Consider the following 132,785-nt stretch of genomic DNA (forward strand, 5'->3'; position numbering starts at 1 on the left):
GTGTCAATAACTCGGTATCTTCTGAACTAATTGTTGCAAAATGAATCGCACAGGAGGACATAAGCTTTCACATATATCGAGCCCTTAGCGCCAAGTTATCGTAAGCGACATTTTTAATTTTTTTTTATTGCAGAAATTAAAATTTTATGGACCGACTGATGTTTTAGCGTTCTCGGAATATCAAAATTGTTAATAACTTCAAAAATATAGGGGGTACGATTTTATCGTAAGTCATTGTTTGTATTTTACAGTAAAAAAAACTCACAGTGGTACAGAAAAAAAGAGGCAAATAAATCTGTAACTTCTATATAGTTAGATTGGTTTGAATGAAATTTCACATGCGCAAAGAGGAAGTGTTGTTGAGTTTAAGTTTTGAACGTGGACCTCATGGGCCCACCAGGGGCGCGACCAAGGGCCCTCAAAGTAGGACACCTCGGGTATATTACATTTTTAAAACGATTTTATTTCTTGGTTTGAGTTTCGATTTCAAAAAAATTACACATATAGAATCTCCTCATCGAGCACTACAAAAAACCTCGTCGTAGCTATCAATTATCTCTTATAGCTTAGGAGGTATTCGCCTTTGAAAATTAAATTTTCAACATGTTTACCTTCCCTACTCCAGTATTTTGATAACAGCGTATCCAAATATTCCCCGATCCTTTGTTGGATTAACAACACATGTATGTGTCAAATAGAAAAAGAATTGTTTAAAAATATTGACTAAGTCCAAAGTTATATGCATTTGAATTTAAAAAATTTTAAAAAGACAATTTTTAGCTAATTTTTTGGGAAAAAATAACTTTTTTCTTTTTAAGTTATCGCAAAAAATTTTTAAGAGGATGTATAAGGAATTTCTACTATCTGAAAGCTAAGTTTTCATAAAATATTTTAAAGGAAAACAAATTTGAAAATTGTTGTTACTGAGGGGACCAGGTTCTTTCAAAAAACACCTATTTTTTATGTAAAATAAAATTTTAGGGCAAAAATTCTCAAGTCGATTATCGGTTGCTCAATATATTTCTAATTACTTTGTGAAGGGTCCCTATAACACCGACCCTGTTATGGATATTATAGCCAAAAAACTAAAAATTCCCATTTTTGGAATTTTTCAACACTTTTCTGGGAATTGCGGGATTGCTGATAATAAATTTCAAAATTCGTTTTTATTTTTTCATTTGAAATAGAAAAATCTACATAACTGTGAAATTTTATTGAAAACTATAAATAAAAATTTTATTTCAATTCGAAAAATTTTTATCTATGCAAAAATTCAATAAAAAACATTTTTTGTCATATTTTTCAATAAAGTATTCCATGAATTTTTAATTGTCAAAAGTTATAAATATTTTTGAAAAATAGACAAATAGCTTGAACGAAATTATATTTGGGGTATTCACACGGTCTTACTTGGTCATATTGTCATAATGTCCTAAAATATTATAATAGTTTAATAAAATTTTTGTTGTGTTTCAAACAAAAAAGTTCTAAACTAATAAGACTATTTGATTTATGTTTATTGTTTTGCCATAAAATAATATTTTTTTTGTTTAAAACACAACAACAACTATTATAATATATTAGGACATTATGACAATATGACTAATAGCAGACCGTGTGAATACCCCAATTATATCGCATCATAACATTTTTAATTCTATTGGGGTATTCACACGGTCTACTATTTAGTCATATATTCATAATGTCCTAATATATTATGATAGTTTAATCAAATTTTTGTTGTGTTTCAAACAAAAAAGTTCTAAACTAATAAGACTATTTGAACTATGTTTATTGTTTTGTCATAAAATAATACTTTTTTTTGTTTAAAACACAACAACAACTATTATAATATATTAGGACATTATGACAATATGACTAATAGCAGACCGTGTGAATACCCCATATGTATAAATTTCAAAATAATCAAAAAAAAACCTTCTCCTGTTTGTGTTTGTCGCTTTGGTGCTAAGGGCTCGTTATATTTGTATAATATTTATAGAATTGAATAAAATGCTACTGAAAATTTCAGGGACCGTAAATTACGGTTATCCAGAAAATTTGAAATCAAAAAATCTCTATGTTAGAGTCAACGGAGACCTATACTGTTATATAACAATAGATTTTTATTGACGTGATCTTTCAGAATCTATTGTGATATAAAAAACTGATCTCAACTCCACAGTTCACAGTTATTTTTCAATGTAAAGAAAAAAGTTCGCATGAAACTCATAAAAAAAAGAGTTTTTGAGGAGTACCAAAACGAGAGTTCAACTGGGTGGCTGATTACAGCAGCTACCATCATGTCTGATGAGGCTCATTTCAATTTGAACGGCAACCTAAACAAATAAAATTGTAGCATATGGAGTGGTTCCAACCCAGAAATACTGCATGAGAGTGAATTGAATTCAACTTGCCTCACAGTGTGGTGTGCTCTTTCTTCACGCTGTATTGTCGCGCCATAGTTCTTTTAACAAAATGGACAAAGTGTTACTTTTACTGGAGACCGTTACTTGAGCAATCTATTCGGAACTACGCCGAAAGAGAATTCCTTTCAACTCTGTGTGGTTTCAATAATATGGTGCAACTGCACACATAGCTGAGCCGTTATGGCCGAATTAAGCAGAAAATTAACAACTTTTTGCTAAGATGCAACACTTGCATCAACGAGCAGGGCGGAAATTTAAATTCAATTATCTTTAAGTCTAATTAAATTGTTTATAATACAATTCAATGGGTTTTCAAATGAAAAAAAGATTGAATAAATTCCATGCATTACAAATAAAGTTATTTTAGTTTCTTAATGTAGCAAAATTCATCAGCCAAGTACTTTAAAACAAACAAGAAATTAAAATAAAAAAGATTTATGTATCATAATTATTATTATTTATTTTATTTCTTTAAAATTTAAATAAAAATAAAAAAGGTAAACAAAAACAAAAGAAATTATAAATCAACAAAAATTCTATAAAATATTTACATCTAATAACAGTCTATTCTTTGTGTATTTACTCAGCTACTTAAGCAACTGGAATGTGAGCACCTTGAGGTTGGAAACCGTTTCTGTCGGCAATGTAGTTGACCTGATAGGTTTGGCCATCATCACCAATGTAAGAGTAAGATCCACGTACCGAAATGGCTTCGTCTTCGGTGCCAGCATTTTCAAGATGTCCTTGTTCTTCGGCAGTCTTGCCATCACTGGTCTGCAGAGAGTAGCTGAAGTTTTCGGGTTCAACATTGTTTTCGTAGTGCAAAATTTCAGCATCTTTGTTGGCCATGGTAAGGGCGAAAAGAGCAGCGAATACAATGATGAATTTCATTTTGTTGAGATGATGTTTACAGCCGCGTGTGTGTTAGCGTTGAATGTTAAAGATGTATTGAATACCTTATGCAGTCGGGTTTCTTGTTTATATAGCCACCAAAAAAGTTGTCCAAAAGAAGCAGCACAAAACGAAAATTTATTTAACTTCTTCTCTATTTTGTTTTTGTTTTTTTTTTGTAAATTATGCATTCAAATGTCTTGCATTTTTATGTCAAATGTAAGTAATAACCGGTGCAATGTTGTTGGAGTTGCATTGTTTGTTGTTTGTTGTGTTTTTTTTTTTTTTTTTATTTTAAGCTGAAGTTGTGATTTACTACAAAAAAAAAACCCTCGACTTCTGGTTTATTTGGTTTGGTTTAAATGGTTTATTTATTTATTAAAAGAAAAATTACCAGAACAACAACAATTCAAGAAGTTTTAAAGCTAAATTGTTGAAGTTATTTATTTACAGTAAATAAATGGTGGGATGTGCTCATCTTAATTTAAGGTTTCATATGTATCGTTTCTTAATTGATCGTAGTCCCGTAGATTGATCGTATATGAACCATTAAAAAAAAAAACATTAAAATGCTTTCAATTTCCATATAAATAATATAATTAGTCCATATAGTAAGTCATCCTTTCGAAAATTTCAAATTGTTACTTTTATTTTGAAACATTTCAACAATATAAATTAATCAATGTATTGGCTTTTGTTAGCTATGACCTTTTCCCATCTTTCCCAAAATAACTGTTCATCTTTTAAAACCAAGAACGAATGAAGCCAATATCAGTTACTTCGTTCCAAAGTGAAGCGTATACCGGCGCGGTCTGGATTATGAAGCAGATGAGGCACAACTTCCCAACCACTTCATTCGTTGTCATGATGGAATATTACGGTTTCATGTCTTACAGCATATTCTGGTAATTTTTCGGACAATGCTCACTTCAAACGAATCTGTTGCGTTAGGTGCAGATTCCCTGTGATGATCTGGTCAGATTTCCGCAGCTCATGGATATTTGGCTTTGGTGTTCATTCGGCTGGTCGTCCGGGCTTCACATACGATCTCTTATGCTTCGCGTTATCGTAATGGATCCATTATTCATCGCAAGTAATGATTCGGTGCACAAATGATTTTCTTTTATAGCGTTCAAGTAGCAAGGTTTATTATCTTTAATTGGTATGGTACCCAATTTCCCTGATTTTAGATGAATCCTGCTGCTCGCAAAAGTTTTAAAATTGCTGCTTGAGTAGCTCCCAATGATTTTGCAACTTCTTGTTGAGTTTGACAACAATCTTCATGTAGTAATGCCTCCAATTCTGGGCCTTCAAACTTTTTTGGCTGGCATGGGCAATCTTTGTATTCCGTATCAAAATCCACACTTCTGAAATTGCTGCTGGAGTGGCTCCCAATGATTTGGCAAGATCTTGGTGAGTTTTACATGGAGCAATATCACCAATTCTTAGTCTTAAATTTTTTTTTTGTCTGGCCTGGGCTATTTTTGTATTCCGTGCCTTCTGAACCGCACAAGCCATCTCTCGCATGTTGAAACCGATGGAACACATTCGTCGGGACTAAAGTCGGGACTTTTTTTCAAATTAAAAAAGTAAAGCAAAACTATCCGCATATGACGATTCGTTGGTACAAAAATCGACATTTTCGAAGCAAAAAAACTTTGTTGTTTACATTATAATGTTTAATAACTATTTGAGAACAAATGACAGATATCGAGCCCTTAGCGCCAAATTATCGTAAGCGACATTTTCAAATTTTTTTTTTATTGCAGAAATTAAAATTTTATGGACCGACTGATGTTTTAGCGTTCTCAGAATATCAAAATTGGTAATAACTTCAAAATTATAGGGGGTAAGATTTTATCGTAAGTCAATGTTTACATTTTACCGTAAACGAATTTTATCGTAAGCGACACACAGTGGTATAGAAAAAAAGAGGGAAATAAATCTGTAACTTCTAAATGGTTAGATTGTTTTGAATGAAATTTCACATGCGCAAGGTAGAAGTGTTGTCGAGTTTAAGCTTTGGACATGGAACTCATGGGCCTACCAGAGGCGCGACCAAAGGTCCTCAAAGTAGGACACCTCGGGTATGTTACATTTTAAAAACGTTCCTATTTCTTCGTTTGTGGTCCGATTTAAAAAAAAATACACATCTTCTCATCGAGTACTACAAAAAACCTCCACGTAGCTATCAATTATCTCTTATAGCTTTGGAGATATTCGCATTTAAAATCTAAATTTTCAACATTTTTACCCACCCTACTCTAGTTTAGATAACAGCATATCCAAATATTTCCCGATTTTCTCCAGTTCTCCTTTATTGGACTAACAACATATGTATGTGTGAAATAGAAAAATAATTGTTTAAAAATAATGACTAAGTCCAAAGTTATATGCATTTGAATTTAAACAATTTAAAAAGGCGATTTTTCGCTAATTTTTTGGGAAAAAATAATTTTTTTTCTTTTTAAGTTTTCTAAAAAATTTCTAAGAGGATGTATAATGAATTTGTACTTTTTGAAAAGCTAACTTTACATCAAATATTTTAAATGAAAAAAAACTATAATTTTTGATACCTAGGGGACCAGGTCCTTTCAAAAAACGCCTATTTTTATGTAAAATTCGACTTTAGGGCAAAAATTCTCAAATCGCATATTCGATATCAAAATATAGTAACCGATTTTAGGTGGCCCAATATGTTTCTAATTATTTTGTAAAGGGTTCCAATAACCTCGACCCTGGTATGGATATTATAGCCAAAAAAACTAAAAATTTCCATTTTTGGAATTTTTCAAAACTTTTTTGGGATTGCTGATTTCAAAATTCGTTTTTATTTTTCCATTTTAAATAGAAAAATCTACATAAGTGTGAAATTTCATTAAAAACTATTTATAAATAAAAATTTAATTTCAATTCGAAAAATTTGTATGTAAAATAAAATTTTAGGGCAAAAATTCTCAAATCGATTATCGGTTGCTCAATATATTTCTAATTATTTTGTGAAGTGTCCTATAACACCGACCCTGTTATGGATATTATAGCCAAAAAACTAAAACTTCCCATTTTTGGAATTTCGGGATTGCTGATAATAAATTTCAAAATTCGTTTTTATTTTTCCATTTGAAATAGAAAAATCTACATAACTGTGAAATTTCATTGAAAACTATTTATAAATAAAAATTTTATTTCAATTCGAAAAATTTTTATCTATGCAAAAATTCAATAAAAAACATTTTTTGTCATATTTTTCAATAAAATATTCCATGAATTTTTAATTGTGAAAAGTTATAAATATTTTTGAAAAATAGACAAATAGCTTGAACGAAATTATATTTGGGGTATTCACACGGTCTTATTTGGTCATATTGTCATAATGTCCTAAAATATTATAATAGTTTAATAAAATTTTTTTTGTGTTTCAAACAAAAAAGTTCTAAACTAATAAGACTATTTGATTTATGTTTATTGTTTTGCCATAAAATAATACTTTTTTTGTTTAAAACACAACAACAACTATTATAATATATTAGGACATTATGACAATATGACTAATAGCAGACCGTGTGAATACCCCAATTATATCGCAACATAATATTTTTAATTCTATGTATAAATTTCAAAATAATCAAAAAAAACCTTCTCCTGTAAAATTAGTGTTTTGTCGCTTACGATAATTTGGCGCTAAGGGCTCGATATGTACCCTTCAAAATTACATATAAGATATTAAAAACAAAGACCGCGTTTAAAAGATACGCCATCTAATATAATCTTGTTTTATATTAGCACAACCATAACATGATGGTGTTTAACCATAATAAGATTCCACCTCAATCATAATATTGTTATGTAAAAGCATAATCATATTATGGTTGTGGCTACGTGATATCATAGAGTATATCATGGAGTATTGTAATATTATCATGATTATCAATATTTTTTCATGGTTATTCAGAACAAGTTCAAACCATCATGCAAATTATGGGATATACAACCAATATGTGGTGGTAGATAACAAACTCAAAAATAATGTTTTCTTTAATGAAATTGCGAAAAATTAATTTATTTTCAAGCTTGTAAAACTTGCTCTGTTTTTCATAATTTTAGTGATTTGAAATACATATATCGTGTGTGAAATATATATCATTTGATCAAATTCCATGAAGATCACTTGAATATTCACCAGTTTTAACATTTAATGCTGACATACGCTCTTTTAATAAAATTTTGAACCACATTTTCCAAAACCATCTCGTTTATTTCATCCTTAAGATCATTAGTTAATTAGCCCATCGGGATTAGATCATAAAAACGAGGCGACCAATTGACATCACCAAATCGAAAAATTAGGAGTTCGGAAATTGTTTGGCCGGCTGTGTGGCTCGTGACCGCATAATTGGAACGGGCCTCATTACTTAAGATGATTTTGTAGAAAAATGTGTTGTTTTCGTTCAGTTTCAATTCCAAACGTGTAATGCGTCCAAAGAGTTTCTGGATAAAATTTCCCAAATTCGTAAAAAAATTTCAAATGGTTTTAAAAGACCTATTAAATCTGATATATTTCTAGGGATCTTGGGATATATCTGTAAATGTAACAAGTCATAGGTCATTGGACAGACATATTGTGGGTGCATGTAGGGCAGGACATTTACAAATTTACAATTTATATGATTTAAAAATGCAGTAATACTTTAATGTTTATTAACTAAATAGTTTTGTATTGTAATGTGCTTGTCATTTTGTTTGTTTTTTTGATATTAAATTATTGCCATCAATATTTATCCATGATTTTTGAGATATCATATTTTATCTCAAGTACTAATTGACTATTTCCTCTGCATAATTTATGGTTTTTATTACTAAATGTTGTAGTTTCGATTAAAGTAATAAAAAAATGCTGACACAGATATTTTGGCATAAGCCGACAAAGCGTTTAAAACATGAACTATATTTTTTTATTTAAGTAATAATTTACTAAACAGCAAACAAACTTTAAAACACAAAAATAAATTAACATACAATTTGAACGAGCATCATCAATAAAGCTAAAATCAAATACATACGTTTATTTATTTATTAATGTTTGTGTGTTTACTGATTTACATTTGTGAAAGAGTATTTTGTTTTTAAACGGTATTTGTAAAAATTGGATTTCTCGCCCTGTAACCTGAAATAAATAAAATTTGATAAAGTTATTATAACTAACCTATAACAACAACAATGCACTCACTCACTCTCACTAAACTGAACTATCGATCACAGCATTTTAAAACATTTAACACTATGTATCTATCAATATTTGTTAACAACTTGAAACATAAAATGTAGCCCCTTTAAAGATACTCTGCACATACGAATGTAGTATATAAACAAAATGCAAGACAATGGAAGATATCCATTTCAATTCACACCTTCAACGGTTACACACTCCACTGCTGCTGTAAAGTCATCCCAATACTATCCAACAAAATGAAATTCATCATTGTATTTGCTGCTCTTTTCGCCCTTACCATGGCCAACAAAGATGCCGAAATTTTGCACTACGAAAACAATGTTGAACCCGAAAACTTCAGCTACTCCCTACAGACCAGCGATGGTAAGACTGCCGAAGAACAAGGAGTTCTTGAAAATGCTGGCACCGATGACGAAGCTCTTTCGGTTCGTGGATCTTACTCGTACATTGGTGATGATGGTGTTACTTATCAAGTCAACTATGTTGCTGATAAAAACGGTTTCCAACCACAAGGTGCTCACATTCCAGTTGCTTAAGTAGCTGAATATTTGTAAAAAAAGACTGTTATTAGATGTAAATAGATAGATAAATTAATAAAAAAAAACAATTGATATATAAACAAGTAAGAGTGCTATATTCGGCTGTGCCGAATCTTATATACCCTTCACCAAATTATACTTCAAACTTTTAAATATTTTTAGGTAAACAAAATTTAAATTTTTTTTCCATTTTTTTAATTTTTTGGAAAAAAATTTTTTTCGATTGTTATTTTAATTTTTTTTTTTTTAAATTTAAATTTTTTTTTTTTAAATTTAAAAAAAAAAATTTTTTCAAATTTTTTTTTAAATTTAAAAAAATTGTTTTTTTAAAATTTTTTTTTAAATTTTAAAAAAAATATTTTTTGTTTTTTCAATTTTTTTTTTTTTTTTTTAAATTCGGGTTAAAATTTTTTTTCCCGATTTTGACCCATTGTAGGTCCAACTTAATATGGTCTTATATACGTAGTTGCAAATGTCTTTGAAATATCTATCATTAGATATCCATATTGTCTATATTAATGTCTTAGTAATCCAGATATAGGTAAAAAATAGGTCAAAAATCGAGGTTGTCTTGGTTTTTTCCTCATATCTCAGCCATTTGTGGACCGATTTTGCTGATTTTAAATAGCAAAATTCTCGAAAGCATGTCTGACAGAATTATTGAAGATTTGGATCCCGAAGATATCTGGGGTCTTCAGAAAACTGATTTCAACAGACAGACAGACAGACAGACAGACAGACAGACAGACAGACAGACAGACAGACAGACAGACAGACAGACAGACAGACAGACAGACAGACAGACAGACAGACAGACAGACAGACAGACAGACAGACAGACGGACATGGCTTAATCGACTCCGCTATCTATAAGGATCCAGAATATATATACTTTATAGGGTCGGAAATGAAAAATGTAGAAATTACAAACGGAATGACAAACTTATATATACCCTTCTCACGAAGCTGAAGGGTATAAAAACTATAAAACTGAGTATTGTTTACAAATTAATTTCACTAATAGCATTTTTAATGCCTGCATATCTATAGATGGTGAAGTTTCTGAAGTCATTATTAAGTATTAAATTTTTGAGTTTCAGATCTTGGGATTTAAATTCTCCACAGTTTCTATTGTTAGCATGGTGGTAAAATTTGAGGTAAAATACAGTCTTATTGATATCATTGTAAACTTTACAATGTAAAGTAAACATATGGGAATTAATAATGAAACAAGATGTCGGGCAATTATGCAACACTTTTGATTATTTCGTCACTGCAGAATTTCCAAATTTCATCTTTCAGATCATCAGTCGTTTGTGGTATGTACACGTAAACCCGTTCATTTAAATGCCTACAGGTCCAGTGGCGTTAAATCAAAACAATGCATTTGGTGAGGAGGCCTGAAAGTTATTGCGGTTTAAAATATTAAGAATTAAAATCAAAATAAATTTTAAAAATTTTAATTGCGATATAATGCGAATTTTAGAAGAGATGAACGGTTTTTAAAACTATTTTTAGCTTAATGTTGGTTCTTTTGACTACTCAATACATTTGTTTGGGTACTCGATACTACTCAATACTTTATCAATCGGAATTTAAAAAGAAGGAAATCATAGACCATAGGCCTAGACCGACCGAGTATAAGCAAATCATTATTCTATTAGAATTCAAATAATTTAGTGTTTGTGCCAAATTATACAGAAATATCTTCAAAATTGCGATTTGTACTTTGCGCACTAGTTTTGTATGGACTGCCAGACGAAAGCACGGACATAATTTAGTCGACTCAGAAAGTGATTCTGCCGATCGGTTTACCTTAAGGTGGGTAGGTTAGGGCATGCAAATTCTTACTACAAAAAACAGAGTTGCATTTATTCACCGACAAATATTTATATTTTTTCCTTATTGAACTCAAAAATACAACTCTGAAAGTATCGAGTATTTATATTTTAGTATTGAGAACTGGGAAAAATAGACAGTATTGAGTAATGAGTATCCAAATACTCAATACTTTTACAATACAATCCACATGCTAGCCTGTAAGAATTTGTAATTTCATTGGCGAATTAAATAAATAAATAAAAAAGTAATATGATCTGCCAAATGTCATTCAACACATATTTTTGACATACCGATGAAATTTAATTATATTTTCTCTTCGTAAAGTCGTACGTAAAGACTTATCGTCTAAAGGCACCTTTAATGAATATAAGCTAAAACGTATTGGTTTACTAATCGATTTAAGTTTTAAAAGAAATTATGCAGATATGCTTTTTATACCCTTCACCATGAGTGGAGTGTCATTCCGTTTGTAATTTCTACATTTTTCATTTGTGACACAAAGTATATATAATCTGGATCATTATAGATAGCGGTGTCGATATAGGTGTATGTTGAAATCAAATTTCCGTAGCCCCCAAATAAATTACATACACGATTCATACTTCAATACATCCGTTATAGAACCGGTTCGGTTTGCTATTTAAAATTGAGAAAATCGGTACACAAATGGCTGAGATATAAGGAAAAAAACCAGGACTTCCTCGATTTGAGGCCTATTTCTGATCTATATCTGGATTACTAGGTCATTAATATAAACAATATGGATATCTAATTATAGATATTTCAAAGTAATTTCTAACGACGTATATAAGGCCATAAGTAAGTAGAATCTACAATGGGTCAAAATCGGGATAAATATTTTTTAAACCGAATTTTTTTTTAACAAAAAAAAAATAGTTTTCATTAATAAATTTAAAAAAATTTTAAAAAATTAAAAAAAACAATTTTGAAAAAAAGAAAATTTTTAAAAATTAAAAACAAAATTTGAATTTTGTTTACCAAAAAATATTTAAAATTTTTATTTTAAAAAATAATATGGCGAAGATTCGGCACAGCCGAATATAGTTCTCTTACTTATTTATACTACAAATTTGTTTTTTATACAATAAATCTGCAAATTTCGAATTTTTTAAAGGTCCCCTTCGATTTGAAAACGATGTTTGTCAAAAGCTTACTTACAACAGCATCAGTTTTGAAAACATTCTCGATGGATCTTGGCTGTGCCCAGCAAAATGTGTTTACATAAATAATTTTTGAACACTATCACTTCAGTTAGTTGTAGGGTTTGGGGTTTCCCGGATATTTTTATTTCCCGGGAAACGGGAATGAAAAATTTCATTTCCCGGGATTCCCGGGAACTTCTTTTCAACTAGAAAAGTAAGTGAAAGAGAATATTATTTTACAAAATTGTTTCATTTTATTAAAAGAAAATGAAAAACAATACATTACAATTCAATTCTACTAACATAAAACAAAAAAAAAATGTTGGATAAAATATTTGGAGATCATTTGTTACTATAATGATGTAGAGCTCTAGTCCTTGTAATAGAGCAAAAGAGCAATTAAGTGTCAATTTTATAAATTGTGTATGATTGTTAATACCGCTATTATTTCATATAAATAATGTTATATGTTCGTCATAGAACTATTTTTTTTTTTTAAAAATTTAGTTTTCAAAATGCATTCAGTAAGTCATTTGACGATTTCTTATTTTAGTGGCAAAGTTTCCAGACTCCGAGAAAACTCTTTCGCTTTAAACAGGTGATGGCTTTATCATTATTAAATCATTATAAAGACAATCTAAATTTTTTTCTCCGATTGCTACTTGCTTCAAATAATTCCAGCTTAAAACGACTTTCAGCATTTGATTTTAAATGTTTAGGATTTTCTTTTTCAATATTGATTGAATTATCTAATTCGTTTTTAAAATTTTGCTCCATTTGTATTTCGGAAACATCATCGGGTTGAACTGATGAGGGAACATTGCGGTCAAATAGGCGTATGTATGAACATTGTCTTTTTGTATTATAATTTAGCTTATTATGTTGTGAAGTTATTAGGAAATTTACATAAGTCTGCTGTTATACTGTTTTACATTTTATTGCAAGAACTATTTTTTGATAAATCGTAGAATTTTTAGATAACAGCTGTTCATAAAGAGTGTTCATCATAGCAAAATGTCGGGTTAATGCTTCTACTGTATCCTTAATGGGGTTTAAAACCTCCACTAATATTTGGAACAAGCCATTCATCAAAGAGATGTTATATTTAAATGTATTAAAGTATTTTTAATTAATTTTAAATTTCCCGTTTTTCCCGGGAAAAAGTTAGTTGTCACAACTACTCCACAGTATTTTATATTAATATTCGATAATTTTTGCCAATAAAAATTGGTGGAACAAAAGTTGAATATTTTATGAAATTTTCAAGTGGTCCTTAAAATGTTTACATTTTAAAATTTCCATGGGCCCTCAATTCACACAATAAACCAGTCCATTCCATATAGTCCCGGGGATGTGCTTCGTGAAAAACTGTATTTAAAAAAAAATCACGATAATTCTTTCACCAGTACTTGTGACTTATTATACCCCAGAAAATGCTATTTACTATAGACATTTAAAATATGGGTGTCACTGGAAGTCTACCACTGACGATAGTACTATTGACTAAGTACTTTTTTTGGAACCAGAGACTCACTAGTACATTTTAGTATATCTAGTCTAAACTTTTGACACATTTCTGAAGTAGATGTCGATAATGAAACTGCATATTTTGTTAACATTTGAAGTTGTATTAAAAAAATTAAAAACGAATTCATAACAGTTGGAATAGTCCCGTTCAAATTCATGTTTTTCTTTTTTTTCTCATCAAAGACAAATATAAAAATGCAGACGTTTCGTTGACAATGTTGCCAAAAAGTCACCAAAATAGACGACAAAACTAGTGACTTGAAGACACTTATCTCCAGGATTCCTTCAGGGAAATAAAGGATTATTAATATATGAAGTAAAACTCAATTTAAAAATAATTTCAATAGAATTAAAAAAAAACGATTTTTTTCAATTTATTATCCTTAAAGAACTAAGGCAGCATTTAACAATTTAACAAAGATTCAGATTAAGGCAACTTAAGCTTCAGGGGCAACGGGCAAATGAGCACCTTGGGGTTGGAAACCGTTTTCATCAGCAACATAGTTGACGGTGTAGGTTTGACCATCATCAGCAACGAAAGAGAAAGAGCCCTTGACTACGATAGCTTCATGATCGGTACCAACATTTTCCAAATGACCTTGGGCTTCAGCTTGAGTACCATCGCTGGTAGCAAAACTGTAATTATGAAGAAATTTCGAAATTAGTTTTAAGGATTTCAAATAGGATACACTTTGTAAGGCAGAGTGAGCAATGAAATTATGATTTTAAATACTTACGAGTGTTGGAAGGATTCGGGTCCAACTTCGGAATCGGATTTCAAGATGGAAACTTCTTCAGGACGGGGAGCAGCCAAAGCTACGGCGAAGAGGGCAACGAAAACAATGAGGAATTTCATTTTGTTAAATTGTTATTCTTTTGATAGTTCAAATCGAATGGATACTATTTGCTTGGATGTTTTGAGTTTTTATATTCTTTCAAACTGTGTAGCCGCATCAAATTTGAATATGCTAAAAATCTATTTGAATATGTATGTATGCAAATTCGCATAAAAATACGTATTTTAAATTTCACACAAAATACATACGAAGATAGTTAGTGGAAGATGAAATCACATAAAATTGGACAAGTCTAATTCAGACCAGTATGACAACAATGAACAGCTATCAAGTTGAGCGACTTTAATGTTTAAATTAAAAATTATACTTCTTTTTTAATTTTGGTACGAATGTTAATACATATGTAGATATTAATAACATACGTGGGAATTCAAAGGCATTCAACTTAAGTCAACTTAATTCAATCCAAGAATATACTACATAACACTACAGTATAATACAGTGTAAGTATTTACTTAGTATATTAAATTGTTTTTAAAGACACTAATATAAACTTTCTTTAACTTTTATTATAGAAATTCAAGATAATTATTGTATTTCATTTACTATTTAATTGCGTAACGAAACTGATATTATTTAATATTGTAGGCTGTTTTAGACGTAAGTTCTTTAGACTAATATATTTTTAGCGAATTCTGTTATAATATTTGGCTATTTTTAGCTACTAGACATATGAGAATATGCAAATTATGCAAAATATTCAAATAATTCAAAATATTATTTAATAATATGCATTTACGTATATTAAGTATGTATAGTAAAGCTATTTACTCATAAATATTATTGTATTAAAATTAAATAATAAAGGAACTTTTGTTCGAATTTTTTGCACTAGCCAGGGTTTGAATATGCTTATTATTTGCAGATTTACGTAAGCAATTTTATATTAAATAATTTAAATATTATTTTAGGTCTACATCTTGTGCGTCATTATGTAATTTATGCAATTTTATACTAATTAAAAAAAGTGTTATTTCAAAATAAATATTTATTTATTATTTTCATGAAACATCAACTATCAAAAAAAAAATGATCTCCAAGACATAAGAACATTAAAAATTAAGAATTTTATTGCGGAACTACACCGGAAAACTCTTCGCCATTGAAGACTTTATTTTCCGTGCAATCGAAATTGGAGTGATTTACATACATATAGTTGATTAAATATATTTGGATCAGTAGCAAAATTGGTTTCCTTATTGTTTTTATTTTCGAAACAAGTTAAATATTATTTATGTTGTTTGATAGTTTAATTTATTCCCATCTAGAGTGTCCAAAAAACCGGCAAATTTAAAAAACCGGTTTCCGGTTTAACCGAAAAGGTGTGTTTTTCAAAAAACCGGTTTTGATTTTTATCTTTTAAAAAAACCGATTATCCGGTTTCGGTTTTTGTCTTCAAAAAAACCGGTTAACCGGTTTATATTAAATTTTTATTCAATATAAAAAATACGCTAATTCAAAATTTTTGAATTCTTAAGGCAATAATTTTATATATTTCTCGAAATATTGTCAAGCTACAATTTTCTATAAAACTAATCAATATTTTAAAAAATTGTATCATAAAAATATGTTTAAATGAGCTTTTGAAAATATGTTTCATAAAACCGGTTAACCGTCTTACAAAAACCGGTTTTTCAAAAAACCGAAATGTTTAAGAATACCGAAACCGGTCTAGTTTACAAAGATGAAAAAACCGGTTGACCGGTTTTCGGTTTTGGATACTCTATTCCCTTCCCATGTTTTTGACAATTTTAACCAAAGATATAAAAATGTACTAGAAATTTCAAATTACTAAATCGTAAATGAGCAATGACAAAGAAGCGATCTCAAATTAAGGCCCTAATTTTGTAAATCACGTCACCAAAGTGATATTTATATGGAAAGCAAAAACAAAATTTCAAAAATTTTAAAAATTTGTTTTTGTTTTATATAAAATATTTTCAAATTATGAAAGGCAAATCAACGTTTGAATTTTGGTGCGTTTGTTCTGTTAAGAATTTGTATATAAAACAAAAACTAATTTTTAAAATTTTGTTTTTGTTTTCCATATAAATATCACTTTGTGAAGTGATTTACAAAATTAGGGCCTAAATATTAGAAAAATTAATTATTTTAATACCAGAAATATATATTTTTTTTTAAAGAAAGTCGAAACTTTAGATTTCAAAGTGTGCCGATTTAAGTTAAGCGCTGAAAATTTGAGCCAAATCGTACAATAATTTTGGGATGCGAATCGATGTAAAGGGTCAGATATATGCAAAATATTACTATTTATATGAAATAAATTTATGAAACTCCTTAACTTTCTGTATTATTTTACAGAAATATGTAGATTTATTTATATTAATGAAAATTACAGTAAAAACAAGTAAGCTATATTCTGCTGAGCCGAATCTTATATACCCTTCACCAAATTATGCCTTAAAATATAAATTTTAAATATTTTTAGGAAAACAAAATTAAAAAAAAATAATTTCGAATTTTTTTTTTTAATTTTTTTAAATTATTTTAGTGACAAAAATCGGGTTAAAAAATATTTTTCCCGATTTTGACCCATTGTAGGTCCAAAATACTATAGCCTTATATACATCGTTGCAATGGACTTTGAATTATCTATCATTAGGTATCCATATTGTCTATATTAATGACTTAGTAATCCAGAATAGGCCAAAAATCGAGGTTGTCCCAGTTTTTTCCCTATATCTCAGCCATTTGCGGGCCGATTCTCTGGATTTTAAATAGCAACCGAGCCGGAGAATTGTTCGTAAGTTATTTGAGGGCTACGGAAAGTTGATTTCAACATACAGACGAATAGACGGACAGACGGTCATGGCTATATCGACTTTGCTATCTATAACGATCCAGCATATATATACTTTGTGGTGTCGCAAATGAAAAATGTAGAAATTACAAACGGAATGACAAACTTATATACATATATTTTTTAATATATCAGTATTTACTGGTATGTGAGTATTTGTCTTCCTAGGATACCGTTAACCTATTTGCCAAACCAATTAAATTTTTTTAACGGCAGTTTCAAAAGTCTATTTTAAAATTTTTAAACATTTTGTTAAACAAATTTCAGAATTGTTTGATCATCACAATACCTCGTACAGTTTTTCCGTACCTACGATTTTCGAGAAAACCTAATTTGCTGGCCACATTTTGGCGAATTGCTTACTGTTATGAATTTTAAGTAAAAACTATTCCGAATATTATAGTCCAGTTCATTTTAAATATAGTTTGAAAGTTTTACTAACATCGGAAAACGTTAACCCTTAAATCGTGAAGGTTAAAGGTCAACTTTTTCAATATTTGGAATTTCTAATGGAAATATAGCTATTTTAAGAGTTAATTTCTATTTCTGTGTTGTTATTGTAAATACTAGACTTTGTGTTATAGTTTTCTTAAGTTTCATTAAAATCGGCCAGAACAATGTGATATTTCGTATCCTTCCCATTACAAAACTCCAAATATTGAAAAATTTTAATTTGACCTTCACGAAAACGTTAACCCTTATTTTCGATTTTAGTAAAATGTTCAGTGTATAACTCTATTTTCTATATATAATTCTGTATATATGTAAATGTTTTCTAAATAAATTTCTATGACAAATTTTGTGTAACAGTTTTTTCTGCAGAAAATTCGAATTATTTTTTTAATTTAAAAACTGTTTTCTCTACAGAAAATTTTGTGTATAACAGTTTTCTTGTGTGTCTAACAGTTTTTTACTATAAACAAATTAATGTATAACAGTTTTTTCTATAGAAAATTTAGTATATAAATATTTTCTAAAATAATTTTTTTTTCTAACGTTATTTTTTTCCCCAGATAAAAAATGTTAAATGTTTTTTTTAATAAACAATTTTGTGTGCAAAAGTTTTTTCAACAGAAAATTTTGTGTATAATAGTTTTTTCTTATGAAAATTACGTGTATTACAGTTTTTTCTATAGAAAAATTAATGTATAACAACGATATAATTATGAAATGTATTTTGTAAATTTATATGATTTTCAGATAAACAATTAGTATGTATGTAATTATATTAAAAACATTTGCATTATAATCTGCTATTACTTTCTCATATAGTCACATTTTATAACAAACAATAAATCACCAAACAAATGTTTAAAACAAACAAAAAATTTAATAACAAAACAATAACTACTTCGTATTCAATACACGAGTATGAACAAATTCATAGCCAAAAATTTAAATATTTGAAGAATAAAATTACATGTTCAATTCATACAATTTCTGTAGAAATTCATTTCAGATATGAATTTTTTTATATTTTTTAAAAAATACGTAGATAAAAAAAATAGGAAATTGAGAGCCAAAAACTTAAGTCTGTTGTCAATATCCTATAGCCATGTATTTTATTATTGTATCACCCATATTATTGTATCCCTTCTAAGTATTTATTCTGAAGAATCGTAATTCTTTAACTTGCTTATTATAAACACTAAAAGTCATTGTACATCCAAGAAACCGGGTTTCCATTACTAGAAAATATACTTTTTAATACTTGTAGTAGATACTCCCTTTTTGAAGAATAAAATCATTTTAATTTAAACCTTAATTTTTTACATATCCAGCTAAATCTTCATATATCCACCACTATTAACCAATTATTTAAAATGAATCCTTAACAAGTTATTTTTGTTTTTAATTATTATTATTATTATTTTTTTTTTATTTAAATAGGTTTAACAAATCCATAATTTACAGACATAATAAAAACGAGGAAAAACTTAAACAACTTAAGCTTGAGGGGCAACGGGCAAATGAGCACCTTGGGGTTGGAAACCGTTCTTGTCGGCAAGATAGTTGACGGTGTAGGTTACGCCATCTTCACCAACAAAGGAGTAGGAACCACGTACAACAAGTTCTTCTTGTTCGGAGCCAACATTGTGTAATTCACCTTCAGCATCATGTTTGTTACCATCAGAAGTTTCCGATCCGAATTTGAAACTTTCAGGTTGGACATCAAGATCACGACGCAAGATTTGAACATCAGCCATAGCGATGGCGAAGAGAGCAACGAAAACGATGAGGAATTTCATGTTGATAGGATTTGTTTGGATTACTAGTTCAATTCTAACTAATGATTTCAGCTAAGATTTTTTACTTTATATAAAAAAAATATTGTTAGTTTCATCAGCCATTTCTTTTCGCTACGGCTCAGAATAACTAGAAAATTTTCAAACAAAATTCTTATTTGGATTACCACATGTATTGTTTGTTGGTGTTTCATATTATGTTTCGAACAAGAATAAGTATTTGGAATTTAGTATAACAAGTTATAATAGGGAAGCATACAAGTATTATTAAGTATTTGTATACTTTTTTTAAAATGTTTTTGTTTTATTTTAATCTTTTCCCATTATTAGCATCATCATTTATCATAGAAATGTTTGTGTATATGTGTTTAGTTGTTTTAGTTTTAGATGAACTTGTTTACAATTTTGACAAATTTTCTATTTTTATTGAACATTTATTCAAATCTACAAATATTGCCAACTCATAGAACAGTGATCGGTTGAATAAAATTCAAATGTACTCTACTGCGTGTAAGAACTTCCAGGGAAGGTAATTAGAAGTAGGCCTATTTTGATGTGATTGGCTAATCGTATTTTACAAAGGGCATACCAATTTTAAATAAAAAAAATAATTTAAAATTCAAAATACTTGGTTCTCTACTTCTTTTTAAATTTGTTTTTTAAATAAAACAAATCCAAATGCTTTTTAAATTTGTTTTTTAAATAAAACAAATCCAAATGTCTCGTTTGATCTAACAACGATCAAATAAACAATACTATTTTTAAGTTTTTAATATTTTAAATTTGTATTGTCCTCTTTTGGATTCCAACATACTCAGATCCATGTATCTTATTTAAATTTTATAATCCTGGGACCATTATTGTAGAAAATTCAAAAACTACCATTAGAGTAAATAATAACTTGCAAAAAGTTAAGCCTTGTGCATTTGTTGACTCATGTTTCTAGGTCCATTAATATAGACAATTCAGAAAGTACCATTTGTGTGTTATCATCTTATTCAGAATCACGTGAAATAAATTTTATTTATCGATTCTTACTTACTCATAATTACAATACTTAATTTCTCTTTTCGAGGTTTATTATTATAAAAATTTCCAAAAGTACCATAAGAAGAGCGAAAAATACCATTCACTACCCCACTTTCTTTCAATAAAATAGAAAATTCGAAAAACAAATTAATCCCCCATTTGGGATTATATTAACTTCTTAATAAATTTATATTACAGAAAATTCAAAAAAAGTACTATTAGAAGATGTACCATAAAGTCCTTTTTACGGATTCTCAATCACTTAGGACCATATGAGTTTAACATCATGTTACTAGGTCCCTATTTGTGAGTTCTTACTTCATTCTATATTATAGAAGTTTAATTTTAATTTTAAATGAAAAATAGTACTAAATAATGAGAAAAAAACCTGTTGAAGACATCGATTTCAAAAGTTGGTTCACTTGACATAAAATCCCCCATATATATTTTACATTAAGTACTAGGGTATTCATTCGACTAATGATCGTTCGATTAATCGAATAATTTCTTGGGAATAATTATTCGAACAATTTAAAAATGGTCATTTTCGAATAACGAATAATTCGAATAATTTTATGTAGAATAATCGAATAAAAGGAATAAATGTACATATGTATATTAAAATTTATTAACTTGCTTAAAATTTTTCATAATTTCAAATTTAAATAAGTAATAATGACTCACAAAAATTGTATTGTTTCTGAAAATACAGTGACTTTCGATCACTGTAGATGAGTGTTCCGATAGCTCCTTCTATAAACATATAAATATTACTGCAAGCAGTTACAATTCTAAAAACAAATCTTTAAAAATTTTTAATTTCGGACTTGAACCTACGAAATAAAAGGTACGGAATAAAATATTTGTTATTTAGCTGGCGAAACATCAAAACGGGGTCCCTTCGACTCTACTTGATTGTTCGCACGTAGTGAACTACCACGTAAACCATAGCTGGCGAAATATTAGAAGAATTGCAATTAATAATCAAAATTTTAACTTAGATTAAAGTGGAGTTGAATGTCATGGAGAATGTGATTTTGAAACGGTCGTCGAAAGTGATATTGAGGATGACATTTATAATGATTACATTGAAATAGATGAAGGCCATGATCTTAAAATATACGTATATAAGTGATGTTATTAACCGCGTAAGTAAGTGTTGCAAAATATTTAATAAATCGAATGATAAACACAAATATTGCAAACTTACGTTTTTTTTTTGCAAGAAATGCATGGAGTTCGTCTTATATATGATTTTGAACATCGTTGAACATCTTTGTCAATCATGCACTGCCTGACTTCAAATTAGCCACGTTCACTGACAATGATATCAAACTTTGGACAGATTCCCTTTATTGTGCAATTCCCCAAGACCACTTTATTAAGCAAAGATATGATAGAGCTGATGTATAATACAATTTGTTATAAATAATTTAGAAATAGTGAATAATTCATTTACTAAAGAAATAGTTAAAACCCGAATTAATGAACGACATAAAAAAGTTCTAAATATATTGTATTTGAATTGAGGATCATGTCCAACTAGCTCAAATTTTTTAAAGCATAGCTCCAAAACGGAAACTGAAAGGTTCCAATTGTTAGTTAGTCAATTGTTTTGTAGATTGTTCTGGAGTTAATCTGATCAGAATATTTCTGTTGAAAATATAATGATGGACTTTGTTTTCGAATGTTTTTTAACATTATCAATACTTGAATTGTTAACTTTAACGTTAGTTTTTGTTTTTCTTTAACTATAAAATATTAAAAAACCGACATCATTACATTTTTTAAAAAAATGTAAATTATTCTCGAATTATTCGAACAAGTTAAAATCTCTTATTCGAATAATTCGAAGTACACAGGGCAAACAAATTTAAATATAATAGCAACAAAATGAGATACCGATCATAAAAATCTATTGAATCGACTGTGAATAATTAAGTGAATTCGCTCATTTTCACAAGATTTTAGTTTTTTGTTATTATAACAAAAACACATGCAAAATTTACGCTTGAAAGCACATACAATTTTCTGAACATGAGCGAATTCACTTAATTCTGAATAAATTCGAAAAGAATCCTTCGATTTTTTATTATAACTCCGAAACTACTGAACCGATTGAAACGCAATATATATGTGAAAATTTGCACATAGCATGGGGAATATGTTTTAAAAATTGAATGATTCAAAAGAAAAGCATTCACTACTAAATTTGATGTATATCAAACTTAAAACCAAAATCTTGTGAAAATGAGCGAATTAACTTAACTGTGAATAAATTCGAAAAGAATCAATGGATTTTTATGATCGATATCTCATTTTTTTGCTGTTAACCTGTGTTATTGAAACAATGTTTTAATTATATCAACCCCCCATATTACACTAGAGTATCTTAATATATCTTAAAGGAATGAGTAGGGTGAAAAAAGTCTAAGGTGTCATAAGAAGTATGCAAGCTATAAATATAATATTAAAAAATGTATATTTAGTACTTATTTGAATATTAACAAGTATGTAGTCAAAACTTGAATTTAAATTTCTGGTTTGTATTCACAAAATATGTATTACTACTAAATTCTAAGAAAATACCAAAAAAAAAAAAAACAATGTACCTCTAGTAAAGCAGTGCTTAGGTATGCGCACATACATACATATGTATAATTATGGTGTCCTTTCTGATAACTTCAGTATTAATGTATATTTGACCTTTTACCACATTTAGGTTATCAATGTTTTATCGCATAAATGCCATAAACGTAAGTATTTAATTTGTTTAATTATGATAGGGTTAAATTTAAATATTAGCTTATCTGTGAGTTGGTATGTGTATCTGTCTATCAAACTGTATTTTTATCATTTTCGATTTGGTCGCAATTAATTATTAAATTCAACAAATTTAAAGATTGTGTCAAGAGTTTTAAAATGTCAAAAATGGTGTGTTATTTAATTGTAATTAATTAATTACATTCTTTGCATGTTTTATGTTTAACACCAAAAATTTATAGGAAACAAATGTTTTGTTGCTTTAAGAGTGGTAAAGTTGTATACATTCGCAAGTAGAAATATACAGTGGTGGTCATAAGTGTTTAATGATTTTGTTATGATATTGATAATATTTATTTTGGAAATAATTCGATAGCATGTGAACGATTATGAACTTAATTAAATTTTACACAAATTATTCAACTATTACAAGACAATTTTATTAAAATCATGGAGTTTTTGTAACAGTTATGAATTTATTTAAATTTTTAATACAAATTGAAATAAATTCATAATTGGATTATGAACATACTTACAAAAAGTTTACCCAAAATACGTATTTTTATAAAAATTTTACAGAATCATGTTGATTGTCAAATCTTGAAGGAAAACTGTTGCAGCAACATGTTGATAGGAAAAATATTGCAGCAACATGTTGATAAGAATAATGTTGCAGCAGCATGTTGATAGGCGTAATGTTGCAGCAACATGTTGATAGGAATAATGTTTATAGGAGCAAAGTTTTAGCAACACGTTTACATGATAATGTTGATGCAACATGTTGATAGGAATAATGTTGCAGCAACATGTTGATAGGAATAATGTTGCAGCAACATGTTGATAGGAATAATGTTGCAGTTGCATGTTGACATGATAATGTTTCAGAAACATGTTTATATGAATAATGTTTCAGCAACATGTTGATAGGAATAATGATGCAGCTAAATGTTGATAAGAGTATTGTTGCAGCAACATGTTGATAATAAGGCGAATAATGTTGCCGCAAGTTGTTGATAGGAACAATTTAGAAGCAAAATAATGAGAGGAAAATTAATACAGCCATGTTTTGATTGGTAAATATTAGAGAAACATGTTGATAGTAGAATATTGCAGTTACATATTGATAGAAAAATGTTACAGCAACATGTTAGGTGTTTGGTATTAGGGTAGTCCATAATTCGTGCTTTCTTTTAATCAACTAAGGGCCATTATTACAAATTGACTTTATAGTAAAAAGTAACTTTAAGCAATAGAAAAAGGTACCCTTAAAGTTAACTTTAACTATAAATGCAAGTTGAAATAATGGCCATAAATAGATTATAATTATATCAATATTCTTTATTATTATGTAATTGGAAAATCTTTACAGATACTTTAACATGTCCTAGGTATTTAGTATTTTCAGTTTCATAGTGTTCTAATCTTGACGTGTTAATCAAAGGGAAAATAAATGTAAGAAGTAATTTCTAATAAAATTTTCATTGCAATCAACTTTATATAAACTTCTGATATTGTTTCTGATATTATTTGTATACCCTTCACCTTCGTGAGAAGGGTATATATAAGATTTTTAATCCCTTTGTAATTTCCACTATATAGTTTTCCGACCCTATAATGTATATATATTCTGAATCCTTATAGATAGCGATTTTTTACCAATTTTTGATCTGGATTACTAAATCATTAATATAGACAATATGGATATCTAATAATAGATATTTCAAAGACCTTGGCAACAACGTATATAAGACCATAGTAAGTTGGACTTACAATGGTTCAAAATCGAAAAAAATATTTTTAACCCGATTTTTTTTTGCTATGCTAAATATTAAAAAAATTTAAAAAACAAAAAAAAATTTAAAATTTAAAAAAAAAATTTTTAAAGTTTAAAAAAACAATTCGAAAAAAATTTTTTTACAAAAAATTAAAAAAAACAACTTTGGAAAAAAAATAAATTTTGTTTACCTAAAAATATTTAAAATTTTTATTTTGAAGTATAATTTGGTGAAGGGTATATAAGATTCGGCACAGCCGAATATAGCTCTCTTACTTCTTATTAATATGAACTATTATTTTTAATTTTGATTTGAAAATAAATTCGGTTATTCGATTAATCGACAATTACTGATCGAATAATTTTTTATTCTAAATTTATTATTCGAATATTCGCGTAATTTTTATTCGAATGTCAACCCTAGTTAATAACACTATTAGAGATGCTAATCGGGACTGATTTTAGAAAATCCCGGGGATCGGGATGGTAAAGACCGGGGTTTCGGGAAATCTAAAATCCCGAAAATTATAAGAAAGAAACGTACATAATTATGTCTTTACAATTGAAAGTAATTTTTTTATTTTATTTATACACTAAAAATCATACTATTGCAGTTATGGTTTCGTCTGCCATTCTGGAATGAATTTTGTTTCCGACATATGCTGCTGCCGAAAAACATCTTTCGTATTGGCAAAACTGTTTGCAGATACTTATAACCAGGGAAACCGGAAATATGCTCTAAAAAAAGCGTTTTAGGCGCTTTAAATATGCAGTAAAAACTTTAAAATATGCTTTTAAAATTTCAAAAATATGCTCTTAAAAAAACAAACTTTTACATAATTTTTAACCAAATAAAATTTACTCAAATTTTCAAATAAAAATCGTTGTCTATTGGATCTGAAAACACTTTTAAACATAGAAAATGTTCTTTCGACATCAACTGATGTTACAGGAGCAAATTTAAAAGACAATATTTCTTTAACACTTAGAACGGTTAAGTTTGAATTAGAACTAAAATTTGATATTTAGATGGAGCTATTATTAAAATAGTGCTTATTTGATATTAAAACAAGAGAGCTATATTCGGCTGTGCCGAATCTTATATACCCTTCACCTAATTATACTTCAAAATAAAAAATTTAAATATTTTTAGGTGAACAAAATTTTTTTTTCAGTTTTTTCATTTTTTGGATAAAAAATTTTTCGAATTATTTTAAATTTTAAAAAAAAATTTCTGTTTTTTAAATTTTTTTTTAAACAAAGGAAGTAAAAACCTGTAGCACAACAGCGAAAAATAAGTAAGACAAAATTTGTGTTTTATAAACTCAAAATATGCTATTAAACAGTAAAATATGCTCTAAAAACGCAAAATATGACATAAATATGCTCTTAAAACAAATATATGCATATTTTATTTAAGGGTAAAATATGCAAAAATATGCACTAACAAATCGATGCCAAAATTCTTAAATAGTTCTGAAACGTGTAAATATCTTATCCATGTGCTCATTAGACTCACCAGAAAAAACATGCATTTGCATATTTTGGTTTCCCTGCTTATAACTAATCTTCAATTATTTTCCTCTTGTTCCTTCAGAAATAAAGTGATCTATTTCTTTAGCAAGTTGCAAATCTACATTATAACTTGGTTTCGTTATTGTTATTTGGGTTTTTTACATTTATTAATAATATCTTTTAGCCTTTGAGCAATCGAAATATTTTCATTTTGTTCAAGCTCCTCATCTGAGATAAAATCAATTTCGTTTGAAGAGGATTTAAATTGAGTGTTGTTTTTTGATTTTCCAGAGCCCCACACTAGGAAAACCAAAAATACCGCATTCCTTTATTAACTATGTTGTAGCAGGAGTTGAGCTTAACAACTTTGCTGAACATCACTTTGCGATATTCGGGCATGTAGAATGTCAAAATGCATAAAAAAGGCACACACAAATGACAATTACCCCTATTTATTTATGAAAAACGGGATTTGGAAAATTCCGGGATTTAAAATTAAAAAATACCGGCCTTCGGGGTTTAAGAAATCCCGAAGAAGACACGTGTATCGGCGTTTTGAAAGTTTACATCTGAATTTCATTTGAGGGGTGGTTATTGTTAATCGGCATAAGAAACCATGTGATCCTTACATTTTACAAAGTGTTCAGCAAATTTATATAAAATGTTATGGAGAACATTTTTGTTGAATATGTTAACCCACTAAATCCTCTAGAGATACGTATTTTCGATATTTAATCTATGGTAGGGGGAACCTTATTAAAAATATTTTTTCTGATTTTTTTCCAAATTCAATACATATGTAAATACGCATCGTTTGAGTTATATTGCTACAAAATGTTAGTCATATGGGATTGTATATTTAAAATATTGAAAATTAAAACATAATTATGAATATATTTTAAAAGTAAGGCACTAAGCATTTTGTACCGCTGTACATCACTGTATTTGATAAATTTTTATTAAATTTAACTCGTTTTCTTCTTTTTTTTGTCATTTAATGTTTTTACTATAAAGCAGAAGAAGAAAACCAAGTTTGTGACGCCAATCTGTTGTTATGCCAAATAAATAAAATTGGATAAAAAAAAATTTTAATAAAATAAAACTCAATAAATAAAAAAAATAAAAATCTGAGAAACTTGTTGGCTGCTGTCTTTTTAGAGTTTTAGTAAAGGTGATCAGCTTTTATGAGCCATGTATGTATGTTGTATAGAGTACATGTTGGCAATACTCGATCGCAACAATATGAATTTGGTGGACGGAAGCAAAAAAAACAAAGAACAAATTCAATGTTTTGTTCGTAACAAATATTGTTGCACATCCGAAATTTATAAATCAAAAAAAAGAAAAAATAATTATTGTTCTATTAACTATAAAACAATTTCTTGGTATTTAAATAAGTCGGCATAATAAGTTAATCAAAAATTGCATCCAGCATTTAGAGTCTGACAGTCGGAGGCCAAATAGAGTTTCTTCTTGTATTTTTTTTATTATTATTTTGTATTATTTACTTTTTGTGTTGATGACAGTTTAAATAAATAGTTTGAGAGCTATAAATAAATGTTGAATTTTGTCATTTAAATGTAAATGTCATGGTTGAGGTTTTGATTTTTGACATATTTAATTCAAGTTGATTTTACCTTTAAAATATTTATATTTAAATGGACGAGTAAGTAATTTCTGTCTATGCGATAGGACCGGTATTAAACACTTTTTAAATTGATATGCAAATGAATCTTTATTTAAATCACAATTTTTTACATACACACATACACAGTTATGTTAAAACTTTAAATATTTCGATTAAACAATAATAATGACATGACATTTTCCATTGTCACTATCGGTGTACCATGTTAAAAGTTTTAGTGTTTAGGCAAAGGAGGCAAATGTTCACCGGAAGGTTGGAAACCATGTTCATCAGCTACATAATTGACGGTATATACCTTGCCATCGTGCTCATCCTTATAGGAGAAACTGCCATGGACTACAATGGCTGGATGTTCACCGCCAACATCTTTAACCTGACCGTCTTCATGGCGGGAAGTACCATCACTGGTCTCAAGGCTTTATTCAAGAACAATTATTGTATATAATCCATTTATCATTAGAGTTTAGGGAAACTTACTCAAAGGAATAACTTTCAGGTCCAACATCGGAGCTCGATTTAAGAATTTCAACTTCAGCTGGTTTGGCCAAAGCCAAGGCAAGAAGCGCGGCAAAAATAATGTAGAATTTCATATTGTTGTTTGCTAGAAAGTTAAAAACTTTTTGACTGAATGTAGAAAGTGAATTAGATCTTTTATAGCAGATGGACTTAGTAAGTCTTTTTGTGTGTACTTGCAATTCAATTGTTTTTTATTAGATTTAATTTGTTTGTTTTCATTTTAAATAACAGTTATACAAAACTGGTTCAAATTAAATACTGGAATTCATTGCAATTCTTTTTTTTAATTAACAAAGTACTAATATTTTTCAAACAAAGATCTGTTTAGAAATCCTGTATCAATAAAACACACAGTCAAAAAATTAGAGTTTGATGACTTTTAATTGTTAAGCCATAAAAAGTGTCTGTACGTACATATTATTTCGAAATTAATAAAATCTAAACAAATAAAAAACTACATACCTGGTTGGAAATTTACCATCACCGGAACAATTTTTAGAACTTGTTCTAATCTATATGGGAGCTTTGGCGACTTATGGACCGATCACCATGAAATTGGGTCGTGTCTATATGAGAGTTATTTATCATGAATTTTGTATGTATACCAACATTTTTAAGGGATTTATCCACTTTAACCCATTGTGGACCAAGGCTTTAAATAGTTGAAAAAGTTTTATTTTTTTTATGAAATATTGAAAATAGGAAATTATTTACAAAATTTTAACTTTGTGGAGGACCGGCATAGTACCGAAAGGGACCTGGTACCGTTGGGTCAGCATCAGCCAGAAGATAAAAAACTCATTGAATTTTGTTTACATTTTATTACTATATTGATTAGTTTTGTAACTTTTATAAAATTTTTTATTACAAGTCTATTTTATGGTATTTTACGAAAAAGTATTTTTTGTCATTACAATATAAACAAACACCACAATGAGAACATGAAATAATTCACCGTTATTCTGGGTAAGCGAATTTGCCAATAGGCAAAACAAATATATTATTCCAAAGACGATAGTGTACTTCAAAGTACTTTTGGGCAAAAAGGGTCAAAATATGTTTTGTTTTCATTGTGTAAGCTTATTATTGATATGGTACTTATAAGTACCGTCGGTCGACAAAGGGTTAAACTGATTTTCGGAAGCGGGTCTTATATGGGAGCTATGACTAATTATGGACCGATCATATAAAACTTATATGGAGCGAAATTTGTGTAGATACATACATATATAAATATAAATTAAACATTTATGGCCGATAAAGTCCAATTTCGGGAGGATATCTGTATGGGGTTAGGTGAAATAATTGACCAATTTCAGCCAATTTTAATAGGCTTTGTCCTTGGGCCGAACAAAATTTTATCGAAATATCTTCAAAATTGCAACCTGTACTTTGCGTACAAGGCAGGATGGCGCCAGCCAGACGGACATCGTTTAATCGACTCAGAAAGTGATTCTAAGTCGATCGATATTCTTTAAGGTAGTGTTTACGCATAATACCCTCACTATGGTGGTGTAGGGTATAAATACCAATTGAATATCAGAAATTCAATTTAGTCTTGAGAGAATAGTAATGGAAATTCAGAAAACCAAATTAATATTGAGAAAAAACAAATTGAAATTAAGAAATCCAAATTAATATAAAAAACAAGTAAGAGTGCTATATTCGGCTGTGCCGAATCTTATATACCCTTCACCAAATTATACTTCAAAATTTTAAATATTTTTAGGTAAACAAAATTTTATTTTTTTTAATTTTTTGGAAAAAAAAATTTTTCGATTGTTATTTTAAATTTTATTTTTTTTTTTTTAATTTTATAATTTTTTTTTGGTTTTTTCAATTTTTTTTTGTGAAAAAAATTCGGGTTAAAATTTTTTTCCGATTTTGACCTAACTTACTATGGTTTTATATACGTCGTTGCAAATGTCTTTGAAATATCCATATTGTCTATATTAATGTCTTAGTAATCCAGATATAGGTCAAAAATCGAGGTTGTCTTGGTTTTTTCCTCATATCTCAGCCATTTGTGGACCGATTTTGCTGATTTTAAATTACAATCGAACCGGATATATATCAGAAATATTAATGTATGTATCATCTATGGAAAACAATAAAAAATTATGTCGAGAATACCGGTAATTGAAAAATCGGTTTTTAAAATTTGGCAAATTTCATGTTTTGCTGAATTTATTAATTTATTTTCATTGTTATAGAAATTTAAAGAGAAATTTGTTGTTTCTGATTTAAAATCAAAACTGCTGATATATAATGCTCTTTCGATACAAATTTTCAATAGTAGATGACTCAATTTTGTTAGAATCAATTAAAATAATGAAACTATTAAAAATTGTATTGAAATTCCGTATATTGCAAGAAGTTTAGGCTAAGATTTAGCCAATTAAAAACAATCGATTCATTAAAAACTTACTGACGATTTTACAAACCCTTAAATTGAATTTAATGTAAAGGGTTTTAATGAAACTAATTTTTTATTCGGAAGCTCAATAAATGCCATTAAAATTTGAAAATGATTTCGCACATATGGACACAACGGCTGTTCTTGACGAAGAGCATTCTGGACGTCCGATTTTAGGCCGCTTTTTCGAGCATTGCTGATGGTATGTAACGAATAACACGAACAAAGTTGTCCTCCAAGGCGTCAATTGTTGTTGGTTTACCAGCATAAGCCATTGACTTCATGTGGGACCACAGGAAATAATCGAAAGCTGTTAAATTGCACTACCGTGAATGCTAATTGGCAGGTCCATTTCTCGAAATCAAGTTTTGATTTCAATAAATCGATGGTAACGATGAAACCACATATCGCCCGGATCAATGTAATCCATATTTTCAAACAGAAAATAATTGATCATGGTAAGGCTTAATTTTAAAAAACATTACTGATTTTCTAAGTAAATTTGGATAATTTGGTAGCGTTGTTCATGCAGCAATCTATTCATGATAATTTGCCTGAAATGTCAAAAAGTGAGCGCAGTATGCCAGTTCGTTTGACAGATGATCTATGGGGCTTAAAAAACACCCTTTACATATAAATCATTACAATCACCCTTATTCTACTTGGCGTCGTCAATATTGAGTCAAAAAATGGTATATGTTTCTCCGAAATCGATAACAATTGGTAACTTTTGACAGAATTTTACACTTTTATAAGTCGGGTTAAAGTACAAAACGCTGTCAAAAGTTACCAATTGTTATCGATATCGGCGTAACATATACCATTTTTTGACTCAATATTGACGACGATGTCGACGACGCCAAGTAGAATAAGGGTGATTATTTCACCTAATTTGACTTAATTAAATTTAATTTTATTAACACAGAAAAAACTATTTCTTAAACCGTTTCAATTCAAATATTTGTCACATATTGAACTGGTTTCAATTATTTCATAATTGAATCAAGTATTCATGTTCTCAAAAACAAAATTTTCTGATATTTTCTATTGAAATTTGAGTTTTGAATTTGATAATTTTGACAATTGAATATACAATTTTCGTTATTGGTTGAATTTTAAATACAAAAATTATTGAATAGATAATTTTTGTAATTGAAAACACATTTTTGTTATTTTTTGTGTTTTCAATTACGAAAATTATCTATTCAATAATTTCTTCAAACTCCTAATATATATCCAGCTAAATCTACAATACTTTTAACCAATTATTTCAAATAAATCATTAGCAACTTGTTTTTGTTTTTAATTATTATTATTAATTTTTTTATTTAAATAGGTTTAACAAATCCATAATTTACAGACAAAATAAAAACGAGGAAAAACTTAAACAACTTAAGCTTGAGGGGCAACGGGCAAATGAGCACCTTGGGGTTGGAAACCGTTCTTGTCAGCAAGATAGTTGACGGTGTAGGTTACGCCATCTTCACCAACAAAGGAGTAGGAACCACGTACAACAAGTTCTTCTTGTTCGGAGCCAACATTGTGTAATTCACCTTCAGCATCATGTTTGTTACCATCAGAAGTTTCCGATCCGAATTTGAAACTTTCAGGTTGGACATCGAGATCACGACGCAAGATTTGAACATCAGCCATAGCGATGGCGAAGAGAGCAACGAAAACGATGAGGAATTTCATGTTGATAGGATTTGTTTGGATTACTAGTTCGATTCTAACTAATGATTTCAGCTAAGATTTTTTTACTTTATATAAAAAATATTGTTAGCTACATCAGACATTTCTTTTCGCTACGGCTCAGAATAACTAGAAAATTAAAAAAAAAATTCTTCTATTGTTTGTTGGTGTTTCATATTATGTTTCGAACAAGAATAAAATTGTAAATGATTAGTATGTGTATTCAGTTAGTATAACAAGTTATAATAGAGAAGCGGCATACTAGTATAATTAAGCATTTTTGTAAATTTGTATTTTAGCTTAGAGCCGTATTAAGTATTAAATTAAAGAAAAATGTATTTATGTTTTTTTTCTTCTTAAGTTATTGAAAAAGCCTGGTTGAATTATATATTTCTCATTATTATCTATTGTTGATTTAAATTTCTTAGTTGGATTGTTTCCTTATAAAGGTCTTTCAAATATCTTTTATTTGTATTAATTTCTATCAATAAATTGTTAATTGTATATCGGATTATAAAGAATTTTACGTATTTAATAAAACAAATTTCCGATTAACATAATTTCTGCTTTTGGGAAATAAGGAATAAAATACTTGAAACCAAAATATACAGATTATTTCAGATGTGCAACAAATGACAGTTTTTCAAAAAAGTAATATCGAACCGTATGGTTATTTTGACGTCCTACAACCACTTTTCAATGGTTGTGTTTTGCAGAGCGAGAGAAAAAGTAAAATCTTCAATAGGCAAGGAGCCTCAATGAGTAAACACCAGAGAATTATTTGATTTTTTTAAGATAATGAAAATTATTAGAGTAAGACCTATACCTTCTTTTTCAGATGATAATATTCAGCATTATCTGCAACAAATCGAAACTTTAAAATTTTAATCGATGAATAGAGTTTATGATTTTCATTATCTTAAAAAAATTAAATTAAATTTTTGAGGTTGTGTGTATATTTGTTCCTCTTTCCAAACCACAACCATTTTGACATTTTCTATTGGAACCTGCTGAATCATATCTGTGTGATCTGTGCCGAAGTATAACAAGTAGTTCGAGTCTCTACTTTTTTAAATTACTCTCTCACATATACGGGTACCATGTGAATTCAACATCCAAATACTTGACATTTCAACTTTGATTTTCCGACTAAACAAAGGCCGAACCATGTTATTACACTACTACACAATATTTGGCAAGATTTTTGAAATATGATTATTGAAATGTGCTAACTTTTATTTTGAAATACGTTAATTTTGCTCAGATGAAAAAAATATTTTTTTTTATTAATTTTTCACACTTAATTTTATTTGTGGTAGAATTTAATTTATAGAAGTTTAAATTTTCAGATGGAAGGATGAAAATTCCAAAATGTTAAAAATATTGCTGGGAAATCTTTACGTTGAATACATATCAGAGCTGTAAATTAATCATTCTTTTTTGATTTTTATTCATTATGAATTAGCTAAATTTTGAATTAATTCATTGAATTGAAAAAATGAATTGAATTAAATTTGAATCAATTCAAACGAATTAGGCAGAAATGAGTTACAATTCATTTGAATTGAATTAATTCAATTGAATTAGAAAAAAGAATTAGCTATTCAAATGAATGAATCAAAAGTGAGTTGCAATCAATCAAATTCAAGAGCAAATCTCTAGGGGGAATGAAAAATGTCTCCTACCAAAATGAAAATATCCAGTACAAAAAGTTAAAAGCCTTGTCCTGTATCCGCGCCTGAACAATGAAAACATGGGCCCATAATCATAGTCAAACACTAAAGTCGGTTCTATTTAAAAACAACTTTAAATTAAAAACCCGCTTTATATTATTTCCCAACTATAGTCAAAATTAAAGTATGTTTTAAATTGAACCGATTTCAACTTGGTGCCACCTCAAATGTAGAAAATGTTTTCTTCATACAATATACAACAGCTGAACAGCTGACATAGAAAATTAAAACAAAAACCAAAAAAGGTAAACAATAAAAGTAACCGGGACAACTAAAGAAAAAAAGTTCTTTGTGGTGGAAAAATGGAAAAGATAAGATTAATATCATATTTAGAATATTTTGGTACTAATTTTATTGATAACTGTTCAATAATTGCAAAATCTCTGCCAAATTCTTGTAACTTATTTTTTTTTACTTTTTGCAGAAGTGTTTTACATGGAGAAGAACAGCTGATGCTGTTGTTAAATGAGTTAATAACAGCTTCAGCTTGTTTTATATTTACAGTCGTCTTTAACGTCAAAAATATACTTTAACTTGTCTATAGTAGACCTAAAGTCCACTCTTAAGTAAAGACGACTTTATTTCTATTAAAATATACTTTATTTCTGACTATGATTATGGGCCATGGTATTTGGAGTTTGTTTCTTCAAGAAGAACTGATTTTTATTTTGAAATACGCTGAACGACAAAACACATTTAATATTCAAGGAGCAATTAATAATTTTTGTAATTTTGTGACCCACGACCACCCAACGACAAACTTTTTGCTAATATTTATGTTATATTTATTTAAAAAAAAAAATAAAACTATCTTCCACTAATAATAAAAAATTAGGAAAAATAACAATGCTTGCTGTCTTTACATAAAAAATTAGTTGAATGACAAAACGACAGTGATGCTTACTGTAGATTTACTTACAAAATCAATTCAAATTTCAATAAATTCAAATGAGTTGGAAATGAATTTAATTCAAATGAATTGTTAATCCCTTTTTCTAATTCAAAATCAATTCAATTCAAATGAATTGGAAACGAATTGCAATTCGTTTTTACCAAATTCATTTGAATTAATTCAAAATCAATTTAATTTAAATGAATTGAATGGAAAACGAATTGCAATTCATTTTTACCAAATTCATTTGAATTGATTCAAATTTCATTCAATTAATTTTTTTTGTGTTAATGATTCGCGAATTAATTCAAAAATTAATGATTTATTTACAGCTCTGATACATATTTATGGCTTTTAATAAATTAACGGATTGCGGCAATGACCCTAATGACAATTTTCCAAAAAATGTATCAACTCAGGGAAAACAGATTCGTAGTATTAACCGAATTTGTTGTCAACCTAATGATTCGCTTACAAACATAGAATTGTTCGGTTCTATCAACAGAAAGTCACTTGATAAAGAAACATATCGGTTAAAGCAACCAAACTTTTGCAACGCCTTCTAAAATTTTGTAGTCACAACTGTACAATTTTGTAGTTACTAGAGCAGAATCATACGATTGGCTACAAATTCAGTTGCTACTATGCATCCGTTTTTTCTGTGTTATAGGCAAATATACAGTGAGCCCCAAAAGTGAGTAAACACCAGCGAATTTTTGGATTTTTTTAAAATCATGAAAATCATTATAGTCCTACTTAAATCTTTTTTTTTACAACAGAATCAATAATTCAATCCATTCTCCAACAAACCGAAACTTTTAAATTTTAATCGATAGATAAATTTTAGGATTTTCATTATCTTAAAAAAAATCATATAATTTTTTGTGTATACTCACTTTTGAGGCTCACTGTATTTGTAAAAAAGGTTTTAGCATTAACATATTTTAGTAATTTCAAAAATATTTCTGACTGATTTGAGTATTTTTAGTTATTAGCGTTTTCTGCGATTTTCCCAAGTTCATTTTTGTATATAAATTTTTCAAATATGGGTCCGTAGGTTATTCGTTGATTTCTCATAACTAGAAGTTCACTAAATTACTGAAGCCGTCAAAAACGCTGAATTAGAAATGAAATTCAAAGAAAAAACACTGATTTATGCATTTTGAAATTTTTTAATAAATAGCAGAACGATTATTGTTTTAAGAATACTTTTATTTCAGATAATTGCCTCAGGTTCATTTTCCAATCATACAATCCGCTAACATCTATTGCACACCAGGTCCATTCGGTAAATGGGCACCCTGGGGTTGGAAACCGTTCTCATCAGCAACATAGTCAACAGTATAAGTCTTGCCATCATCAGCTACGAATGAGAATGAACCATGAACAGCAATGCCTTCGTGTTCAGTACCGACATCCTTTAATTCACCTTCAGCAGTGTGCACACTGCCGTCTGATGTTTGAACAGCAAATTTAAAGCCTTCGGGTTCGATACTGTTGTCCATGCGAATAATTTCATTGTCATTGGGACGAGCCAAGGCAACAGCAAAGAGAGCAGCGAAAACAATGATGTACTTCATGTTGTTTGGTATTCCTTTAGAAAGTTCGTAACTAAATGGATGCTTTCTCTGAAGTGCTCAAGCCTATTTATAGAGAAATTTTGTAGCAATAATTAACAAGCTAATTTTAAAAATGTAGCTTTTTAAAAGGTGTATTGTAGAACCAGCTAATAAAATTATAGGTTACAGACATGCGCACATCATATCAGTTACGTTAGAAATTATAATTTAAATCACAATTCAGTACAAGTTATTAATAATTTGTTTAAACAATTCACAATGCACAATAAAGAACAATGGTAATAAAAATTAACAGGATTATTACTTTTTTTTAATATACAATGCAATATATTTTGCAATACTTTTTTTTTCTTTCTTTCTTTCTTTAACTTTATTTCAGAAATTTATAATACTATGGACAGTTTACTGGTTTGATTTTCAACAGCTCTTTCTTATATACTTAAAAAAGTTATTGAAAAGAGAGTTGTAAGATTCTAAGGACTTAATGGCCAGTTGGTACATTGGGCAAATGAGCACCTTCGGGTTGGAAACCATTCTCATCAGCTATATAGTTGACGGTGTAGGTTTGACCATCATCAGCAACAAAGGAATAGGAGCCACGTACTACGATGGCCTCATCTTCAGAACCAACATTCTTCAATTGGCCTTCTTCTTGATGGGTTTTGCCATCACTAGTCTCCAAACTGAAAAAATTTTTATTAAATAAATGAATATATAATTGAAAATGCATGGGTATGGTTATGCTAAAACTTACGCAAAGTTGTAACCTTCTGGTCTGACATCAGATTCCAAACGCAAAACTTCAGCATGGGCATAATCCTGAGCAGGAGCGGCCAAGGCAACAGCGAATAAAGCAGCAAAGACAATAGCGATTTTCATGTTGTTTTTTGTTTTTGTAGTTATTAATCCGTTTATTAAAAATAGTATTGTATTTTGTTGTATTCCAACAGAATCGTTTAAGATTTATGATGTTTAATTTCGCTTTTCTATCCATTTAAATACTAAATCTCGCATTCACTATTGCGATGTTAGAAACTTTTAAAAACAAATCATCACTTTTTTTTGGCATTTTTTTTTTTTGGGCAACAAAAGTTATTCATCATAAGCGTACTAATTGCAATTTGTCAAAATTATATTTTTAATCTGACATCTTCTCGTCTTTCTATTAGTTATTGTCTATTTTCTTTTGGCCAGAGTTGTGTGGTAAGACGGGTTAATTGTAGAAATTAAACAATAAATTAACAAAACTACGAATATTCAACAAAAAACCATAAACACTTCCATATTGCATTGCTCTAATGAATAAAGTTTTTTTTTTTGTTTTGGTTTTGCTTTTTTGTTTGTTCTGCTGGATTTTGAAATAAATTAATAATTTTTTTTATTCTAACAGTGCATTTTTTACACTGTATGTATGATCGTATTAGGGTGATATCTATTATTTGTCGTTGTTTTACTGATATAGAAGGAGCTTACCAAAGAAAATTTACCACTATTCTTAAAGAATACCTTAATCAATTTTATCTAAACACTACATCAGACCTTTGTCTTTGATTAGTCGTCGTCGATCGCTAAGAACAAAGTTCAAATAATAAAATTAATTCATTGTATTCGTTGCTCTCTCAGCTGTTGCTGATTCTCCCCGTGCTGAATAAGTTGTCGCCTTGAGATCCGAATCTAAAGTATAACCCGAATCCTACACGAATCCAATACAATAATATATTGAAACTAGGGTACATTATCATTAATATGAGACCAATATTGTAAAAATTGGATAAGTCATTCCAAAGTTATGTACAATAAAAACTGCACAATGAACCTAGGGAGAAACCAAACAATAGCACTGTGGTTCCAAATCATAATTATTGGCGCTATTTTCATATAGAATTGGTATCTCCGATTCCAAAAAAATGTTAAAAGATCAATATAAACTTTTTTCAAGTTACAGTAGGGTCTAGATATACATATAAAAATCGTTAACAAAAAATTAAAAAAATACGTTTTCATGTGTTTCTGAAACTAAATTTTTAAAAAGATATATAAGATATAACTATATTTCAAGTTACAGTAGGTCTAGATATATAAAAATCAATAATAAATAAAGAAATATTTCTAAAAATTTCATTCCCTAAAAATTAAAAAAAAGTATTTCGGCGGGTGCTGGCGGCTACAATTTTTTTACAAAGAAACTTCTGGGGAATGTTTCTTTAAATGATGTATATAGAAAATAAAATATCAGTATATTTGAGTCCCAAGTTGAAAGGACTATAACAGGAAAATGGAGAGGCCCATAAATATAAGATATACACTTAATAAAAGCCTATATCAATGTTTATCTATGTTTTGAAGTATGAATTTCTATATGGTAAAACAATTGAGATATATCTAATTTAGTAAAGCAGTAAAATATTAAAAAAAATTAACGAAAATATGATTCAAAATTTGTTGAACTTCTGGCGCTTCTGTTGAGAAAATGAAATGTCCAATTGAAAAACCCATTTGTATTGGAGGAGAGCAGATTGTCAGATTCCGAAAAAACTTAGTTTTTCCTAATTCTGAAGATACCGATTTTCATAATTTTGTCCACCTAGATTTGGAACCACAGTGCATAGTAAATTTAAACATTTTAAGGATCTTAAAATTTTATATTTCCATTTAGAACTCGTTAATAAAATTTAAAATTGTTTTTTGAAAAATTTTTTTGCCGCTCATATTAATAATGAATGATTGAAAAACAATGCTCCTAGGCGAATGAACGAATGGTACTTTTTCTCTTATTCAATGGTACTTTTCGAATTTTCTAATATAATGAAATACAATTTTTTGTTTGTTTTTGTATTTACAACTAACTTATTATTAAAACTTATATTAGTAAGTACGAACTAATAAAAACGAAATCATCAACACAAACAAATTACTTATAACTACATATTAAAATTATTTACTAATGAATCTGTATAAAAACTAACAGCAATATAATTTAATCCACCACACAGTTTCAGGCCTTTGTCATTGATTAGTCGTCGATCGCTAAGAACAAAATTCAAATAACAAAATGAAATTCATCATTGTATTCGTTGCTCTCTTCGCCGTAGCTTTGGCTGCTCCCCGTCCTGAAGATGCCGTCATCTTGAAATCCGAATCTGAAGTAGGACCCGAATCCTACCAATACGCGTAAGTGTTTTAAATAATTTTGTTAATAAAACAATACATTTTTCTACATTGTTCTGTAAATCATGATTGATTTTCGAATAATTTGTATGGAAATATTTTTAAAGTGAGATGACGCAAAACTTATAAATATTTTTTTTTTTATCAATTGCAGTTACGAAACTAGCGATGGCAACAAAGCTGAAGAAGAAGGTCATTTGGAGAATGTTGGCACTGATGATGAAGCTATCGTCGTCAAGGGTTCATACTCTTTCGTTGCTGATGATGGTCAAACCTACACCGTCAACTATGTAGCTGATAAAAACGGTTTCCAACCCCAAGGTGCCCATTTGCCCGTTGCCCCTGAAGCTTAAGTTATGATTGTTATTTATTAATAAATATTGTTATTTAAAAGAAAACTCATAATGTTGTTTTTTTTTTGTTATTAAGTAATATTGAAATAGTAATTAAGTAAGTTTTGCAAAGTTTGTTTGAATTTTTTTTTTTTTTGACTAGTGTTTCTACTCTATGAATGAAAGTCTAAAAAACAAAAGTATTAATTGATCGGATTGCAATTTGGTATAAAATGTCCTGGAAAAACCAGGACAACATCGATTTTTGATCTATTTCTGGATTACTAAATCATTAATATAGACAATATGACATTTGCAACGACGTATACAACGCCATAGTAAGTCGGACATACAATAGGTCAAATTCGGGAAAAATAGTTTTTAACCCTAGTTTTTTTTAACAAACAATATTTTGCCATACAATTTGTATCACTAATAAAAAAAATTGCAAAAATTAAACAAAAATTTTGAAAAAATAAATTTTTCAATTTTGTTTAGGTACTTAAAAATATTTTTCCACGATGTCGAAAGAAAAATGAGTCGAAAAAATTTATATGAAAAACACTCAGTTTTTTAAATTCTTTCGAATAGTTTTCATACAAATTGGTTGTTTTCTTTCGACATCGTGAAATAGGCCTTTAAAATTTTTATTTTAAAGAATAATTTGATGAAAAATTATTTTTAAAAAATTTTTAACAAAAAGCTAAATTTCCTTGAAATCCAATTGTAAATCAGTCATCGCGCTAAAACATAATAGAAACGAGTGTTAGAATTTGCGATTTTAATGCTTATTTATTAAGAATCGAGAAAATTTTTTTTTATAAATTTCGTTTAAAAACAAATTTCTATATGGGATATTGGAGATATTCATGAAATTTTAAATTATAATGGACTATTTTTTGAAATACAAAAACTATTTTTTATTGACCTTGCGACATTGAAAAATCGAAAAAGTGCAAAATAAGGGCCAGCTATATCATCTAAATCCCTGGCTAAGTTAAAACCTCATCAAGTAAAAATTGCCTGTGGTTAGCCAATTGTCTATAGATACTAAAACCAAGTCAAATACGGAGACATTATTTAATTTTTGTTTGCATTAAACGATGCATTTATCTTTACAAAACAGTAATCACCTAATAACTCAATTTTTAATATTTTGTTGCGTGACTAGTTTTTGAATAAACGATTCAATTAGGAGTAAACCTAATATTATTTTAACATTGCTCATCAATTTATTCATTTGCCAAATTATTTTCTATTAATTGTTTGCTTGTTTTAAACAATAAGCTCTCTTAATTAGCTTTTTGTGATCTTTTATTTTATTAAAAATGCAAACGTTCACATCCAAGATGCGTTCACACTGTTTTCGATAGATGTTTAAGTTTTGTTTGAATTAATCTATTGTTATTATCTATTATTATTACGATAATTCAACTAGATTTAGTTAACACTCTAATCCGCAAACTTTAAAAAGCTAAAAAAAAGTTGTCGAATAAATTTTTTAGGGTAATTACCAAATAAACTCAGAACAGCCATCAGAAACTAATTTGCAAATTAAGTTTAGGAACCAGGTGTAAAAAGGTGAAGAGTGCCTCAGGGCATTGTTGCCGGTGTGGGTGAAAAAAATAATTATGATACAATTTTATTGAAAAACTAATGAAAAAGAACTAATAAAAAATATTTCGAATAGATCGAACGACTAAAAGTTAGTAAAACTTTGATTTAAAAACAAAATAATAATCTCACACAAAATTTCACGTGCTAAAATTATGACATCAATCACAAAACAGCTGACAGAACAAAAACTAAAAGTCAGAATGCCTTTGAGGGAAATGTTAACAAATCTGTAAATAAAGTCACATTTAAATTTAAAAAAAATTGTAATTACTTTTTAAGATAATTGGTGTTTAATAATGCATGCCTTGAGGCACTCTTGTGAGTTAGAGGGTTAAGAAAATATTTGAGATGTTTGCTCTTACAAAAGTAATGTAATATTTAATAAAGATTTGTTTGATAAAGAGTTTACTTAATGTATTTTACTGTAGTCTAGATTGACAAAATGAATATAATTATTCATTTTGTCAATCTATCATATTATCATATTAAGTATTTCAGTAGTGTGAACGTACCTTTAGTTATAAACATTTTATCTAAGATATACGAGTAATAAACTATTTATAAACTGCATTTTTGTTTAAAAGTTCAATATGTATTATTCATTAATACGATAACATTAATCAAAACAAGTAAAGAATAAAGAAATTGCTTATTAGTCTGGTGGATTATCTAATGAGTTTATCATTGAAATAATATTTTTGGATAATAAAATGGAAAAATAAACTTCAATAACTGTGCTATTTTTGAAGGACTACAAATTATTTTTTCGAGTTATCTGCTGAAAGAGAAAAAAATTCAACATTAATGGTTTTCTCAAATGAATTATCTTTAGTAAGCTTGGAATATTTCTTCGATTGTGTTCCGATTTAAAAAAAATTACACATACAGAATCTCATCGTCGAGCACTACATAAAACCTCGTCGTAGCTATCAATTATCTCTTATAGCTTAGGAGATATTCGCATTTGAAAATTTAACCAGTTTTTTGGTGACCGCGGTTCCAAATATTCTCCGATTTTATCCGTTTTTCTTTTATATGATTAACAATAGAACTATATATCAAATAAAGTGTTTAAAATCATGACTGAGTCCAAAGTTACATGCATTTGAATATAAAAAAATTAAAAAAGGCGATTTTTCGCAATTTTTTTTGGGAAAAAAGTACTTTTATTCTTTTTAAGTTATCTAAAAATTTTCTAAGAGGATGTATAATGAATTTGTACTTTTTGAAAAGCTAACTTTACGCCAAATATTTTAAATAAAAAAAAAATTATAATTTTTGATAACGACGGGATCAGGTCCATTGAAAAAATGCATATTTTTTATGTAAAATTCAACTTTAGGGCAAAAATTCTCAAATCGCATACTCGATATCAAAATATAGTAACCTATTTTAGATGGCCTATAACCCCGCCTCTATTATGGATATTATAGCCAAAAAACGAAAAAATCCCATTTTTGGGATTTTTCAAGATTTTTTTGGGAATTGCGGGATACTTGATAACAAATTTCACATTCCTCTTTGCGCATGTGAAATTTCATTCAAATCGGCGTAAGGGTTTAGAAGTTACGGATTTATATCCCTCTTTTTTTATTCTCATACCACTGTGCAACGCTACCAAATTATCTAAATTTACTATAAAACTCAGTCATCGGTTTACACAACTTATAAACGACTGTTTTATCGTAAAATTAATCTATTAATACAGAAAAATGTACCGTGTTGTGCTCGCGCATCATGATCAATGATTGAAAATATGGATGACATTGATCCGGGAGAGATGTTGTTTCAGCAGGATGGCGCTACGTACCAAATGGCGATCGCAACCATCGATTTATTGAAATCAAAATTTGGCGATTGGACTCCATGTTCGTTAATTGGACTCCATGTTCGTGTGATTTTACACTTCTCGATTATTTCCTCTGGAGCCACGTAATAGTCACTGGTTTATGCTGATAAACCAGCAACAATTGACGCCTTGGATGCCAACATTGTTCGTGTTATTCGTGACATACGAAAATGTGGTCCAAAATTGGACGTTCAGAATGCGCTTCGTCAATTACAGCCGCGGTGGCTGTTTTGGCATGTATTGATCTTTCGAATAAAAATAAGCTTTGGATTGAAATATACCTTTTTGTGTTATCTTTTACAATTTCATGTTATATCGAGCTTAATAAACACCCTTCACATCACTTCTATTTTAAGAATTCACGGAACAAGAATAGTTAGGCGTTTATCACGAATTTTGCGCAGGGATATTTAACGTAAACACGACATTATTATATCAACGATTATGTTTAAATAAACCAGATGAACCTGGTAACAGAAAATTTTACAAAATGAACAAATTACTCAAATCAAGCTTAAAACAAATTCAATCATTTTATTCAATAAATAACATAAAACTACTTTTTAAGCAGCAGCTGCAACAGGCAAATGATCTCCCTTAGGTTGGAAACCATTTTCATCGGCCACATATTCCACACTAATAGTCTGGCCATCAGCGTCTACATAAGTGTAAGCACCTTGGACAGCCAAAGATTCATTTTCGGAACCAACATTCTTCAATAGACCTCGTGCTTCCGCCTTGACACCATCACTGGTCTCATAACTATAAATTGTTATTAAGAAAGAAATTTGCATACGGCGATATAAAATAAACAATTCACTAAACACTTACGAATATTTAAAGGATTCGGGTCCTACTTCAGATTCGGATTTTAAAACAATCGCATCTTCAGAACGGGGAGCAGCCAAGACAACGGCAAACACTGTCACAAAAACTATAACAAATTTCATGTTGTTGGTTTTTCTTTACTTAACTGTCCCTTTAAAGCTGGAGGACGAACACTGTGTGATGCACAAACAGTCAAGGCAAGCGTTTTTATAGGATTATTTTAGTGGCCCTTCACATTAATTGTAAGTAACCATGTAGCAAGTACTCGCATTTAAACTGGTTTTCCAATGTTTTCTTGGCCTTAAACTAAGGAGCGTATGTACTTGTATGTACTTTATGTTTTTTTTTGAAGATACTCCCTAAAACTTACTGGATTCTTTATTTATTTTTTCTTCGTTTCCATATTTTCATAAAAGCATAAAAATGTTAACAAAACATCAACTGAACCTGTTTTCCATTTATCACCTACATATTTGTACAATTTAATTGCATATTAATTCTATATAAGAAATGATTGTTGAAATTTTAATACATTTCAGATTTAAACTTGACTTTTCAGCTAAAATAAATTCATACAAAAAACTTACAAAAAATATTTATTCTTATGACATTTATTTACTGTTAAAAATGTTGCAATTTGCTATTTTTGAGTCACATGTTGTGGAAAAGGCAACACTTTCTAAAAATGTCACCTTAAACAAGTAAGAGAGCTATATTCGGCTGTTCCGAATCTTATATACCCTTCACCAAATTATACTTTAAAATAAAAATTTTAAATATTTTTAGGTAAACAAAATTTAAATTTTTTTCCAGTTGTTTTTTTCGAAATTGTTTTTTAAATTTTATAATTTTTTAAATTTTTTTTTTTTTATTTTTTAAATTTTTTTTTTAATATTTAGTGAAAAAAAATTTTGGTGAAAAAAAAAATTCGGGTTAAAAAATATTTATTATTATATATATTTCCGATTTTAACCCATTGTAGGTCCAACTTACTATGGACTTATATACGTCGTTGCACAGGTCTTTGAAATATCTATCATTAGATATCCATATTGTCTATAATAATGATTTAGTAATCCAGATATGGGTCAAAAATAGGTCAAAAATCGAGGTTGTCCTGGTTTTTTCCTTATATCTCAGCCATTTGTCGACCGATTTTCTCGATTTTAAATAAGAACCGAGCCGGAAGAATTTCGGAGATATTGATGTATCATTCGTGTATGTAAGTTTTTGGGGGCTTCAGAAAGTTGATTTCAACACACAGACGGACAGACGGACACGGCTATATCGACTCCGCTATCTATAACGATTCAGAATATATATACTTTGTGGGGTCGCAAATGAAAAATGTAGAAATTACAAACGGAATGACAAACTTATATATACCCTTGCCACTCATGGTGAAGGGTATAAAAAGAAGGAATATATTAAATTGTTCGGTCTTTTATTACAAGACTAGAATACCGTTTTTTTAACAAAAGATTTAACTTAAATATTTAATCGATGTATAAAATATTTATATCATAAAAGTCAGCAGAGATCACAAACAAATTGTCCTTAGGTCTTCCGATTTTGAACACATTCGTAAAAACATACTTGTGAAGCAAGAATTACAACAAAGAGATACTTAATAGAACTATTTTTAAAAATTAATAAACTTAGTATCTAAAATGAGACACATACGATTCTGAAAAAATTCAGTTTCCACAAAGAAAACTTAATGGTGTTAAATAGCAGGTACATTTTACATTTAATATAAAGTCTTGGAACTAGAACCGGTCCCAATTCACGCAGGACCCCAAGGAGTATACTGAACACAACTACAATTTTACTTAACTAAGAACATCAATCGAATTCATACATATGTTCCTTATGTTAAAGAAAGGAGATTTCTTTACTTTCTTCACAACCAGCATTGCTGCTTGAATTCAATTAATTTGTCAATATTAAATTCTAAACCAAATACAAATTTCTTGTTTTTGCATTTACAACATAGTATAAACTAGTTCCAGCATTTATTAATAAAACTTAAATGAATAACTACAACAAAATAAACTCCACAAACAAATTTCTTATAACCACAAATTAAAATTATTCACAAATTAATGCTTGTAGTGTATAAAAACTAAAAGCGAAAGACTTTAATCATTCATACAGTTTCAGGCCTTTGTCATTGATTAGTCGTCGATAGCTCAGAACAAAATTCAAATAACAAAATGAAATTCATCATTGTATTCGTTGCTCTCTTCGCCATTGCCTTGGCTGCTCCTCCCCATGCTCAAGAAGCTACCGTCTTGAGATCCGAATCTGAAGTAGGACCCGAATCCTACCAATACGCGTAAGTGTTTTAAATAATTTGTTTAATAAAACAATAAATTTTTCTACATTGTTCGGTAAATCATGATTGATTTTCGAATAATTTGTAAGGAAATACCTTGAATGTGATTTAAAAATCACTCCTTTAGTAGAAATTTTGAAAAAGCCGCAAAACTAATAAACTCTTTTTTTATCAATTGCAGTTACGAAACTAGCGATGGCAACAAAGCCGAAGAACAAGGTCAATTGAAGAACATTGGTACTGAAGAAGAAGCTATCGTCGTCAAGGGCTCATACTCCTTCGTTGCTGATGATGGTCAAACCTACACCGTCAACTATGTTGCCGATGAAAACGGTTTCCAACCCCAAGGTGCTCATTTGCCCGTTGCCCCTGAAGCTTAAGTTGTGATTGTTATTTAGTAATAAATATTTTTATTTAAAAGAAAAATTTATGATGTTGTTTTTTTTTTTGTTATTACGTTATATTGAAAAAGTAATTGAGAAGAAGTTATGAAAAAAATATAAATCATTCTTCTCATAATGGAAGTAGAACAGCTTAGAATTCCAATTCCGAAAATGTTTAGCTTGGGCTCTTAAAATGAAGGTGTTTTTTAGTACGAATGAAAATAATAAAAAAAATATTAGTTGATCAGAATGCAATTGCCTAAATTTGTTTTCATTTGTCTCTTTGTTTTTATTTTTTTTAAATGGTTCATTTTTATGTATTTTTGATTATTTATCAATAAAAACTTAAAATATGGGGCATTTCGTGTCAAGTGAACCAACTTTTGAAATCGATGTCTTCCGATCGGGATGACATCACCAAGCACCAAGGTTAGTTCTATTGGATAGTAATTCAGACACAATTTTTCAACAAGATCGGTCGAGAACTCTCTGAGTTAGAGGGGGTCAAAATTTTACATTTTGGCCATACAGGTATTTTTTCTTATCCATGTAACTTATTACCTATTGTTCTTAGCAAAATGTGTCCCAAAAATGTGTCTTTCGAAAAAATATTAAAAAAAAAAATAAGGTCAAGGTCATGTTAGGATGATCTTGTCTAGACCTCTACAAGTTAGAAGAACTTATTGTGTTTGCTGATAATAAGCTTCATTAAAGCATTTCAATTTGAAAACTTACAGTCAGTAACGATTATTAAATTCGTTAAAATAACGAAGACAATTCATTTTCGATTTTTTAAACGAATTTTATAATTTCCAAACGAGATTCTTTGAATATTTGAAATTTGTATGTACAAAATGCATTTATTTATTATTTTATTGATTAATATATTAGATTGTAGTATCTATACCGGTGATTGGCACTTATAACCAACAGGGGTCTAATGCTACGGACTATTCAGATGTACATAACATGAATATAAGCGAAACTCATTATTGAAGGAAAACAAATTGTGTATGAAAAACATACTCATGCAACATTAGAATACATTTACTAATGCGTCATGTTTTGTTTTAGACGAGTTAAATTCCAATGTACCTTCGAAAGAACTCTCACAGAGCTAACCTGTACAAAGAAAAAACATGGTTGTGGTGACCATTCATATTACGATTGGATTTTATGGTTGTTGCCAAATTATATTATTACCATAATATTACTAATGTGAATCTTTCTAAAATATCATTATTTGATCCAACATATAATATCCAAGGATATTTTGATTATGATATACATATGATTATTTCCAACCATATTATGATTCCACCTCAACTACAATATGGTCATGTAAAAACATAATATTATGTCATAGTTTTACTATAATCATAATATGGCTTCGTAAAAACATGTTGGCTGATCCCAACAATGTTATGATTACAGCTCAATCATAATATGCCTATTTTCAAACCTATTAGATGGCATGCCCATATTATAGAGTATTTTTGAATAGGTTATGATTAAAATAATATTATTTTCATAGTTATCATAATTTAGTTGTAGTTACATATATTGAAACATTGAACTTTTGTTGAAGTTCGATGCAAAAAATAAAAAATGCATTCCGGAAAATTTTTTATTTTAAAATGCGTAAAAAAAATTTATGTAGAAAATTATAAAAATCAAAGAAAGCCTTTGTTTTAAGATTTAATAGTAAGGCATTTCAAAAATAATGAATTATACTATTTTTAAATTAATTTTCCATATAAATAATACAAATGTCACTAAAAACAATTACAAATTACGTAAATGTGTTTTATTATTTTTAACAATAAAATAAATTAAATTTAAGAGAAGAAATTTGCCAAAAGAATGGTTAATCTATTTGAAAGACATGTGTGACGTATGCACATAAGCATACATAAATATAAATAATAAAATTAAATATTTTATGTTAAAACTTTATAAAAATTCGCACAGCCTTTACAGCGATAAACTAGTTTAAGCACTAAATTATTAAAGACGTTGAAATAAGTTTAATTAAAATTATTCAAAAAATATTAGTTGTATTTTAGTGTATAAAAACTAAAAGCGACAGAATTTAATCATTCATACAGTTTTAGACCTTTGTCATTGATTAGTCGTCGATAGCTCAGAACAAAATTCAAATAACAAAATGAAATTCATCATTGTATTCGTTGCTCTTTTCGCCGTTGCCTTGGCTGCTCCTCCTCATGCTCAAGAAGCTGTTGTTTTGAGATCCGAATCTGAAGTAGGACCCGAATCCTACCAATACGCGTAAGTGTTTTAAATAATTTGTTTAATAAAACAATAAATTTTTCTACATTGTTCTGTAAATCATGATTGATTTTCGAATAATTTCTAAGGAAATACCTTTAAAGTGATTTAAAAATCACCTCTTTAGTAGAAATTTTGAAAAAGCCGCAAAACTAATAAACTCTTTTTTTTTATCAATTACAGTTACGAAACTAGCGATGGCAACAAAGCTGAAGAACAAGGTCAATTGAAGAACATTGGTACTGAAGAAGAAGCTATCGTCGTCAAGGGCTCATACTCCTTCGTTGCTGATGATGGTCAAACCTACACCGTCAACTATGTTGCCGATGAAAACGGTTTCCAACCCCAAGGTGCTCATTTGCCCGTTGCCCCTGAAGCTTAAGTTATGACTGTTATTTATTAATAAATATTTTTATTTAAAACAAAATTTATGATGTTGTTTTTATTGTTATTAAGTAATATTGAAAAAGTAATTGAGAAGAAGCTATGAAGAAAATATAAATCATTTTAATGAAGAATGAAAGTAGACCAGCTTACAATTCAAATCCTTAATAAGTTTGGCATTTGAAGCAGTATGAATGAAAATTAAATGAAAAATGTTAGTTGATCAGAATGCAATTGCCTATATTTGTTTTCATATTCAACCCAATCCACAGTGTTCATTTTTTATATAGTACAGCATGTATGCTTTCATTTGCAATTTTATTTATTAATTTGTCTCTTTTAGCTTTAAAGTTACGGGGAAAATCAAATAAATTTTTTCTCAAAAATAAAAAATCCAAATTTTTTTGTTTTAATTTATTTTTAAATGTTTTCTTTTTATGTTATTTTGATTATTTATCAATAAAAAAAATATACATATTATTAAAATTACGGTTTTCTTGAATAAATCACCACTTTGAACACATTTGATCAAATGCGTTATTTCTTAAGTAAGTTGTGGAGAATATAGTCGTGGTTATTATACAATATAATATAACTAAATCATTAATATTAGTTGTCACTCAATTTGTTCTATTAAATTATGTTGTAACTGCCGCACGTTTTTGACGAATTAATTTCCAAAATTTATTGAAATTTTTGAGAATAAGACAATAATTTTTCTAAATTTGGTACCTTCTCATTATCTAGACTTCTACAAGTTAGAAAAACTCACAGAGTTTGCTGGTAATAAGCTTCAATAAAACATTGCAATTTGAAATACAGTTTTTATAAAATAGTATATAGTCGATTAATAAATTCGTTAAAATATCAAAAGAAAATTTATTTAATTTTTTTGAACGAATTTTTTGTTTGTTGGGGATGACCTTTACTTATGTAATGCATTGTGTTGGAACTAGTAAAATAGTTTATGGGAGGGGGTATAGAGGTAGTAGTGTTTGTGGACATTTGATTTGAATTTTTCTATATTGAAAGTGACAGGAAAAACTTCAGCAGGAAGCTTATTCTAATATACGGACTGTAGGCCAAAGAAAAAATTTTCCCGTAATGCGTTGTGCGATCCACTGTCCAGTCGACAACGAATTGATAAACACTTACATGAATATGAGTGAAACTCATTATTAAAAGGAAACAAATAGAAAAAAAATTATGTAATATTGGAATACTTTTACTAATGCTGCCATAATGATTGCTCATAATATTACTAACGTGTTACTATTTAATACCTTATTAACCATAAGGATCTTTAAATTATTACATACTAGTTGGCCCGCCCGCCTTCGCCCGGTAGCATTTACTAATGTTAGTTCTTCAAGTTTCACCAACCCACATACACCTGCCTGTTTTTATTTATTTGCAAATAAAATATCTAAATTTGTACTGCATACTTTAGGGAGCTTTTTTTATTACAGTTTACTGGCCTAAAAAAATATCCGAGTTTTACACGGAATTTTTTAATTTTTTTTCTTTACAAATCATCTCCTGAAAATTTCTAATCGAATAAAAAAAAATCAGCCAAATCGCTCCAGCCGTTCTCACATGATGCCATTACATACATGGACCATTTCATTTTTATATATATAGAATCTATATTATCTATATTATAGATATATGATTATTTTCCACCATACTTTAATTCCACCTCAACCATAATATGGCTTTGTAAAAACATGTTGGTGCCCAACCATTTTATGATTCCACCTCAATCATAGTGAGATTATTTTTAATCCTATTAGATGACATGAACATATTATGAAATATTTGTTAGGTCATGATTATGATTATAACAATATTTTGTTCATAGTTAAAAGATATAAAATAATTGCGTAAAGATAGAGCCTTAAGAATTCAAAAATGCTAAATTTGCGAAGATTTAGTACACAATTCTTAACACATTTTCTATTATTGTCCACAAATAAAAATAAATTTAAGGAGACCTTTTTCATATTAAATAAAAATTTAATATAAACCGGTTAACAGTTTATTTTGAATACAAAAACCGAAACCATTTAATCGGTTTTTTTAAAAGACAATAATCAAAACCGATTTTTTCAAAAACCAAATTTTAGGTAAAACCGGAAACCGGTTTTTTGGACACTCTAATAGTTATCATAATTTAGTTGTAGTTATTATTGAAATAAAATGTATTAAACCCTAAAGTCGATGGCGACATAGATTTATGACAGCGAAGAACATTTCTTAGTCCTCACAATCTTGTCATAACCACATATTTTCTCTGCGTATGAAAAAATGCATGGAAAAAAATATATCAACAAATCTCGAAATAAATATGAAAATCAAATCGTTCATTTCAGGAGTCTTTCAATTTAAAACAATGTTTTCGAAGATTTTGGATATTGCTGAAGTTTCATTGCAAAGAATGAAAAATTTTGTAAGTAGAAAATTACATTTAGCATATAAAATAAAATACAGTCAGATAATTTGCATACATATCAGTAGACATACACACAGAAAACAGATTCTTAATAGAAACCGAATTTGTTGCCAATCGAATAGTTCTGCCTAAGTGACCGAATTTTACAGTTGTGGCTACCAAATTTTAGAAGTGGTAACAAAAGTTTGGTTGCTTCAACCGAAATTCTTCTTTATCCACTCATATTCTGTTAGAAGAACCGAAAAATTCTATGTTTGCAACCGAATCATTCAACTTGCTACTAAATCGGTTGCTATTACGAATCTCTTTTCTCTGTGCATTTCTAAAATAAATTATACTAAGTATTTTTAAACCAATTTTCCATATAAATAAAAACAATTACAAATTACGTTAACGTGTTTTATTACTTTTAACAAATCTAGTGGAATGAATAAAATAAATTAAATTTAAGCGAAGAAATTTTGCCAAAAGAATGGTTAATCTATTTGAAAGACATGTGTGACGTATGCACATAACCATATATAAATATAAACAATAAAATTAAATATTTTATGTTAAAACTTTATAAAAAAAATCGCACAGCCTTTACAGTGATAAACTAGTTTAAGCACTAAATTATTAAAGACGTTGAAATAAGTTTAATTAAAATTATTCAAAAAATATTAGTTGTATTTTAGTGTATAAAAACTAAAAGCGACAGAATTTAATCATTCATACAGTTTCAGACCTTTGTCATTGATTAGTCGTCGATAGCTCAGAACAAAATTCAAATAACAAAATGAAATTCATCATTGTATTCGTTGCTCTCTTCGCCGTTGCCTTGGCTGCTCCTCCCCATGCTCAAGAAGCTGTCGTCTTGAGATCCGAATCTGAAGTAGGACCCGAATCATACCAATACGCGTAAGTGTTTTAAATAATTTGTTTAATAAAACAATAAATTGTTCTGTAAATCATGATTGATTTTCGAATAATTTGTAAGGAAATACCTTGAATGTGATTTAAAAATCACCTCTTTAGTAGAAATTTTGAAAAAGCCGCAAAACTAATAAACTCTTTTTTTATCAATTGCAGTTACGAAACTAGCGATGGCAACAAAGCCGAAGAACAAGGTCAATTGAAGAACATTGGTACTGAAGAAGAAGCTATCGTCGTCAAGGGCTCTTACTCCTTCGTTGCTGATGATGGTCAAACCTACACCGTCAACTATGTTGCCGATGAAAACGGTTTCCAACCCCAAGGTGCTCATTTGCCCGTTGCCCCTGAAGCTTAAGTTGTGATTGTTATTTAGTAATAAATATTTTTATTTAAAAGAAAAACTTATGATGTTGTTTTTTATTGTTATTACGTTATATTGAAAAAGTAATAGAGAAGAAGCTAGAAGAAGAATGATATATAAATCATTCTAATAAGTTTAGCATGGGCTCTTAAAATGAATGCAATTCATGTATTCTCTAATTTGCAATTTAATTCATTAATTTTTCTGTTTTAGTTTTAATGTTACAGGGAAAATCAAATAAATTTTTTCTCAATAATAAAAAACTCCACTAAAAGTTAAACAAAAAAAATGTTAGATTTTTTTTAAATGGTTTATTTTTATGTATTTTTTGATTATTTATCAATAAAAAATTTAAATATATCAAAATTACGAATTTCATGAATTAAAGACCACTTTGTACATATGGGCAATTCCATATCATCGTACGTGACATTTGTGCGCCTATAGAGTGGAATAGATTTTGCAAAAATAAGAGTATCTTAAAAATAATTTGGTCTTTACGTTCCATTTAGAGGGTAATATTATTTAAAATAATAAAAAGTTCTTTCGAAACATTTTTGTCCAAAATATCGAGCGAAATAAGGGTATATCGTACGTGACATAAAACGGAAGTCATTTTGAGGTACATGTAGAAATATGCGAAAATTTTCATCATTAATATTAGTTGTCACTCAATTTGATATTTCGAAATATTTTTCAAAATTTATGGAAATTCTTGTGAATAAGACAATAATTTTTATAAATTTGGTATAATATTAGGGGTACTTTCTCATTACCTAGACTTCTACAAGTTTGAAGAACTCATAGAGTTTGCTGGTAATAAGCTTCATTAAATCATTGAAAACACACAGTCAGTTTTTATAAAACATATAGTAGATTATTAAATTCGTTAAAATAACGAAAAAAAAAGTATTTTATTTTTTTAACGAATTTTTCTTTGTTTGTACCAGCACTCAGGGAATGACCCTTACTTATGCAATGCATTGTGTTGGAACTAGGCAAATAGGTAAATTTTCCCGTAATGCGTTGTGCGACTGTAAAGAAAAAACTTTTAACACTTTTCTTAAAAAGAGACATATTTTGGAGAAACTTGAAGAACTAACATTAGTAAATAGCTACCGGGCGAAGCCGGCGGTCATGTAGTATTAGAATATATTTAGTAATGTGGCCATAATCAAACCACGTCATATTATGATTGGATTTTATGGTTGTTGGCAAATTAGATTATGGTACGTATATGACCATAATATAACTATTGTGTATCATTCTAAAATATCATAATTTGATCCAACTTAACCATAATTTAATCCCTTTTTACTCAAATGGATCTTTTGATTATGATATACTATAGATATGATTATTTCCAACCATATTATAATTCTACCTCAACCATAATATGGCTTTGTAAAAACATGTTGGTTGTAGCACAATCATATTTTGCTTGAGTCCAACCATATTATGATTCCAGCTCAAGCATAGTGTGATTATTTTTAAACCTATTAGATGCCATGAACATACTGTGAAGTATTTGTTAATTCATGATTATGATTAAAAAATATTAGAAAAACCAAAGAAATCCTTTGATCTTTTTAAAATTTTACTATGCTGCAAAATATTGCGGTTCATAACATTTAGCATATAAAATAAAATGCAGTCGAATAATTTGCATATATATAATTGTAAAGCATTTCATAATAAATTATACTATTTTTAAACCAATTTTCCATATAAATAATACAAATGTCACTAAAAACAATTGCAAATTACGTTAATGTGTTTTATTCTTTTAATGAAGCTAGTGGAATGAATAAAATAAATTAAATTAAATTTAAACGAAGAAATTTTGTCAAAAGAATGGTTAATCTATTTGAAAGACATGTGTGACGTATGCACATAACCATACATAAATATAAACAATAAAATTAAATATTTTATGTTAAAACTTTATAAAAAAAATCGCACAGCCTTTACAGTGATAAACTAGTTTAAGCACTAAATTATTAAAGACGTTGAAATAAGTTTAATTAAAATTATTCAAAAAATATTAGTTTTATTTTAGTGTATAAAAACTAAAAGCTACAGAATTTAATCATTCAAACAGTTTCAGACTTTTGTCATTGATTAGTCGTCGATTGCTAAGAACAAAATTCAAATAACAAAATGAAATTCATCATTGTATTCGTTGCTCTCTTCGCCGTTGCCTTGGCTGCTCCTCCCCATGCTCAAGAAGCTGTCGTCTTGAGATCCGAATCTGAAGTAGGACCCGAATCATACCAATACGCGTAAGTGTTTTAAACGATTAGTGTAATAGAATAATAAAATTACCACAAATCATGATTGTGATTATGGAAATATTTTAAAATTGAGGTGAAGTGGTTTAAAAATCACCCCTTTACTAGAATTTTTTAAAAAGCCGCAAAACTAATAAACATTTCCTTTTATCAATTGCAGTTACGAAACTAGCGATGGCAACAAAGCTGAAGAACAAGGTCAATTGAAGAACATTGGTACTGAAGAAGAAGCTATCGTCGTCAAGGGCTCATACTCCTTCGTTGCTGATGATGGTCAAACCTACACCGTCAACTATGTTGCCGATGAAAACGGTTTCCAACCCCAAGGTGCTCATTTGCCCGTTGCTCCCGAAGCCTAAGTTATGATTGTTATTTATTAATAAATATTTTTAATTAAAAGAAAAATTACAAAGTCGTTTTTGTTTTTGAGTTATCTTGAAAAAGTAAAAGTGATAAAGAAAACATTAAGGAAAAATTTAATACTAATATATTTTTTTTCTCACATACTATATATTGTAGAAAATAATTGGGTTTTCTCTTAATTGATTAAGAAAATCTGCTCAACAGCTGGTTTGAATAAATACAGTTAGATGTATACTGAATAGAGTTCTCAAACCGGTTTTCGAATTATTCGAAAAACCGGTTTATTTCCAATTTTACGGTTTTTTTAAACCGGTTTTTACAAAAGGACGATTTTTGAGTTATTCGACAAACCGGGTTTTTATATTTAAATTAACAAACCAATGTTAGGAAACTTTAACAGATAGAAGTCAGAAAACATATCGTGCTAAAAATAATCAAAAAATAACGCCAATGGGTGCGTAGATAAGGGAGGCTGGGGTGGTCAAAGCCCCTCCAGACTCGCATCTTCCCACCCCAGATGTTTTTTCTTTATTTTAATTGCAGCCTTATTTTTTACATTTTTTGTAAGTGTATTGATATTTTTCAATAGCCGAATTCATATTCCTTAATACATTTCTTTAAATGTATACTTTGTTTGCATAGATTGAGAAATTTTAACAATATATAACATAGCTGAGGAGGAAAGTGTGACTTTCTTTTTGGAAAGGGGGTGTGCTTGCCAACCCCAGAATAATAGTCTAGCTACGCTTATGACGTCACTTGTAATAAATTCGCCTTGTTGTACCGTATGCAGTAACTCTTTTAAATTGACTTTTTGGTCAGAACTAAATGAAATTTCATCAAACTCTGATTTAGAATATATTGAAAGTGACTCGCAAAATTTAGAAGCTCAGCTCTGTTTAACATTAAAAGTAGTTCAAAATCTACAAGATTTTAATTATTTGGACAAATTTTCAAAAATATCGAATTCAATTTTTTATACAATGCAATTTTAACAGTTAGTCTATGTTTATTCTTTAATTAAGGGAAAAAATACAATTAACTATTATTATTATATAAAATATCTATTAATATACATCCTTTCTTTTGACTGAACGATTTTTTAAATTGTTTTAATAAAAAAATAAAAACCGGTTATTCGAACCGGTTTTTGATAGAAAAAACCAAAAACCAGTTTTTAAAAATTAAGCTCATTCGAATTATTCGAAAACCGGTTTTTAGAATATGTCGAATATTTGACAACTCTAATACTGAACTAATAAATTATATGATTTTTTCACACATACATAAATTTTGTAATATTTGGAATTTCTAAATGAAAGATAGCGAAATATTAAAATATTTTTTGCCAATTTTAATGAAACTTGCAAAAACTATACCTTAGTATTAATACTATGGATAGGTTTTACTTAAGATTCATAACACTAAGGAAATTGGGCTCATTCCTCAAAAAAAATGCCAAAAAATTAGTTTTTTATCGAAAATCGCAAAATTTAAATCGCAGGTACGGAAAAACTGTAGAAGGTATTAACATAGTTCTATTTCTTATTATAATCTCAATAAATCCCAATGTGATGATCAACAAATTCTGAAATTTGTTTAACAAAAATTTGAAAATGGAGATTTGAAACTGCCGTTAAAAAAATTTAATTTTGTTGGTCATATCTGCGAATAGGTTAGCGGTATCCTACGAAGACAAAAACTCATACACAAGTAAAAATTAACTTTTATTTTAACATTTCTCAAAATATGTTAATTTTTTTTCCTAAAGTTCTTGTTCAAGTGGCCTGGGGAATTTTTAATAACATTATTTTACCAATTTTTGTAACCAATTTTTTCATTTATATCTCATTACAACGACAATTACGTACACATTTTGATTCTTTTGCATTCAATTGCAAAAGTAATTATTTAGCGGCAAAATTTTTACAAACATTTTTTTTTAGCGATAATACGTTTGTGGGTCATTTTAACACAATTGAGATATATGGTTACCAAAAGATTTTTTTATTGCAATTTTCATTAATATAAATAAATCAACATATTTCTGAAAAATAATGCAGAATGTTAAGGAGTTTCACAAATTTATTTCATATAAATATAAAATTTTGCATATATCTGACCTTAGACCTCGATGCGCATCGTTGTCAGATTTACCTCAAATTTTCAGCTGTTAACGTTTAGACCTAGTGTCACAATATTTCGCCCGTCACCCTTCAAAAGTCGTACAACAATTTTTTTCCATACAACTGATTGTCACTCTAGTAAACATGTACAACTATATTTTTGCTCTAGGTGTACCCATTCACCAAACGTACTGAGCAAGGAGAATTTATACAAGGTTGTGGTAGTTCTACAAAAATAACAAATGGTCTTAACAAATGTCAAAAAACTGAAATTAAAAATTAAACAAATATGTATAAAACTAAATATAGTGTAGATATTGAATAGTAAGGGCTTTACTTATTTATGCAATATATAAATATTTTGTTAATTAGCTTAGAATATATAGATATTGAAGTATAAAAACAAGCTTTGACAGGTGTTAGAACCAAACAAGCGAAAAAAGAGTAATCAGGTGATTGACTGACTCCACCTTGTATAAATTCGCCTTGGTACTGAGCTAACGATGATCATGAAACTTCAATTCCCGTACGAGCTGAATCTTGCAAATCAAGATGCTTATGGAAATTTCACCATACAGTGAATGAACACAAGTTTAATTGTTGAGCATGTTGACGAATTGATACATTTAGATCATCATCAATATTACGCTGCACAATATCAATCGCTCGTTCTGTGCGTACTGTACGGCGTCTTTCGTTATACGTATTATCGTTAAAAGTAAACGTATTGAGAAAGCGATCCATAATTTCTAGAAGGATGGACGCTTATGAGCACCATCAAACGCATGTAATGCCGATGTCAAATTGAACAATTTGTTTTGAAATTTAACTCGAAAAATACGTAATGCTTTTTAACATAATTTTTGGATTCAGAGACCCCGAATCCATATGTCACAATTAATTTTGTCTGCTAGCTTTAAATTTGGAACCACAGTGCATACGGTTGAACACCCGTTCTACGGAAACTATAAGCTGATATACTTATTTTTGTTCTTACAAAACACAACAGATGTGCTAAGAAAAAAAAATCGTAAACAAAATTTACTCAAATTTGGAAAAATTTATTTACATTTTATTCAGTAAGTTAAACAAAGATTATAAAGCAACATACAAATATACTACAAAAATATACATGTTCCAGAACAGAATTTCTTATCAAGTAATATTTACCATAACTACTTGTACAATATATTTCACTTCCGAAAATACATATAATATAACACTGCAAATTTTAATTAAAATCTAAAAATATTTTTTTTTTATTTACAACTAAAAACTAGTTTAAGCATTTATTGATCTAAATATTGGATTAATAATTATGAATGAATGAATAAAAAAAAAACAAAATCATTTACACAAACAAATTATGAAGACTTATGTTAAAATTATTCACATGTTATGTGTATAAAAACTAACAGCGACAATCTTTAATCATTCATACAGTTTTAGACCTTTGTCATTGATTAGTCGTCGATTGCTAAGAACAAAATTCAAATAACAAAATGAAATTCATCATTGTATTCGTTGCTCTCTTCGCCGTTGCCTTGGCTGCTCCTCCCCATGCTCAAGAAGCTGTTGTCTTGAGATCCGAATCTGAAGTAGGACCCGAATCCTACCAATACGCGTAAGTGTTTTAAACGATTAGTTTAATAGAATGATTAATTTGATTATTGCAATATTATTCTGTAAATGACTTCACAGAAAATTTTTGTATATAATTTTTTGCTTTTTGAATTTAAAATTACACCTTTACTTGATATGTTGAAAAAGCCTCAAAACTAATAAATATATTTTTTTATTAATTGCAGTTACGAAACTAGCGATGGCAACAAAGCTGAAGAACAAGGTCAATTGAAGAACATTGGTACTGAAGAAGAAGCTATCGTCGTCAAGGGCTCTTACTCCTTCGTTGCTGATGATGGTCAAACCTACACCGTCAACTATGTTGCCGATGAAAACGGTTTCCAACCCCAAGGTGCTCATTTGCCCGTTGCCCCTGAAGCTTAAGTTGTGATTGTTATTTAGTAATAAATATTTTTATTTAAAACAAACAAATTATAAAGCCGTTTTTGTTTTAATGTTATATTGAAAAAAGAGTTGAAAACACTGATTTTAGGAACATATTAAATAGATAATAGATAATAGGAAACAGTAAAACAGCCAATACCGTGTCGGAGCAAAGGGTCAAAGGACTTAGTACGAAATTCAATTTCTAAAAGAAATAAAACTATATGTCTTATCATTCCATTAAAGCATTCCTATAGGAATTGGTTAATATTTATTCATTAGTTCTTTAAACCTATTAAATGCATTCCTTGGAAAATGCATTTTTAATATAATTACTGACTCATTAATTATGTTGAGTTAATGAAAAATTAATTGATAAAATTTAATAGTTTTTAGAAAAAGTTGCTGTATTCATTTTGTAAATTATTAAATATGGAATTGAAGAGATGAATGGTGACAAAATGAGATTTAAAAAAACTGAACGAAATAGTAAGTTTATGACACACTTTATTCCAAAATCGGTGGCTCTTAAGAAGAATTCGCAATTACACAGACCAGCATCCTTTATATCCATGAAAATTAAAGTATAAAATGGTACTCAACTAAGAGCTTAACTTCCGTAGATTTTAAATTCATAAACGATCTTGAGGTTAAACTGATAATACATTGTTTTTTTTTAGTTTTGAACGAAATTATCGAAGAAACTATAAGTATTTCCGTACTCTATGGACTCCAGTTAAACAGATTTGCTACATGAGAACTCCTACATAATTTTTTTCATTCACATTTGTATCACGAAATATTTCTACTGAAATACCACTACATTTGACCAAATTAGAAAAAAATTATCATAATTAGGGTTTTTCTTTTCCCGCACTTTTTCATTTCCCGGGAAATCGGGATTCATTTTGAAATTTCCCGGGAATTCCCGTCTAGAACAAATTATTTAATTTTAAGAATGTAGACTTCGTTAAAAATCTAAAAAATGTTATTGGTTTTAAAATGTAATTGGATACAAATAAAAAATTCCAGTAAAAATTTAATATAAAGAGATAAACTGATACGATTTATAATTTTGGTTATATACAAACCTGTTACCATTTGTCATTTGTATCGATTTTGTTCTACCTTCGTTAGATTCCAATTATTTCTGTTAATTCGCAAAAAATAAATATTTAATATTAAATCAAAAATTATGTAAAGATGTTAATTAAAATTTGAAGAAAATTCCAAATATTTTAGTTTAATTTTTTGCGAAAAAGCTAAATTCTAAAATAATTCCACATTCGATGGGATAAAATTCTGTGACAGTAGTGAACATTAACGAGTTTTTGGAATATTTTGAATAATCAACTTTAATATTTTTCCTTGTATGAATCTTCTGTATTTGTTTTGAAGCTTTAAAATTCTTTTAGAGAAAAAGTTAAAAAAATTCACATAAAAAAGGAAAATAATTCCCGGGAACTCTTGCAAAATTTTCAGGGATTTCGGGATTGAAAATTTTTAGGAGTTCCCGTGAAAAACTCTAATCATAATCCTCTTTATTTTCTAAAAAGTAAATTTGGCACTAAGATACCACCTTTTTTTAGTCTTTAGACTAGATTTGACACTAAATGTTAAAATCCCATCAATGTTAACATTCGTTTATTTAAAGAATTGAACAATTGTTTGCAATATCGATTTTTTCAAAAAAGTTTAATATTTTTGTGGATCATGGACACAGTACACACATACTTTGTTTTCGGTAAACCCTTAAATTTTTAATTGCAAATAAGAATTGAATTTTAGGCCACTTTGGCAATATTTGGCACTAAAGTTAAATTCTTACAATTATTCGGGCTATATATAATTTTCTTCAAAAATTTTATAGGACCATCCTTGAAATGTACAACTTTCCACTTCTCAATTAAAAAACACTTGTATTTAATTTTTTTCTTTAATTAATTAATTTTCTTTTATTACTAAATTATATAAACACTACATCAACTTAAGCTTCAGGGGCAACGGGCAAATGAGCACCTTGGGGTTGGAAACCGTTTTCATCGGCAACATAGTTGACAGTGTAGGTTTGACCATCATCAGCAACGAAAGAGTATGAGCCCTTGACGACGATAGCTTCTTCATCAGTACCAATGTTCTTCAATTGACCTTGTTCTTCGGCTTTGTTGCCATCGCTAGTTTCGTAACTGCAATTGATAAAAAGAAATGTTTTATTAGTTTTGCGACTTTTTTCATCATTTAATTTTGTAATTGTACAAATTATTGAAAAATCCAATAATTTAATATTCTCAATTTAGGTGAAGTGGGGCATGAAGTCCCATTAAACAAATTATTTAAAACACTTACGCGTATTGGTAGGATTCGGGTCCTACTTCAGATTCGGATCTCAAGACGGTGGCTTCTTCAGGACGGGGAGCGGCCAAGGCAACGGCGAAGAGGGCAACGAATACAATGATGAATTTCATTTTGTTATTTGTTCTTAGTGATCGACAACGACTAGTTAAAGACAAAGGCCTGAATTTGTGTGGTTGATTAAAGACTATCGCTGTTAGTTTTTATACCCTAACATTCGAATAATAATTTTTGAATAATTTTAACACAAAAAATATGTTTGTGTAGATTATTATTTTTTTGTTGTTTTATGTTGTCGTCATTTAAATTTATTTAATTCATAAATGCTTAAACTTGTTTATATTTAGTTGTAAGTTCTTTAAAATATCTTTGAATTTTAAATTCATACATGGAGATTTATTAAATGTATGTAGTTTCGGAAGTTAAATGTTTTCTGTGATTTCTAGTGGGTGGATGTGTTGGTTAAAAATTAGTTCTAAAAAATGTGATTCCTTTGTGTAGCGACGAAGACAGTCTATACTAATACAAGATTTCCCTCCTTCGTTATAGTTTTTTTATAGTTTAGATGTTTTCCCTAAAATTTAACCAACTGTTTCTTATATTTTTATTATTAAATATTGTTTAAGTTGTGTTATTTCTTTTAATTATATATTTGTAATCCGATTTAGCATTTACCAGTAATGACAACAATTGTGATCGAGAAATCGGTTTGAATTCATATAATATTTCTACTACAGCAAAATATTACCAGAACAACAACATGTCTTCGTATGTGGAAATTAGAAATAAGATTAAAAGCAATCGGAATTAGAATCTTAAATTGCAGTAATCGGGTATGAGACTAAATTCTTCAAATTGGCACTGACTACTCAACGATCAATCCAAAATAAGCTTTACAATTAAGTAAAGCAATTTGGATATAGGGATTAAAATTATGGGAACGGCAAGTCATACCAGCATTAATCTTATACAGCTGGTCCAATCCAAAATTCTTAGGAATCTGGAGGAAAACATCCAAAGATACTACATGCGCTAGAGAGAGAAAAAAAGAAAAATAAAAATGCAATAAAAGAAAAATGTAGAATAAATTTTAATTTATTTAAAAAACCAAGCTCCCCCCACCCACAAATGGTTGATCTGGATCCCGCCTGTACTAAGAAGTACCATTGGTAAAACTAGAGTTTAGTAGCAATCATTATATAGAGACCCCTTACGGGAAACCAAACTCGAACAAGGCTTCGAGGAACTGATCTACCATCCTGCTAATTTGAGGATCATTTTATGACATTAAGACATGTTATTGGATTTAATTACTCAATAAATAAGTAAAAAGATAAACTAAAGCAGAATATAATTCGGAAGTCAACTAGTGAAATGCACATCCGAACTTGCATATACTCCAAATATGCAGTTCAATGAATTTATTTGAAATAATATGGGATTCCAGCACAATTCATGTAAAAATTATCCAAAACGATCGGTGAAGTTTAATGGAAAATATTACAGTATCCTCTTTTACTAGATTGGACTTATATTACAGAAACTGCATCCCATTTAAAAAACTACAGCCGATTTTGGCCCAATTTAAAATTTGATAGAAAACAAGAATAATATATGTAAGTGATCACAAGATTTCGTCCTTTTCTCGATTGTAACTCTATTTAAAAAACTACAGCCAATTTTAGTTTTCTCATACAAAAATCAATTTTAATGAGATTAAATGAAAAATGCTATTAATTACAATCTATGATTGATGATTTTGTCCAGCTGACATATTGCAAAAAGTAGCAGAAATTATATATGTGTATATGTGTTATATACAAAAGTCAAATATACACCTGGAAGCTTTCCTATAAATCAATTCCAATAAATATACTTAGAACTTTAATAACTTTTTAAGACTATCAGTCAATAAATTATGCATTTAAACAAATGCTAATCATTGTTCTCTTTAAAAATATATTGGATAAATAAATTTATAAAGAACACAATTAACTTTCTTCAATTAATTAAAGCTTCACAATAAATGGGAAAAAACAAATAATGCTAAACAATACTTATGTATTCAAACTGAAATTAATGTCTTCTTTACCTTTATAAAGTACTAAATTCAATTTAATTTCTCACATTTTTTTTATCTGTAGAGCAATGTCGTAAATGCTTATTTCTAAAAGAATTTAACAATATAATTTAAAACAAAAACGATTTTATAGTTTTTTTCTTTTAAATACAAATATTTATTAATAAATAACAATCACAACTTAAGCTTCAGGGGCAACGGGCAAATGAGCACCTTGGGGTTGGAAACCGTTTTCATCAGCAACATAGTTGACGGTGTAAGTTTGACCATCATCAGCAACGAAGGAGTATGAGCCCTTGACGACGATAGCTTCTTCTTCAGTACCAATGTTCTTCAATTGACCTTGTTCTTCGGCTTTGTTGCCATCGCTGGTTTCGTAACTGCAATTAATAGAAGAAATGGTTTATTAGTTTTGAGAAATAAATAATTTTAAAATCACTTTAAAAATATTTTCATATAAATAATTCAAAAAGTAAACAATTATATGCGAAAATAGTCTGTGAAGTAATTTGCGGAATAATAGTAATCGATTTGATCGTTCTATTAAACTAATCGTTTAAAACACTTACGCGTATTGGTAGGATTCGGGTCCTACTTCAGATTCGGATCTCAAGACAACAGCTTCTTGAGCATGAGGAGGAGCAGCCAAGGCAACGGCGAAGAGAGCAACGAATACAATGATGAATTTCATTTTGTTATTTGAATTTTGTTCTTAGCAATCGACGACTAATCAATGACAAAGGCCTGAAACTGTATGGTTGATTAAAGACTGTCGCTGTTAGTTTTTATACACATAATTTAAATTTTAATATACATAAATAAGTATACGAAATTTGTTTGTATAAATGAATTTGTTTTTTTTTTATTCATTTATACTTATTAATTCAATTTGTATTCAATAATAGCTTGAACTAGTTTGTAGTTGTAAATGAAACAAAATATTTTATTTATTAAAAGATGAATTTTAATTCAAAATTTGCAATGTTGTATTGTGAGTATTTTCGGAAGTGAAATTTATTGTACGAGTAGTTTTGTAAATATTACTTGATAAGAAATTCTGTCCTGGAAAATATATTTTTGCATTATATTTGTCTGTTACTTCATAATATTTGTTGAACTTACTGAATATAAAGTGAAAAAATATGCATCATATAAAGTGTCTATTATAAAATTAAATAAAACAAAGTGTGTCTATCATTGATATCTGTTACTCATTTGTAAGGACGGTATTTGCCATTATGTATGTCCAAATATCCATGATTTGCAAGGGTTATGTTGGCTTTGAGGGTCGCTGTGATTTGGCTTATTCTTTGCAATTTCAGTTCCACGTACGTTCTCTTATTCAAAGTGCAAATTTAATATTGAAAACTGTAATTTGCAAAGATTTTGCAAATAATTATGCTGTTTCGTTCCACAAAAAGTGTAAATTCTATTTACAAATTTTGAAAAGTTTGTAATAAATTTTGCAAGGTAAACGATCACTTTACAAATTCATATTGTTATGTATAACTAGTGAAGCTTTAAAAACGTTGAGACGTGAATTTTTGTTTGACGATAGTGAAGACATGATTATAACAAAAAATTATAGAGACCGAATTAATTTTTCATGACAACAAAAAATTTAGAAATGAAAAAACAAATGCAAAATTATATTTTGAAAAAATGTTTGGCATAAAATTTTTGTCCCTTTAAAATTTAAAACAAAAACGATTTGTGGTTTAAAAATAGCAAATTAACGATTTGACTTCTTTTTCGAAAGTGACGATTTTCTGTATTATGAAAATATTGTACTATTTTATGAAATAGTTAAAGAATTTTCTCTTTTTTTGTGAATATGCAACGCAATATTTAGATTTTGAATTTTGTCAATTAAAATTTTAAATCAATTTTTGTAAATAATTCGACAGCTTCTTTTTCTATTTTAACAAAATTTATTCAGACTATAATGACATTACCCCATTCAATTTAAGCCGCCAAGCTTTAATTTATGCTTTTATTTCACACTTCTGTACCTTCCGAATGGACCACCTACTGCGTGGTGCTTCATTTTATCTTTAAAAAGTAATGTCAAGATTGTTATTTCGGGTCATAATAATTCAGACATTCAATTCTATTTTATGTGTTTTATTTGAAATTAAAAAAACCTCTAAATGAAACCTTATATCTTCTTCTTCTATATATGTATATAAAAAGGAAATGGTCCATGAATGTAATGTCATCACGTGAGAACTGCTAGAGCGATTTGGCTGACTTTTTTCGGTGATGGTTTGTAAAGAAAAAAAAAATCAAAAATTCCGGGTAAAACTCGGAAGTTTTTTTTGAGTCCAATCAATTGTAGAAAAATGCCCCCTTAGTATGCAGTACAAATCTACATATTTTATTTTCAAATAAATTAGAACAACAGGTAGGTATACCTGTATGTGGGTTTGAGAAACTTGAAGAACTAACATTAGTAAAATAGCTACCGGGCGAAGCCGGGGCGGTCAACTAGTTACAAATAAATTGAGCTTTACTTTTTTATTTTAGTGATTTTATGATTTATAAACTTCAATTTTAAGAAATGTTTGTTGATAGTTATGTTTTCGTTCACTTTTTAAATACAAATTTAAAATTCCTGTTAGAAATCCTGACCTTTTTAATTTTCCGATTTTTAAAATTCGAATGTTTTTTTCTTTTTTCATCGGGATATTGACGATTTTTTCCCAAATTCATCTGGCAGCCCTGTTTGCTGAACACTTTGCACACTCACTTTGCAGGAGAGAGAAAAGAGAGCAAAGACTTTGAAAAAATTTGCTTATTGCAAAGTGAGATTTTTTGGGGAACAGAAAAATTTATCACTCAATCTCTGATTGAGTTGGTTAACTGAGATGAGAATGAAGTTTCCTTAAGCAATTAAGAAAACTTAATATTTTCTTTCTCATTTTTACTTTTCAATATATTTTAAAAACAAAAACAATTTAAATTTCAAATAAACAAATATTTATTAATAAATAACAATCAGAATCAGAACTTAAGCTTCAGGGGCAACGGGCAAATGAGCACCTTGGGGTTGGAAACCGTTTTCATCAGCAACATAGTTGACGGTGTAGGTTTGACCATCATCAGCAACGAAGGAGTATGAGCCCTTGACGACGATAGCTTCTTCTTCAGTACCAATGTTCTTCAATTGACCTTGTTCTTCAGCTTTGTTGCCATCGCTGGTTTCGTAACTGCAATTTATAAAAGAAATATTTATTAGTTTCCCGGCTTTTTAAAAATTTCTACTAATTTTCTTTAAAATATTTTCATACAAATTATTTGAAAATCAAACAAATTTATACGAAAATTTTTTGTGAATTTATTTACAGAATAATGGGATAAATTGATTGCCCCATTAAACTATTTATTTAAAACACTTACGCGTATTGGTAGGATTCGGGTCCTACTTCAGATTCGGATCTCAAGACGGTAGCTTCTTCAGGACGGGGAGCAGCCAAAGCTACAGCGAAGAGGGCAACGAATACAATGATGAATTTCATTTTGTTATTTGAATTTTGTTCTTAGCTATCGAAAGGCCTGAAACTGTGTGGTTGATTAAGTTCTGTCGCTGTTGGTTTTTATACACTAAAATTTCATTAATAATTTATGAATAATTTGAAGACTTAAAATGTGTTTGTGTGGATGTCATAGATTTAGTTTAGATTATTTAATAATTTTATGCTTAAACTAGTTTAGCGTTGTAAATGCTAAGAGTTTATCATAAATTTTAAATTTAAATTTTCAGACAGATTAAATGTATTTTTGGATATCTTTGCGTATGTACGAGACTTATGTTCTAAAGAGTTTATTAACTTGAAAACAGATCCCAGTTTAATTATTTTCCTTCTTATTCATAATGAAATTTTTATTTCATTGAGAGTTTTAAATATTTGTTTCATATAAATTAGTTCAATAAGTCATTTCAGCCTAAATAATCACTAAACTTTTACATAATTACATGTTTTACATGTTACATAATTGATTTAGATTGTGTTTTTGTAGCTTTTTTGAATTGAGATGTTTCTAACCATCTGTCTCATGGTTTGAAAATTGCAATAAAAATCTTCGATTAAGCAGCGAAAGCGGAAATACATTCAAAGCTACATATTACTACAGTTATTATGAATTTCAAGTACATAAGTATCAAATTAAAAACATTTTGTCTCCAGAATCGGGTTCCTAATTTCCCGGGCTTTTTTCTTTTCCACGAGGAAATTAAGAAATCGTTTCATTCCCGGGAATGCCCGGTAATTTTTTGACACTAAATTAAACCAAAAACTATACAATTTTTTCGAATAAATTGACTTAAAAGAAGTATAAAATAACTATATTTGGTTGTACAATGTTGGTCCAGCCTTTATAAGGGTTTCTAAAAATATGACTTCTTGTCTTGACATAGATATTGCTTTTTTTGAAATCAGAATGTAAATAAACAAATTTAGACTAATATTATTGCAGGCGCGGATCCAGAGGAACTTCAAACTAACAACCGAAAAGTTGCCATATAAAAAATAAGAAAAAAAAGAAAAATGTAGAACAAATTATGATTTTATTCCCCCCTCCAAATGGTTGATCTGGATCCGCGCCTGTATTATTGTTATTATTTTCTCTAAAAATGAATTCCTTAGAAGTTTTATTATCTTATGAATTCCATTATAAACTTAAAACTTCAATTTATTTCAATTAAGTCAACCCTCTAGAAAAGTTAATTTTCATTATACAGGTTGGTAATGAACTTTTGCATTTAGCTTTTCAGTGTGTTTGACTGAAAAACGAGACGTTATTGGTTCAACACCAGTCGAAGCCATTTTTATATCCTTCACCATGAGTGACAAGGGAATATACATATAAGTTTGTCATTTCGTTTGTAATTTTTACATTTTTCATTTGAGACCATACAAAGTATATTTTGAATCGTTATATATTGCGGATATAACCATGTCCGTCTGTATGTTGAAATCAACTTTCCCTAGACCCCAAATAACTTACATACATGATTCATACATGAATATATTCGCTATAGACCCGGTTCAGTTGCTATTTAAAATCGAGAAAATCAGCCCACAAATGGCTGAGATATAAAGAAAACACAAGGACTCAATTTTTTATCTATATCTGGATTACTAAGACATTAGGATTACTAAAATCCTTTGTAACGACGTATATAAGGCCATAGTAAGATTGACCTACATTGGGTCAAAATCGGTAAAATATTTTTACCCGATTTTTTTTAGCAAACTAATTTTAAGGTTCGGCACAGCCGAATATAGCTCTTTTACTTGCTTTTTTGTTCATATTATATTATATTAATTTGAATGTTTCTGTTAAAACAATTGTTAACTTACGATAAAATAACTCGAACATGTAGCAGCGAATAAGCAGCTAGGCTTTCGAGCATGCCGGTTCGATTCCCAAACAAGGCAATTTTTTCAGCTACATATTCTAGAGGTGAATGTATTATGTACACTTGCAAGCGAGGCGCATGAATTTTGTCAAATCGCTGACAAACATAACCGTGTTTCAGACGGACGGACGGACATCGTTTAATCGACTCAGAAAGTGATTCTAAGTCGATCGGTATACTTTAAGGTGGGTGTTAGACTAATATTTTTTGGCGTTAAAAACATCTGCACAAACGCATTCTTCACTCCCCACTATGGTGGTGTAGGGTATAAAAATTACAAAATTTTTCTGATATGGCTGACAAATTTTAGTTGGGGTTCAATTATTTGTTTATTTAAATCCTAATTATAATCGAATTAAGGTTCCTTCCTATACGGGAAAAATTTCCCGGGAATTTTTGTTTAGAAATTTCAGCACAGTGCTGAAATAATATTGTAAATACAGACATTTCCGAAATTTCCCGGCAAAAATTTCCCTTAAATTTATATTGAAAATCCTAGGTCACACTCAATAACTTTCAACTACAACTCATTTCAAACCGAGTTAAATACCTAAAATAGGTGAAATATGTTTCAAAAATTAAGTTTTTTCATAAAAGTTGCGCTCCGTGTATAATATTTGTAGAAATTTTCTTCAAAATTGGTCAAGTGGAGCTCTGTTCCCTTAAATCAGCCAATTTTTATTTTATACGCATTTATGTTAAGTGTTGTTTCAGAAACATGGACAAAATATATACGAGTCCGATTAAATTTCTTTTCTTTAAGAAAAATAATATTTAAAATTTAAAAAATATGCAAAATTTTAGATGTAAAAAATTTGGATGCGTGTAACTTTTTAAAATTTTATCAAAAATGTATCTAAATATTGTACAAAATTTCTTGAAATTCGGAAGAATTGAATTTTTGGTGATTTCAAATATTTTAAATATTAATTTGTCATAATGAATCCTTTGAAATTTTAAACTCCATTAAATGACATCTGACCAGATCAAGAAAAACTGAGTACAAAGTGTTACTATTTATGTACGGTCGTTCACGTATGTATGGATTTTTCCATGTGTATGGGAAATATATTAAAATTGTTACAGGTTGCTATAATTTAATGTTAAGCTTTTTTCTTTAAGCTCCTTAGGGCAATTATGGTAGGACGCTAATATTATTATAGACAATGCTAGTTGTCAATTACCACAAAACACACAGTTTTCATTTTAGTTTATGGGAGCTTTAAACACTTTTACCATATATGTAACTATTCGTTAAAATTAATTAATAATTAAAATAAAATTAAAACTTGGATTTTTTTTCAAATAAACAAATATTTATTAATAAATAACAATCACAACTTAAGCTTCAGGGGCAACGGGCAAATGAGCACCTTGGGGTTGGAAACCGTTTTGATCAGCAACATAGTTGACGGTGTAGGTTTGACCATCATCAGCAACGAAGGAGTATGAGCCCTTGACAACGATAGCTTCATCATCAGTACCAACATTTTCCAAATGACCTTGTTCTTCGGCTTTGTTGCCATCGCTGGTTTCGTAACTGTAATTGATAGAAAAGAAGGTTTATTAGTTTTTGCGGCTTTGTCAAAATTTCTAGGGGGTGAATTTTAAATCAATTCACCTCACTTTAAAAATATTTCCCTACTAAGTAATTATTTGTAAATCAATCATGATTTACAGAACAATGTAGAAAAATGTATTGTTTTATTAAACAAATTATTTAAAACACTTACGCGTATTGGTAGGATTCGGGTCCTACTTCGGATTCGGATCTCAAGACGACGGCATCTTCAGGACGGGGAGCAGCCAAAGCAACGGCGAAGAGAGCAGCGAATACAATGATGAATTTCATGTTGATTTGTTTATTTGTTCTTCGAATGTTTCACGTTATGTGCAACTATTTTGAATGATGTTTTAGCAATTTGAGTCTGGTGCTTTTATATGAGTTTCGATATAATTTTTGTTTTACTATTCAAAACTTTAAGGTAGAAATTAAGTTAAGATATTTTTTATTATTGCTTTTCTTCTTAGTTTATTTTAGTTGGTATACAAACAAATCTAACAAAAATTAACATACATACACACTATCTACCATATTTATGTATGTAGATGAGAAGTGTCAAAATACGTCATAATTACTTTTTTGTTTGTATTATTTCTTCTTTTTTTTAATCTAAAATCTTTTAAGTTCGCTTTGTTTAACTTTTCATCAACATCATCTTCTTAATGACGTTTTTAAATTTTAAGAAACCAGATTTGGACTTGACATGTTAATTTTATACATATGCTAGATTTTTTAGCTGGTTTTGTTTTTTTTTTTTTTGATTTTGCCTTCTACTTCTGACTAGAATTTTAAATTTAGTTATTAATTAATTATAGTGCTGGAATATAATTAAATAGCCAGGCATTTACTACAATAATATCAGAGATAACAAAATATATGTATTTACTTACGTATAATTTGTACCCCCAACAAACAGCAGGTAGTGAATTTAAAAATGTTTATTTTAATAAAACAAAAACAATTGATTTGAAATCTCCATTTTTAATGATATTTACCAAAGTTCGCATATATCTATCATCAAAAAATTTTTTCCTTCAGATCCTAAAAGAAGTTTTTATTTCGTTTTGAAGATAAATAAATTGTTTTTAATAGGATATGAACTCATATTATTTCATTCAGTTGGATAAAGGTCATATCAAGACGTACTTACATGGCTCGGCTATTTATAACGATCCAGAATATTGTATATATATTTATAGGAGTCGCAAATGAAAAATGTAGAAATTACAAACGGAATGATAAACTTATACCATTGGCACTCATGGTGAAGGGTAAAAAAATATATATATAATGATAAACAAACTCTCTTTTAAAAGAAATTAATTAAAATTTAAAAATGAAAAATTTAAAAAACTTAAAAATTAAAAATGAAAAATTTAAAAAACTTAAAACAATAAACAAGTAAGAGCTGTATTCGCCTGTGTCGAATCTTATATATGCTTCACCAAATTATACTTAAAATATTTTTGTAAACAAAATTAAAATTTTATTTTTTTTCAAATTTTTTTTTTTTATATTTTAAATTGTTGTTTAAAATTTTTATTTTTTAAAATTATTATTGAAAAAAATGTATGACAAAAATTTTTTTTTAATAAAAAAAAAAGTTCGGGTTAAAAAATATTTTTCCTGATTTTTACCCACTGTAAGTCCAACTATGACCTTATATACGTCGCACAGTGGGTTGAATCGCATCCAAAGTGACGCTTAACTCAGGCAATAATGTTAGATTTTTTCTATATATTTTTTTTAAAGATTATGCCTTATTAAGTAAAAAAATAGAAAAAATTTTAAATAAAAAATTTTATAAAAAATATGTTCACAAAAGAAAAAAATTTCAAGTCCATTGAAAAAATTTTTAAAACTGATGTCTTCCGATCGAGCCAAATTTGCCTATCGGATAGTAATTTAGACTCAATTTTTCAACAAGATCAGTTAATAACTCTCTGAGTTAGAAGGATTCCAAATATGACACTTTGACCAAACAGGTGTTTTTTTCTCATCCCGAGTTACCTCACTTTGAGGCCTTGAGGCTCCGGCGCGTATTAGTGATTTAACTCCAAATTCAAAACTTTATTAAAAGTGGACAATACGTCTAGAATTTACAGATTTATTTCCATTTTTTTTTCATTTCCGCCACAGTGCACCTCGAGTCTTTTAATAAAATCTTAATTTAAAGAAAGGCGCGCAAACATGCACAACATTTTTTTGTTAAAATAAAAGCCTAAATATTGTACTTTTTTTATTATATAGTTTAAAAACAAAAAACTACAAACACATTTAGTTATTATCCATCAAAAATTAAAAATACTCTAAATTTGGAACATTTATAAAAAAAAAATAAAAATACTTTTCCAAAAAAATCTAAATAAAAGATTCTTATTCATATACTCAAATATCTGAAGTTGATGGTTGCATCATAAAAAGTTAGCTTTTAAATGTTTTAAACAATAAAAAAAATTATTTTAATTGTGTTTAATTTAAATTTGTATTACTTTATCTAAAAATACGAAAAATGTATCCACTTTGACAGTATACTTCAGTATACTTCAAAAGTATGCAACCTAGAATAACGATTTTAGCTATTAGTGAGGTAGAATTTTGTCTACTTTTACCCGGTACCAAATTTAATAAATAAATATTAATTCTAAAAAATCAATTAAGCGCCACTTTGAACATGATTCAACCCAACGTGCGTTGTTGCAAAGGACTTTCAAATATCTATCATTAAATATTTATATTGTCTATATTAATGAATTAGTAATTCAGATATTAAAAAAATAGGCAAAAAATCGAGGTTGTTCTTGTTTTTTATATCTCACCCATTTATGGGCCGATTTTAAACAGGAATTGAACCGGGTTTATAGCAGATATATTGATGTATGTAAGTTAAGTTCGGGGCTACGAAAAGTTGATTTCAACATACTGAAGGAAAGACGGATATGGCTATATCGACTCCGATTTCTATAGTTTAAAAGTTATGAACAAAATTATAAAAGTTTACAAAGTTTCGAATTTGTTCAAAAATATATATACTTTGAATATATAATAACTGTGGTAAATTTCATTGAATTCGAAAATATTAGATCCGAAAGAAGCTATTTTCTCTCCATTGTCTAATGAATTTTCAGTTTAAATTCATAGCTGAATTTTTAGTGGCAAATTGTACTTCTTTGCAACAGTAGTAATTTAAAATTGGAAAATTTTTAGAACGATTTTCAGGACAAAAACATATGCATTAGATGACAGCCAATCTTTAATTAATTTTGTATTTTAAAAGTAAGTTTACAATGTCATTTAAAACATAATATTTTTACGAATTTGATTAAGAAAATTTTCTCTGGAAATGGTGTAGAAATTAATAATACATGGATTTTTCTGTATGTAGTTATGTATTAATGTACGTACATACATATATCATATATTTATTTTAGCAAATTTTTGTTTATGTCTCGTTTAACGAAATACTTTTATTTTCATTAAATTTATGTGTAAACTAATTAATTTTAAATAGTCATTCATTTATGCTAATTACCATCCATCATAAAACAAGTTCTTTTATTGTATTATTAAATTATAAATTTTGTTAATTTATGTAAAAACTAAATGTAAAATACTAAAGATTGACGTCAATAAAATTTCAAATAAGAATTTCATAGTACTCAAAGGCAAAATAAGATTTTTCAAAATGTAGGCAAATCAAATATAACGAATCTCACTTGAACAAAAATCCGATATAACGTACAACCATATTTTTAACATTAACTAGCTTATATAACGAACGTTTCAACAATTTTGTACTCGATATAACGAATGTTGAGAAAAATAAATCAAAATCAAGCGAATGATCAAATTTTTAACATTGAACAATCAAGAATGGCTCAAATAATCATCGATCTATAAATAATTATGTTTATCCCCTTGTATAATAGGAGTTTAATTGATGATTAGTCGACCAGAGGTAAAATCACATTCCAGTTAAAACAATTGCTTTAAAATGCAGAAAGGCTTTATAATAGTGAATTTCATTTCATGCAAGTGTTATGTGTATTCAAAAAAATACGGTGTAAGACTTCTTAAAGAATCAGCATACAATTACAGTTGAACGCAATCTAACTCCTGATGTTATTCTCAAAGCGAATAGAACTGATATCTTTTGAAAAATGATACAAGATAAAATGTTTGTTCACGCTAGAGAAACTAATGCTCCAGAAAGATTGTTATCGAAAGATAGACTAACAATTTTGGTTTACTCTAATAAATGTGGAACAAAGATTTCTTTTCTTTGAAGGGCAAATACACGTTGCTCTTTTCGTAACAAAGTGTTGTTGTAGACTTTCTTCATTGAAATAATGGATATTTTTAATGGTGGGATCAATTTTAAAACCGAAATCCCTCTTAATGAAGGCTTTATTAATCCTTGGTAATGCCTGAAGTCAAGCTAATGTCACTCCGCCTAAAACTTATTCAAAAAATAAATCTCGATATAACGAATTTTTAGATTTTACGAATGGGCCTGACAACATATCGTTCGTTATACCGGGATTTGCCTGTAATATAAAACGAATTTTGTTTCTAATTCAAAGGCGGTTTACATTAGATGATTTTATTTTATACATTTTGTTATATATATAGCAAGGGTCAATAGATGATATTGACATTTTAGGAAACTGGTTCCTGTTTTTGCATTTGTAATTCCCACAAAGTTCAATTGACCGCTTTTAAGTTCATGTGTATGAATATATTATCTATAACTAAAGGGTCTTCCAATAGGGACTTTCGAACTTTGACAGTTGATAATGGCCATATTGTTGAAGCTATATCTATTGTTGAAGCTTTATCATAGGCTAGATCCAGCCAGACCGGACATTTGCACGATGTTATATTCCATACATAGTGGCATCGATATGCCTATAAAACAAATAAAAAAATGTCGATGATATCACATACAAACTTAGCTTTACTTAAATTTAATGATAGGAAACGCTTAATGAAATACCCTTTATTTATTTAGTGTCTTTATTCATAGCGCATGTCCGCATGTCAATTGACATCTTTTTTCGAATCGCTTTGATAACTAACATAACCATTTGATGCATCTATGTATAAATTCGATATTAAGGTTGTAATTTATTCGAGTTTTATTTTAATCGAATAGAAGTTCATAATTTTGTTATTATTTGAGTGATTGAATAATTTTCAAAATTTACTCAAACGATTTCCTTCGAATGAATAACGAATAAAAAATAGTATTCGAATAATTTAATAGAATTTTTTTTAAAACCAGAATATTTTTTATAATTTATTTGTGAACAATGAACAAAAATTTCTTTAAAAATTGTAATTTTCTTCATATTTTCCAATATACACTTTTTGTTATCAAAGACATTATATTGATTTTTTAAGAAAAAAATATTTTTTGTGTTTAATAATTAAGCTGTGCTAGTTCAAAAAAACTGTCAAGCGGAGCACCCGGCGGGTTATACTAATTCGATTATGCTGAATCTAGTGGTGCTAACCGTTGTTTTAGGTTAGCTCTTGTTTTCGAGATATACCGTTTTTGGAGTTTCGTAGATTTTAATAATAATTATTTTATATTTATAACATTAAACAATTTAAATTAATAATATAATGAAATGCATTAAGTCCGGCTTGCATTACAAATATATAAAATTATAATTGTCTTATACATATTTTTAAAAAATGTCAACAAACTAAAGAAAATAATGATTTAAATTTTTTCCCTGCCGTCATTTTTTATGAAAAAGAAATGTAAAATATTTATAAAATTTAAATGCTCAAAACTACGCAAAATTCCATAAGACGACTGCGAAAAATGTACATAAAGTATTAAAGAAAATACGTAAATATGTATAAATTTGTATGTAAATTTAAAAAAAATAACGTCTTTTATGATTTTAAACCAGATATGTACCAAATAATATTCGCAAAAAGCAAAACAAACGCTAGAGAATGAGATGAGAATGAGACACACACCACTACATTTGTATAGTTAGTTTTGAGTTTGAAAAAGACTGTCTGCACGAGTATTCAACCTATAAAAACTAATCGATGACAGCATTTAGTTAACACACAATTTCAGGCCTTCTAGTCGATCAGAACCAGAAAAAAAACACAAATCAAAATGAAATTCATCATTGTATTCGCTGCCCTTTTCGCCGTAGCTTTGGCTGCTCCCCGTCCTGAAGAAGTCACCGTCTTGAGAAGCGAATCTGAAGTAGGACCCGAATCCTTCCAACACTCGTAAGTATTTTAAAACATAATTTCATTGCTCACTCTGCTTTACAAAGTGAAAAAACCTATTTAAATTCGTTAAAACTAATTTCGAAATTTTTTTTTGGATAATTGCAGTTTTGCCACCAGCGATGGTACACAAGCTGAAGCTCAAGGTCAATTGAAGAATGTTGGTACTGATGAAGAAGCTATCGTCGTCAAGGGCTCTTTCTCCTTCGTTGCTGATGATGGTCAAACCTACACCGTCAACTATGTTGCTGATGAAAACGGTTTCCAACCCCAAGGTGCTCATTTGCCCGTTGCCCCTGAAGCTTAAGTTCTGATTCTGATTGTTATTTATTAATAAATATTTGTTTATTTGAAAAAAAAAAGTTGTAAAATTATTTTTAATTCGAATTGGGGTTGAAAAAGGAGTATTGGATGCATAATATTTAATTTTTTTACTTATTCATTCCTTTAAAAGTAGCTAGCCTATATCGTTATAAAGGATGTCATAAATTCAAGTTTTATTTTAAACGAATAATAGTTCACAATTTTGTTATTATTCGAGTGATCGATTAATTAAATCGTGAGAGGCGTTATATATTTTCTTATAATTTTTATACTAAACCAAATATTTTGCCTTTAGAATCCGTCATATTTAAATAAAATCAAAATGAAACAACTAATTTAATTAAAAAATTAAATATAGTCAGTTTAAACTATTATTTTTGTCCTAAAAATTTTGTAATAAGCTCTAAATACTTTCACAGTAACATTTTAGTGTTTTCTCCTCCAAATTATCTTGAAAAAAGTTTCAAGAGTTTCAGTCGTGATTGACATTCTTTTGGAATTTCCAATATGTTCTGAAAAGGCCAAATATGCTTTTAAAACTCAATAACTGCGAAAATAAGCAAAAATAAATTTTTTAATGGACGATAGTTCAAATTGAGTAACTCACCCTTAGCTTTTAGAACAGGGCTAATAATATGTATTGAGTAATAATCGCATGTGTCATGAAAATGTGAGTTTCTGTCACTTCGGGTTCCAAATATTTCAAGGATTTCTGGTGATGCTGAAAATGACTTCTAAAGCCCTCCAATATGGTTGATAGAACGCCTGCTGTCGTACTATTTCCTCTGCTAAGATTCGTGCTAATCTATTACCTGGAAGTTCGAAAGTCTTCCTAATAAAGCTAATATGTAAATTCAAAGTTTCAATATAAAGTAACGGTATACCTGTTTCCAAGTGAAGCATTTGGTGTGTTTCGGGGAAGATATTCAAAAAAATATATCAACAATTTTTCAACCTCATCAAAACTAAGAAAACCATGAAAAACAGAGGGGGTGAAATAGGAAATTACCCCCCCCCCCAAAACCGAAAATTTCCATATAAAAAAAGGAATAAAAAGAAAAATGTAGAACAAATTTTAATTTTCCCCCCTCAAATGGTTGACCTGGATCCGCGCCTGCATAAAATAGTATGGATTTTAAAGCTGAATGGAAAATCTTTAGTTTGAAATATTTATTTTAGGGTAATGAACAAAGTTGAGTTAATAGCAATTTTGGAAGAAGTTAGTTTAGCTGCAATATGTTTTCTAAATGGAAGATTATAGATTAAAATAATTCCTAAATATCATTATCTTAGACTTATCTAAGTACACATACTTTCTAACAACATATATCACAGTACTTATAATGCATTGTATATCATGTTTTGTAACATAATTGGACATTGAAGTGTTTTGAAGAAGTCGGGTATATGTATATCGGGTAAAGGGTTTGTGGTATTCTCTTCTGTTTTGTGTTTTTTTAAGTTAATTTCCAAATTATAAAAATTAACATAAATAAATTCGTTTGGAGCAGTGACCAAATACATTTGGTAATTAAAAAACAAGAAAGTTATCCTGAATTATGGGACAAAACGCAATAGCAAATCATATAGACGCGCCCGAAGAAGAGGTCAAACGGAAATTGCACAATCTCCGAACGCAGTTTGGTCAAGAAGTAAACAAAATCTACTGCAAGCTATTGTAGTACAAAATATTTGCTATTTCTTTTTCAGAGAGCTACCCTAACATCTGCTTTGGCATTTTTGAAACGTCAAATTTGACAACTCTGTATACCTTGAGATACTTGTTAAATTAAATATATTATCAACAGTAGAATAATCTTTGCAGAATTTATTTAAAATATTTTGAATGAGGATTGTAAATATTTTGTACAAAGTGTCGAGGAGCGAAATTCATCATTATTGTCACCCATCTTGAATAAAGGTACTAGTTATTATAGATTGACAAAAGGAATCTGGTATATCTTTCGGCAGATAAAACTAAAAAGAGCTTTCTGACGACATTTAACTTTTCTATATTCTTTAGCTTGTATTTTAGATTTTTTTCATTACTTAGTTTTAAGTTTCGGATTCGGAATTGGATTTTCCGTACCAATTAAGTTCTTTAAGCATACGTTTTCGAGCATTTTCACATCGATAGTCGTACCACTTATTTCTAGGTTCAAAACGTTTTGTACGAAAAGTCATATTAGATCATATCATATAGAATATTAAAATGGTAAAAATAGCTTTTTTCTTGGATTTTGATTTTTCAAATGGCCTGAGATACATAGAATATTCACAACTCATTCTGGTCTTTTATATCTTATTAGATAGTATACATAGATTTCTTTTTCTTCTTAATGAATGTTAAAAATATATTTCTGTATTTACTCCGAATGCATTGTAATGACATTAACATTTTTAAATTATCAATATAATGAAATGCATTTAGTCAGGTTTGCTTTATAGATTTATGAAATTAATACATATTTTTGAAAAAATGGTAACAAACTAAAGGAAACTATTATTTAAATTTTATTTTCTAGTGTCATTTCTTTATGAAAAAGAAAAAAATCCAAAACAATATAATTTTAACTGCTCAAAACGACGCACAGTTCCATAAAACGACTGTGAAAAATTTACATAAAGTATTAAAGAAAATACATAAATATGTATAAATGTTTATGTAAATTTTCAAAAAATAACGTCTTTTTAAACCATATACATACATATGTACCAAATAATATTCGCAAAAAGCAAAACAAACATTAGAGAATGATATGAGAATGAGACACACCACTACATACAACTATAGTTTTGAGTTTGAAAAAAAGACTGTCTGCACGAGTATTCAACCTATAAAAACTAATCGATGACAGCATTTAGTTAACACACAATTTCAGGCCTTCTAGTCGATCAGAACCAGAAAAAAAAACACAAATCAAAATGAAATTCATCATTGTATTCGCTGCCCTTTTCGCCGTAGCTTTGGCTGCTCCCCGTCCTGAAGAAGTCACCGTCTTGAGAAGCGAATCTGAAGTAGGACCCGAATCCTTCCAACACTCGTAAGTATTTATAAAACATAATATCATTGCTCACTCTGCTTTACAAAGTGAAAAACCTTATTTAAATTCGTTAAAACTAATTTCGAATTTTTTTTCGGATAATTGCAGTTTTGCCACCAGCGATGGTACACAAGCTGAAGCTCAAGGTCAATTGAAGAATGTTGGTACTGATGAAGAAGCTATCGTCGTCAAGGGCTCTTTCTCCTTCGTTGCTGATGATGGTCAAACCTACACCGTCAACTATGTTGCTGATGAAAACGGTTTCCAACCCCAAGGTGCTCATTTGCCCGTTGCCCCTGAAGCTTAAGTTCTGATTCTGATTGTTATTTATTAATAAATATTTGTTTATTTGAAAAAAAATGTTCTAAAATTATGTTTAATTCGAATTGGGCTTGAAAAGAGCGTATTGAATTTATCATGTTGATTAAAAAGATTTAATTCTGTTAATTATTTGTGGCTTCAGTATGTAACTGATACATACATATGTACATTAGGGTGGGTCTATTTAGCCATCGATATTGTGCCATCAAATTTTTCGATAGCTTTTGGTATAAGGAAAAAAATTTCAACTACGACATTTCAAAAGAATCATTTTCGAGGCTCCCAAATTTCAGAAAAAGTAAAAACATTAGTCAACAATTTTAGAATATGCTGGTAAACGTGATGTTGATTACCTGACAACGGTCAGTGGAAGTATAATCTGCTAATGCCTGTCCCGAAAAACGTGAAGTACAAACATTCAGACCGATTACATTTCCTAATCACCAGCATGAATTCCGTAAAATGGACCACCACAGCATTAACCTCTATAACCACTCAAATCTCACAAGGCTTGAAAAACCAGATCCTTTATGTGTTTACGGTTCTGGTGGCTCTAGACCTGTCGAAAGCCTACTATACTGCTAGCCATCATACAGTCCACAATATAGAACAACTTTAAGCGATGGATCGTAATCCTGGGTGTCGTTAGTAGGAACAATTCCTCAAAAACAGAGTTTAAAAAAATCAAAAAATTCAAAACAGCGGTTTCAATATTATAGACACAAGAATCATTTGTTAATATAAGAAAAGCTATAAAATACGTTGCTCATATGTTGAAACTCTGAAATGACCATTTAATTACAATTAATTAATGATAATTATTTGACAAATGATGCTAGTTCGAAAAGAAAAAAAATTGATAACCGAAGAATAATTGTCGGTTTTCGGTTTTGAGCAATGAAAAACACGAAACTCTACTTAAAAGGGTACATTTTTATATCACCGAAATACTCAATTTCTTTATAGTGCGTATAATGCAACTATCACCAATGAAATAAGCAACACTCTTCAGCACCTGGAAGAAAGCTTTAAAACTCAATATTTCGCTATAGTCGATAGATCCCAAATTTTGACTGTAAATCTCGCGATCAATTTCTAAAAACATACTCAATTCATGCCACAGCTATCGCTCTAAAATTACCAAGTAGACACAAGGTTCTCAAAGCCTTATTAGCATCCAATTGGTCGGTCAGTGGTCAACTAAGCTGCCTCAGTGTGGTCTCCTCGTTGAGTGAAAGCCAAAATAAAACAAAAGTTTTGTAGGTCAATAAACATAATGTCATGTTTACTAAGCTAAGTATTCCTCCCGGGATGTTATCTAGAAGCCATCGTAACTACAACACCAGAGATTTGTACAACGCCAGATATGTCAAGAATATATGAAGGTAACTAACTATATGTACGTATGTACAGGATCCACTGGTGCACTGGTACCGAGTCACTGCAAACTCAGCGGTACCTGGATACCGCATAAATGTCGTGCTTAGATGAAGCGTATTGCAGACTCCAATTTATTTCCAGCATTAACTGAATGCTGATAATCGAAAAAAGATTTCGCTATATTAATTTGGAAGGTATAACAGAAAACAGTGCTATATTCGGTGGTGCCGAATCTTGTATACCCTTCACCAAAGTACGCTTTAAGATAAATAGTGAAAACAAACTTTGGAGAAACAAAAAAATTTGTTAAAAACAATGTTGCTGAAACAAATTTTGTAAAAATATATATTTTTAATTTTGGTGAAAAATACGAATAGCGCTGCAATAGCTTTTTTGAACTCGATGTGATCTTTGACTTAGGATGGCTGAATGTTAAATATTGCGAAAGAGTAGATACTCCCTTTTTAAATTCAACTGGTAGTTTAGATGATACTTATTAATCCAATTTGTTTACAATTATCCACACTTATAAATTCAAAATAATAACCAATATACATTAATTACACTTGTTTTTTTTACAAAAATATTTAAAAAAAAATATTGACTTTATTTAAATTCGTTTAACGAATAAAGAATATACATTTAAACGACCAATTACTTAAACCTAGTTAACACAATGATTAAGGCACACTGGTTACACGTTTAAAGACGTGGCAAATGGTCACCTTCAGGTTGGAAACCATTCTCATCAGCAACATAGTTGACGGTGTAAGTTTGACCATCATCACCAATGTATGAATAGGAACCACGCACTACAAGAGTTTCGTTTTCAGTACCAACGTCTTTCAATTGACCTTCCTCTTGATGGGTTTTGCCATCACTGGTTTCAACACTGCAACAAAAGAAAGAAAAAAAAACAAGTTTGACATTGAAACAATCTCTCATTTACACACACATCTTTCTATAAATCCTTGATGGCCTTGGCCACTTGACCCAGTTTACAAGACAGTAATAAAGAAAGAAAAAGTATTGTAAACCAGTTCATTCATGGCCTACACAAATTGATACTCACGCAAACTTGTATCCCTCGGGTTGTACGTCCGAATCGTAACGCAAAACTTGTACTTCTTGCGCATCCTGTGGTGGAGCGGCCAAAGCACAACCGATTAAGGCAACAATTAATACAGCAACGCAGAATTTCATTTTTATATCGTTATTATTGTTAAAAATTGGATTTTGGTTTTAAATTTTGTTTTCTTAGTGGTTGTTAACCGTACAAGTACTCAACAATTAATGTTAACTACAACGTCTCATTATCGGCATTTTATACATATTTCAAGATAACACTCATTTTCCCTTTATTGTTGCTGATGTTTAATAACTACACAAAAAATAAATCTACATCAATACTCTCATGTTAAGTAAAAAAAATTAAAAAAAAATAATAAAAAAAATGTAAGTAAAGAAGTACTGTATGATGCGTGTATGCATGGATGTATTTAGATACGAGTATTTTACACGTAATTTTGTTTATTTACATTGAAATTCATACATACCTACGTATGTACATTTAAACACACAATAAAGGGTTAAACCAGACAAACTGAGAGACAGTCTTATACCAAAATACAAAAATGTACAACATTACCGAAGAAATTTGATGAAGAGATTTGTGTTTGATTTGAATTAACGATATGTGTTGATTAGTGATCCCTAATTAAACGACTGATTAACAGAAAACTGGTATGTGAAATATTTAACATTATATAATTACCAAAAATTACAAATTGCACAAAACTTAATATGAAGAACTTTAAGATCTGACATCTTCAAAAGAACGTGCTTTTTACATACAGTAAGAATAAATGCACCAGTCTATAAAAGATTTTCGAGTACAAAGTGACTGACTGATTTATTATCTCCAAGATTATTCAATTGGAATTGGACTTGAAATTTATATATTGATGGAACAGATTTAGTAAAATAACAATTGTTATCTTCTTTTTGGGGTCTACAGCTGAAACAAAAAGTCGATCTTTCGATTTTTGTTTAGTTAACTTTTCTTTTGCTAATATGTATATTAGAGTGACAATCAGATGTATGAAAAAAAATTGTTATTCGAATTTTGAAGGGTGCCGGCCAGAATATTGTGACACTAGGTCTAAAGGTTAAGTACTGAAAATTTGAGCCAAATCGGACAACGATTTCGGACGCGCATCGAGGTCAAAGGTCAGATATATGCAAAATTTTACAATTTAAATGAAATAAATGTGTGAAACTCCATAACTTTCTGTATTATTTTACAGAAATATGTTGATTTATTTATATTAATCAATATTACAGTAAAAAAATCTTTTGAAGATTAAGCCTTTATCTCATTTGGTCCAAAATAACCCACAAACTGTATTATCGCTAAAATTCGGAGAAAATTAAAATTCTTCAGTTTTTGTAAAATGTTTGCTACTAAATAATTATTTTTGCAATTGAATGCAAAATAATCGAAATGTGTATGTAATTTTCATTGTAATGAGATATAAATGACAAAAATTGGTAAAAAAAATTTTAAAGTTATTAAAATTTCCCCCAGACCATTAACGTAGAACAAGAAATTTAGGAAAAAAATAACATTTGTCGAGAAATATTAAAATAAAAGCTAATTTTTACTTAAAACATATTGAGTATGAGTTTTTGTCCTTGTAGGATAACGTTAACCATTTCACAGGTATGGCCAACAAAATTTATTTTTTTTAACGGCAGCTTCAAATCTCCATTTTCAATTTTTGAAAAATTTTGTTAAGCAAATTTTAGAATTTTTTTTATAATCACATTGGGATTTATTGGGATTATAATATGCAATAAAAATCTGAAAAAATTATGTCAATACCTACTACAGTTTTTTCGTAGCTGCGATTTAAATTTTGCGATTTTCGAGAAACTAATTTTTGGCCATATTTTGGCGAATGAGCCCAATGTCCTTACTGTTATGAATTTAAGTGAAACCAATTCGGAAAATGTTAACCTTTAAATCGTGAAGGTCAAAAGTAAAATTTTTCAATATATGGTATTCCTAAATGAAAGATAGCGAAATATTATATATTTTTTGGCCAATTTAAATGAAACTTGCGAAAAATATACCCTAAGCTCTACAATTTAAAATAACAGTGCAAAATGCACTTGTGGTTAAAATGACCTATGTGTTTTTCGTTATTTTAAAAGTTGAAGATCATTTGGACCCCAAGTGTTATTAAGTGTTAATTTCCATTTATGTGCCGTTATTGTTAATGATGGACATTATGCTATATTTTGTGAAAATGAGCGAATTAACTTAATTGTGAATAAATTCGAAAAGAATTAATAGATTTTTATGACCGATATCTCATTTGGTTCCTATTACTTGTGACTCTAAACAATTTCTGCCGTTTTCGATTTTTCATGATTTTTTTAAAACAAAATAAATTGTTATTTGTATGTAAAAAATGTATTTTCTGCTTCAATTTGTTATTATAACTCCGAGCCCATTGAAACGCAATGTATGTGAAAATTTGTACATAGTATGGGAAAAATGTTTTCAAAATTCAATTAATCAAAAAAAGAACATTAACTACTCAATTTTATGTATATCAAACAAAATCCTAAAATTTTATGAAAATGAGCGAACTCACTTAATTGTGAATAAAATCGAATATAATCAATCGAACTTTATGATCAATATCTCATTTTGTTGCTATTATATGTGGCTTTGCGATAAACCAATAAACCTGAACAATTTCTGCCGTTTTTCAAGATTTTATTAAATAAAAAAATTGCTATTTTCACGTAAAAAATATATTTTTTGCTTCAATTTATTATTATAACTCCGAAACTATTAAGCCGATTGAAAAGCTATATATAAACGAATTAAAGGTTATGTAAATCTCAATCTTTCCATCACATATAAAGGGAACGGAACGACATGTTCAATTGCTAGCTAATGTTTCCAAACGAGTTATACCAGAATATGTAGACTCTGTTATGGCGACGACATCAGAGAGCCGTGCGAAATTGACCAGCCAAAAAATATTTCAAACAAACATTTTTTTAGTTTCTTTTCCTATTATTAAGTTGTATTAAAAAAAAATAAACTCCAAAACAAAACAATTCGCTGATTGTTTCATGTAAAGTGCACTTTAAATGGGTCAAAAGGGGATTTCTCAAAATTTGACCTTTGGGTCAAAAAAAGGAACATCAGAATTCATTTTAGGGGTATGGTTCCTTGGGCAAAGTTTATTATTTTGATCCCTAGAATAGATTTTCTTTGTCACTTGGGCGATTTTTAAATCGACCCGACCTAATGAATGAATATGTATTTCAGAATTAGCTTAAAAATATGCCTGATATAACGAAAAGCTGCCAAAGTAACAAAGACATCTTATATTTATTGTAAGACACAATTCCCATATGGGTTAATAAAATATTTAGATATTTCGGCGTAACTATATTCAATTATTTAAATAATTTTAGAATTAATGCGCACAATGAGGGAGTAATATATAACACTTACTTACACCTTACTTGTATAATCAAATAATTCACATATGTATTTATAAAGTATGCAACAACAATTAGAAACTAGTTTTATCAAAACCAAAAAATTATCTATCATCCCATTCATGGAAGTAACCATCACAATTAGTTTTGAACTTTTAAATACCAACTATGTATGTACTATTATAATACATCGGAAGAGAATAAATACTTGGCTACTTTTTTTTTGGTACTTTTTTATAACTGCTATTGTACGGTATACGGTTTTGTTGTTGCCAGCGGTTTTAAATTTTTTTCTTTTTGATTTTATATTTGAGTATGAATGACCCCAAAATCCATGCTCAAAATTTCATGTATCTATCACACCAAAATCTTTATAATAAAATTATTTGATTTTTATACAATATTTTGTTTGTATGTCAAGTTCAATTTAATTTATATTTAATTAAGGCGTGGTTTTAATGAAATTTTCGAGTTGCTTTTTCTACGTATTTTACTATTTTTTCACACAAAATGTTGCTAAAAATGCAGTTTTAGTTTTTCGTTTATAGGAATCCACAACAAAAACTATAAATATTTGTATTTCTTGTTATTTGTGCAATTAATTGGCATAATAATTCTCACTTTCATTAATGATTTCACAGTTTTGATTAATTCATATTCATTTATTATAGGAGGGTGGTTTTAATTTGAATATTGATGGTATTCAATAGAATGAATGAAAATGAATATTGTGTGCCTAAATGTTTTAAACAAAATTTAACGGTCTTCAATTTTTACTATACGCAGAGAAAAAATATAGTTGTACATGTTTACTGTAACCATTTCAAATTTTTTAACAATATTATGGTCACTGTAATTATTTATATGATGGCGGTAACCATAATATATTAAAGTTTACCTCATAATCATGACATTATCACTAATACTTCATAATGTGAAATTGTATGAAAATGAGTGAATTCACTTAATTGTGAATAAATTCGAAAAGAATAAAGCGATTGTTAAGATTGATATCTCATTTTGTTGCCATTATAGTGGCTTTGGGATAAAGCAATAAACCTGAACAATTTCTGCCGTTTTCGATTTTTCATGATTTTTTAAAACAAACAGATTTGCTATTTTGACATAAAAAATATATTTTTTGTTTCAATTTGTTAATATAACTCCGAAACTACTGAGCCGATTAAAACGTAATATATAAACGGATTAAAGGTTATGTAAATTTAAATTTTTATAAGTTTATTTTAGTAACATCGTACTAACCGTTTTTGAGTTATCATTAATTATGTGAAGAAACGTCAGACAAAATTTATAATTTAACTTAAAATTTTTTTTTAAAAAAAGCTATTCATGGAATTGAAAATTTTTACCATTTTTGTTCGTAGGTAGCCATGATGCATCAAATCTATATAGTGGTTAGTCAAGATTTTTTTTGCTGTTGACCTATGTAATTTATAAACCTTTTAGATGATATGATGTCATTAAGATTGAGTTGGTATCATAATATGTTTGAGCTCAATCACAATATGATTGTGATACAACCATGTTAATTTCACGCAACCATATTATGGTTGAACTGGAATCATAATATGGTTGGGTTCAACCATAATATAATCGATATGATATCGGCTATCATGTTTTTATATTACCATATTATGGCTGAGGTAGAATCATGTTATGGTTGTGCTAACATTATAATATGGTCATTGACACACAATGATCATGAAACAAAGATTAAATTATGGTTAAGTTGTATCATGTTATGATATTTTATAATGCTTTACATTAGTAATATTATGAACCATAATATAATTTGACAGCAACCATAAAATCCAATCATAATACGATGCTATTCGATTATGGTCACCACAAGCATAATATGATCGATATGATTAAAAGGATTTCGGTTTTTTCAACAATATTAACTCATATTTAATGAGCTGACCCTCGTAAGTACATGCTGTTTTAAATATGTAGGTTTTCATCATCTTTTTTTTGTAGTTATTTTTGGTAAATGTTTTTTTATTTAATTTAATTTCCAGTTTCCTGACTAACTGACTGCCATTGAAGAAGCGCCTTTATGCCATGAATACAACAAGTTAAATTAAGATAAAAAATTAATTTAATAAGAAACCACACAGCCAAAAATAAATAAAACAAGTATTTAGAATATCAAGTTTCACGTGCTCAACTAATGATCAACAAAAAAAAAAAATTAATGTTTAAATTCCAAATAAAAACCAAAATCCAAAAACAAAATAAAACTTGTCTTAGACAAAAGTTTGTTTGTAGTTTTTTCTATTTAAAAGTAGGAAAAATAAAGAATTTTTTTTATAAATATTAAAAACAAATAAGGAATTTGATATGCACGTGTTTGGATGTTGGTATGAGTATCAATAAAAACTAATTAAAAAACAGTGCTACAATAAAAAAATATTTAAATAGAGTCCATAAATTTAGTTTTAAACTTATTTACATATTTATTGTAGAATTATAATAAATAAACAATTTGTTTATTTCAGACAAACACTTAAAGAACAAACAAATCTTATTCAATTAAGCTTTTAGTTTGGAGTTTGCAATTCTATTACTTGGCTATACTTCCCCCTTTTTTTGCCAAAATTAAATAGATGCAGTAAAATGACATTTATGTATTTTAGTTAAATGTTTCCCAAATTAGTTCAACATACCGGTTTGCACAAACCTTTATTTCATTTGTATCAAGTGCATCATTCCAATATTCTAAAATTCTGACTGATTTTGTTTGAAATTTACTTTCTTGCTTCATTTAACCGTCATTATTATTCAAGGAAAGAAGCTAAAATTTATTCTGTGGCCAAAAATATAAAAAGAAACCGAAACAAAGTGTTAAGAATTTTGAGTGAAACTGGTCTAAAGCTACAAACAACAACTGTGTATTGAAAAAGGTACTTTTTGTGAGCCAAGAAAGACTTCTTACTTCTTGACAGTCGAAGGTTTTTACGTCAGTTGTATTATGTGTTGATTTTGGCTATAAAACCCTTAAGCAAGAAACTTCTACAAAAAGAAAACAGTAGCTAAGCTTTAACAGTGTTGAAGAAGAAAAAAAATACTTAAAAGTTCATTGTTGTCTGTTGCTCCTTTTACTTCTATTTAAAGGCCAGAAGTACAACATTCATCTTGTGATTCCCGTATTAAAGTGTAAGAATTATGAGATTTTCAATAGCAAGTGCTGGCATAATTCTAACATGTTTAACTGTCATCTCTATGGCTGCACCACTAGACACAGTGGAGACTAAAACTCCGGTCAATTTAATCAAATATGAAAACTCCAATATTGGCATAGATGGTTATGATTTTGCGTAAGTTTTATTAAAATTCTAAAATTATCTTGATTACTTATTTACTTTTCTTTACAACTTAAGTTTTGAAACAAGCGATGGTGTGTCCCGCAAGGAAAAAGCCACCGTTAAAAATATCGGCACCGAGGATGAGGCTATTTCTGTTGAGGGTTCGGTTAGTTGGGTTGGTCCCGATGGTGTTCAGTATACTTTGAATTATTTGGCCGATGAAAACGGTTTCCAACCAGAGGGTAAACATTTACCTGTTGCCCCGGAACTTTGATTTTATTATTTGTTATTATGATGTTCTTGTGAATTTCTAGTCTATATTATGTTTATGAATATGATGATATCTTAGTTGTCTAGTTTAGATTTTAATAAAATGAAAATTTAAAATATTTAATTAATGCGATTAATGCAATAAATAAAAAAATGAAATGATTTTTATTGTATTAATAAGGATTTTGACTTCTATAATGCTTTTGAAACTTGTTTTGTATTTAATTTAGGCCGAAATTATAAATCTTCTCAAATATTATGTACCACAACTCCTCCAGAAATGTCGAAAATACCAAAGATAATAGAAGATTTCATTGGCTGGTGTACATCTGGTCAGTAGTAAATCACTTCAATTTCACCATTGAAATTCCCTGCAGGGACACTTTTGGATGAAACGTTGCTTGATTTTTAGGGACAACTGTATTGCTATATTTATATTTATGTATTTTATATTTAGCACATAACCAAGATGCTCTTCCGTCATTAATCAATAACGTCCAAATTCAAAACTTAATTTTAACTCTTATATAGTCATAAGGAGTTTTACTAAAAGCTTTCCTCTTAGAAATTACAGATTTATTTCCACTGTGCAACATCAACCTGAAATTTAAATTTCGAACACAATTGTAGGTAATTTCGCTGCCCCACCTCTTTCTCGGTGACGCTCAATCGCAATGATTGTAGTCGTTCAAAATCAAGCTTTCGAATCGCAACCGAATGTGTCAATATGATTAATCTGCATCACCGACATGACAACCATCAAATGTTCATAGAATATCCCCTTCCACCGATTATTGCAACGATATTTAGTGGATATTCCATCTGACGTTGACCGATTTCCCCTGTCAAACAATATTACAACAAACAGCGGTCAAGCAAGTCATTCATGGATATAGGTGCAGTAGAGTCCTCAATGCTAAACTTTTCGGAAAGTGAGCAACAATTATAGGGTTAAACCCGTTTGACTCACTTAGTTAGGAGCAGAATGATGCAGTATTCATTACTATTATCATAAAAATATTGTTAAAGGCACTTATACCAGTTGTCCTCCCTGCCTCCAGAGCCCTCCTGATGCTTCTCTTTCACTCTCCACACGCAGAGAAAAAACATGGTTGTGGTAACCATAAACTAAGAGCAACATATTATGATCAGATTTTTGCTTGTAGTCTAAAACATATTACGATCATTATTAGTATCATAAAATATCATAATATGTTCTGAAATAATCAAATTATGATAAAAATCAATCATAATATGTTTTGAAATAATCATATGATATAAATCAATCATAATATGACCCAAAGTCATCATCTTTATGACCCAATTAAATCATATTATGATCCAAAATAATCATATTATTATTAAAATTTATTTTTGGAAATACAAAATTTTAATTGGTTTTAGTTTTAAAGTACTAAATTCACAATTAAAATATTATTGATTAAATCAAATTTATTGTTATTCGCTCTAGGAAAGTTAAAGATAATATACAAATAAAACTATATAGTGAATGGGAATTACAGACACTCAAAATTTACTTGTAAAACTAACATAGCTTAGACAAACACCAACACTCACAAATGGTGGGAAAACAGACAATTAAAAGTAAACATATTTTGTTTGCATGTTAAAGATATTATGACTACATTTATTATTATTTAGTTGTTGTAAACATATTCTGTTAACATCTTAAACATATTATGACTACGCGTATATAAACTTAACATTTAATGGTTGTATATAAAAATAATATGTTTACCTAATTATCATTATTTAGTTGTTCGAAAACCATATTCATATTTATAATTGCGATGAAAATATAAACGTTTACAGTAACTATAATATTGTTGAAATTAAATTAAAACAATAATTATATGTTTATGACAACAATATATTGTTACAGAGAACATAGTATAGTTGTCGTAACCATGTCCAGCCATGTTTTTCTCTGCGTGCAAATAGGTCCATATACTCTCGCCAAATTGAGACCGACTGAAGTGACACGATATCTTCAAATCCCATTATCACCCTATAAAACTTACACAAATAGCTAAAACTAATTTCATATATTTCAGCGAAGTACGACAGCACACGACCTGTTTAATAAGCACATTTTCAAATAGGGACGGAAGCAAGTAAGTGATGATTTAGAGTCACTAAAATAACTTAACCCATTCTGATACTCCATAATACTACAACTTCAAAATTATGACACTGAAAACATATTTTTATAGATTGATTTTGTCATTCCGTTTGTAACATATTGAACCAAAAAGTATATATGTATATTCTGGGTCCTCATAAGACGACCTATCTATGTCCGTCTGTGACGAAAAACGATAGGGCTCAAAAAAGGTGATATCTGGCTGAAATTTTCCACAAATACTCCTTCTTAACAAGGTTTATTTGGTATTGATTGATATTGAATGTACAATATCGGTCCATGAATTCACCTAGACCCCAAACAAATGTCCCACCGAAATACTGTTTGAGCAGTCATAAATATGTTGATTATGCGACAATCCTGATAAAATTTTGAACAAATCAGTTCTAAGTACTCTGAAATTATACTGTAAACTATAATGAAAATCAGGCAACATTTGTCCTTAGTTCTCATACTAAGTCCCCCTCAGAAAATTACTTGAACATTCATAATTGTCTTATAATAATTAATATCGTGATGAAATTGTACATTAACATGTTTTATATGAAAATAAATCTTTCTACCAACTTTTGTGAGGTTCGGTCCATAATTGCCCTACTTCCCATATAACCCTTATATCAGACAAATATTATATTGTCACATATTTGTTTTATATATTATCATAATGCTTGTTTTGTTTCATTTCCACTTAATATACAATATATGCCGATTTTGCTGGTGAAAGGTAATGCAGAAGGTAGCAATAGATACCCCGTTCATATTTTTATACTAGAATAAAAATAGTAACAAGGTTCACTGTAAACGAAGTCTGAGTTTTGTAGCGGTATGGCAATGTTAACAATTAATACCTTTAAAGTTGCGATATTGTTACAAATCCAGCACTTTATTTGTATCATATCTTTAATATTAATTATAAAATATAACATAAATGAAAAGTAGCGTTTAATATCTTAATTAAGGAAATTTTGTTTATCATTCTCTAGTTTAAACAAGTAAGAGAGCTATATATATTCGGCTGTGCCGAATCTTATATAGCCTTCAGCAAATTATACTTCAAAATAAAAATTTTAAATATTTTTAGGTGAACAAAATTTTTTTTTTAATTTTTTGGAAAACAAATTTTCCGAATTGTTTTAAAACTTTTTTTTTTAAATTTTAAAAAAAAAAATTTTTTTAATTTTTTTTGTGAAAAAAAAATTCGGACTAAAATATATTTTTTCGATTTTGACCCATTGTAGGTCCAATTTACTATGATCTTATATACGTCGTTGCAAAGGTTTTTGAAGTATCTATCATTAGATATCCATATTGTCTGTTTTAATGACTTAGTAATCAATATATACATAGGTCAAAAATAGATAAAAAATCGAGGTTGTCCTGGTTTTTTCCTCATATCTCTGCCATTTGTGGACCGATTTTGCTGATTTTAAATAGCAGACTTCTCGAAAGCATGTCTGACAGAATTATTGATGATTTTGATCTCGAAGATATCAGTGGTCTTCAGAAAATTGATTTCAACAGACAGACGGACAGACAGAAGGACATGTCTTAATCGACTCCGCTATCTATAAGGATCCAGAATATATATGCTTGTAGAAATTGTAGAAATTACAAACGGAATGACAAACTTATATATACCCTTCTCACGAAGGTGACGGGTATAAAAACACTTTCGCAAACATCCTTGTATATTTAAGTTACTATAGAAAGTAGTTATGAGATTGAATATCAAATTTCATACTTTTACTCAATACCTATAAAGTGTTTTTTAATATAATTGTTATAATTATTAACTCGGCATGATTGATGTTTGAACTCTGTACTTATGGCGTTACCGTTAACCAATTTACAATAAAATAGCACCCTAATTTTACATACAGGCACATCATAAATTATATAAAAATTACTTACAATAGAGACACATATATTTCAATCTGATTTCAACAAGCAGTTATGATAAATGATGTTTGCCACCACCGCCTCTCAGGCAAAATAGGTGTTTAAACAATAAATGATGCATAGAAGAGTAAAAAACAAAAAAAAAAAAAACAAAATTGGCAAAAATTGCATAATCGCCAGCCAACAAATTGCCACCTACAAAACTAAAGTACAAACCAATTAACAACACACTTAAAGAAATACTTATTAGATTCATACACTTGCCTACATACATGCGTAAATACATATCTATTTATGTATTGTTTGAGCTATGTTTAACTCCAAGATTTAAAATATAATAATACAACCAATAAATCATAAGTTGAAATACAACTTCACAAAGAAAAAAAAAACAAACGAAAAAAACCGTCAAATCACACAAATAAAAATCTCAAAAATTTTGTCTGTTAATCATGTCTGATGTATGACTTGAATGACCGAGAAAACTTCCCTATAAACTATGACGAATGATAAAAATTATTATTATGTAGTATTTGTATTAATAAAAGCCCTGCAGTTGTAAAAGTTAGCTCTAACTTGAAAGGTTTTTGAATCGAACTTACTTTATTATTTGTTATCCACCAAAAATTTGGTAATGACTCGCAATTACTGAACAGATTTTGCTATGACTATTATATACAGTCTGCATTACTTAAGGTAGGGTCACATAATGCTAAATACATTTATTGATAATTCTCAAGTAAATCAATGCAGAGGGAGGGAGTCAATGCGAAAATGTTGCCAGTTTAATCCCTGCAAGTAGGTTGTTGTGTAACTAGTTGTGATTTTTAGTAGCTAACGCGACACTAGTTCCAAGGGCTGCTGGTAAATGTTTAACATATTTCTAGCTTAAAAAATAAACATGCTTAAACATAAACACGAGCTAATAATCAACAACAATAACAAAATAAATAAAATTATATTTACTACATACAGCATTACTCCCAACTATACGTTGAAATTTATCTACTTACTACACATATTTACGATTAGCTTAAAGGCTATTAGATTAACGGATAAACACCGATTCTAATGCGTACACCCTATAAGAAATATCTACAAAAATTGCAAAAATCTTAACAATAATTTATATTGTTACATTTTTAACCTTTTCAAAACGTTTGGTTTATTTCCTTTAAATAAACCGGATACTTTTGATTGCATATAAAAGCCGTTTAGTAGTTTGAAAATTGTAACAACTCTTTATTTATTTAAAATGTACAACAACAGAATTAAATAGTCACTCAATGTTTTTTTTATACACGTTTATAACTTCTCAGAAATACAGACACTTTATAATGTACACGAATTCACTTGAAAAATACAGCACACTTTAAGGCACTCAGTTGATGTTTATTCAAATAGCGTCTCTGATAAACTGACTCACTACTGCAACCTCTGCCACTATTTATAACACTGCCATCTGCATTCTAGATTGCTCTTTAACTGTCAAAATTCGAATATTCTAGATCTTACTAATACATACGTCATCTGTGGTGTACTTTCTACAATGTTCTTTAACTGAATATTCGAATTCGAATACAGCGTTGCCAACTTACGATCAAATCAACTGAAAGCTTTTATTTAATAATGCCCACAGATATGTTACAGTATGTACAGTTATTTGAAAGCATTATGCTACTTTTAAATCAGCCCTTAAAATCGTTATATTTGAATTCAAGTACAATTTCTTAACAATATTAAAATAAAAGTTTCCTCTTTTCAGCCTTATTCAATAGGAGGAGTACTATCATCCATACTCTGCACATACATATCTAGTATATACTGACAAATTTCATACACTCTGGTGTCACAGATCTTCTGAAGAAGCGTTTTTGAAAAGCCAAGTCGGAATGCCACGAGAATGACAATCACGACTGAAAAAACAAAATCCCTTGAATCTTTTTTTGAAGATTTGAATAGGAAAATTTTACTATGTAAAAGTATAAAGATCTTATTACAATATTTTAAGGCCAAAAATAATAGTTTAAACAGGCTATATTTAATTTAATTGGTAAGTTTTAAGCTTAGATAGCGGCGAAAACTAAGCTTCCAAATAGGAAGTAGTATGAAATGAATTTGACTCTGATTGTTTTTTTGCTATTATCAAATTGTTTAGTGAAACCAAATGTGTTTTCTATTTATTCTGTAGAATAAATAGAAAACACTCTGTAGGGTCCTATAAAGAGAGACAACTCAAAAAAACATTTGGTGAAAAATTGGTCAGTAGTAGTGTTGTGGTTTTTTGTTTATAGGTCCGCGACTTTTTGAATTTCTCGTCCAGAAAACGTTTGGACGCTCAGTTGAGGTCTCTACACCCGAAAAAAATCATGATATGCTACTGCCCAATCAGAGATTGAAAGTGCAAGAGATTGTGGAAGCCATCTCACATGGCTCAGTGGTTTCAATGTTGAATGATCACTTGGGTAAGATAAAGCTCTCCACAAGATGGCTGCCGCGTTTGCTCACAATCGGGTGTACAATTACGTAAACAAATCTGTACGGAAAGAGATTTGACTCCAATGATGAAATCATCTCAAAAAAAATATCTATTTTGATGACCTCGACAAATCTTATTTTTACCCATCATGCACTGTGGTTCCAAATCAAAATCTAGGTGGACAAAATTATTTGGCGGTCTTTTTATATAGAATTGGTATCTCCGATTCCAAAAAAAATCTTTAAAAGATCAATATAAACTTTTTTTCAAGTTACAGTAGGGTCTAGATATACATATAAAAAACATTAATAAAAAATTAAAAAAAAATACGTTTTCATGTCTTTCTGAAACTAAATTTTTAAAAAGATCTGTATTTACTATATTTCAAGTTACAGTAGGGTCTAGATATATAAAAATCAATAATAAATAAAGAAATATTTCTAAAAATTCCATTCCGTAAAAATTAAAAATAAAGCTACATTTTTTTTACAAAGACATTCCCCAGAAGTTTCTTTAAATGATGTATATAGTCATTGGACGGGCTTCGACGGTCTCTTTTTTTTGGCAAGCTATATAACATTCTTAGACAAAAAAAATATCAGTATATTTGAGAACCAAGTTTAAAGGACTATAACAGGAAAATGGAAATAAGATATACATTTAATAAAAGCCTATATCAATGTTTATCTACGTTTTGAAGTATGAATTTCTATATGGTAAAACCATTGAGATATATCTAATTTAGTAAAGCAGTAAAATATTAAAAAAAATTAATGAAAATATGATTCAAAATTTGTTGAACTTCTGGCGCTTCTGTCGAGAAAACGAAATGTCCAATTGAAAAACTCATTTGTATTGGAGGAGAGCAGATTGTCAGCTTCCGAAAAAACTTAGTTTTTCCAAATTCTGAAGATACCGATTTTCATAATTTTGTCAACCTAGATTTTGATTTGGAACCACAGTGTCATGGTGACTAGTAAATTTCATTTCATTCATTTGATTCTGACTGAAGTGAGAATACACAAACAGCCATTAAGTGGTACATTTTCTTTATGCAGTAGTGCAATGGGGCGCAAATTGGAACTGTTATTATAATGGTACTTTTGAATATTTTATAATTATGAACCTAGAAACCATGGAACTAAACATAATGTTACCTTTAGCATTTTCTATAATAATAAAAAAAGGAAAAATAAAATTAAGCACATTTGAGCCTAAATAAAGTAAGACCAAAGAGCCACTTTCTTCTAAAAGTACTTTTGGAATAATAATATGTTATTTTTTTCAGATATGATAATGAAACCATAAGATTCCTCCATATATCCTGTTTGGTCCTAAGACCATATACATATATATGGTCCTGAATGTATTAAAATAAATAGGAGGAACTTTATATTTTCTTTTAATTGCATTTTTATGTATTTAAGAAAAGGTCCGAATTATGGTACTTTTTCTTTCTTTTAATGGTACTTTTTGAATTTTTTGTAGTAATGAAGTTAGAAATATGAAATTAAATATATATAATACTGAATAAAGTGAGAATATACAAAGGGAGACAATGTTGTACTATTTTCACTTTTTGGATTTGTTAATAATATTGAAAAAAGAAATATGGAATTGATTTATTTAATTTATTCTGAAGGAGTAATAATCCACAAAAGAGCATTCAAATCCTTACCAAAACATTCGAAATGGAAGAGAAGACTTATAGTTATTTTTCTTGAGTTCATTTAGAAGTTTAGTTATGAAAAAATGGCATTATCATTCCGCGAGGATGGATTTAAAGCGACTTTGTTGTTTTAACAACTTCCTCTTGCACTTGCGAAGTGATTTATCCGACAACCTGCTGTAGGGTACTAAAGAATAGCTGTATATATTTTTATAAAATTCATTAACGTACATATTATATACATATGTATAACTACCTTCCGCAGCAGTCTTTAAGTAGTGGTGGGGTAATAACATCTTTGTCAGTTGAGCGTCAGTTGTGTCTGTGTATTTTTTAATAAAACTTGAAAAATATAAATATGATGGATTTATGCTTTTTGTATGTTTGTACTCGTATGATCTTTTATAAAAATATTTATACTCGTATGTCTAGATTATGTTAAAAATAATGCAATATTATTTGTATTTGTATTGTTATTATTGTTGTTCTTGGTGTTTCAGTATTTATTTATGTTTTTAATTTGTTGTATTTGTAGCTATTGTAGTTTTATTGTCTAAGGTCATCAACACAAGTTTTAATTCAGTTTTAGGTGTGAGAAATTTGAGTTTTTATTTATTTCGGAAATATGCAGATGATTGTTATACTAATAATATTAAAACTGATCTTTTATATTTACGCATTTAAATAAAATTTCGATTTTTTCCAGTATTATAAATATTTGTGTTATATTTTTGTGCAATTTATAAATGAAGTTTGTTTTTTTAGTTTTTTTTACTGTTTCGCATTTGAGAACTGACAAAAACTGTCAATGTTTAAAGGTCGCAAAACTATATAAATATAGCAGTGATGACATTTGTGGTATTTTCTTCATAACTGTCGCTAAAAAATGCTCAAGGTCATTGCAATGCTAACATTGTGTGCAGCTTGTTAATTTTTTAAAAAATATTGTGTTTAATTTATGGTTGTTATTTCCCAACTGACCAGAGCATTTGAATATTATATCATCTTCGAATTTTATGAGGATATTTTTCCTACAAATATTCGAGAATCAACGAATCATTAGCAATATTGATAGCTAACGAATCATTATCGATCGAGATTTGTTTTCTACTACAAAGTCTCGGTATCTTAATATTATTTTTTCAAAAAATGATCGAGAATTATTCACTATTGTAAACATGTTTTCCAAAAAATTCTCGTTATTTTATTGTACATTTTGTTCAAAAATTATTTGCTTTTGTGGATTTTCGTAAAATTTACTGTTTGGCCGGCCAGGTTACTGAAGTTAAATACTTTACTTTACAGTAAAATAACTAACTAAGTTTGCCATATCGTACAAGTGATTTGTTGTGTTTTCAAAAATTACTGGGGGGAAGGAAACCGCCAAAGAACTAGTTCTATGACTAATTATTCTAGGGTGATGAATAGATCTTTATCACTTTATCATGGGATGGTGGTAAATTGCAAATTATCTAATTTGGATGTTTTATTATTGGTAACTATGTAAATTGGAATAAAATTAAAATAGGTTTTTTAACAAATCCGTATAAACATTAGAGGGAAGAGAATCAACTGAAATGAACTTGTTCTGTTTTGTATATTACTTTTAATTGATAAAATTTGTTTTCTCCAAATTTGTCTTCTCCACAACTGATCAAGTTTTGTGTTACGTCGTCCTTCCAAATATCACGTGTCGAGAGGGTTTAAAATATTCTTTACGTGTATATTCATACCTCTCTTTAGCATTAGTGTGTTGAAAACAATTTACACAAATTCCCCAAGGCCATATTTTTGCCTATATCTGGGACACAAAGTTCAATATATATTAAAGTATATAAAATGAAAAGTATTTTATCAGGCTTTTTTCTCATTGAAAATCCTAGATGTTTGGATTTTCAATGAGAAGCCTGTTGAAATTAATTAAAAAAAGCTGGCATTAAATTTGCTCCGAAATAAATCTGGCATTTCTAAGCACCTGGTCCGAGCGGGATAAAATTTGACGTGGGTTTACACAAGGAGTATTTGAGTTTAAGTTATTAAAATGGATCCTACAAATGCTCCAGGGGCGGCGATGTGGGGGCTTAAAATATGATACCTTCGACATGTGAAATTTTAAAACACGCTCCATTTTTTTGTTTCCCATCCGATTTCAAAGATTTTTATATTTTTGGAAAACGCTTGGCTAGGTCTTGAACATATTGCGTGTGCTGTTTATCTCTTTTATAGGCATTTCAAAATTAAAATTTTAAAATTTAGCTTTCTTTAAAAAATATTACAAAAAAACATAAAATTGTTTTGTGTTCAGGTATCTTTACGAAGAAAATTTTGGTATAAAAACATGTCCTATTTTTCGAGTCAAGCGCTTTCCAAAAATATAAAAATCTTTGAAATCGGATGGGAAACAAAAAAATGGAGCGTGTACCTCCTTCGGAATTTTACCTATTTTTTATCAATATTTAAAGTTTGGGTCACATGTTCTAAAATTCCAAATCTGTGATCAGAAAACGGAAAGCAGCTTTGTAAACCTTGATTTTGTATTTTAAAGCCTTGAAGGATACGGTCAAAATTATAAAAAAATTACATATTTTCTGAAACACTAACAGTTGTGTAACCCATACGAAGAATTGATTCTGGTGAAATCTCAAGACGTTTATGTGTCAATAGGCAGCACTGAGTTTTGAGTGCGTTGAAATTAACTCGGTTCAATTCACCCCATCTGGAGATTGTTGTAAGGTCACGATTTATCGAGTCGTCCATATTCATTCTTGACAGTTTAATCTCAGAATTAGTAGGTCTATGGACGAATGAATATGAGTGACAGATATTACTGTCATCCGCGAAAGAATAAATCGGATTTGAAGTGATTGAACAGAACCCTTGGAGACTCCAGAGCTCAATATGAAGTTCTCGGAGCAAATCTCATCTATTACTACCCTTATAGTATGACCACGAAGGAAACTAGAAATAAAACGAGAAAATTCTACACCGACACCGAACGAGGTCAATTTCGAAACTAGTTCATCATGCCATACCCGGTCGAATGCCTTCGAAATGTCGAGTGCGACTACTTTACTCTATCCCATGCGGTGTATTGATTGACACCATTGTTCTGAATGAAACGCCATTAGGTTTCCAGTTGAACGACTACTACGGAAGCCATATTGTCTGTCATTTAGAAGTTTGTTCGATTCTAAATAATTGGCAAGGTGATAGTTTAACATGCTCTCCATAACGTTCGAGAGCGCCGATTGGTGGGGTCACCTTTTTTTGGGGATTGGCTGGAACAGTATGATCCACATTTATTCCCAACCCTAATTTTTTTTGTTTAGATAAGTTAATTTTTGGTCTTATAAAAAATTTCAAGTCAATATCTTAATTTTATTCAAAAATATGCCACTTTAAATCTCCGTCCTTCGTATAATGTTGAAATGGTTATGATAAACATGTACAACTATATTTTTTCTCTGGGTACAGAGTTAGATCCAATTGGTTCAGTCCCAAAAGCTCCAACGAATGATAATCAAATAAAATATATTATTTCTCTGGACTTTATGACAGATTTAGGTTAATATTTCTGTGGATATTATGCCATTATACAGTATGACACGGTATTATCCTTCTACCAATCTTTGGATATCTAAATAAAATTGTTATGTTACAGAGACTATCGATTTTTGATAAATACATTCAACTGTAAGCATTTACAAACTTTATATATAGTTTTATAAACTATTTATTTCATACCACAACACATGACACATATAATTAAAAACTGTCTCAAGTGGAGGATATCTTTAGTTTTTTATTTACCTTTAAGGTCGCTTAAAGGTACCTTTGCGGTTAAACTTGTAGTTAAATATCTTGAAGATATGACATAATCTTTTAAGCAGTTGGGATAAGGTTTGCCAGTTTTTAATTTTAATTTTAATTTTATTTTTTGGCTTGGTTTGCATTATCGGTCATAAGATGCTGATGATCTTGATTAAGATTTTTTAATGGTTGGCTTAAAAAAAAGATGGGGTGCAGTAGTGTAAGAGTCATTAATATTATGTCACTGTTAAAATTTATTTATTGAATTCATAAAAAATGTTATTAAAAACAAACTTGTATATGATAAAAATGCTTAACAATTAAGTTGTACGTAAAAATATTGAAAATATTTGTGGAATTAATGCAAATTTCCTAATAAATCATTAAAAGTTTTAATAACATTTTTTAGAAAATACAATTTACTTCAAAAGAGCCGTTAATATTTTCAGCAACAAAATTTTGTTTTCAACAACCTGTCATTGCAGCGGCAATTAAACATACTAATTAAACTGTAATTAATAAGTATTAAAATATAATTAATAATGTAGGTAATATTTCATATATTTTGGGTCAGTTTTTTTTAATGTTATTGGCATTGTGCTGATGCAGTGTGTTTATTATGAAGAATTTCAGAAGGAGTTGAAATCATAATTTCATTGTTATCAATATTTTTTTTTATTTTGTACTTTTTATGACTATGGTACTTATTTATTATTATTTTTTATTTATTTGTGGCTTGAAGATGATGAGGACATTGTTTAATTTAAGTGTTAATAAAAATAAAAATTAATAAAATTTAATTTTTATTTAATTTACAAATTTTTACTATATAAAGATGTTGTTGCAACTTTGAAAATCAGTCAAGTGTTAACAGCTTGTTGTATTGTATAATAACATCTATAAGGATCTTAAAAGTAGTCCCAAAATGAAATATCAATTTGTTGTATTGGCCTGCTTGTTTGCTGTGGTTTTAACCGCTCCCCAACAGGATGATACTCAAGCCGAAACTTTACGGTTGGAATCTGAAAATAATGGTGTTGATAAATACAATTTTGCGTAAGTTTACAAAGGATTTACATAATAGCTTTATATATTTTCATAGTTACTCATTTTAAAATTTCTGATTCAGTTATGAAACCAGCAATGGTATTACCCGCTCTGAGGAGGGAGAACTGAAGACCACTGAGGAAGGCGCCGCCATTGTTGTTCATGGCTCTACTTCCTGGACCGCTCCAGATGGCAAGAAATATGAAATGACATTCACTGCCGATGAATTGGGTTATCATCCCACTTTCACACTAGTCGCCTAAATATTAAGTTACATTTTTATTCTGGCATCAATTTCTTGCCCCCTTGTGTTCATTTTGTAAATACATACTTATGTAGTAAATTTTGTGTAAATATTTTATTCTTTGTTAAATTTTAATTTTTTAATATTCACTTCAAGTTAAATAAATAAATGTTTTAAATAGTAAAAAAAATAAAAGTTTAATTTCTAAGTGTAACAGAATCGGAATTGGAAAAATTACAGACTAACGCCATAGAACACACAGTAAAGGATTTTCTAAGGTTGGCTACCGACTCAAAACAGTAACCAAATACTAACCAGTCAAGTATCGTTAATTAGAGCTCCTAGAGGAAAAAGGACAAAAATCTGTGATACTCATATTTCCCACCAAATATCGATTTTTATATGAAAAATCTTAAATCACTCATAGATCGTTAATTAGAGCTCCTAGAGGAAAAAGGACTAAAATCTGTGATCATTCATATTTCACACCAAATATCGATTTTTGTATGAAAAATCTAAAATCAGTTATATATCGTTAATAAGAACTCCTAGAGGAAAAAGAACAAAAATCTGTGATCACTCATATTTCCCACCAAATATCGATTTTTATATGAAAAATCTAAAATCACTCAAATATCGATTTTTATATGAAAAATCTAAAATCACTCATAGATCGTTAATAAGAGCTCGTAGAGGAAAACGGACAATAATCTGTGATCACTCATATTTCCCACCAAATATCGATTTTTGTATGAAAAATCTAAAATCACTCAAATATCGATTTTTATATGAAAAATCTAAAATCACTCATAGATCGTTAATAAGAGCTCCTAGAGGAAAATGGACAAGAATCTGTGTCACTCATATTTACCACCAAATACCGATTTTTGTATGAAAAATCTAAAATCACTCATAGATCGTTAATAAGAACTCCTAGTGGAAAAAGGACAAGAATCTGTGATCACTCATATTTCCCACCAAATATCGATTTTTATATGAACAATCTAAAATCACTGATATATCGTTAATTAGAGCTCCTAGAGGAAAACGGACAAGAATCTGTGTCACTCATATTTACCACCAAATACCGATTTTTATATGAAAAATCTAAAATCACTCATAGATCGTTAATAAGAACTCCTAGAGGAAAAAGGACAAGAATCTGTGATCGCTCATATTTCCCACCAAATATCGATTTTTATATAAAAAATCGTTAATAAGAGCACCTAGAGGAAAAAGGACTAAAATCTGTGATCACTCATATTTCCCACCAAATATCGATTTTTATATGAAAAATCTAAAATCACTCATAGATCGTTAATAAGAGCTCCTAGAGGAAAAAGGACAAAAATCTGTGATCACTCATATTTCCCACCAAATATCGATTTTTATATGAAAAATCTAAAATCACTCATAGATCGTTAATAAGAGTTCCTAGAGGAAAAAAGACAAAAATAGGTGATCACTCAGATTTCCCACCAAATATCGATTTTTATATGAAAAATCTAAAATCACTCATAGATCGTTAATAAGAGCTCCTAGAGGAAAAAGGACTAAAATCTGTGATCACTCATATTTCACACCAAATATCAATTTTAGTATGAAAAATCTAAAATCACTCATAAAACGTTTATAAGAGGTCCTAGCGGAAAAAGGACAAAAATCTGTGATCACTCATATTTCACACCAAATATAAATTTTTAAATGAAAAATCTAAAATCAGTGATATCGTTAATAAGAACTCCTAGAGGAAAAAGGACAGGAATCTGTGATCACTCATATTTTACACCAAATATCGATTTTTATATGAAAAATCTTAAATCAGTCATGTATCGTTAATTAGAGCTCCTAGAGCAACAAAGGACTAAAATCTGTGATCACTCAGATTTCCCACCAAATATCGATTTTTATATGAAAAATCTAAAATCACTCATAGATCGTTAATAAGAGCTCCTAGAGGAAAAAGGACTAAAATCTGTGATCACTCATATTTCACACCAAATATCGATTTTTATATGAAAAATCTAAAATCACTCATAGATCGTTAATAAGAGCTCCTAGAGGAAAAAGGACTAAAATCTGTGATCACTCATATTTCACACCAAATATCGATTTTTGTATGAAAAAATTTAAAATCACTCATAAAACGTTTATAAGAACTCCTAGAGGAAAAAGGACAAAAATCTGTGATCACTCATATTTCCCACCAAATATCGATTTTTGTATGAAAATCGTTATTCCTAGAGGAATAAGGACAAGAATCTGTGATCACTCATATTTCCCACCTAATATCAATTTTTATATGAAAAATCTAAAATCAGTCATGTATCGTTAGTTAGAGCTCCTAGAGGAACAAGGCCAAGAATCTGTGATCACTCATATTTCCCAAAAAATATTGATTTCTTCATGAAAAATCTAAAATCACTCAAACGTTAATAAGAGGAAAAAGGACAAGCATCTGTAATCATTCATATTTCCCACCAAATATGAATGATCAACAAAAACGATTTTATTTTCACAAAAAACGCCTTCTAAATTAAGCGATTTTACATTCTCACATTCTCTTAATTTATTACTTTTCAGGTAATGAATATGGGGAAACACATTTTATAAAAAGTACTTCAAAGGAATTAGCAATTTTAAATTATTTGTCAAAACTATTTTAGTATAATACTAGCAATAAAAGGAACTAATCCTATAATATTTCGCCAAATAAATTAAAAATTCGACAAAACAAAAATTTATTATTGAATACAAATTTGAAATTAATTCATAGATCACAATCTTTTGTTGTCTAATGGAACTTATTTAAAAACAACCATGAAGATGTTCAGCAATTCACACAATTCTAATAACTAATTTCAAGCATAAACATCCGATATTTTATTGTACTTGGCAACAGTAAAATGTTTAAACATCGCGAAGATTTTAACGCATCTAAAATGAAATGGAACAGCATTGAAACTAAAATCCAGTTTAACTGACAATGATCGTCAGCTGGCCTGCGTAAAAACTGACCCTTAAACTACTTTATTTGTTTTGTTAAAAATAGATTTGAATAAAAAGTTGAAAACGAAATTTCTTTCAAATACTAGTAGAGTTACTTAAGTGCAAAGACCTCCGAAAGTTCTCTAGCAAGTTGCGTCATACGAAAACATATTAAATTAGCATAAATTAGTTCATTTATATTATTTTATATAATATTTTATAAATAAATAAATATGAGAGACGAAATTATACTTTTTTTTTTGAAATACTAATTCATGTAAAATAAAAGCCAGATACCGAAAATTAGCTAGAATTTAATGAAACGATTTAAATGATCAACAAAACAAAACAAAAAAACTAAAGAAGATAAGAAGATGTTGGAAAAAAACAACTAAACGTTTTTGAACTTTAAAACGAAATATAAACTTGTTTTAGATAAATATATTTTTATGTACGTACAAGTATTTATAAGTATATTTATATACAAGACATTAAATTTATAGTTTTGTTTTTCTGCTGAATTTTATAGTTTCTAAGAATTTTAACAAAAAGCATTTTAATTGGTGTATAGTTTAGTTTCGTTAAGAGTTTGCTAATGATTTTGCCAAAAAAAAGAGCAAAACTATGACATAAATCGAATTATTGATACACCAAGTGATTCTAATTAAAAAAAACATCTAAAATTAGAATTTAAAATGTATATTATTAGTTTCAATATTTATTTGATTATAAATATTTTGTGAATATAAATAAATTATGAATTCTTGATTATAATATTGAACTAAATGAACTTATACTAATTTCCTACTACTTCTAACTATGAACAAATGCAAGAGAAGGCCTTACTGTGGATCTTGTTCTAGAAATATGAAAAAATTTTTGAAAAATACTTTAAATATTGTTAACCGGTCAATAAATTGATGTCAGCCTGGGATACCTTTCCTGTGTTCTTTAATTCTTTTTCCACAGGCCCAAGTTCTAGGCAGTTGGGTGGATTTGCCTCTAGTGGTAAAAAATTGACATTATTGTTTGAATACCAGTCAAGGGCCCTTTTTTCATAGTGAAGGTACTCTCTGCTATTTTAGGAAAGGTAAAAGCCGTTTTTGTAGACACTCTGTAATATATATTTTTGTGTCACAAATGATTGGCTTCTTTAGTCATAACTGCAAATGCCTTGACACAGATGGAACTTCTTGGGGAATTTTGTTTGATTTTTTTTCTTGATGCAGAAGTTGTTAAAAGACTGCCAGTACAGGAATCGTAAATAATGGTTATCCAGAAAATTTTAACTAAAAAACTCTCCAAGTTAGAGTCAACGGAGACCTATACTGTAATATAACAATAGATTCGTATTGAAGCGCCCTTTCGTAATCTATGGTGATATTAAAAAAACGATCAGAATTCCATAGTGAACTGTTATTTTTCAACGAAAAAATAAAAGTTCATTAAAAATTGTTAAAAAGAGAGTCTTAAATAGCCGTCATAAAATAAAACTCATTTGAGGAGTTTTATTTTTCTCGTCAGAAAATAAAACTCTTTTTGTGTATTTTCTTCTTTTTTCAGTATCTTTCTTTACTGAGCCTATATACAATAAAATGAGTGTAGTAATTTATTTGTTTATGAAAAAACAACAACAATTTAGTACAAGGAATCCAACAATTACAAATTAAAATCCTACAATGCAAGGTGCTTTACAAATTGTAATGATTTGACCATCGGCAAGCTTTAAGTGTCAATTTACATAAAATTTGTTTTATTTTTTGACGGGAAAAATAAAACTCTTCAAATGAGTTTTATTTTATGTCGGGAAAATAAAACTCCTCAAATGAGTTTTATTTTATGACGGCAAATTAAAACTCTCTTGTTCAGAATTTCATTTGAACATTTATTTTAACAGTGAAAAATAACTCTTTTTTTTATTTTTAAACTCACAAAACAACTGTTATAAAATAACTTTTTTTGACGGGCCCTGATTTTTGTTTTTATAAAATTTGAATTAAATTTTTTCACTTGTTCTTTTGCTTCTAACTTTATTGCATTTGCGATCTTGAACTTTCTGAACTTTATACTATTTCAACCCAGCATTAGCTAAGGCAGAGTATTTAACTTTACGAGCTGATAGAAATATTCGGTGCTCTTCAAAAGAGCTGTTCGACTTATTTTGCATTACCAATATCTGTTAGACCTTTTTTTCTTCCTGACCCAGGTTTTCTTTCAATGCTCAAGACTTGTTTATATTATTTAATGGTTTTTGCAGCAGTCCATATTTTTGTTTAAGTCCATATTGGATTTTTTTGAAAAGTTATAATTATTTGTTCATGTACTTTTTTTCAGTGACCATTTTGTTAAAAATTAATAATTTAGAAAAGATAATATCTGACATTTTTTAAAAAGCTAACGTGATTAAAAAAATAATAATTTTTTGGACCAAGAATAAGCCTATTATATGCCAAGAACATTGATGCTGTATTTATAACAAAAAAACAAATGTCGTATGAATGATCTATTGTTTTTAGAAAATTTCCTTTGGAATGCAAATAAATCAAGTACTTTGTGATCACAAACTGGAGTTAATCAATTTGGCAAGTGATTCTTGCTCATACAGTTTAATTAGTTTCAAATTGTTCTAAAATCTACTAGCCACACTGAAATGCAATTAATAAAGTCGATATAATTAAGATATAAATGGTAAAACACGGCTAATAAAAGTTGTATTTCTTCAATTAAATTAAAAACATATAAAACAAAGTTTAGAAAATCAACTAAACAAAAGAAAATAAATACAATAATTTAAAATACACCTATAAATATAATATAAAGCTTTTTTCAAAGAAATAAAACTACTCATACAATTAAATACAAAATAAAAACCAAAAGCTAAAATGGAATTTTGAAGGTCATTTTAGCAAGATTAAAAGCCGCAGCGGCTGCAGTAGATACAGCAGCATCATTAACTTCTTCAGCTTTAGCAACAAACAGCACATACCCAATACTTACTTACTTAATTGCTAACAACTGGTCATACGTTGTATTTGACGTTTATTTTTTTTTTGGGGGATATTTGGTTACTTGTGAACTGATGCTACGACTTTTTTATGTTTTTTTTGATTGTTAATTTATTTAAAATAGCCACAACATTAACAACACCAAAAATGAAATAATAAAATTTACATAAAAGCAACAAATAGATTTACGTTGGCTTGAATTTGAATTTAGCTGGATCAGCCATAAACATTAGATTTTATTTATTGATTAGAATCTGTAGAAGATGAATAGAAAAATACAAACCAGCATAAAATTTTCATAAATTTACAAACTAATTAAAACTACACTAATATGTACTAAACTGAAATTAAAACTGGTTTTATTATATTTAATACGCACAACATCGACCAAAACGTTCTTATCATGTCGTTTGTTTTTTATTCTAATTTATATTGATTATATTCACAAGAATGCTAAACCAATAACTAAACGACAAATGAACCCATAAACACCCATCCCTCAAACAGCATGAAGGTCAAATGTTTAAAAAACCGTTGTAATGTTCGTACAGTAGTTTAGTAGGTATTAGTAGTGGGTGTAATGTTTGTTTTTTACACGTAGGTTGTTTGATAAGTTTTAGCAGATGTTTTGACGTTCATAATTGGAAAATTATGTTGTTGTATCAAGGTTGACTATTATCGCTTAGCTGGCCTACATCGACATATTCCATTGAAATTATTGTTACGGTTATTGTTATTCTATAAAATTTAGCAAATTGAAATATTCAAAAAAATAAATTCACATGATCTTTTGTGATAATTCCGGTATCAGTAGAAATATTTAGGAATATATTGATAACATAGCGCAACAGATACATATATTGGTGACCGAAGTTTTTTTCAAGTCAGCTCGCATTTTCGAAATATCAAAAAAAAAATTGCTTAAAAAAAACTAAAGATAGTTTTGAAAATGGAATGTCCCATATATGTGGGATTGGAGCCTGGTCAGTCTACTAAATCTGGCAGACCTTATTAGAGGTTAATTGTTATTTAAATTAACTGACCAATATTGACGACTATGAGAGGGAAAGTGACAACACTATGACATATTACACGGACGAACTTTCTAGAATGTTTTATAATCAGACGAGTGACGAGAATGGTTTGGATAGACATACACTTTTAATATAGAGGGGAGTTGTCCAGCTGCATCCAAAGTGAAAAGTTGTATTTAATTTGTTTAATTTGTTTTCCTATATTTCTTTATACTATTTTTTATTAATAATAAGTGTGTTCGCGTACTTTCCAGTAAAAAATATCCAGTAACTTTATTTTAGAGAGTAAAAAAAAATTATTCTCAATCTAAAAAAATATCTAAAAAAAAGTACGCGAACAACAATTTGTAAAAAGAAGTTGTATTTTATTATAAATCAATTCAAAACGTTTGTTTTTTGTTATTTCTAAGTGAATTAAATGAATAATTTTATAATAAACTATTAAATAAAACAATTGGTGTTTTATTGAAGTCAACAAACTTCTGGGTAAATTAGTCCCATATATATGTCAATTCTGTTCCTCTGTGTAATTAAATAGACGACTAATAAAGTTCTCAAATGATCAAATAAACATTTTTTTTAAAAATAGCTCATAGACTATTTTGCGAAATTTTGTATGACTATGTAAATTGGCATACATAGATTGTTTACTTAAAATAATCCAATTAAAAATAAACCAAATCGCTCGTACTAGGGTCCTTATTCTGATTACCGGGAGAGTACACGACCAGGGAATATCTCATACAGTAATTGAATGGCATGAAGACATCAGTATCATCCAATTTATGCAAAAATAACTCTGTCTCATTTTCGAAGATGTATGGCCCAATCATGTCTCCAGTTCAAAATCGGCACAAAATAGTGTCATGTTATGGATGTATTTCCCAAATGCCACATTTTTGTTCTGTAAACCTAAACCGAGTAATGTTATCGTATTTAAAACATAATAATTTTTTTGTTCTGTAAATCAATATGATTTACTTTCAATGTACAAAGTCGTGAGATATACAGAACGATTATTTGTCAATTATTCGTTTTCGAAACTCGCTCGTTTTAGCTACATTAAAACTGAAATAACTTTGTTTGTAATGAATGAATTTTATTTAATCTTTTTTCATTTGAAAGCCCATTGAATTGTGTTAAAAACACTTTAATTAGTCTTAAAGATAATTGAATTTAAATTACTGCCAGCAAAGTTGAGGTTGGAATTGCAGCTATTGTCGCTCGAATTGATTGTTTTAGTTCCCAATAACCCCATAACCATAACATCACAATAACCTGTTTATAATAACAAGAAAAAGGTGGAGTCAGTTCAGGCGACTGAACTCGGAATATTGAGCTTCTTAAAATAAGCCTGCTGTGTTTTTAAAAGTTTAACCCCCATTTTCCTAATCTCTGGTTATTTTTTATCGTGACGATAAACTGACAGTTCTCATACAAAAAAAATGTTAATTGTTGGTTTATCATTACGAAAAACGATAACCAGATATTGAGAAAATGGGGGTAAGTCTGCATATAATTTAAAATTTAAAAGAGGCACAAAATTTCCCTTTTTACGACTTAAAGGTTGCAAAAATACATTCCTAATAAATATTTTAGTAATTGCAGAGAGCTATAACGTAAATTTTGAAAAGAAAAAGTACTTTTCGAAGTCATATTTGTGTGACTGAAAAATATTTCTAAAATATATCGAGGGCCTATATTCAAAACCCTCTATCTTTGATTTTCACGAAAATTACATTTTTCTATAATTATACATATACACCACCATAGTGGGGAGGGTATTATGCGTTTGTGAAGAGGATGTCTAACCGATCGACTTAGAATCACTTTCTGAGTCGATTCAACAACACCATTTTATCGGTCATAAATGTTTTATTTATAAATGTATCTCCACAAATTGCGCTCCAAATAAGTCTTATATATACAAAATTCATGTCACCAAATTTTGTTACGATCGGTCCATAATTAGTCATAGCTCCCATATAGACCCGCTTCCGAAAATCACTTTAACGTGCATAAATCGCTTAAAAATTTTGATATACTCACAAAATTCAACATAGTAAACTTTCATATAGACATAAATCACACGACTTAATTTCAAGTGATCGGTCCATAATTGGTCATAGCCCCACTTCCGAAAATCACTCAAAAATATAAATTATTGAAATTTTAAAAGAAAAACGTTTTTGATCTTTTACTTAGTGTAGGGTATTATACTTTCTTAATTGTTTTTTGTTTAATATTGTATTATTAGGCGCTATCTTAAATAAATCACATTAAAAACTGACAGATGGCATAAATAAAATCAAAATAATTAATTTTTATTAAAGTGCAAAACCCTCTTTCTGATCATTTCATACATACACACAATAATGGAAAATTTTAAAATCAAATTATATGTGAGATTCAGTAGGTGCTTTTAAAAATATTGTAAAATACCGAATTTTAATAACTCAAGTAATACGCGAAAAAACTGTTTTTTGGCTCTCCTGAAAAGTCGTGTTTTTCAAGATAGAGGGTTTTGAATATTGGCCCTCGAAATACTATTGCGATTACATAAGCTACCACGCAAATTTCCTTTAGAGCAACATATACAAATTGTACCAAAACAGTACCACAAATATAAATCAATAATTTTTTACCCCTTTACTTTGAATTGCCTGAATGTTGATAAGTTTTTGTGTACTTTAAGATGACACATAAAATTTTACGTTTTTAGATCACTTATTTAAAATAAACACAAAATTTCCATATTACCGCCTTAAATATGGAGTTTCTTAAAGGTGCTTTTCTTATATATAATTGTTGGGACTTTAGAGGAAATTCTTTAAGAAAAAAGGTACCAAAAGATGGACGAAGGTACGCCCATAGCTATATCATCACATCATTCCATTATGTTAAAATTTACCAACATAGAACAAAGTGTGTGTGAGATATCATTGAAATTTGTTATTCGTTTGAAAGGCATTTCGATGACATTATGAGTGCCACAGACTGCATTACCATATTGGAGGATTCTTATCTTCGGAGTCTGGATATATTCGGTGTTGAACGTGGTCAACAAGAAATATTTATACAATGATCCAAAGAACACCGTGAAAATAACAAAAAAAATTATTTGTTGATAACGAAATCTAACTGCCTTCCCAGTCCACAGATTTAAACCGAAAAAGACTATCCAATTGTGGGAGCGAGTCATTATAGCAGGGCAAAATATAAGCCCAAACATTTCAGAAAATCTTGTAAATAGTTGCCAGAGGTGGTCATACCGACTTTTGTCGGTTTTTTAAAGTTTTAAAAGTTTTTAATCCAATTTTAAAATTTTGTTTTTATATATTGTTTAAGTTAAAATTAATTAATATTTTTCATATACACGGTGAATAATTAAAATTTCCGTAATACAAAAATTTCGTGACTTTTTGTGAACGGTTTTGTGTTCTGCTGTATATGATTGCTACAATGATGTGAAAGGTAACTTTAACATATTATGGTTACCTCAATCATATAAATAATTACTGTGACCATAATATTGTTACAAAATTTTAAAAATGTTGAAATGGTTATGGTAAACATGTACAAGTATATTTTTTCTCTGGGTGCATTCATCTAGAAATGAGGCTCACAGTAAAATGGTGTTGTTGAACGCTATATCCGTCCATGGTAATTTATAAGAACAAACTGAATTCGACATATGTAGCTTCAGCAATATGTCCGCCATCAACTGTCAAAGTCCCTGTTGGAAGACTCTTTAATACCCTCAACTGGTTACAGCCTTAATAATAAAATAGTTTTTATGTGCAAAATAGTTTTATTACTAACATAGGAACTCTTGATAACTCGTAATCTTTAATCATATAAGTCATAGAACAAATATTTTGTTTGAATCTTTAACACAGTCTACAACGAGAAAATTATGTATGTTAATTTTCAGCATAAATTTTTTTAAAACCAATGAAAGAATATTCTGACACGCACCTTTTCAATAGTCACATACACGTATCACATACATTTTCCCCCCAATTCTGTACCATAATAACAATAAAAAAGTTTTTTTTTTTAAATTCTTTACGTAGATGAGTAGAGATGATTTAATTGAACTGAAACTTCAAAGTAAAGCTACTACGTGATCAAGATTTTCTCATACAGTTAACGATTAATTCACAATTATATAAAAATGATCCAAAAAACTGTATAATTATCATGCAACCCTCGTAATATAATATAACGGTAAATTGTGGTAGTACAGTTATTAAACAAATTATGGTTGACATTATTTATTACACAAACATACCTACATACAGTGTTTTTAATTTAATTTATTTATTTTCTTAAATTTAACAATTAAAACGTGTTTAACATGACTGAAACCATGTTGTTTAAGGGATGGGTGTATAGTAAACACAAGCCAAAAATTTAATTTCTTAGTTTTTATCATAAATATTATACAAAAAATTAATTGTGTTTCCAGTGAGAAGACCTTAGAGCAAATAAATAGAAAACAAAAACAATACAATATAATAAAATATAATACAAAGTAAAACTAAAATGATCCAAACTTAGCAGCCACAAGTTCATATGATTTAAATTAACATGTTGCTTTATTAATTTAAATACATATATTTATTTTTTGTATATGTTTTATGGCTTTTTTCCATTTTAAAATTTTTTTGAAACTTTTTTGTTTTGTATCTTCTGCTTTTTGCACGCATCTTATTTTGTTTAAGGTACTTCTGGTTTTTGGTTGTTTTTGTTTCTTATTAATTTGTATATTTCTGTTGATTTACTTTTGTGAATTCTTTACAGTTTTCTTAAAAATCTAGGTAATCTTCTTTAGTAGTAAATATTATGCAAATTGTTTCATTTCGTTTTTTGCTATAAATTGTAACAAGAGACCATCGTAGGCATCATTCAATCTTAGCAACTCTTCAAGTGAAGTACGCACTAGAAACAAACAAAAAATCAATCAACATGAAATTCATCATTGTATTAGCTGCTCTCTTCGCCGTTGCTTTGGCTGCTCCCCGTCCTGAAGATGCCGTCATCTTGAGATCCGAATCCGAAGTAGGACCCGAATCCTTCCAATACTCGTAAGTGTTTCAAATAATTATTCTATGCAACACTTTACAAACATTTGTCGTATTAAATTTTTGAATTTTACAATAATTTTTATGGAAATATTTTTAAAGTGAGGTGAAGGGAATTACAAAATTAAACTAATAAACAATTTTTATTATCAATTACAGTTACGAAACTAGCGATGGTTCTCAGGCTCAAGCTCAAGGTCAATTGAAGAATGTTGGTACTGATGAAGAAGCTATCGTCGTCAAGGGCTCTTTCTCCTTCGTTGCTGATGATGGTCAAACCTACACCGTCAACTATGTTGCCGATGAAAACGGTTTCCAACCCCAAGGCGCTCATTTGCCCGTTGCCCCTGAAGCTTAAGTTGTTTTAACTGTTATTAAATTCTACGATAAATCTAAACAAACTAAAAATACTCAAAACAATGCAATTTCCCCCCAAACTAATTCCTCCTGTTGAATATCATGAAAAAAATATCCCAATTTGTTAAACTATCACAATGTCCCCCTAAAACCCCTTCCTTATCCTAGTCCCGTTTGTCAACTGTTATACGATCTGTCATTAACGTTATTTGTTAGCGACAGTTTATCGTTAAGCTAAAGCAAACAAAATTGTTATAAACATTAGGTTAAGTGAATAAAATACAAAATATAGAAAAAATACATTAAAAAAACAAATAATGAATGAGTTTTTAATCGGGGGTTTACAATATTTTATAGGGAAATACTATAATGTTTCAAGCAAGTGTCAATTATTAAGAACAGAATATAATACAAAAAACTATTAAAAGGCAGTAACTAGCAGTGGTTCGTTAATTTTCTCATGTTTTTCTATTAGGCTGCGTAAAACGAAAGCAATGAAAGCACTAAATTTCATTACTACACAAAAATTTAGGAATGAATAATTTTGTAACCAACGTTACACACAACTAACTATTTGTGTGTAACGTTGAAAATATTTGCTAAACCACAAAATCTCGAGGAAATAATTGGACATCGAACACTTGAATATATTTTATTACAGTTAACTTACAAATTTCCAGTTAAAAATTACCAGCTAGAGGTGAAGGTAACAATTTTAAATTTAAACAAACAACGTATTCATGACGAGTTTAAAAATTCATCATATTAATCATCTGAATACTGAAGGTGGTAATTATATTGAAACCAACACAGCCAGAAGACTTTTTTAAATTTAGAGAACGTATATATAGAAGAGACACAAGAAACAATCAATAAAATTAAAAAAATCGTCTTTTTATAAACTCCGGTCCAGTTAAAAGATGCAACAGATTTTTCAAATGCTGCATATAACTTATTTATGTTTTTATGATGCTGATGTTTTTCTCCTTTTAGAGATATCAATAGCTTATAACAAAGCTTTATCATTTAGTTAATACAGCAAAATCTTTGATTCTTAAAATATTTTGCGTTTAGCTCCACTATTTGCTACTGAACAAATTCAAGGTGTATGCTCATTTACGAGTAGGTGTCTTTAGTCTTTCGTTTTATTCATAGTAAACAACAATTGTGTCACAAAACTACAGCATAGTTTTAGGCGGAATAAGAAAAATAAAAAAATATAAATAAAAACAACAGACATGATTGCAATTTAATTTAAATGTGTTTATTGTCGCATATTACAAAATATTATTATATAATTCTTCTTTTATTAGTTTATGGGAATCATTGATGGTCAAATTTATACGATCGTACTCTTTTATACTATTTAATATTGAAAAGTACCATGGTACTCCCGAGACTCAGGTGATACTTTCAAATAATTTTCAGTATCTTATGTGTTAAGAATAATTTATAAATTCCTATAAACTCAGAATGAGTTTCTGCTATAGCTAACTATTTTCTATAGAAAATTTTGTGTATAACTGAATTTTCTATAAAAAAATCTGGTTTTTATCAGTATTTTATAATTAAAATCACAATAACATTTTTTTCTATACAAAATCATCAGTATAAAAGTATTTTTTATAGATTATTGGTAACACAAATCTATACTAATATGAAAATTACTTACAATTTTAAAACATAATAATATTTTGATACCGAAGAAATATTTAATTTTTCATCCCTGTTGTGAATGCAATATATAAAGGAAGAAACAACAATTTGTTGAAATTCATTTTAAAATTCAAAATTTATTGTTTGGAGAAAATAAAATAAAGCGTTGAGACAATGTTGTTATACAAGTAAAACGGATTTATATCAAAAACTACTTTAGTTATCTGTAAATAAAAAGTTTCATGTCAACTAAAAATAGCAATATGAAACTATGTATTATTAAAAATAAGTTTTTTTTATTTGCAGATGGTAAACGATTTTTATTTTATCTAAGCTTATGAAAACAACCAATTACACAAAAAAATTAATTTATAATTATTCTATAGAATAAAAATGTTCATAATGATTAAGGCAGTTAATAAATATTTATTCATAACATACCCTGCGGCTGTTCATAATTATAATGTCACAATTATATATCGTATACGATATTAATGATTTAGATAACGTTTTAAAAGGGAATCACACGGTGTGTATTCCATATGTATTGGGACATTTATTCGATACATATGGAATTTTATGTGAATGTCAAAATTCACGTTATACAAACTATTCATAATGACCACATTCACACGTACATATGTAATTGCGTGTGGCATAGATGTTATGCTTGTTGTTAGAATTGTTGTTTTTAACTACCCAGCAGTTCTAGGAGACAGTACCGAACTAGTGATTTTACCCATCATTTAGGGTGGGAGCTAGTTACTTCAATAGCCATGTGACTAGTCATTTTAACACGGGCATGTCCTAGGCAGGGGGTCAATTGTCTCTTTTTGATTACAATGAGACTGTCTAATAGCTGGTCCAAAGTAGGCAACGCATTGGATTCACAAACTGGTTACATAGCGTCAGTTACATTGCTAGCTTTGTAACTAGTTACTTGATCAGCTACTTGACTAGTTATTTTAACACGTGCATGTCCTAAGCAGGGGGTCAATTGACCCTTTTGATTACAATGTGACTATCGGATAGCTGATCGAAGGTAGTCAACGCTTCTGGTGGGTAAAATAAACTGCAGTACAAAAAAAATTTTAAAGTGACTTCACCATAGGTTACTAAGAGACACTAAAGTGACTATTGACTTCATGCTATGTTACATGCGATATCAGTATACTTAAGCAAAAATAAAAATAAACTGTATGAGATTTATATTAACACAATCTGTAAAAAAACAGTTTGTACGAATTACTCACAAAACGTTTAAAGTGACTACACTCTAGATTACTTAGAGACACTTAAGTGACAATTGTCTTCACGCTAGATTACTTGGGATGCATAAAGTAACCAATTGTCTTCTCTCTGCACTACAAAGTGCACACACGTGTCAAATGACCAAAATATATAAAATGGAGTCAGCCAAGTGATAAGACATTTGTGACAATTACTGTCTTTAAGGGATACATTGACTACTTGCTTAACTGCTGGGTAGATATCTATTTAATACATTTTAAAGTCACAATAAATATATTTAAATATAGTGGAGATTTTCTCCACTTTTTTTTTAATTTAATCTAACTGGACAAAAATCTTTTTTTTGTGTTTCAATTTGAGTAAATATTTTTTTTATCAAATATGAAAGAACACTTGTTATAAAATAAGAAAATGCTAAAACTTTGCCTAATTTGACAACAATAACAATATAACGGTACTTTATACTTGAATATTTTTGCATGAATTAAAAACAACAAAAACACTTACATGAAATTGCATATTTTTAAAAGCGTTTAACTTTTTGTTGGAATGGAATTTTCTAACGATCCTTTTTTTTTGTCATTAGAATTTATTTTTAGAACCTGGAAAATTCTTTTAGTGCTATTTTATTTAAAAAATTACTCTTTTCGTTAAGTTAGGAAAAAAAACTAAATTCTATAAACGATAATTTCTTTTCTTCATAATGATTCAACACCAAATTAGTTTTAAACGAACTTCTGAAGTACTTACTTTAAGGCACATATAAAATTATCAAAAATAAGCAGTAGTAGTTATAATTCTGATATTGAATATGAGCAATTATACATTTTTGTAAAAACTGTGTATATTAGAATTAAGCTAAGGTGGGAAGCACCAAACAACAAAACGTGAATTTGTAAGTCGCCATGATGTCTGGTTAAGCACAAAAATTTTAATTTCTCAATTTATTTTTAAGAAACTTGCCGCTTTTTTCCTTTTTGATTATCCAACGCGAATAATATCAGATATAAATTTTTGAAGTTGAAGGTGAAGGTGCTCGTGGCAGTGGTCCAATTTCGCCCTTTTTTTGACAATGGTACATATTGGCCTAATAATTTAATGGACCCAAGTGAGCTGGTTGATAACTAGCTGCCTTTATAACCTAACCTAACCTAACCTATTGGCCTAATAACACCTTGTACCAAAATTCATAAATCTAGCTTAATTATTTCCAAGATTTTTAATTTTGTCTCCCTAGAATGGCTAAATGTTACACTGTGCAGTGTTATATTTCAAAATACACATGGTTAGTTACACGAAAATAGAATAATTACCAAAAATATCTATGACAAACACATGTATTTTACTTACTTAAAAAATGTTTACATGTGAAAAAATGTTCCAATATTTGTCACAATACACATTCAATACATACCGTGTGATCCTCCTTTAGGATTGTTATGGTGTCTGTAATTTAAGTTTGTATAGTACAGTATTGCCAAGTTGATGCTTCTTCCCTCAATTTAAGGGAAAATTACACAAATTACAAAAAATTAAGAAATAATAATAAAAAAAACTAAACTTTGCTTATCAAATGCATAAAAATCGAAAAACTAAATTCAAATTACATAAATTTTGCAGATATATTTTGTATAAAAAAGTAAAATTTTTAATAATTTGGAAAACTTTGGGATTTTTTGAATGCAAATCAAGACGATTTTTTATATTTAAACGATATTTTCGTATTAAAATTAAAAAAAAATTCCAAAAGCTAGCAGATACGATTAATATTTTTAACTATGGTTAATGCAAAAGAACGCTTAATTTAAATTTGACAAAAGTATCAAATTTATGTATGATTCATTTTTAACTGGGAGTTAAGAAATCAGTTACTCACTACAGTAACTATTTTATATATAGAAGTAATAAAGTGATGAAACTTGGTAAAAAGAACAGCAATGCCGAAAAATTTAAACAAATCGGACAAATCTAACTCTTTCCAAATCGGCTCTAAAGTTTGAAAATGCTGGAAAAACTAGATTTTTTCAATTTGTAATTAAATATTCTTTTCTTGATTTTACACTAAAGGAATTATAATTATCTTTTTAAAAATACATTGTATAAAACATACAAATAAATGTAAAAATATATAGTTCAACATTTTTTAAAAAATTTAGCCTTAGTTTTGAAAAAAGCTATGTATAACAAATTTCAAACAACTAAATCCTAAGAAGGTAAAAAATTGAGTAGTATTACAAAATTTCCCAAAGCAAGTAAAATTTTTGTCACTAATTTAAATAGTCTGAAATGAAAAACGTCGAATGAATCTGTTATAACAGAAGACATACTCGCATCAAATGTAAATAAATCAAATCTATTGAAATTTAACTTGTCTGGTAAATCTTGTCTGGTAAACGTTTCATATTTGTTTACAAACATGTAATTAATCACGAAAATATCTTTAATAAAAATAAATTAAATATATCTAATGATTTTGTTTCCTCTCTGCGGAAAATTAGCAATTAAGAATAAACAATTATGATAAATAAGCAAATAAATAAATTTATTCATTCATTGTCATTTGAAACATGAATTTATAGGATTTTTATCAACCTAAACGAACCGTTAATTATTGAGGCAAAACTGAAAAAAAACAATTACAAACAAATAATGTAATTGCCAGATTACGATCTCATCTAACATTGACAAAATATTTGTTAAGATCAGACACACAATTGTTAGAATTAGGGTATTCCATATCACATTTAATGTTTTTTTTATTTCAGCATCTTATCACTTTTCAGAAACCAAACAGGCAGCTTAATAATGCTAAACAAATGTCATAGGAACATTATAATTTTATTTTAATCAAGACTAAAGTTTTATTTAATTAAATGAACAGCCTAAAACAACAAAATCCAAAGATATCTGTTCAGAGTTACATGCATGTTTAACTCAACACATTCTCAATCAATCATTATTCGAAACATCAGTTGTAATGAAATATTTTCATTTTAAATCTAAAAAAAGACAACAAATCATGCTCGATGATTTGTGAAAGTGATGATTATTAAAGATTATCTAAGAGATTAGTTAAATTAAATTAAAATCTCAAAAATATATTATCATAATCCCCTGAGAAACCAGGAAATAAACACCTTGTTTAAATGTTGGTATTCTTAATATTAAAACAAAAAAATGCATTGTAACAAAGAAAATTCTTAAGTTGACTCAATAAATATATAGAGATATGTATTTAAACAGCAGTACACATTTAAATATGAATTAAATTTACAAGAAACTCATTTGTTATTAAAATTGTTTGTTTAATTTATTAAATCTTTATAAAATATCACATGCATGTATAAATAATTGAATTAATTTTATTTAAACGCTACCAACGACCTCAACCATGTAAAAATAGCAGACATTTTTTAATAGAAATATCATTGATTGGATGAGTTAAAAATAAACAAACCACAATTAACCCATTGAAAGACTCACATAACATAGACGGAAGGCAGACAGGTAAATTGAAGTCCCAAAATGTCATTTGGTTATTAAAGTGTTGCCAATCAAAAATACACTTTGACAGTTTAAGGTTAATACAATTGGAGCATTTTACACGAGAGAACAACATTAACATTGTTGAACAATATTTTAAATATGATGAACGTTTGGCTTCCAAAGTTTTGATATTTCGACCGAAATCATTCTAAAATATGAAGCATTCCTTTTGACATAGATTTCTAAAAATCCTCAAAATTTCCGCATTTGGGGCGCGTCACAGGCCAAGCAGTGAATGTTCTTGGTAGTCGATATCATGACATAATAACAGAGTACTTTATATCTAAATTGGATGATATTGATTTGGACGACATGTGGTTTCAGCAAAACTAAGTGCCACAGCGCCCTACAGACCGTGAAACAATACAATTACGGCATGAGCCATTTCCTTGTCGTATTGTTTCTCGTTTCGGAGATCAGAATATTTGCTAACAATAATATGGTTATATAAAAACATGATAGGTGATATAATCATATTATAGTTAGAGCACAATCATATTGTTATGGTTGCACCGACCAATATTATGATATTATGGTTGTAGCCACATGAAAATATAATGGATGATTACACAGGGCAACAAAATCGAAAAAAATTTCGAATGTGCGAATTCACTTAATTGTGAATAAATTTGAAAAAAGTTCATCAATTTCTATGATCGATATCTCATTTTGTTCCCACTACATGTTCCCACTATTTCTGCCCTTTTCGATGATTCGTGATTTTTTTAAAACAAAAAAAATTGCTATTTTCACGTAAAAAATATATTTTTTGCTTCAATTTGTTATTATAACTACGAAACTACTGAGCCAATTGAAACGCAATATATATGTATGTGAAAATATGTAAATAGCATGGGGAAAATGTTTTCAGAATTTAATCAATCGAAAGAAGAACATTAACTACTCAATTTTATGTATATCAAACTAAAAACAAAAAACAAAAATTTTGTGAAAATGGGGGAATTCACTTAATTGTGAATAAATTTGAAAATATCAATAAATTTTTATAATCGATATCTTATTTTGTTGCTATTATATGTGGCTTTGCGGCAAAATAATAAACTTGAACAATTTCTGACGTTTTCGATTTTTCTTGTGTTTTTAAAAACACAAAAATTTCCTATTTTCTCGTAAATAATATATTTTTTGCTTAAATTTGTTATTATAACTCCGAAACTACTGAGCCGATTAAAGCGCAATATATAAACGCATTAAAGGTTATGAAAATTTGCAATTTTCTAAGTTTACCTCAATAGTATCGGGCTAACCTTTTTTGAGTTATCATAAATTATATGAATAAAAATCTAAAATATTCACAATTAAAAAAAAAAATTTAATAAAAATCTATCCATAGAAATCAAACATTTTACCATTTTTGTACTTAGGTAACCATGATGCATCAAATCTATACAGTGGTTAGTGAATCATTTTTTGCTGATGACCTGTGTTATTAATACATATAACAATATTTGTTCATATTGTTACGTTTTAACCTTTTCAAAACGTTGGTTTATTTCCTTTAAATAAACCAAGTATCCGGTTTGATTGCAAATAAAAGCCGTTTAGTAGTTTGAAAATTGTAACAACTCTTTATTTATTTAAAATGTACAACAACATAATTAAACAGTCACTTAATGTTCTTTATACACGTTTATAAATTCGCAGAAATACAGGCACACTTTATAATGTTCACGAATTCACTGGATAAATACAGCACACTTTAAGGCACTGATAAACTGACTCACGACTGCAACCTCTGCTACTATTTATAACACTGCCATTTGCACTCGAATATTCTAGATCTTACTAATACATACGCCATCAAGTACACCTTTCTACAATGTTCTTTAACTGAATATTCGAATTCGAATATACAGCGTTGCCAACTTACGATCAATGGTCAACTGAAAGCTTTTATTTAATAATGCCCACAGATATGTTACAGTTTACTGTTACAGCACTGTTATTTGAAAGCATTATGCTACTTTTAAATCAGCCCTTAAAATCGTTATATTTGAATTCAAGTACAATTTCGTAACAATATCATAGTTTACTACTAAATTATGAATTTTTATTTTTACTTATTGCGGGTTTTTTTTTCAAATTGTTAGCCTTTATTTTGCGGCCAAGAACGAATAAAGCCAATATCGGATACTCTGTTCCAAAGTGAACCGTATTCTAGAGAGAGCGTTCTGTTTATATCGAAACAAGTAGTAGTCGGACGAGGTACGGTCTGGAATATAAAGCGAGTGAGGCAAAACTTCCCAAGCACTTCATTTTAACAGGTATGTGGCCGAACGTTGTCATCGTGGACTATTACGGTCTTCACATACAATATCTTACGCTTCGGGTTACCGTAATGGATCCATTTTCCATCGCAAAAAAATAAAGCAGCATTTCGGACATGCAAAATTGTCTTTCAAGATCTTTCGACTTCAATTCGTAGTGTACCCAATTTACCTGCTGTTTGCAAACGTTTTGAAATTGTTACTTGAATAGCTTCCAATGATTTTGCTCTAGTTGAGTTTGACAAAAATCTTCATGGATTAATGCCTCCATTTCTTGGTCTTTAAACTTTTTTGGCTGGCCATGGAACACAAGTAAAAAAAACATTTCTATTATCTGAATGTTGAAGGAGGAAATTCCTTTGTCATATTTATGCAAAATGGTGCCTATTCTATGTCCTTTATGATCTCTATGTTTTTAATTCAAATATTGCGTAAATTTTGGGACATCCTTATTTATAATGCTTGAATACAATCTAATCTTGGAATTCATAAAAACAAGAAGAAAAGGAACAGGAAGTAAAAGATATTAAATATGTGTTTTTTTTCATTATATAAGTATATTAATTATTTGGTTATTAAAGTGTTAACAATCTAATGATGAAGTGTAGAATTATATGTCAAATCAGATTGTTTTGTATGTTAAACATTGTTTATCTTTTAACAGATGAATGTTGTTGAAGTTAAGATTTAAACACTGCTATTTAACAACATAAATATGAACAAGAAGAAAAATAAAATAAAACAAAGTATAAATAACAAAAATAACAATAAAATTTAAATAACAGTAGTAAAAACAAAACATATTCGAACGTGTATTTGCAAAACATGTGCAAATCTTCTTTACAAACTACTAAGCTTTGCGTGGATCCGGCTAGAATTATTTACACTCTTTCATGCTACACTGCCAATAACCAGTCAGTAAGACCGACACCACCACAACATCAGCACAGTCACTGCATTTACTGAATGACTCAAACACTTGAATTTTAAGTTGTATCTCACAAATATCAGCTACAGCTAGAGATACTCCTACAACAACACAAACAGATTTACTGTCCATATAAACTATTTAGACACACTTTTGCTTTGAAAGTGTAAAACATATTAAGTGACACTTAAAATATTTCATAAATCAAATAACTACAGGGAGGAGAGAGACTTAGAGAGAGAATTATGATGTACTAGTGGTGGCTGCGATGACTACTTAATTGTACAATTCTTAACTTTTAAATAGAAATAAAAATTACATTAGTATGGTAATTGATCAATTTCAATATCAATTTCCTGATTTGTTTAAAAAAAAAAGTTAAGTTTTATTTATTTCTAATAAATTATCGTTGCGGCCAAATTGGCAATTTATTTTTATAAATGGTCTTCGAAATTGACAGAGATGACGTTGCTTTGTCATATTTCAATTAATATTATCGTCATCACAATCTCACAGATTAACTCACATATTACATATGTAGGTATGTCGATAATGTTGATGTATGAGTTTTTGAAAAAGTATGTAAATAAATGTTGTCATCTGGTAAATGTGCGTGTAAATGCTGCAATGAACAAGTGTTTTTTTTAATTTAATTTAATATCTGTTTACAGTTTCTAGAAGTGTTTATATTTTCCAATAATCAAGAAACCAGTATAAATTAAATGTAATTTAATAAATGTTTTTGTCATGTCATAACTAACATCATATTTAAAAAATTTTCAGAATTAATAGCAAATTAATGCAAATAAAATATTGCGTTTCCTAATCTCCTAAATATGTTTCCCTTAAATGAACTCTGGGGGAAATGTGTGTCAATTGTTATAATATCAAGGATAAGTTCATTAGAGTTAGGGCCATGAGCTGTCACAGAGTTTCTAAAATCAGCCAGTCTACCCACTACTAGGCCAATGTCATGTTAAATTACGGACCCATAATCTGTCAAATTTTCAGACTACACATCCTTATAAGAAAGAAATAGATGTACTTGCACTTCTCTGGAATTCGAATGATTATAATATTATTGTTACTTTACACCATGTCACGGACAGCTACGAGAAGTAAAATTTTTATTCACTCTCTTGTGCTGAACAATATAATAATTCTGGGAATAAAATATTTCATTCCCTCAAACAAATTTGTCATTAAACTCATTCAAAAATCATGCTTTGATAAGACGTTTAAAATAACAGTAAGAGTTGACCGGATATCCAGACACTGATACTAATTGCGACTTAAAACACTAAAATATTGATTGGTTTTATAAGAAAACGAACAGTTTAAATTAACGAAAACTCAAATATTTAAAGTAAAGGATGTCGCAAAGTTTACGCAAGAACTGAAAGGGCCTAAATCAGATTCACGACAGTAAAACAATTTTCAAAAAATTGTAATTTGTTTTCCATTCGTATTTTTGATTTATACTGAAAATTATTTTATACAATATAGAGATTAGAGTTTTTCACGGGAATTCCCGAAAATTCTGCAAAAGTTCCAGTCCCGAAATCCCGGGAAATTGTGCGAGAATTTCCGGGAATTATTTTCCTAAGTTTTATTTGATGTTTTTTGAACTTGAAAAAATATTTAACCCAAATAGACCAATAACAAGTTCAAAATACTCCAAAAACTCGTGAATGGTCACGGCTGTCCCAGAATTCTATTACGATCGAAAGTGGAATTATTTTAGTATTTTGCTTTACACAAAGATTAAAACTAAAATTTTTGGAATAAAATATTTATTTTTTGCGAATTAAATGAATGAATTAAAATCTATCGAAGGTAGAACAAATCTAATGGCAATTGAAGCCATTCCGATACAACGGGTGACAGGTTTTTATATAACCAAAATTAGAAATCGAGTCAGTTCTTCTCTTTATATTATTTTTTTATTGGTATTCAATTACATTTTAAAATCGAAGAATTTTTTAGATTTTTAACGAAGTCTACATTCTTAAAATTGAATAATTTGTTCTAGGCGGAAATTCCCGGAATCCCGGGAAAATTTAAAATGAATCCCGATTTCCTGGGAAATGAAAAAGTGCGGGAAAAGAAAAACTCTAATAGAGATACTTATATATGGAACTGAATTTCACGGGAGCTTGTGGGCTTGTTGACATATGATCCGAAAGGATGCTTGAACTCTATAAAAGAAAATTGATTTTTTTTCGATGGAAAATTTATCTATTACGATAATCCAAAGCGTAAGAGATCGTATGTGAAGCCCGGCCAACCAGCCGAATCGACACCAAAGCCAAATACCCATGTCGTTAAGGTAATGCTCTGTATTTGTTGGGACCAAAAGGGTCCTATCTATTATGATCTGCTAAAACCGAATGTAACTGATTCGTCTGAAGCGAGCATTGTGGGCGTAAAACGTTCAGAATATGCTGCCAGACATGTAACCGTAGTATTCCATCATGACTACGCTCGGCCACATGTTTCAATTAACACACCTGTTAAAACGTGTTAAGAATGAAGTGGTTGGAAGTTTTACCTCATCCGATTTGTTTTACATCGTTTGCTTTGTTTCGATCGATTCAGAACGCTCTCTCTAGGATACGCTTCACTTTGGAACAGAGTATCTGATATTGGCTTGATTCGTTCTTTTCCTCAAAAGATGAGCGGTTCTTTTGCCTTGGAATCCATATGTTGCCAGAAAGATGGGAAAAAGTCATAGCTAACAATGGCCAATAGTTTGAATAAATTTGTAATGTACAAATGTTTCAAAATAAAAGCTAAAAATTTAAAAAAATCCTGCATTTTTAAGTCGTACACCCAATAAATAATGTTCCAAGTATTGTATATGGGGGATTTCACGTCAAGTCACGTCAACTTTAAAATCGATGTCTTCCGATGGGGTTGAAATTTGCCCCAAGGTTAGTCCTATTTGATAGTAATTCAATTTTTCAGGAAGATCGGTCAAGAACTCTCGGAGTTAGAGGGGGTCAAAATTTTACATTTTGGCCAAACATGTGATTTTTCTCATCCATGTAACATATTATCTATTGTTCTTAGCAAAACGTGTCCCAAATAGTTTAGATAGCTATTTCTTCAATCTTTCGAGAAAAAAATATTTAAAAAAATAAAAAAAATTTAATATTTTTTTCCGAAATCAAAAACTTTTTTGACTTTTTTTTTCAAAATGGGCTTTTTTTTCTTAAAATAATGCTTAGATATTTTCCTTGAGGACATATTTGACAAAATCGAACTTTTTTCAAAATGTGACCTCTTTTTGCTCATATGAAAGCTTAGGTCTATTCCTTTAATAGCTTTTCGGTCTCTTAGTGGGATGCTAATGGTCTATCTATAAAAATAAATATTTTGTAACTCAAGACATACAATTTTTGTGTTAAAAAATTTATTTTGAAACTATCCCATTCGCATCCCACGAAGAGGACCTAAGCTTTCATTTGAACAAAAACAAAATTAAAAAGAGGGCCTGAATCACTATCTGATCGGAAGACATCGATTTTAAAAGTTGGTTCACTTGACCTGAAATCCCCCATATACATGTCTGGCATTTGCAATAATGACATTTTTTTAATCTAATTTAAATTTAAACATTTCAACAACCTGATAGTGCTAAAAATTAAATTAAAAAGTTTATTCTAATTTTTTAAATACTTTTTCCAGTTTCACAGTAGTAATAAATCAAATAATTTATTATGGTACTGCTCAATTTATCAGATGTTCTAATAACAATAGAAATTAAGATTTAAATTAATTATTTTTATGAACTTTTGTTTGTGGTTTTAATTATTAAAGATATTATTTAGATGCTCTACAATCAGTTGGAGGTATACTTGAGAGGTCACTTTGTTGGTGCAGATATTGGTTGAAATTTGAATAACAACCCAGGCAGAAAAGGATGATCACTATCACAAACTCGTTTTCATGCTAGCCAAGATCAAAACTATAATACACACAAATTGTTCCCGGATTTTTGTTTTCAATACTATGCTTAACTATTGTATTTATTGTGATATCTATAAAAAGGCGGGATTTTTATTTATTATTTTTATCGGGGGTTGTACTTCTGTTTCCACAATACATTTTGTAATGGTCAAGAATATTGTCAAGAGGCGTATTTCCTGCCAGGGAAGTAACTAAGTCTATTTCAATAGTAATGGTTGGGTGGGTGCCCTGATAAAAATGTATATGGGCTCAACTATAGTGTCAGCAGTGATGTTGAATTTCATTTATGTTTTTATGTTTATCTTTTAAGATCCCGACTAGAGCACACACTGGCCAATATTATTGGGAATTTTGTTACAAAACCACTGACTAACTCAAAATACAAAATAAAGAAAAGTACACTCTCACTTTCTTAAAGCGAATTGAAATAAAATCTATAAAAAGCAAATGAGCATTAAAACAAACTAAACACTTTAAAATGGCAATATGCAAATTATTTTCGATTTAACGACAGGTATTTGTTTATTTTGCCCCTCTTAATGCGATTAATAATGATAACACCAAAACTTAAAAGCCAGCAGGCGATGTAGTGTTTAGCACTCGTTAGACAATCGGACATCATAATTTAATGAACCACGATGATGATGATAATGCTGAGTTGTGTTAGATTTTCTCTGAGTGTTTGTGTGCAGTTGCAGGAATAGTTTAGAATGAAGTGCGGCTGCACTCACCCACGACATGCACCAATACAGTACAAGCAAAATGTATGTATGTATCTATGTTTAATATCCCCACAGCCAAATATGGATTAATGTTTGCACGAGTATCAGTGAGTATTCTAAACAATACCCAGCAGTTCTAGGTGACTGTCCCGATATATTATAATATTTTACTTATCATTTAGGGTGGCAAGTAGTTACATAACTAACTGCGTGAATTGTTATTCTAACACGTGCATGTCCTAAGCAGGGGGGCAATTGACCCTTTTGAATTATAGTGCGATTGTCTGATAGCTGGTCCAAAGTAGTCAACGCATTGGATTCACATAACTGTTACAAAGAGTCAGCTACATAACTACTTATTTTAATATATAGGGGTGCCAATTGACCTCAAATAGTCAGATTAAAGACATCTCATATACAGTCCAATAACCGATTGCTTAGAAACAAACCTTCCTCCGACAGCTCTCCAATAAATTACTTCTGATGGGTAAAATAACTACTTTTTAAAATGACTACACTCATAGAGACACTTAAGTGTCAATTGTCTTCACGCTATATTACATGGGATGTCAGAATACTTAAGCAAAAAGAATATAAACTGTATGAGAATTATATCAACACAATTTGTATAAAACCAGTTTGTAAACGTTTGAAGTGACAACACTCTAGATTACTTAGGCCGGGTAACTTATCAAAATTTTAAACATAGTTAAGCTTAATCAATGTTTAAATATTTTTTTATATGAAATAATATATTTAAACATTGATTATGCCTTAACTATGTTTAAAATTTTGATAAGTTACTCTGCCTTAGAGACATTTAAGTGACAATTGTCTTCACGCTAAATTACATTGGATGTATAAAGTAACCAATTGACTTCTCTATGCACAACAAAGATCACATACGTGTCAAATGACCCAAAATATATAAATTGGAGTCAGCCAATTGATCACACATT

At 28.9% G+C, this 132,785-nt stretch overlaps 24 protein-coding genes across 24 annotated transcripts; 12 read left to right on the forward strand and 12 right to left on the reverse strand.

The window, feature by feature from the left end:
- Positions 1-2,863: 2,863 nt before the first annotated feature.
- LOC135955002 (larval cuticle protein 65Ag1-like) lies at positions 2,864-3,366 on the reverse strand. Its single transcript, XM_065505273.1, has one exon. The coding sequence runs from the start codon at positions 3,318-3,320 to the stop codon at positions 3,021-3,023; it is 300 nt and encodes a 99-aa protein (XP_065361345.1). The 5' UTR covers positions 3,321-3,366; the 3' UTR covers positions 2,864-3,020.
- A 5,363-nt stretch (positions 3,367-8,729) lies between these two features.
- LOC135955003 (larval cuticle protein 65Ag1-like) lies at positions 8,730-9,176 on the forward strand. Its single transcript, XM_065505274.1, has one exon. The coding sequence runs from the start codon at positions 8,787-8,789 to the stop codon at positions 9,084-9,086; it is 300 nt and encodes a 99-aa protein (XP_065361346.1). The 5' UTR covers positions 8,730-8,786; the 3' UTR covers positions 9,087-9,176.
- Positions 9,177-13,959: 4,783 nt separating this feature from the next.
- LOC135953561 (larval cuticle protein 65Ag1-like) lies at positions 13,960-14,503 on the reverse strand. Its single transcript, XM_065503509.1, has 2 exons — positions 14,359-14,503; positions 13,960-14,257 (listed from the first exon to the last, which is right to left on the reverse strand). The coding sequence occupies exons 1-2, from the start codon at positions 14,475-14,477 to the stop codon at positions 14,059-14,061; spliced, it is 318 nt and encodes a 105-aa protein (XP_065359581.1). The 5' UTR covers positions 14,478-14,503; the 3' UTR covers positions 13,960-14,058.
- A 4,672-nt stretch (positions 14,504-19,175) lies between these two features.
- LOC135953562 (larval cuticle protein 65Ag1-like) lies at positions 19,176-19,575 on the reverse strand. Its single transcript, XM_065503510.1, has one exon. The coding sequence runs from the start codon at positions 19,546-19,548 to the stop codon at positions 19,246-19,248; it is 303 nt and encodes a 100-aa protein (XP_065359582.1). The 5' UTR covers positions 19,549-19,575; the 3' UTR covers positions 19,176-19,245.
- Positions 19,576-28,334: 8,759 nt separating this feature from the next.
- Positions 28,335-28,911, reverse strand: LOC135954329 (larval cuticle protein 65Ab1-like). Its single transcript, XM_065504446.1, has 2 exons — positions 28,752-28,911; positions 28,335-28,690 (listed from the first exon to the last, which is right to left on the reverse strand). Exons 1-2 carry the CDS (start codon positions 28,862-28,864, stop codon positions 28,489-28,491), a joined length of 315 nt encoding a protein of 104 aa, XP_065360518.1. The 5' UTR covers positions 28,865-28,911; the 3' UTR covers positions 28,335-28,488.
- A 3,605-nt stretch (positions 28,912-32,516) lies between these two features.
- LOC135954460 (larval cuticle protein 65Ag1-like) lies at positions 32,517-32,928 on the reverse strand. Its single transcript, XM_065504636.1, has one exon. It carries the CDS (start codon positions 32,899-32,901, stop codon positions 32,599-32,601), a length of 303 nt encoding a protein of 100 aa, XP_065360708.1. The 5' UTR covers positions 32,902-32,928; the 3' UTR covers positions 32,517-32,598.
- A 3,747-nt stretch (positions 32,929-36,675) lies between these two features.
- Positions 36,676-37,149, reverse strand: LOC135954075 (larval cuticle protein 65Ag1-like). The gene has a single exon (XM_065504131.1). The coding sequence runs from the start codon at positions 37,101-37,103 to the stop codon at positions 36,789-36,791; it is 315 nt and encodes a 104-aa protein (XP_065360203.1). The 5' UTR covers positions 37,104-37,149; the 3' UTR covers positions 36,676-36,788.
- A 368-nt stretch (positions 37,150-37,517) lies between these two features.
- On the reverse strand, positions 37,518-38,055 carry LOC135954404 (larval cuticle protein 65Ag1-like). Its single transcript, XM_065504570.1, has 2 exons — positions 37,858-38,055; positions 37,518-37,786 (listed from the first exon to the last, which is right to left on the reverse strand). The coding sequence occupies exons 1-2, from the start codon at positions 37,980-37,982 to the stop codon at positions 37,585-37,587; spliced, it is 327 nt and encodes a 108-aa protein (XP_065360642.1). The 5' UTR covers positions 37,983-38,055; the 3' UTR covers positions 37,518-37,584.
- A 2,048-nt stretch (positions 38,056-40,103) lies between these two features.
- Positions 40,104-40,669, forward strand: LOC135953786 (larval cuticle protein 65Ag1-like). The gene is made up of 2 exons (XM_065503793.1): positions 40,104-40,274; positions 40,426-40,669. The coding sequence occupies exons 1-2, from the start codon at positions 40,156-40,158 to the stop codon at positions 40,622-40,624; spliced, it is 318 nt and encodes a 105-aa protein (XP_065359865.1). The 5' UTR covers positions 40,104-40,155; the 3' UTR covers positions 40,625-40,669.
- Positions 40,670-44,577: 3,908 nt separating this feature from the next.
- LOC135953787 (larval cuticle protein 65Ag1-like) lies at positions 44,578-45,062 on the reverse strand. The gene is made up of 2 exons (XM_065503794.1): positions 44,901-45,062; positions 44,578-44,831 (listed from the first exon to the last, which is right to left on the reverse strand). Exons 1-2 carry the CDS (start codon positions 45,017-45,019, stop codon positions 44,633-44,635), a joined length of 318 nt encoding a protein of 105 aa, XP_065359866.1. The 5' UTR covers positions 45,020-45,062; the 3' UTR covers positions 44,578-44,632.
- A 2,001-nt stretch (positions 45,063-47,063) lies between these two features.
- LOC135954143 (larval cuticle protein 65Ag1-like) lies at positions 47,064-47,661 on the forward strand. Its single transcript, XM_065504217.1, has 2 exons — positions 47,064-47,235; positions 47,417-47,661. Exons 1-2 carry the CDS (start codon positions 47,114-47,116, stop codon positions 47,613-47,615), a joined length of 321 nt encoding a protein of 106 aa, XP_065360289.1. The 5' UTR covers positions 47,064-47,113; the 3' UTR covers positions 47,616-47,661.
- A 2,124-nt stretch (positions 47,662-49,785) lies between these two features.
- On the forward strand, positions 49,786-50,334 carry LOC135954158 (larval cuticle protein 65Ag1-like). Its single transcript, XM_065504232.1, has 2 exons — positions 49,786-49,907; positions 50,091-50,334. Exons 1-2 carry the CDS (start codon positions 49,786-49,788, stop codon positions 50,287-50,289), a joined length of 321 nt encoding a protein of 106 aa, XP_065360304.1. The 3' UTR covers positions 50,290-50,334.
- A 3,142-nt stretch (positions 50,335-53,476) lies between these two features.
- Positions 53,477-54,059, forward strand: LOC135954237 (larval cuticle protein 65Ag1-like). The gene is made up of 2 exons (XM_065504317.1): positions 53,477-53,643; positions 53,815-54,059. The coding sequence occupies exons 1-2, from the start codon at positions 53,522-53,524 to the stop codon at positions 54,011-54,013; spliced, it is 321 nt and encodes a 106-aa protein (XP_065360389.1). The 5' UTR covers positions 53,477-53,521; the 3' UTR covers positions 54,014-54,059.
- Positions 54,060-56,141: 2,082 nt separating this feature from the next.
- On the forward strand, positions 56,142-56,669 carry LOC135954328 (larval cuticle protein 65Ag1-like). The gene is made up of 2 exons (XM_065504445.1): positions 56,142-56,301; positions 56,471-56,669. The coding sequence occupies exons 1-2, from the start codon at positions 56,180-56,182 to the stop codon at positions 56,667-56,669; spliced, it is 321 nt and encodes a 106-aa protein (XP_065360517.1). The 5' UTR covers positions 56,142-56,179.
- Positions 56,670-60,258: 3,589 nt separating this feature from the next.
- LOC135954259 (larval cuticle protein 65Ag1-like) lies at positions 60,259-60,839 on the forward strand. The gene is made up of 2 exons (XM_065504341.1): positions 60,259-60,423; positions 60,608-60,839. Exons 1-2 carry the CDS (start codon positions 60,302-60,304, stop codon positions 60,804-60,806), a joined length of 321 nt encoding a protein of 106 aa, XP_065360413.1. The 5' UTR covers positions 60,259-60,301; the 3' UTR covers positions 60,807-60,839.
- A 1,954-nt stretch (positions 60,840-62,793) lies between these two features.
- On the reverse strand, positions 62,794-65,976 carry LOC135953930 (uncharacterized). Its single transcript, XM_065503964.1, has 5 exons — positions 65,808-65,976; positions 65,426-65,618; positions 64,186-64,190; positions 63,153-63,320; positions 62,794-62,992 (listed from the first exon to the last, which is right to left on the reverse strand). Exons 1-5 carry the CDS (start codon positions 65,927-65,929, stop codon positions 62,794-62,796), a joined length of 687 nt encoding a protein of 228 aa, XP_065360036.1. The 5' UTR covers positions 65,930-65,976.
- Positions 65,977-68,230: 2,254 nt separating this feature from the next.
- LOC135954318 (larval cuticle protein 65Ag1-like) lies at positions 68,231-68,782 on the reverse strand. Its single transcript, XM_065504435.1, has 2 exons — positions 68,638-68,782; positions 68,231-68,447 (listed from the first exon to the last, which is right to left on the reverse strand). Exons 1-2 carry the CDS (start codon positions 68,754-68,756, stop codon positions 68,249-68,251), a joined length of 318 nt encoding a protein of 105 aa, XP_065360507.1. The 5' UTR covers positions 68,757-68,782; the 3' UTR covers positions 68,231-68,248.
- Positions 68,783-71,954: 3,172 nt separating this feature from the next.
- Positions 71,955-72,557, reverse strand: LOC135954296 (larval cuticle protein 65Ag1-like). The gene is made up of 2 exons (XM_065504407.1): positions 72,394-72,557; positions 71,955-72,200 (listed from the first exon to the last, which is right to left on the reverse strand). The coding sequence occupies exons 1-2, from the start codon at positions 72,510-72,512 to the stop codon at positions 72,002-72,004; spliced, it is 318 nt and encodes a 105-aa protein (XP_065360479.1). The 5' UTR covers positions 72,513-72,557; the 3' UTR covers positions 71,955-72,001.
- A 5,782-nt stretch (positions 72,558-78,339) lies between these two features.
- On the forward strand, positions 78,340-78,847 carry LOC135954366 (larval cuticle protein 65Ag1-like). The gene is made up of 2 exons (XM_065504511.1): positions 78,340-78,485; positions 78,594-78,847. The coding sequence occupies exons 1-2, from the start codon at positions 78,367-78,369 to the stop codon at positions 78,790-78,792; spliced, it is 318 nt and encodes a 105-aa protein (XP_065360583.1). The 5' UTR covers positions 78,340-78,366; the 3' UTR covers positions 78,793-78,847.
- A 2,874-nt stretch (positions 78,848-81,721) lies between these two features.
- Positions 81,722-82,201, forward strand: LOC135954359 (larval cuticle protein 65Ag1-like). The gene is made up of 2 exons (XM_065504502.1): positions 81,722-81,853; positions 81,962-82,201. The coding sequence occupies exons 1-2, from the start codon at positions 81,735-81,737 to the stop codon at positions 82,158-82,160; spliced, it is 318 nt and encodes a 105-aa protein (XP_065360574.1). The 5' UTR covers positions 81,722-81,734; the 3' UTR covers positions 82,161-82,201.
- A 1,919-nt stretch (positions 82,202-84,120) lies between these two features.
- Positions 84,121-84,834, reverse strand: LOC135953834 (larval cuticle protein 65Ag1-like). Its single transcript, XM_065503846.1, has 2 exons — positions 84,627-84,834; positions 84,121-84,446 (listed from the first exon to the last, which is right to left on the reverse strand). Exons 1-2 carry the CDS (start codon positions 84,755-84,757, stop codon positions 84,257-84,259), a joined length of 321 nt encoding a protein of 106 aa, XP_065359918.1. The 5' UTR covers positions 84,758-84,834; the 3' UTR covers positions 84,121-84,256.
- A 6,045-nt stretch (positions 84,835-90,879) lies between these two features.
- LOC135955141 (endocuticle structural protein SgAbd-6-like) lies at positions 90,880-91,739 on the forward strand. Its single transcript, XM_065505448.1, has 3 exons — positions 90,880-91,008; positions 91,220-91,422; positions 91,486-91,739. Exons 2-3 carry the CDS (start codon positions 91,271-91,273, stop codon positions 91,682-91,684), a joined length of 351 nt encoding a protein of 116 aa, XP_065361520.1. The 5' UTR covers positions 90,880-91,008; positions 91,220-91,270; the 3' UTR covers positions 91,685-91,739.
- A 12,838-nt stretch (positions 91,740-104,577) lies between these two features.
- Cpr65Au (Cuticular protein 65Au) lies at positions 104,578-105,187 on the forward strand. The gene is made up of 2 exons (XM_065503630.1): positions 104,578-104,757; positions 104,831-105,187. The coding sequence occupies exons 1-2, from the start codon at positions 104,627-104,629 to the stop codon at positions 105,009-105,011; spliced, it is 312 nt and encodes a 103-aa protein (XP_065359702.1). The 5' UTR covers positions 104,578-104,626; the 3' UTR covers positions 105,012-105,187.
- Positions 105,188-116,931: 11,744 nt separating this feature from the next.
- Positions 116,932-117,781, forward strand: LOC135953663 (larval cuticle protein 65Ag1-like). Its single transcript, XM_065503629.1, has 2 exons — positions 116,932-117,109; positions 117,266-117,781. Exons 1-2 carry the CDS (start codon positions 116,991-116,993, stop codon positions 117,462-117,464), a joined length of 318 nt encoding a protein of 105 aa, XP_065359701.1. The 5' UTR covers positions 116,932-116,990; the 3' UTR covers positions 117,465-117,781.
- Positions 117,782-132,785: the final 15,004 nt, after the last annotated feature.

This window comes from Calliphora vicina, chromosome 3, assembly GCF_958450345.1.
Source record: "Calliphora vicina chromosome 3, idCalVici1.1, whole genome shotgun sequence".
Lineage (NCBI taxonomy): Eukaryota > Metazoa > Arthropoda > Insecta > Diptera > Calliphoridae > Calliphora > Calliphora vicina.

Excerpts from the sequence above, each read along its gene's own strand:
- LOC135955002 (XM_065505273.1), bottom strand. The coding sequence starts at position 3,320 with ATGAAATTCATCATTGTATTCGCTGCTCTTTTCGCCCTTACCATGGCC.
- LOC135955003 (XM_065505274.1), top strand. The coding sequence starts at position 8,787 with ATGAAATTCATCATTGTATTTGCTGCTCTTTTCGCCCTTACCATGGCC.
- LOC135953561 (XM_065503509.1), bottom strand. The coding sequence starts at position 14,477 with ATGAAATTCCTCATTGTTTTCGTTGCCCTCTTCGCCGTAGCTTTGGCT. Across the intron at positions 14,258-14,358 it reads CCCGAATCCTTCCAACACTC|TTTTGCTACCAGCGATGGTA; the intron begins GTAAGTATTTAA and ends TCATAATTACAG.
- LOC135953562 (XM_065503510.1), bottom strand. The coding sequence starts at position 19,548 with ATGAAATTCCTCATCGTTTTCGTTGCTCTCTTCGCCATCGCTATGGCT.
- LOC135954329 (XM_065504446.1), bottom strand. The coding sequence starts at position 28,864 with ATGAAATTCTACATTATTTTTGCCGCGCTTCTTGCCTTGGCTTTGGCC. Across the intron at positions 28,691-28,751 it reads CCTGAAAGTTATTCCTTTGA|CCTTGAGACCAGTGATGGTA; the intron begins GTAAGTTTCCCT and ends TCTTGAATAAAG.
- LOC135954460 (XM_065504636.1), bottom strand. The coding sequence starts at position 32,901 with ATGAAATTCCTCATCGTTTTCGTTGCTCTCTTCGCCATCGCTATGGCT.
- LOC135954075 (XM_065504131.1), bottom strand. The coding sequence starts at position 37,103 with ATGAAGTACATCATTGTTTTCGCTGCTCTCTTTGCTGTTGCCTTGGCT.
- LOC135954404 (XM_065504570.1), bottom strand. The coding sequence starts at position 37,982 with ATGAAAATCGCTATTGTCTTTGCTGCTTTATTCGCTGTTGCCTTGGCC. Across the intron at positions 37,787-37,857 it reads CCAGAAGGTTACAACTTTGC|TTTGGAGACTAGTGATGGCA; the intron begins GTAAGTTTTAGC and ends AAATTTTTTCAG.
- LOC135953786 (XM_065503793.1), top strand. The coding sequence starts at position 40,156 with ATGAAATTCATCATTGTATTCGTTGCTCTCTTCGCCGTAGCTTTGGCT. Across the intron at positions 40,275-40,425 it reads CCCGAATCCTACCAATACGC|TTACGAAACTAGCGATGGCA; the intron begins GTAAGTGTTTTA and ends TATCAATTGCAG.
- LOC135953787 (XM_065503794.1), bottom strand. The coding sequence starts at position 45,019 with ATGAAATTTGTTATAGTTTTTGTGACAGTGTTTGCCGTTGTCTTGGCT. Across the intron at positions 44,832-44,900 it reads CCCGAATCCTTTAAATATTC|TTATGAGACCAGTGATGGTG; the intron begins GTAAGTGTTTAG and ends AACAATTTATAG.
- LOC135954143 (XM_065504217.1), top strand. The coding sequence starts at position 47,114 with ATGAAATTCATCATTGTATTCGTTGCTCTCTTCGCCATTGCCTTGGCT. Across the intron at positions 47,236-47,416 it reads CCCGAATCCTACCAATACGC|TTACGAAACTAGCGATGGCA; the intron begins GTAAGTGTTTTA and ends TATCAATTGCAG.
- LOC135954158 (XM_065504232.1), top strand. The coding sequence starts at position 49,786 with ATGAAATTCATCATTGTATTCGTTGCTCTTTTCGCCGTTGCCTTGGCT. Across the intron at positions 49,908-50,090 it reads CCCGAATCCTACCAATACGC|TTACGAAACTAGCGATGGCA; the intron begins GTAAGTGTTTTA and ends TATCAATTACAG.
- LOC135954237 (XM_065504317.1), top strand. The coding sequence starts at position 53,522 with ATGAAATTCATCATTGTATTCGTTGCTCTCTTCGCCGTTGCCTTGGCT. Across the intron at positions 53,644-53,814 it reads CCCGAATCATACCAATACGC|TTACGAAACTAGCGATGGCA; the intron begins GTAAGTGTTTTA and ends TATCAATTGCAG.
- LOC135954328 (XM_065504445.1), top strand. The coding sequence starts at position 56,180 with ATGAAATTCATCATTGTATTCGTTGCTCTCTTCGCCGTTGCCTTGGCT. Across the intron at positions 56,302-56,470 it reads CCCGAATCATACCAATACGC|TTACGAAACTAGCGATGGCA; the intron begins GTAAGTGTTTTA and ends TATCAATTGCAG.
- LOC135954259 (XM_065504341.1), top strand. The coding sequence starts at position 60,302 with ATGAAATTCATCATTGTATTCGTTGCTCTCTTCGCCGTTGCCTTGGCT. Across the intron at positions 60,424-60,607 it reads CCCGAATCCTACCAATACGC|TTACGAAACTAGCGATGGCA; the intron begins GTAAGTGTTTTA and ends TATTAATTGCAG.
- LOC135953930 (XM_065503964.1), bottom strand. The coding sequence starts at position 65,929 with ATGAAATTCATCATTGTATTCGTTGCTCTCTTCGCCGTTGCCTTGGCT. Across the intron at positions 65,619-65,807 it reads CCCGAATCCTACCAATACGC|TTACGAAACCAGCGATGGCA; the intron begins GTAAGTGTTTTA and ends TATTAATTGCAG. Across the intron at positions 62,993-63,152 it reads CCCGAATCCTACCAATACGC|TTACGAAACTAGCGATGGCA; the intron begins GTAAGTGTTTTA and ends TATCAATTGCAG.
- LOC135954318 (XM_065504435.1), bottom strand. The coding sequence starts at position 68,756 with ATGAAATTCATCATTGTATTCGTTGCCCTCTTCGCTGTAGCTTTGGCT. Across the intron at positions 68,448-68,637 it reads CCCGAATCCTACCAATACGC|TTACGAAACCAGCGATGGCA; the intron begins GTAAGTGTTTTA and ends TATAAATTGCAG.
- LOC135954296 (XM_065504407.1), bottom strand. The coding sequence starts at position 72,512 with ATGAAATTCATCATTGTATTCGCTGCTCTCTTCGCCGTTGCTTTGGCT. Across the intron at positions 72,201-72,393 it reads CCCGAATCCTACCAATACGC|TTACGAAACCAGCGATGGCA; the intron begins GTAAGTGTTTTA and ends TATCAATTACAG.
- LOC135954366 (XM_065504511.1), top strand. The coding sequence starts at position 78,367 with ATGAAATTCATCATTGTATTCGCTGCCCTTTTCGCCGTAGCTTTGGCT. Across the intron at positions 78,486-78,593 it reads CCCGAATCCTTCCAACACTC|TTTTGCCACCAGCGATGGTA; the intron begins GTAAGTATTTTA and ends GGATAATTGCAG.
- LOC135954359 (XM_065504502.1), top strand. The coding sequence starts at position 81,735 with ATGAAATTCATCATTGTATTCGCTGCCCTTTTCGCCGTAGCTTTGGCT. Across the intron at positions 81,854-81,961 it reads CCCGAATCCTTCCAACACTC|TTTTGCCACCAGCGATGGTA; the intron begins GTAAGTATTTAT and ends GGATAATTGCAG.
- LOC135953834 (XM_065503846.1), bottom strand. The coding sequence starts at position 84,757 with ATGAAATTCTGCGTTGCTGTATTAATTGTTGCCTTAATCGGTTGTGCT. Across the intron at positions 84,447-84,626 it reads CCCGAGGGATACAAGTTTGC|TGTTGAAACCAGTGATGGCA; the intron begins GTGAGTATCAAT and ends CTTTTGTTGCAG.
- LOC135955141 (XM_065505448.1), top strand. The coding sequence starts at position 91,271 with ATGAGATTTTCAATAGCAAGTGCTGGCATAATTCTAACATGTTTAACT. Across the intron at positions 91,423-91,485 it reads ATAGATGGTTATGATTTTGC|TTTTGAAACAAGCGATGGTG; the intron begins GTAAGTTTTATT and ends TTACAACTTAAG.
- Cpr65Au (XM_065503630.1), top strand. The coding sequence starts at position 104,627 with ATGAAATATCAATTTGTTGTATTGGCCTGCTTGTTTGCTGTGGTTTTA. Across the intron at positions 104,758-104,830 it reads GTTGATAAATACAATTTTGC|TTATGAAACCAGCAATGGTA; the intron begins GTAAGTTTACAA and ends TTTCTGATTCAG.
- LOC135953663 (XM_065503629.1), top strand. The coding sequence starts at position 116,991 with ATGAAATTCATCATTGTATTAGCTGCTCTCTTCGCCGTTGCTTTGGCT. Across the intron at positions 117,110-117,265 it reads CCCGAATCCTTCCAATACTC|TTACGAAACTAGCGATGGTT; the intron begins GTAAGTGTTTCA and ends TATCAATTACAG.